Below are 144179 nucleotides of genomic sequence, written 5' to 3'. Positions count from 1 at the left end.
GATTCGAACCTATGGATTCACATGATTCGAAGCCTACAACCTACAACCCATAGGAAGTAGATATGAGTTTTGAGAGCATCAAATATCCCCATGTGAACAGAAGAAAGAGTTTTATGAAAAAGGTTATGGGTTGTAGGCTTTGAATACTAACGGAGTCGGCGAGCCCATCTCTCCTCGAAGTATTCCATGAATGCAATCTCCTTCGCAAAATCTTTTTTGAATTGTCCAATCAATAGTTATGCTTGCTCCATTAACTCTGCATCAGACAAAGGCTTGTCTATCCACATATCCATAATGGCTCCAAGCCTTCTAAACATTTCTACTTGCCTGGGCCAGCTGTCACGAACCTTCTTGATGAGATGCTTCAACTAACAATGACGTACATGCCACATGCAAAGGTATATTGGCACATTGAAGACATGCCTAGACCAGAGAGAATATAAAATGGTGGCAAAATTTGAAGACATAAATTGGTTAGGCAATGGCTAAAGTTTGCACCTTGGAGAAAGATCTAAGAGTACCTAAGAGCATCGATTTCTGCACAGGCATCATCTACCATAAATGCTTTCAACTCCCATGACTTATTGACATCAAGTACACAATTTCTTAACTCTGTCAACTGGTAGATTATTGTGGTTGGAGTTGAGCTTGAGGTAATGATCCAAGCTATTGGGACACCATTATGATGTCTATCAAATATCAAAATAGTGTATAGTTGAAACTATAACACTACTACACACGGATCCTATTGTGACATTTATGTACCGATGTTTAGTGCCCGCTTAGTGTTAATCATCGGTATGAAAAGCGGGTTTCGCAAAGCATCGCTATATAGCGACTCTTAATAAAAGTCGCTATATAGCGACTATTATAAAGGTCGGTATATAGCGACTTTTAAGTGTCGCTATATCGCGACACTGATATACTATTTTATAGCGACATTTTTCAGAGAGGTTTTTTTTAAAATATAGGCCTTAAAAGTTAGTTTTTTCCAATGACAAATTTTTTTAAATTTTCATACATGTTTGGTCTCATAGAGAATGAAAAAATGAGAGCATGTACATCAAGCCTTTGAAGCTCATATATTCATGTCCAAGTTTGAGATGAGAAAAATCAATTAAGAGCATTTACATCAACTGTTTCATCTTGAGCCAAGTCTAAGGCACCAAACAAGTCTATCTCCAACTCTATACCGAGTCGATCTCCTATATCATCATCGTACTCTAGCATCGTACATTCACCTAAAAGTATTTGATCATCTTCTTCAATAAAGTGTGGATGATCGTTGTCTTTTTCCTCAATATTGTGATCTCCATCTTCCTCCCGTGCAATGTCATTATGCGCATCTTCCTCTTGGCTCATATCGTGATCTACATCTTCTTCGCTAGATTCATCAATTGGATCCGGCATTGGTAGTGGCATCTCCATATCCACATCTCGATCTTTAAAAATTTGCTTACTTCGTGGTGCAACTTGGATCACATACCACCATCTTGGATCAGAACGATCCGGATGAAAAACCACCTATATTGAAGATGGGTGCCAAATGTCGTCAATTATATATATGAAATTATGCTCAAGTACATGTATCAATGGACTTTAAAAACGAAAGCTTCGATTGATTAAATCATTAGTATGCACCTGCTCACAATGCTCGGGAAGAACAAAAGTATCACTTTCATCGGTCCAATGTTTGGTAGAGTCTATTGCAAAGAGACCGCTACTATCTTTTCTCACTATCGCATGGGGACCATTGTAAATAGTTACAAACCATTTTACATCAAGAATGAAAATACTAAATCGTCTGAAATCAACTTCATAGATGTCGTGTATGGTTCCACAATAATCCAACTGGTATATCTGAAGCACTTGCTCGGCTGTCTTGTGTGAAGTTAGCCATGAATCCATAATTATGTATGACTCTCTTTGAATCGATGCATTCCACACATTCTTGAAGATATGCATGGGATCCAAGAGATGATTGATTTGTAACTGATCCCAATAAGGAAGCTCGTGAAAGATCGATAGCCTCTTCATACCAGGAAGAGGTTCCTCTCCATTCACCCTCCAAGCTTGAATCCAGTCACTTGCCTTCAAATATAATGGTGGTGGATCAAACTAACCTCCACGTGCGAGATGGTCGAGTGGAAGATATCGAGCATGACCTTCATAAACATTTTTCCTCATATGTTTGGAGTAGTGTGCAAGTGATTTCAGAGTCGGTCCACAAACAAGACAAGCATGGTACCCACTTGTAACAAGTCCTGCACGCGTGCATGAATGTGTTAGTACAAGACATGCATGCGAAAGAGAGTCAAAAAAGCATAATCCCTCATTGTACATGTAAAGACAACCACGTACCTGTGCACTCTCCATATCCTATGTAGTCATGCATGGTCCACATCAAGATACCCCTGACCAAAATATCATCGGTATGTCTAGGAGCTCTGGAAATATCAAAGACCTGTACTCCTCTCCATAATATCTGTAACTCCTCTATCAAAGGTGCCATGTATACGTCTATATTTTTTGCCTTATACTTTCCTGGCATAAGTAGTGCAAGCATAAGGTGTCCCTTTTTTATTGTTAGCCATGGTGGGATATTGTAATTCACCACGACTATGGGCCATGTCGACCAAGATGTTGAGCATAATCCGAAAGGATTCACACCATAGCCCAAGATGTAAGTTGCGTGGCTCTCTCGCAAAGTCCGACTAGTGATTATCTATGTGCTTCCAAGCTGCACAATCTGCGGGAATCCTCAATGTGTCATCACTGGATCGATGAGATACATGCCATGTCATCAACTCCGCTATGGATTTGCATCGGAACATGTGCTATATTCTTGCAATGATGGGAAAGTGTCTCAAGACCTTTACTAGTATCCGCTCACCCTGCAAGTCATCTCTATATCATTGTTCCCCATACTTTGGACAACTAGCCAAATCTCCATGCTCACGACGAAAGAGAATACAATCATTATGGCAAGCATGGATGGTATCATAATCCATACCCACCATTGTTAGCATATTTTTCGCTTCATCTCTTGATGCGAGCATGGTATTTGGTGCAAGTAACATCTTTTGAAGCAACCTATGACAATTCAAAACATACATAGGCTTCGAACAATGATGATTCGATATACACTATACATAGGCTTCGAACAATGATGATTCGATATACACTATCCAAATGATGATTCTCAAAACAAACAATATCCAAATAATGAGTCAAATTAATGCAAGAGCTAACCTCATTAAGGCTGAGACACTTGTATCCGACCACCCATACTTTACTTGTAGATTCAAGATTGAGAGACAAGCACGTAGTTTAGACATCCTAGCACCCTCGTACAATTGTGTTGATTGCAACTCTTGCATTTTGACCTCAGACTCTGACATCACGTGTACATGGAATGTAGTGCCCCTAAAAATGGAATCCATCATATCGACCATACCCTCGTCATCATCCGGGAGACTATAGTCTTGCTGAAAGTGAGAAGGTATATGCGTACCCTCGTCACTCTCCTCATCCTATTTTAAGATTTCGTGTAAATATAAGATCTTGTATTTCCCGGTATACAATAAGACTGCGAACTTAAATAGCTTTGACTTACCGATGGTCCATCAACACGTGCAACACCAATGGTGGATACTAGTTCGAGCTCCTCCCCATACATCTGCAAGTGGCGCATGATAATATGACGTTGATGTCGTACTTCTCGCTTGCAATGAGTGCAATGATAGTATAACCTCTCCATAAGCCACTTCGTACTCCCGGGCATTGGCACATCATCGGACGAGCTTCCACTTGTCCCTTCCATCTACACTTATAAAATCAAAAAATAAGCATGAAGAAGAGATATTAACAGTTATAAAATAGCATCTATGAGCTTTTTTTCATGCTACAACAAAAAAGTGACTGTAAGCATCACTATATAGCGACCTTTTTGCTCTATTCTGTCGCTATATAGTGACGTTTTTAATTAAAAATGTCGCTATATAGTGACGGATAAGCGTCGGTATATAGCGACGCTGTGGGTTAAAACACGTGACTCCCATCGTGTGGCGCTTTCTTTATTCTCTTCTCTAATCTCTCAAGTAAGCAAGCCAATCTCTCCTCCCACCTATTTTATATGACCTCCCACCTATTTCCGACAACCTCCCACTCTATTCTCCACTTCTCACCCTTCTCCTAGCTCTTGTACTCCCTCTCTACCCTTTTTCCTCTTTGGTTTCTTGAAAGGAAGTTCTTCAAGAGGTGAGTTTGTTTTAATAATGTAGGTTGTTTGTTTGTTAGCTTTAGTTTTGTGAGTGCTTCTCCTTGTATTGCTAAACATGTAAACTAGTTTTCATGCTTGTTTTCAAAGGATTAAAACAAAAAACGAGATTTCAAGAAAGAAAGAAGACTCACCTCTTTTTTCTGTATTTCTCTTCCTTCTCTTTCTCCTTGTCTCCTCAATCTCCTCCTTTCCTTGTCTCCTCAATCTCCTCCTTTCAAGAAGTTACTTTTGTAATGTCCTCCTTCCTCTAACATGATCTTATTTGAAAAAATGGGTTGTTTCCTCTCTTTTGTAGGGCCAGTCCACAACACTGAGCGGGACATACTATTTTAGGTAAGTGCTTCCTCTTTTTTCCAATTATTATTTTTGTTATTTGCATTAGCCTGCAGCTAGTGCCTTAAGCACTAGCTGCAGTGATGGGCGTAGGAACCCTCTCTTCCCCTCAAACTCTTTCCTTCTTCCCTCCTTCAATCTATTTCCTCCTCTTTTTTCCTCTTTCCTTTTCCTCTTCTTCTCTCTTTCTTTCCCTCTTTTTCCCTCTTTCCTTATTCATAACTGAAGTAGACATATGCTCATGCATAAGCATGAGCATACGTCTCTTTTTTCCCCCTTCTCTTATTCTCTCTTTCCCCCTTCTCTCTTTCCTTTCCCCCTCTTTTCTTTCCCTCTTATTCTCTATTTCCCCCTTCTCTTATGCTCATGCATAAGCATAAGCATGAGCTTATGCTTATATTAAGCATAAGCATGAGCATAAGAAAATGAGACATATGCTCATGCTTATGCTTATGCATGAGCATAAGAGAAGTAGACATATGCTCATGCATAAGCATGAGTGTTTTTTCCCCCCCCCCCTTCTCTTATTCTCTCTTTCCCCCTTCTCTCTTTCCTTTCCCTCTTTCCTTTTCCTTTTATTCTCTATTTCCCCCTTCTCTTATGCTCATGCATAAGCATAAGCATGAGCTTATGCTTAAGCATAAGTATGAGCATAAGAAAATGAGACATATGCTCATGCTTATGCTTGTGCATGAGCATAAGAGAAGTAGACATATGCTCATGCATAAGCATGAGCATATGTCTCTTTTTTCCCCCTTCTCTTATTCTCTCTTTCCCCCTTCTCGCTTTCCTTTCCCCTTTCCTTTCCCTCTTATTCTCTATTTCCCCCTTCTCTTATGCTCATGCATAAGCATAAGCATGAGCATATGCTTATGCTTATGCTTAAGCATAAGCATGAGCATAAGAAAATGAGACATATGCTCATGCTTATGCTTATGCATGAGCATAAGCAAAGTAGACATATGCTCATGCAAAACCATGAGCATATGTCTATTTTTTCCCCCTTCTCTTATTCTCTCTTTCCCCCTTCTCTTATTCTCTCTTTCCCCCTTCTCTCTTTCCTTTCCCTCTTTCCTTTCCCTCTTGTTCTCTATTTCCCCCTTCTCTTATGCTTATGCATAAGTATAAGCATGAGCTTATGCTTATGCTATACTTAAGCATAAGCATGAGCATAAGAAAATGAGACATATGCTCATGCTTATGCTTATGCATGAGCATAAGAGAAGTAGACATATGCTCATGCATAAGCATGAGCATATGTCTCTTTTTTCCCCCTTCTCTTATTCTCTCTTTCCCCCTTCTCGCTTTCCTTTCCCCTTTCCTTTCCCTCTTATTCTCTATTTCCCCCTTCTCTTATTCTCATGCATAAGCATAAGCATGAGCATAAGAAAATGAGACATATGCTCATGCTTATGCTTATGCATGAGCATAAGCGAAGTAGACATATGCTCATGCATAAGCATGAGCATATGTCTCTTTTTTCCCCCTTCTCTTATTCTCTCTTTCCCCCTTCTCTCTTTCCTTTCCCTCTTTCCTTTCCCTCTTATTCTCTATTTCCCCCTTCTCTTATGCTCATGCATAAGCATAAGCATGAGCTTATGCTTATGCATAAGCATGAGCATAAGAAAATGAGACATATGCTCATGCTTATGTTTATGCATGAGCATAAGCGAAGTAGACATATGCTCATGCATAAGCATGAGCATATATATGTCTCTTTTTTCCCCCTTCTCTTATTCTCTCTTTCCCTCTTCTCTCTTTCCTTTCCCTCTTTCCTTTCCCTCTTATTCTCTATTTCCCCCTTCTCTTATTCTCTTCTCTCATTTTGCTCTTCTCTTATGCTCTTTTTTCCCCCTTCTCTTCCACTTATGCTCTTCTCTCATTTCCCTCCGCTCTTATGCTCTCTTCCTCTTCTTCTCTTCCTCTTCTTCTCTCTTTCCCCCTTTTCTTATGCTCATGCATAAACATAAGCATGAGCATAAGAATGCTTATGCTTATGCATGAGCATAAGAGATTCCTCTTCTCTTATGCTCTTCTCTCATTTCCCTGTTCTCTTCCCTCTTCTTTAGATTCCTCTTCTCTTCCTCTTCTTCCCTTCCTTTTCTTCTCTCTTTCCCCCTTCTCTTATGCTCATGCATAAACATAAGCATGAGCATAAGAATGCTTATGCTTATGCATGAGCATAAGAGATTCCTCTTCTCTTATGCTCTTCTCTATTTCCCCCTTCTCTCTTCCTCTTCTTCTCTTCCTCTTCTTCTCTCTTTCCCCCTTCTCTTATGCTCATGCATAAACATAAGCATGAGCATAAGAATGCTTATGGTTATGCATGAGCATAAGAGATTCCTCTTCTCTTATGCTCTTCTCTCTTCTCCTCTCTTCTCCTCTCTTCCCCTCTCCCTCTTCTTCCTCTTCTTTCTCTTCTTCCTCTTCCTTTCCCTCTTCTCTCCTCTTCTTTTCCTCTTTCCTTTCCCTCTTCTTCCTCTTCTCCTCCCTCTTCTCTTTTCCCTCTTCTCTCCTCTTCTTCAGATTCCTCTTCCTCTTCCTCTTCTTCCTCTTCTTTCCCTCTTTGCCTATGCCTATGCCTATGCCTATGCTTTATGTTTGTTTTTTTATTTTTTGTTTTCGTGTTTGTGTCTATGTTAGACATGGGATCACGTCGCTCATCCGATGAGTACGGACAGCCTCGCAGGAGAAGATCTCATGATCTTTATGCTCCAGAGGACTTTGATTCCTGTCAGGCGACTATCCCGAGGACTACCCTTGGTTTGACTCCTCTCGGACCTAGCACTACGACTACCCCTGGTCCGACTCCTCTTCCACGTAGCACTGCAACTACCCCTCGGGGAACTCCTTTGCTAGTCGTGCATGGCTTTGTCAAGAGTCCTGATGAGCTTGTAGCACAAATGAGCGATGAGGAGGCAGTGAGATTCTTCTCTCTGCTATCTCAAAGGACCTCAGCAATTCTCTCCCCTACACCGACGGCTGGACGTACTGCCCAGCCGTCCCCTCGTGCCCCTTCGACTGAGGGGTCATCACCTATGCATGCCTCTCGTAAGGGAAGGAAGAGTAGGAAGGGCAGCTTATGTTGTGCTGACTCGGGAGATGTAGATGAGTCAGCATACTCACGTTCCTATAGGTCTCCACTTGGTCCGGAGACAGTATCAGTCAGGTCCCTTTCCCTCTCCTATTCCCATCGCTACTCCTCGCTCCGGAAGCGCTCGCACAACTTCCTCTCCTTCTGACTCTGCTACCGTCAGTCCTCCTTACTCATCAAGGGATCTCTCCTATCAAATCACAGCTGTCGGAGAGATAATAGAAGATAGAAAGAGCAAAGTAGTGATGGCCACCATGAGGAGGTTGATGAGCCATCACTTCAAGAGCGGCATTGCTACCGATTGGCGGTATCAAGATGGCCAAAAGAAGCAGGCGGTCATCGATGAGTTAAAACAAAAATACCCTAACCCGCCAAATTGGGAGTTTAATGAGGATTATATGTGAAAGCGCATGGGTTTGGTCTTGAAGCATTGTAGATCAACCTTGCGGACTTCCATCACAAAGGGGTTGGCTAAACCCAGCTGGGCAGACAAAGCTGATTGGAAATTCTTCAAGAAGCAAAATAGGAACCATCCCGAATTATTTGAGGGTCAGAGGAGGGCTGCGAAGAGATGGCTGGACATCGTAGGTACTTCGCACTTTGGTGCAGGCGGACGGTTGGCGTTCGAGGCAACCGTGGTAAGTCTACTTCTTCTCATTTAATATATTGTTCTATTTGTTTTACTACATATTACATGCACTTTAGCTAACTCTAACTCTCGTAAATTGGATCCACAGCAAGTGCGATGGGTCCTCTTCCTGTAGATGCAGAGACGCGACGTGCATTTCGGATAGGAACAAAGCCATGGTTTATTAAGCAAGAGGCAATGGAAGCGACGGTCGATTGGACTGAGGTGGCTTCTCGCACGGTATAAGTTTACTCCTACTTGTAATCTCACTTTTTAAATTGTTTTATTCTTTAAATTCCAATCTAATTTTTGATTTATATGGTTCACTCTTAGGGTCAAAGCTCAAGCGTCCCATCATCGAAGGCGAGCGATCAATAGGGCCAAGGATCAGACGCATGTGATGAGGATGAGGGAGAAGACGCAGCTGACGAGGACCAAGGAATAGGCCAACAAGACGAGGACGATTCGGATTCGGATTCGGATGAGTAGTAGTAGTAGTAGTGGTAGTAGCATTTTCTTTGCCCTGTATGTCATTTTGTATATCCGCTCGTTTGAGCAATTTTGTATCGCCCTTTTGAAAGGATAATTTTGTTACAAATAATGTTGTAAATGTCCGATATATATATGCTTTTGTTGCTCGATCATTTCATTTGAGCGATTTTGTATCACCCTTTTTGCAAGGGAAATTTTGTTATAAAAAAACTTTGTTTTGTAACTATTAAAAAAAAAGGATTAGTGGGGCTAAACATGGCCATAGCAAGCCCTGTTTAGCCCCACTAATCTTTTTTTTAGTTCTGTTAATCGTCACTATATAGCGACGTTTGAAAGTGTCGCTATATAGCGACATTTGTGATCGTCGCTATATAGCGATGCTTTATAGTGATGGTTCTTTTCCGATGCTTTTAGCGACTCTTATAGCGACGTTTGCACCCGTGAAAAAAAAAATTAATGTAAAAAGCGTCGGTATTTTCGTCGAAAAATGGCCTATGCCTTTTAGTGTAAAAAATAGAAAGCATACTATTAGATAATGTGCATAGAAGATACACTATATAAAGTTCTAAAATGTGACTCATAATTTTTATACCTTATAAATATTAGTACCGAATGTTGAATCCATTGAAACTAGGCTCTCATGACCAAACAAGTTCATCTTTTGTAACTATCATGGTGATTGAATTCATCTTTTACAAGCACTGCTTAGGAAAAAGCCCAAGGATCCATGGAACGTTCCATTGGTTGCCTAGATTCACAAGCGCTGCTTAAGAAAAAGCCATGACTAGAATGTCTGTGTCATGACGATTATATTCACAGCTTATGAGATTATATGCATATAATCTCATAAGCTGTGAATATAATCTCTCTGTGTGAATATAATCGCCCAATGAAGAACATAATAATTTTTTGGTAAATTTTAAAACTTTTTTCCCACTCACGCACCCATTTGATTTTTTTGTGGAAATGTGTAGCAACTCACCTTAGCCAACCATGATGAAGAATGGCTAGTAAAAATTTCAAGTGTGGAGCAGATGGTGAAGGGCATTATTGGCTTGTTTGATTGATTAAAAAATACCCGCTTCAACAAAAGAAGGTTATAGTTTTGAGGACCTTCAACAACCATAGGCAAATTAAACACAACCTGGCCTCGATTCCACACTGGAAGCATGGACCGAAGGCACGACAAGTACACACAAAAGGGCAAAGTGTAGGTGCACCTAGCATACAACAGTCGATAAAGCGCTCAATTTTGGCTAAAGGGAGGTATGCTAATTGAAAGGCTCAAGCATTATATAAGGCAAATTGTAAGGCTAAAGAACTATGGAAGACCTTGCATTGCAAAGAAGGAAGAGACAAATCACAGTGGATTCAGGAGCATGTTCAAGGTAGCATGGCTACCTGGGAAGCACCAGCTCGCAAGGAGAAGTGTTTGTGTCTAACTTTTGAGAAGGTTCTCAGAAAATTTGGGGCCCTTAAATCCTCTAAGGCTACATACCTTGTCCCAGAGGGAAACTATGATAACCCTTTTATTGATTCTTCCTTTGATGAGGACTAAAGACATAGTTGTAATTACTGCTTTGAAATCAGAAATGCAACTATTGTGATCTTTATTTTGGATTTAACATTGTAAGCCTTATTTCTCGTGAGTTGTAACACAAGGATTTCCTTTGTTATACATGTTGCTCTTTTCAATCATATAATGCATTGCCATAATGTACATACATGGTAATTGTGTAGTCTCACCAAGCAAGTTATCCTTTTACAACCCTTCGATGGTATTGCCATGAAATGTGATAGCAAGAGACATAAGTATAAGTAACATTAAAAGTATAAGACAGTTGGCATTGCATATTATTCATGCATATTTCTAGGCATAAGTATAGACCTCACCACATGGAAATAAGCATACAAAAAGATGCAGTTCACATATGTGCAAGCATTGGACATAGTGGAATAAATTTCATTATTCAAAAAAGAGGATATTTAGAAAAGAGAAGTTAATGCCAAAAATTTAATGCTTCAAGCTCACTTTTTAAAACAAATAATTGAACTCATTCATCCACATACCAAAAAGGTTCGATTGGTCATCATAATAATAATAGTTTGAAGAAGGAATTTCTTGATTGGGTATCATAATAACAATAGTCAAACTAGCAATCCCTGCCTAGTGAAGAAAGATAATCCATGCACTTATAATGAGGCTTTCTTGTCCTATTTCTCTTGCATGGACAAATGGATCGGTTGGGTTTGTTTCTTGAAATCTGTTGCGACATCTACAGCCCTCTTCGTGCCATGTTTTTGCACTCTGCCCTCAAAGAAAGGCTTCTTTCAAACAATAGAGTTGTCCATTGCATCATCAAGCCCATAGAAAGAATTTCCTCAACATGCATATGTGCACTAGCCTTCACCTCAAGGAATGTTTGCTTCATCCTTCAAAGATATACAACCAAAAAGTAGGTAAGGTAGTATTCACACCTAGACTCCCCTGTACCCAAGTGGACTAGCCCATTTTGCAAGAAGCATAGGAAGCGTGGAGGGATATGCTGCTTAATGTGTCTCTCTATCCAATGACCATTCCCATTTTGTGCTAGACATTCCACTCACCAATACCATTGGGTGTACGGGTCTGTGCGCATGTATGTTGCTAGAATGCCAAATGTCCCTACTTTGGGCTTCCACCAGGTTATAAATTACTTGCTTCAAGCATTTTGGTAAAGACGCCATGCCAACCCTAAACCCCTCTAACTCATGGTCCTTATCTATAAACACATGCCCAAATTGTATTAATGAGCTTTGTTCTTGTGACATCCCAACCTCGAATGCACAATTATATTATGTTTTTATCGATTGTGGTGAAATACCTTCAAACGATGCATCGTGCAATCCATGCACATATAATCTCCGTTGTGGGGCCCGCATGCCATCTACAATCTTTCCAATGGGCAACCCATCTCTGACAAAGCACAAAAATCATAGGGGGATGCATTTATTCACTTGTGATTCGATCCACTTACCCTCCCCATCTTTGTCTAGGCATATGCACATCCTATCTATTTTACCCAAGATGATCCATAGGAGGAGTGGACTCCAATTTAGGGGTGGGTAGAATTGGAAATTCCTCTCTTCAATATATGCCCACCTCGTGTCCAGCTTCCACTTGGCATGCCTATTGGCAGAACCCCATATTTCCAAGGAGAGTCCAGCTCTACCATATTATATTATATCTTAGACTTTAACATAGGAGACATCCTTCCCATTCCCTACTTGAAGGATTGCATATCTGCAATCACTTCCTGACTTTCAAAGGCTTGCTCATATTCCCATTGAATATCATCCCATTCATTGTCATCAAAATCTTGCATGAGCCATGCTCAATCATGAGTAAGCAGCTTGGGATGATCTCCCTACAATCAACCATGTAATTGCCATCCATAGGTTCAACCCACATGTGAATACCAATATGTGAATAATAGCACATTGAACCACAAATGTTCATTCTAGGCAGACATTGTTGCTCATAGACTCCATTATAGATGAGTGCATACCTACGAGTGAAATGGTCTCTTGGAAATCTGACTTGATCCTCTACATCAGGGTTCGTGCTTCTTCGCGGAGAGGACACACAACTGCAACATAAGAAAACCATTAGCATTTTCACTCTAGAATTTATAAACTATGATGAGAGGTGTCGCACCCATAAGATTCATGTTGTCATCACTCCTTGCACTTGAATACATATTAGAGCCATTAGAAGGAAATGTACACGGAGTGGATATAGAAGGTTTTGATCTAGCTAATTCTGTTGCATATAATTGATGGCATTGCTGCACAATTTTGTGTACTTCAAAACCCCCCTTGAGTATCATCACCTTCATCTGGTGCTTACAGATGTTACCCTTTCTTGACCATGCACATGTGCAACATGGCCACCTAAGGCTTGCATTGTAGATAATATATTCTATCTTTGGATTCTTTTTACTTTTGACTTTTGTGCATTCTTCTTCATCTAGTAATGTCACAAAGTCATCAGGTATCCCCTTTGCTCGAGTCAAAGAGAGATCTATCAAGCTATCAATAGAAAATTTTAAAAGAAAACCTGCATCTTTTTGAATCTCCATGTACTAATAGTATGGCAAGCATGCAGATGTGAGGCGCTGCACAAGCCAATCGATGCGATGACCAAAGATAGTTTTCGTCCCACATTAAAATCGTGATTTAAGAGTCGCATGGTAAGATTTTATAGCTCCATTGGTATCTTGGTCTGCATGAGGCACTACTACGCATGGATCCTATTGTGACATTTAAGTACCGACATTTAGCATGCACGGGGTGCTAATCATCGGTATAGGAAGCGCGTCCCATAAAGCGTCGCTATATAGCAACTTTAGGTAACGTCACTATATAGCGACCATTTCTAAAGTTGCTATATAGCGACATTTATCAAAAATGTAAGTGTCGCTATATAGTGACACTGAGATACTATTTTATAGCGACGTTTCCCAGAGAGCTTTTTCACTCATATAGGCCTTAAAAGTTAGTTTTTTTCAATGATAAAATTTTTTAAAATTTCATACATGTTTGATCTTTTGAGAGAATAAAAGTATGAGAGCATGTACATCAAGCCTTTGAAGCTCATATATTCATGTCCAAGTTTGAGATTTAAAAAATCAATGAAGAGCATTTACATCAACTGTTTCATCTTGAGGCAAGTCTAACACACCAAACAAGTCTATCTCTAACTCTATACTGAGTTGATCTCCTATATCATCATCGTACTCTAGCATCGTACGTTCGCCTAAAAGTACTTGATCATCTTCTTCAATAAAGTGTGGTGATTCTTGATGATCGTTGTCTTCTTCCTCAATATCGTGATCTCCATCTTCCTCCCATGTGATGTCATTATGCGCATCTTCCTCTTGGCTCATATTGTGATCTTCATCTTCTTTGCTACATTCATTGGGATAAATTGGATCCGGCATTGGTAGTGGCATCTCCATATCCACATCTCTATCTTCAAAAATTTGCTTACTTTGTGATGCAACTTGGATCACGTACCACCATCTTGGATGAGAACGATCCAGATAGAAAACCACCTATATTGAAGATGGGTGCCAGATGTCATTAATTATATATATGAAATTATGCTTAAGTACATGTATCAATGGATCTTTAAAAATGAAAGCTTCAATTAATTAAATCATTAGTATGCACCTGCTCACAGTGCTCGGGAAGAACAAAAGTATCACTTTCATCGGTCCAATGTTTGGTGGAGTCTATTGCAAAGAAACTGCTACTATCTTTTCTCACTGTTGCATGGGGACTGTTGTAAATAGTTCTAAACCATTTTACATTAAGAATGAAAATACTAAATCATCTAAAATTAACTTCATAGATGTTGCGTATGGTTCCACAATAATCCAACTATGAGGAGAGAAGATTGGTATCTGAAGCACTTGCTTGGCTATCTTTTGTAAAGTTAGCCATGACTCCACAATCATATGTGACTCTCTTTGAATCGATGCATTCCACATGAAAATGTCATCCATATGACCATCATGCACTTTACTTTTTGTATTGTAAAAGAGCATCATTAAAACAATGAAGATGCATCTATTTTAAAGCGTATATTGCCACAAATAATTACTTAATTATGTCAAGAGGTAAGAAACTTACATGCATCATACATCCAGATGATAACTCTCGCTCGTGCTCATTTATTGTCTCTCCATCACGTTCGACTTTACGCAGAGCCAGTTGTAGCCAATCAAGTGACATGTGAGTGGGGAGAAGAGCCAGATCCCATGGATATGGTTGCGATCTCTTGTACATTACTATGTATCTCGTCCTTGCATTTATTCTTTCTGCTTTAACCGCTTCATATCTCTCAATCCACTTCTGCATCTCCGGCTATTGAGGATACAAAACTTATTGAATTTCTCCATTTTCTCTTCGCTCATCTTTCTTTCAATCCCTTTTCCTTGGGGAACCTCGCCAACGATGCAATCATCATCCTTGTTATGCCAAGCTTGCGGCATATCGAGATCCATGGATGCAAGAAACTCTGTGATATATACTAATGACTCTTGCAGAAGCCATCCCTCTGCCATGCTTGCTTGTGGTCATGGTCTTTGTCTTACAAATCCCTTCAAAGTTTTCATAAACCACTCGAGAAAAAACATCCATCGACTATGAATGGTACCTGCAATAGCCACCTCATCAACTATGTGCACAAGCAAGTGGACTTGAGTTTTCATAATGCTCGAGGGAAAGTGCTTCTCAAGCAAGCATATGGCTTCGATGGATTCCACCCTAGCCTTCTCGATGCTCGATATGGAGATCTCTTTTTGAGATATCCACCTATTTCACATATTTATGTAAGATATTTTCATAATCAGTCTACAGATGAATCAGCTTAAATTGAAGAAAATGCAATCAATGCGATTTGATAGTAAGCATACCTCACAATACCACTGATCTTGAATATAGAATTTCTAACATCTTCTTGTAAGCACCCTTTTATTGTAGTTGGGAGGATGAACTATCAAAGCAATAAAGAAGTCATGTCAACAATATAACATAATCATAATTACGCTAATGCATCATGATTATCGGTACACTAATTCTATAGCTTAGAATACCTGTAAGACCTTGTGCCAATCATGGGACTTGAGCCCACTAAGCTTATTGTCCTTTGAAAATGCTCCTTTCAAGCAACGCATGTACCCTATCGGTGTTTGAAAAGAGGCAATGTCTGCCTTGACCACTGCCTCCTCCCTCATAGAGAGGATCCACGTTGCTTTTGGGAGGACAACTTTTCCCAAAGCATGCACTTGGGGCCACAAATGAAACATCCTATTCATAGCATGCAAGTCTTCTCGCACTCCTCTCGAGTCTTTGGAACCAACCAAGTGTGCCCAAATAGTAGCCCCCACATTCTTGAATATATGCATGGGATCCAAGAGATGATTGATTTGTAACTGACCCCAATAAGAAAGCTCGTGAAAGATCGATAGCCTCTTCATACCAGGAGGATGTTTCTCTCCATTTGCTCTCCAAGGTTGAATCCAGTCACTTGCCTTCAAATATGATGGTGGTGGATCAAGCTGACCTCCACGTACGAGATGGTCCAGTGAAAGGTATCGAGCATGACCTTCATAAACATTTTTCCTCATATGTTTTCGTGCAAGCGATTTCAAACCCGGTCCACAAATAGGACAAGCATGGTACCCACTTGTAACAAGTCTTGCACGTGTGCATGAATGTGTTAGTATAAGACATGCGTGCAAAAGAGAGTCATAAAAGCATAATCCTATATTATACTTGTAGAGACACAACCATGTACCTGCACACTCTCCATATCCTGGGTAGTCATGCATGGTCCACATCAAGATACCCCTAACTAAAATATCATTGGTATGTCTAGGAGCTCTAGAAATATCAAAGACCCGCACTCCTCTCCATAATATCTATAACTCCTCTATCAAAGGTGCCATGTACACGTCCATATTTTTTGCCTTGTACTTCCCTGGCACAAGTAGTGCAAGCATGAGGTGTCCCTTTTTTATTGTTAGCCATGGTGGGATATTGTAATTTACCATGACTATGGGCCATGTCGACCAAGACGTCAAGCATAATCTGAAAGGATTCATGCCGTTCATGGCGAGCCCAAGATGTAAGTTGCGTGGCTCCCTCGCAAAGTCCGGCATTGATTGTCTATGTGCTTCCAAGCTACACAATCTACAGGAATCCTCGATGTTTCATTAGTGGACCGATGAGATGCATGCCATGTCATCAACTCTGCTATGGATTTGCATCGGAACATGTGCTGTATTCTTGCAATGATGGGAAAGTGTCTCAAGATCTTTATCGGTATCTGCTCATCTTGCAAGTCATCTCTATATCATCGTTCCCCACACTTTAGACAACAAGTCAAATCTCCATGCTCATGATGAAAGATAATACAATCATTACGGCAACAATGGATGGTATCATAATCCATACCCATCGTTGTTAGCATCTTTTTCGCTTCATCTCTTGATGTGGGTATGGTATTTGGTGCAGGCAACATCTTCTAGAGCAACCTATCACAATTCAAACATACATAGGCTTCGAATAATGATGATTCGGTACACTAATCCATACATGATGATTCTCAAAATAAACAATATCCAAATAATGAGTCAAATTAATGCAAGAGCTAACCTTGTATCCGACCACCCATACTTTACTTGCAGATTCAAGATTGAGAGACAAGCATGTAGTTTAGACATCCTAGCACCCTCGTACAATTGTATTGATTGCAACTCTCACATTTTGACCTCAGACTCTGATATCACGTGTACATGGGATGTAGTGCCCTAAAAATAGAATCTATCATGTCGACCATACCCTCGTCATCATTTGGGAGACTATAGTCTTGCTCAAAGTGTGAAGGTATATGCATACCCTCATCAGCCTCCTCATCCTGTTTTAAGATTTCGTGTAGATATAAGATATTGTCTCAAGGTTTCATACCATAATGGTATCCAATATTAACCGCGAACTTAAATAGCTTTGACTTATCGATAATCCATCAACACGTGCAACACCAACGGTGGGTACTGGTTGGGGCTTCTCCCCATACATCCATAAGTGGCAGATGATAATATGACATTGATGTTGTACTTATCGCTTGCAATGAGTGCAATGATAATATAACCTCTCCGTAAGCCACTTTGTGCTCCTGGGCATTGGCGCATCATCGGATGAGCTTCCACTTGTCCCTTCCATCTACACTTATAAAATCACAACATAAGTTGCAAGGAAATATATTAACAGTTATAAAATAGCATCTATGAGCTTCTTTTTCAACTTTAAACATAAAGTGTCCTGAAGCATCGCTATATAGTGACTGACCAACGTCGCGATATAGCGACGTTGTGGGTTAAAACCCAAAACTCGTGACGTGGTGCTTTCTTTAGCAATCTTTATTATAAGAAGAGCTGCAATCTCTCCTCCCACCTATATCCAATGACCTCCCACTCTATTCTCCACTCCTCACCACTACTCACCCCTCTCCTAACACTTGTGCTCCCTCTCCACCCTTCTCCCTCTGCTTTCTTGAAAATAAGTTTTTCAAGAAGGTGAGTCTCTTTGAACAATGTAGGTTCGTTTTTTGTGAGATTTCATTTTGTGAGTATTGAAGCATGTTTCTCCTTGTATTGCTAAGGCTATGTGCTAGTTTTCATGCTTGATTTCAAAGGATTGAAGACAAAAAATGAGATTTTGTGAAAGAAAGAAGACTCACCTCTTCTAGTCTTTTTTGTATTTCTCTTCCTTCTCTTTCTCCTTGTCTCCTCAATCCAATCTCTTTGAGAAGTTGCTTCTCTTAACTCCTCCTTCCTCTAACTAGTTATTTGAAAAATGGTATGTTTCCTCTCTTTTGTAGGGCCAGTCCACAAAACACCGAGCGGGACGTACTATTCCAGGTAAGAAAGTGCTTCCTCTTTTTTTCTTTTGTTATTTTTGTTATTTGCATTGGCCTACAGCTAGCGCCTTAAGTGCTAGCTGTAGTGATGGACATGGGAACCCTCTCTTCCCCTCTCCTCCCCTCTCTTCCCTCTTCTTTTCCTCTTCTCTCCTCTTCTGTCTCTTCTTTTTCCCTCTTCTTTTTCCCCTCTTCTTTTTCCGCCTCTTTCAATCTCTTTTTCCCTCCTTTCCTTCTCTTCTTTTTTTCATCTTTCAATCTCTTTTCCCCTCTTCTTTTTTCCCCCTCTTTCAATCCCTTTTTCCCTCCTTTCCTTTTCCTTCTCCTTCAATCTTTCAATCTCTTTCCCCCTCTTCCAATCTCTTTTCCTTTCCCTCTTCTTCTCTCTTTCCCCTCTTCCAATCTCTTTTCCTTTCCCTCTTCTTCCTCTTTTTCCCCCTCTTTTTGTTGGGATATCGAGCTCCACTTGTGATATGCCAGGGTGACCGTTGTGCATTTATGTCACCAACTTGTTAGCTGCAGATGCGGTTGGTACACCGCCCATGAATAATAGCTGGATGATAGCTATCCTTATGTACTCTAGTTCGTGGCTCAGTTAGTATGCCACCTTAGTTAGCTGAGTTTGGTTTGAGACCCACATATAGGGTTCTCCTATTTCTTTGTACTAGAGTTCTTTTGGCTTTCACAACTAAGAAGAGGAAAACTGTTTTCAGCCTCCACCTTTGTGTGTATTCCCCCATTGTGTATGTGAGAAAGCCACAAGTGAGACTCCTTCCTTCTCTCCCACTATCTTCACATGGTATCAGAGCCTGGTTCGTGGTAAGGAGCTCAAGAAAGCAAACCAAGTTCGCAGTGTCCAAGTAAGAGGACCAGTGTTGCTTTCCTTTTTCGAGTTTGGGAGCAAATCTGTGCAGGTAGCACAGCCGAAAGTGCAAGAGTTGACTGTCTCAGATTGAAACGCCCTTCGGGGTGTGGCGAGGGGGCAGTATATGATGCGGGAGGGGCGAAGCCCTTGGTGATTTATTTTTTTTGATTCAAGGCCGTTTCAGGCCCTGTTTTGAAGGCGGAAGTTCTTCACAAGCACTCAAAAAAAGGCCCTATTTTTGTTGTGCGACCACTACTCTGCAGGTCAGTGAAAAGTTACCACAGAAATTGCATCGTATGCCTACGTACAGAGATATTGGGAGTTGCAAAATCATCCTTGTTGCTTGTCTCGGGGGGGTCACTCATCTTATGTAACCCTATCACGTGAGTTCAACAGAAGGATATTTTTAATTTCTAGAATTTACAAAATTTAACTTACATAAGGGAGTATTTAAAATGATTTTAGAAAAAAATTACAGATTTGTATACAAAAAGGGTACATTTTATTAATGAAAAATCTACGGATAAGTGATTTTACAAATAAGCCTTGAACACACGTGATATAGAGAGTTTATACATAGTGACCCCCCCAAGTTGCTTGTTGATGTAAAATCGTCACTAGGAAGTGACTGTGTGGTCAAATACCAGTTTCGTCAGTTTTGCAAATCTACCTGTGTGAGGCAAAAGCTATGTTTTTTGCAGTGACAAAATATTTTGCAGTGTTCTGTAATGGCGCCTGATTCTCTTTCATAGATTATCATTGAAAAGCTTGACAAGAACAACTTCCAGGCATGGAAGTTTAGAATGATGAATTTCCTTATGGGAAAAGGCTATTAGGAGTTCATTACAGGAAATGAAGAAGAACCAGCTCTTCCTAATGTTCCCAATCAACAGGAAATGCAAGCATTTAAAGGATGGCATGAGAGAGCCAGAAAAGTTATGTACTGGCTATCTATCAGTATTTCGGATTCTATGATTGTGCATATTTAGGATGTAAGTATGCCAAAGGAGGCATGGGATACTTTGGCAAAAATGTACAGCACAAACACACAAGCCAGAAAAATGCAGCTCAAGCAAGAGTTGCACAATGTGCAGAGAGAAAATATGAGCATCAATGACTACCACATGAAGGTAAAGAAAATTACAGATGCACTTGCTTCCATTGGGTCGCCAGTGGAAGATGATGATCTAGTTTCTGTGACCTTGAATGGTCTAGGAAAGGATTATGCACAGTTCCGGACATCCATTGCCGTCCGTGAAAAATTTTTGATTTTGAGGAGTTGTTTGCTCTTCTAATTTCTGAAGAGCTGAGAAATGGTGGTGCATCTCCTTCAAGAGGAACTTCAAAAGAAACTATCTTCTACTCAAATGTTGGAAGAGGTAAAGGTAGAGTTGGAGGTGGCCGATTTGGAGGCCATGGTAGAAATCAAAATATGCAGCAAACTCAAGAAAACCAGTCCTTTGGAGGAGGATGTGGTAACTCTAGAGGCAGGGGGAGCCAAAGAGGCCGTGCTAGATGGCAGAGAGGCCAAAATGCAAACAGCAATGTTGAATGCTACTATTGTGGTAAAATGGGTCATATGACTAAAGACTACTACAAAAAGCAAAATGACATTATGAATGGAAAATTGCAGCAAGGCAATTATGCATCTTCTAGTAGACAGAGTGATGATAGAAATGAGCATTTGTTTATGGTGCAGCACATGACCAATTCTGTGACAAGTGTAGAAGAAAGCAATGATGTATGGTATGTTGATTCAGGTGCGTCAAACCACATGATAGATCATGCAGAATGGATGCAGGATGCAAGGAAAATGGAAAGACCAAGATTTGTGGAGACTGGTGATGATACTGCACACCCTATTGTGCAGATTGTTAAAATTCCCTTGTCTATGTAGGATGGGAAAAAGAAATACCTATTTGATGTATTTCATGTCCAAATATCACCAAGAACCTGGTTTCTATTGGTCAAATGGTTGAGCAGGGCTTGTAGGTCAGATTTAATTCTCATGGATGCTTTGTTGAGGATATGAAAAATAATAGTCGCTTGATAGCAAAAGGAAAGAAGAAGGGTAGGATGTTTACGTTGGATGCGGACATGCCTGAATTGAGTGCAGCAATGTTTGCACATGGGACCGGTGTAGTTGCAGATATTGATATCTGGCATAAACGCATTGGTCATGTTAATGTACGACGACTTAAATCAATGCAGGCCCAAAATATTGTTATAGGATTGCCTAAATTCAAGGTTGCAGAAATGCATAAGTTATGTGAACCCTGTCAAGTTGGAAAACAGGCAAGGAAACCATTTCCTAGGCATGTTCAATAGAGTAAGAAGCCATTGGAATTAATCCACTTTGATGTGTGGACTGCTAAAGCTGCATCTATTGGAGGCTATCATTATTTTGTCACTTTTATTGATCACTACAGCAGAAAAGTTTGGGTGCATTTTATGAAAAAGAAAAGTGAAGTGTTTGGGAATTTCAAAGCTTTTAAAGCTATGGCTGAAAAAGAAACAGGCCTACAAATAAAATGCCTAAGGTCAGATGGAGGGGGAGAGTACCTCTCAAATGAGTTTGCAAGGTTCTTGCAGGAGCATGGCATAAAGCATCAATATTCATGCAATCATACCCCACAGCAAAATGGACTTGCAGAAAGGAAAAACAGGCATATTGGAGAGGTATCTCGGGCCATGCTAAATGAAAAAGACCTTCCAGATTATTATTGGGCTGAAGCAGTTGCTACAACAGTTTACATAATGAACAAGACTCCCACTGTAGCAATACATGGCATGACGCTAGAGGAGATGTATACTGGTAGGAAACTAGATATTTCTCATTTGAAAATTTTTGGTTGCATTGCCTATGTTCATGTGCCAGATGAGTTGAGGTCCAAGTTGGATCCAAAAGCTAAGAAGTGCATCTTTATTGGTTATTCTCTGTAGCAGAAAGGGTATAGATGCTATAACCCTTCTACTCGTAAGTTTACAGTGAGCAGAGATGTTGTTTTTGATGAGATGAGCAGCTGGTATAAACCAGTAAATGTGATGATTGATATAGACGCACAAAATGGTAATGCTGCACAGAATTCACAGCAGCAATCACAAAATATCAGTGGACCTATAGTGTCCTCTAACAGTGGTTCACATACTTTGCCATGGACAAGCAGATTGAGATCAGGAGAATCTCCTCAAAGCAATGCAGATAGTGGTACATAGGTATCATGAAAAGGAAAAGAGAAGGTAGATCAGCCCATGTTTGATGTGAATGCAGATCACTCTTATGTGGATGGTGAATCCAGTGGCTCAAAACAAAGCATTGATGATGAGTTGGGTATTCCTTCTATTGTTACACCTGGAGTAAGGAAGACCAGGGATGTTTTGAGAGCACCTGGAAGTGAGCCTATTTTGTGCAGGTCTACTAGAGCTAGATATCCTATGGATAGGTTGAAATATGATGGATTTATAGCCATTCGATATGCCTATATGGTCAAAGTGATACAGGAACCAGAACCCACTTCTTTTGAGCAAGCCATGGGAAAATAAAAATGGGAGAAAGCCATGGATGAAGAAATGGATGCCTTGGAAGTAAATACTACATGGGAATTGGTGCCTTTGCCTAAATACAAGAATGTAGTTAGCTGTAAGTGGGTTTATAAGGTAAAGCACAATGCAGATGGTTCTGTGAACAGATACAAGGCAAGATTAGTTGTCAAGGGGTACGCACAGACATATGGCATTAATTATGAGGAAACATTCAGTCCGGTTGCAAGGATGGCAACCGTAAGATCAGTCATTGCTATGGCTGCATCAAAGGGATGGTCTTTACATCAGATGGATGTAAAGAATGCCTTCTTGCATGGTGATTTGCAAGAAGAGGTCTTTATGGAGCAGCCACCAGGTTATGTTCATGCTGTTCATCCTGAGTTTGTTTGTAGGTTGAAGAAAGCATTTTATGGCTTGAAGCAAGCACCTAGAGCATGGTCTAACAAGATAGGACAGTATATTGTCACTATTGGCTTTCAGATTTCCAAGGCAGATTTCTCACTTTATGTGAGAAAAATAGAGAAAGGTATCATGCTGCTTGTCATTTATGTTGATGATTTGATCATCACAGGTGATAGTGATGAAGATATCCTTCATGTGAACATGCTATTAAAGCAGAAGTTTGAGATGAAGGATTTGGGAGAGCTGCATTATTTCTTGGGCATTGAGGTGATTAGATCACAAAGTGGGATATAACTCTTGCAGAGGCAATATGGATTGGACATGCTATCTAAATATGGGATGACAGGCTGTAAGCCTATTTTAGTTTCTTTGGAGCAGAATGTGAAGCTGAGCGCAGATGCAGGTGAGCTTCTAGAAGACCCTACTATGTACACACACATAGTAGGAAGTTTGAATTATATGACTATTACTAGGCCAGATTTGAGCTATGCTATTGGATTGGTAAGTCATTTTATGCAAGCTCCAAGGAAACTGCATTTGGATGCGGCTAGACGCATAGGCAAGTATGTGAAGTCCACATTACAGTATGGACTATTTTATGAGGCTGGGGTTCAAATACAGTTGCATGGATACACTAATGCTGATTGGGCTGGTAGTATTTTTGATAGACGATCTACCAGTGGATATGTGTTCTCTTTTGGGAGTGTTGCAGTCACTTGGAGTAGCAAGAAACAACCTACAGTTGCCTTGTCGAGCACAGAGGCTGAGTACAGGGGTGCAGCAATGGCTGCATGTGAGGTAGCTTGGTTGCATAAGCTACTCTATGATATGCATCAGTCTACAGATGGGCCAGTTGTCATTTATTGTGACAACATGAGCAGTATACACTTGGCAAATAACCCAATCTATCATGCTAGAACAAAGCACATTGAGGTGCATTATCACTATGTGCGGGAGAAGGTTTTACTAGGTCTTATTGCTCTAGTTTACGTTAGCACAGAGGATCAGGTAGCTGACATATTCATGAAGGCATTGGGCGTAGAGAAGCTACACAAGTTCAGAGACCTACTTTTTGGTGTGCAGGAATTGGGATTGAGCTCGAGGGGGAGTGTTGAGATATCGAGCTCCACTCGTGATATGCCAGGGTGACCATTGTGCATTTATGTTACCAACTTGTTAGCTGCACATGCGGTTGGTACATCGCCCATGAATAATAGCTGGATGATAGCTATCCTCATGTACTCTAGTTCGTGGCTCAGTTAGTATGCCACCTTAGTTAGCTGAGTTTGGTTTGAGACCCACATATAGGGTTCTCCTATTTCTTTGTACTAGAGTTCTTTTGGCTTTCACAACTAAGAAGAGCAAAACTGTTTTTAGCCTCCACCTTTGTGTGTATTTCCCCATTGTGTATGTGAGAAAGCTGTAAGTGAGACTCCTTCCTTCTCTCCCACTATCTTCACACTTTTCCCCCCTCTTTCCCCTCTTTCATGCTCATGCTCTTATGTTCATGCATAAGCATGAGCATATGTCTCCTTCTCTTATGCTCATGCATAAGCATAAGCATGAGCATATGTCTCATTCTCTTTTGCTTATGCTTGTGCTTATGCTTATGCATGAGCATATGTCTCTTTTTCCCTCTTTCCTTTCCCTCTTCTTCTCTCTTTCCCCCCCTCTTTCCCCTCTTCCAATCTCTTTTCCTTTCCCTCTTCTTCCTCTTTTCCTCCCTCTTTTCCCCCCTCTTTCCCCTCTTTCATGCTCATGCTCTTATGCTTATGCATAAGAGAAGGGTCTCCTTCTCCTTCTCCTTCTCCTCTTTTCCTCTTTCCCCTCTTTGAATCTCTCTTCCTCTTTTCCTCCCTTTTTTCCCCTCTTTCATGCTCATGCTCTTATGCTCATGCATAAGCATAAGCATAAACATGAGCATATGTCTCTTTCTTTTATGCTCATGCATAAGCATAAGCATGAGCATATGTCTCCTTCTCTTATGCTTATGCATGAGCATATATCTCCTCTTATGCATAAGCATAAGAGAAGGAGACGTATGCTCATGCTTATGCTTATGCATGAGCATAAGAGAAGGAGACATATGCTCATTCATAAGCATGATCATATGTCTGCTTCTCCTTCTCCTTCTCCTCTTTTCCTCTTTCCTCTCTTTAAATCTCTCTTCCTCTTTTCCTCCCTCTTTTCCCCCCTCTTTCCCCTCTTTCATGCTCATGCTCTTATGCTCATGCATAAGCATAAGCATAGGCATGAGCATATATCTCTTTCCCTTATGCTCATGCATAAGCATAAGCATAAGCATATGTCTCCTTCTCTTATGCTTATGCTTATGCTTATGCATGAGCATATGTCTCCTCTTATGCATAAGCATAAGCATAAGCATAAGAGAAGGAGACATTAGCTCATGCTTATGCTTATGCATGAGCATAAGAGAAGGAGACATATGCTCATGCATAAGCATGAGCATATGTCTCCTTCTCCTTCTCCTCCTCCTTCTCCTCTTTTCCTCTTTCCCCTCTTTGAATCTCTCTTCCTCTTTTCCCTCCTCTTTCCCCTCTTTCATGCTCATGTTCTTATGCTCATGCATAAGCATAAGCATAAGCATAAGCATGAGCATATGTCTCTTTCTTTTATGCTCATGCATAAGCATAAGAGAAGGAGACATATGAACGATAGGAGAAGAATTGAACTGATTCGAAGCCTATAACCTACAACCCATAGGAAGTAGATCTGAGTTTTGAGAGCATCAAATATCCCCATGTGAACAGAAGAAAGAGTTTTATGAAAAAAGGTTATGGGTTGTAGGCTTCGAATACTAATGAAGTCGGCGAGCCCATCTCTCCTCGAAGTATTCCATGAATGCAATCTGCATCGCGAAATCTTTTTTGAATTGTCCAATCAATATTTATGCTTGCTCCATTAACTCTGCATTAGACAAAGGCTTGTCTATCCACATATCCATAATGGCTCCAAGCCTTCTAAACATTTTTGCTTGCCTGGGCCAATCGTCACGGACCTTCTTGATGAGATGCTTTAACCAACAATGACATACATGCCACATGCCTTTAGGTATATTGGCACATTGAAGACATGCCTAGACAAGAGAGAATATGAATTGGTGGCAAGGAATTGAAGACACAAATTGGTTAGGCAATGGCTAAAGTTTGTACCTTGGAGAAAAATCTAAGAGTACCTAAGAGCATCGATTTCTACACAGGCATCATCTACCATAAATGCTTTCAACTCCCATGACTTATTGACATCAAGTACACGATTTCTTAACTCAGTCAACTGGTAGATTATTGTGGTTGGAGTTGAGCTTGAGGTAATGATCCAAGCTACTGGGACACCATTACAATGTCTATCAAATATCAAAATAGTGTATAGTTGAAACTATAAAAAAGAGAAAGTATTACTTTTAGATAATGTGCATAGAAGATACACTATATAAAGTTCTAAAATGTGACTCAGAATTTTTGTACCTTATAAATATTAGTGCTGAATGTTGAATCCATTAAAACTAGGCTCTCATCACCAAACAAGTTCATCTTTTATAACTACCATGGTGATTGAATTGCTAGGATGAACTCACACGAACCATCCATAGTCTGTTATTTGTATTCAAAGACATTTTTCTTGTTCTCTGACCCACATGCGAATGCTTTGGGCATCATTAGAATGTAGCTGAAAGGTGTCAAATGCAAGGCGCTTGGCAGTATTCAATATATCTCTAATTGATATAAAGTCATCCCTTACAAAGGCATAGTCTAGATGTATTTCTTGCCTTAGATGCATTGATGCAATATGTTTATCAAGGACTTGCAATGGTGTGAACCCTTTGCACAACATGTCAAAAATCCAAGTTTTTTTCTCTATAGACAACCATTAAGCGAAAAGGGAGCGAAGGCTGCATTTGACCCACGAACAACGTCTTCTTAAAGATTTCCATGACAAAATCTATCACTTGAATCAGTGTGGTGCATCATCATGTAATAAATACATGCCACATCATCCCAGTGGTACAACTTCTTGATGATATAGACAACCCCTTCCTTTTCATGCTCGAATTGCACATGGCCTTAATCCCGGTCCAAATTTGGGAATGTTTGCCAAGTCTAGAGGTTTTAACACCTTATGCCTTGAGTCGGTGGGACCATATGAGGACCAGTATCTATAAAGAAGAGTGATGGTACTAGTCATTACAAGGAAGACTTTCATATGACAATGAATTCCAAATGCAAGATTCAACTTACGTTTTCTTCAAAACCCAGGACTCAGGAGTCGATTGGGGAAGTGATTTCAGCTCCCTATGCTCTGCCTTGTCAATGCGAAAGATTGGGGGAAAATCAGGGTTGCTGCTCTCCCCCTCAATGTAGTCATCTACATGATGCAATTCCACATATGCAACACGCAAAACCTTGTAGGGGGAGTAAGGATCCTCAACCAATTCCCAATTTAGGTGCCTCGCACTAAAGCAACCTTCTGGTAGACATTGGAGTTTGCTGACATGATATCCATGTTTGAGTTTGGACAAGCATATGGGCGTGGAATCAATCAATGTAAGTGTATTACATCATTTCAATAACAAAAAGTAGTTTACAACGAAAGGAGTTGAGAGAAGGATTTTGACATGCGCATTGGCAGGGAGTGATGATCAGGGTCCGCCGCCATGTGCTAAAGATGGTGGACTCACCCGAATACTCCACAAGGCTAGTGATTCTCACAAGCAACCCCACAATATATATTGATCAGGCTCGAAAGATTAATATTGGTCTACCTTAAAAGGTTAATATTGGTCTGCATTAGTAATATTAATAATCTCTCTCTCTCTCTCTCTCTCTCTCTCTCTCTCTCTCTCTCTCTCTCTCTCTCTCTCTCATACTCTTAATACTCTAGTTTCTAACCCACACTCTAGTTTCTAAAAAACAAACAAAAAAATGAATGAATGAGAGAGGCCAGCTCAAAGATTTAAAAAGAATGACACTATGAAGAGATTGGGTAGAAATTGTTGAAGTTTCATTCTTTGAATTAGAACTATATGAGCTCACAGATGCCATGCAGGAAGAGCAAAGGCACTACCCAACAACCTATCACCTGTTGTTAGTTTCAGATAAAGCATTGCCTTTGGGACTTGTGGGAGTAAACTATAGAGTATAGGACTAGAGTCTACGACCTAGATCGCCTCTTGCCAGTTGTGCCCATGGGGCCTGCATGGCTAGAGATCAATGCTCATCGACCTAGTTGATGATGCAGTTTCTTTCATATCCTACTATGGCTCATGAGTCTTAGCGTAACTACATTTCCTTCATTCGAGCATTTATCACTTATCCATGGCGATAATCAAAGGGACGGCTTCTGCAAGTTCCTAGTTCATACTTGAAACAATAGCTAGCCATGAAAGGCTCGTAACTTGCCCAGGGCGTAGCCTGGATACAAGGATACAAATCCTCCATAGAAGTGGTTAAAGTGACACTCTAACCAACATTTCCATAGCTAAGTATACTACAACGATATTCTCTACATAACGATGAGTGTAGAGCTTGTAGAGTTGTAGAAAAAACATGAGATACTATAGATATGCATATGTGACATGTTGGGTTTGATCCCACATGTTCAAGAAGCCTATCTCAGTATCCTGAATGGGCCAAACTTGGATGATGGCCTCTGGTACCCAAGAGGGAAGGGATATGGCTGATGTTAGTGTTGGATAGCTAAAACTTGGAACAACATAGATCATGCCTATAGAAAAGTCGATTGGTTGTGTCATTGTGCACTGCATATACACTATGGTGTGTGCAAGATAATGGGAATGGTAATCTATATGGTGAGTTTGTCCGTGGATACATGAAGTATAATGTATTAACAGGCTTCCTCCAAGCTTCCCATATGAGTTCTTATACTAGATGGCTTGCTTTCACATACACTACCTATGCCAAGGAGGCTACTATGGAGGTTAGATGTGCACTGCATATAACTGTGTGTGCAAGCCAATGGAAATCGTAATCTATACGGTGAGTTTGTCCATGGATTCATGAAGTATAATGTCTTAATGGGATTCTCATATGAGTTTTGATACCATATGGCTTGCTTTCACATACACTGCATGTGCCATAGTTACTATGGAGGTTTAGATGTTCTAGGATACTGCATGTTTGGTTCCCATGAGAATAATGTGCTCCCGGCCTTTTTCGACCTACAAGGGAAACCAGATGCAAGCTTAATTGCACGAGTGAGGTCGTTGGTGGAGGATGTAATCTTCTTATGTGAAAACTCAATCTACTTTCATTACTTTGTCCTTTATTATATCGCTTTGAGGGTAGTTTTAACAAATATTATTATTATGTTAGCCTTTTTTTGGGCAAAGATAGGAGAATTTTTTGTAATAGTAGGCCAGTGATTTGGTCATGCCAACATGGTTCAAATAAAGTAGAGGTTGGTATGCAAATGAAGGGCAATGTTTTATGGAAAGAACACTTTACGACTAATAGAATATGGGATGAAATGATATGTCTAGAGGAGCATAAGGTCAAGAAACAAGGATTTTAAAAATAACAGTTGGATTTAATGCAAAAAATTAAAAAGTTTTGAATTTTACACCAACGATGAGTTTTGAAATTTGGGGTAGGATGACATGGATAACAATTATACACCAGCATTTAAGCCTATCTTCCCACCATGGAGGACTTATATCTTGCTATTTGTGGTGGATGGTGGACGAGGAGTTGGTGTATTTTTCTACTTGGTTGGATGGACCCTTTCACTTGGAGTGTTTCACTTGGATTTCCATGGAAATCTTGGGAAGTAGTAAAAGAAAGATTTCTTGGACCAATACATGGATACTTTGGATATGGACGCTCAAGGGGTCTAATTTTCTTTTTTTGCAACATTAACTAGCTTTAGATAGTAGGGACATGGATATGGACCACATCATTTTTTGTTTTGGGATGTGGTTAATGTTGGCTATTCTTAACCATTTTATAAGAATACTTACAGTATGGACTAGCAAAATTAATAGGTGGTGAGGACCCTGTTTATTGTAATATGACATTTTGGTTTGACAAGAATAGAGGTATGTATAGTAAGGCCTTTTGTTTTCATTCAGCAATGGACCTAAAGGGACGTGGTTACTGTTATTACTTGAAATGGAGGGAAATCTCATGTAGTTATTACTCGTTGATTTTGAATGACTCTTTATGTATATAAGTTTAAAAAGGGGTGAAAGGGGAATCGGCCACCAAAGCAGTAGGAACTCAAGAGTCTTGTCGCTACAAAAGTGCTTAGGTGCTCTTGCCCCCTCACATTGGGGGGCTATCAAATCATCAAATAAAGTCTCATCCTCCATTATTCTTGGGACAGCCTACTAGGTGCCCTCCAAGTGCTCCCCCTAGGGCAGGAGATCTATCTTTCTCTCTACCCTCCCATGCTCTTGCAATCTGGCATCATGCTTGTGGTTCTCTAAATTGTTAATGCTAGACATTTTGCAATCCACTCCTGTCCATGTCACTTCAAAAGGCTCTACATAGGGTCTCTATGACTCCTTCTATTCAACAATGCACTAAGCTCTCTCTAGGCATGCTTCCCTCTACTCCTGGTAGGGCTAAAAGAGAGCCCCGGGGACCCTAGCCCCTCCCCAATCACGTGCCAAATGCCCCATCTGCCTCTATCGCAAACATTACCAGGGCAACCCGAAGATCTCAATGTAAAGCTTGACTCTCCTTTATTGAGAGTCTCAAGAATGATCTCCTTTGGTAAGATCTCTTGGAACTTTTCAATGAACTTGAGGGAACACCGTCATCTGCAACCATTATGCTAGCAGTCTAGGATGAAGACTTGAGCACCATGCCAAAAGCCCTCCCAATGGAGTGGAGTACAGTCCCATACTCCCACTGAGCCCCAAGAAGTAGAGCATCACCAAAAGCAAAGCACATCTTTTGCCACATCCAATGTAAGGAAATGGATGCCATGACCACTTAATAATGCTAAAAAATCAAAGCTAGAGCCTACAAGGAATTCTAATTTGCTAAAGAATTGAAAATTCCCCACCACCTTTACTACCCTCCCATCCTTCAAAGTTTCCCTCAACAGTGAGTCATGGGCTCCCGCTCCAAGCTTAAAGTTGTTTTAGAAAATTTGAGTAGCCACCTTCAGCTCATCAAAATTGAAGAGTCGGATTGTATCTCTTCCTATGTGCAGCTCGAAAAGAACTGTTGTAGCTCCACACCCATATTTTGCAAGAGATTCATGACCTTTTTCATGTGCCTCCATGAGACAACTAGGAGCGAGGATCCCTACTGTTCCAAAGGTCCCTATCAGACCTGAACTTAGAAGAATTTGACCATCAGCTATATGTAAGGTGTTGAAAATATATAAAGTACTTTCAGTAGTTGAATGTATAATTATCCCCATGAATAGAATGTCTATGTCATGATGATTATATTCACAGCTTATGAGATTATATGCACCTGATGCATATAATCTCATAAGCTGTGAATATAATCTCTCTCTGTGAATATAATCGCCCATGAAGAACATAATAATTTTGTGGTAAATTTTAAAACTTTTTTCCCACTCACGCACCCATTTGATTTTTTTGGGGAAATGTGTAGCAATTCACCTTAGCCAACCACGATGAAGAATGGCTAGTAAAAATTTCAAGCGTGGAGTAGATGGTGAAGGGCATTATTGGTTTGTTTGTTTGATTAAACTTATACCTGCTTCAACAAAAGAAGGTTACAGTTCTGAGGACCTTCAACAACCATAGGCGAATTAAACACAACGTGGCTCCTATTCCACACTTGAAGCATGGACTGAAGGCACGACAACTATACACAAAAGGGCAAAGTGGAGATGCACCTAGCATACAACAATCAATAAAGCGCTCAATTTCGGCTAAAGGGAGGTATGCTAATTGAAAGGCTCAAGCATTATATAGGGCAAAGTGTAAGGCTAAAGAACTATGGAAGACCTTGCATTGCAAAGAAGGAAAAGACAAATAACAGTGGATTCAGGAGCATGTTCAAGGTAGCATGGCTACCTGGGAAGCACCGGCTTGCAAGGAGAAGTGTTTGTGTCTAACTTCTGAGAAGGTTCTCAAAAAATGTGGGGCCCTTAAAGCCTCTAAGGCTACATCCCTTGTCCCAGATGGAAAGTATGATAACCCTTTTGTTGATTCTTCCTTTGATGAGGACTAAAGACATAGTTGCAATTACTGCTTTGAAATCAGAAATGCAACTATTGTGATCTTTATTTTGGATTTAACATTGTAAGCCTTATTTCTCGTGAGTCGTAACACAAGGATTTCCTTTGTTATACATGTTGCTCTTTTCAATCATATAATGCATTGCCATAATGTACATACATGGTAATTGTGTAGTCTCACCAAGCAAGTTATCCTTTTACAACCCTTCGATGGTATTGCCATGAAATGTGATAGCAAGAGGCATAAGTATAAGTAACATTAAAAGTATAAGACAGTTGGCATTGCATATTATTCATGCATATTTCCAGGCATAAGTATAGACCTCACCACATGGAAATAAGCATACAAAAAGATGCACTTCACATATGTGCAAGCATTGGACATAGTGGAATTTCATTATATATTTAGAAAAGAGAAGTTAATGCCAAAAATTTAATGCTTCAAGCTCCACTTTTTAAAACAAAGAATTGAACTCATTCATCCATATACCAAAAAGGTTCGATTGGTCATCATAATAATAATAGTTTGAAGAAGGAATTTCTTGATTGGTGATCATAATAACAATAGTCAAACTAGCAATCCCTGCCTAATGAAGAAAGATAATCCATGCACTTATAATGAGGTTTTCTTGTCCAATTTCTCTTGCATGGACAAATGGATCAGTTGGGTTTGTTTCTTGAAATCTGTTGCAACATCTACAGCCCTCTTCGTGCCATGTTTTTGCACTCTGCCCTCAAAGAAAGGCTTCTTACAAACAATCCTCCTAACTTTCAAAGGCTTGCTCATATTCCCATTGAATATCATCCCATTCATTGTCATCAAAATCTTGCATGAGCCACGCTCGGTCACGATTAATGCAGCTTGGGGTGATCTCCCTGCAATCAACCATGTAATTGCCATCCATAGGTTAACCCACATGTGAATACCAATATGTGAATAATAGCATATTGAACCACAAATGTTCATTCTAGGTAGACATTGTTGCTCATAGACTCCATTATAGATGAGTGCATACCTGTGAGTGAAATGGCCTCTTGGAAGTCTGACTCGATCCTCTATATCAGGGTTCGTGCTTCTTTGCGGAGAGGACACACAATTGCAACATAAGAAAACTATTAGCATTTTCACTCTAGAATTTATAAATTATGATGAAAGGTGTTGCACCCATAAGATTCATACCGTCATCACTCCTTGCACTTGAATACATATTAGAGCCATTAGAAGGAAATGTACATGGAGTGGATATAGAAGGTTTTGATCTAGCTAATTCTATTGCATATAATTGACAGCATTGCTGCACAATTGTGTGTACTTGAAAAACCCCCTTGAGCATCATCACCTTCATCTGGCGCTTATACATGTTACCCTTTCTTGACCATGCACATGTGCAAATATGGCCACCTAAGGCTTGCATTGTAGATAATATATTCTATCTCTGGATTCTTTTTACTTTTGACTTTTGTGCATCCTTCTTCATCTAGTAATGTCACAAAGTCATCAGGTATCCCCTTTGCTCGAGTCAAAGAGTGATCTATCAAGCTATCAATAGCAAAGTTTGGAAGAAAACCAGCATCTTTTTCAATCTCCATGTACCAATAGTATGGTAAGCATGGACTGCACAAGCCAATCGATGCGATCACCAAAGATAGTTTTCGTCCCACATAAAAATCGTGATTTAAGAGTCGCATGGTAAGATTTTATAGCTCCATTGGTATCTTGGTCTACATGAGGAAGTGTGGGAGTCTCACGTGGTAATAACATGTGGGTTGAAGGCAAGGTATTCACATGTGATTCGAACCTATGGATTCACATGATTCGAAGCCTACAACCTACAACCCATAGGAAGTAGATCTGAGTTTTGAGAGCATCAAATATCCCCATGTGAACAGAAGAAAGAGTTTTATGAAAAAAGGTTATGGGTTGTAGGCTTCGAATACTAACGAAGTCGGCGAGCCCATCTCTCCTCGAAGTATTCCATGAATGCAATCTGCATCGCAAAATCTTTTTTGAATTGTCCAATTAATATTTATGCTTGCTCCATTAACTCTGCATCAGACAAAGGCTTGTCTATCCACATATCCATAATGGCTCCAAGCCTTCTAAACATTTTTGCTTGCCTGGGCCAGTCATCACGGACCTTCTTGATGAGATGCTTTAACCAACAATGAAATACATGCCACATGCCTTTAGGTATATTGGCACATTGAAGACATGCCTAGACAAGAGAGAATATGAATTGGTGGCAAGGAATTGAAGACACAAATTGGTTAGGCAATGGCTAAAGTTTGCACCTTGGAGAAAAATCTAAGAGTACCTAAGAGCATCGATTTCTACACAGGCATCATCTACCATAAATGCTTTCAACTCCCATGACTTATTGACATCAAGTACACGATTTCTTAACTCAGTCAACCGGTAGATTATTGTGGTTGGAGTTGAGCTTGTGGTAATGATCCAAGCTACTGGGACACCATTACGATGTCTATCAAATATCAAAATAGTGTATGTGAAACTATAAAAAATAGAAAGTACTACTATTAGATAATGTGCATAGAAGATACACTATATAAAGTTCTAAAATGTGACTCGGAATTTTTCTACCTTATAAATATTAGTGTCGAATGTTGAATCCATTGAAACTAGGCTCTCATGACCAAACAAGTTCATCTTTTGTAACTACCATGGTGATTGAATTCCTAGGATGAACTCACACGAACCATCCATAGTCTGTTATTTGTATTCAAAGACATTTTTATTGTTCTCTGACCCACATGCGAATGCTTTGGGCATCATTAGAATGTAGCTGATAGGTGTCAAATGCAAGGCGCTTGGCAGTATTCAATATATCTCTAATTGATATAAAGTCATCCCTTACAAAGGCATAGTCTAGATCTGTTTCTTGCCTTACATGCATTGATGCAATCTGTTTATCAAGGACTTGCAATGGTGTGAACCCTTTGCACAATATGTGGAAAATCCAAGTTTTTTTCTCTATAGACAACCATTAAGCAAAGAGGGAGCAAAGGCTACATTTGACCCATGAGCAACATCTTCTTCAAGCTTTCCATGACAAAATCTATCGCTTGAATCAGTGTGGTGCATCATCATGTAAGAAATGCATGCCACATCATCCCAATGGTACAACTTCTTGATGATATAGACAACCCCTTCCTTTTCGTGCTCGAATTGCACATGGCCTTAAACCTGGTCCAGATTTGGGAATGTTTGCCAAGTCTAGAGGTTTTGACACCTCATGCCTTGAGTCGGTGGGACCATATGAGCACCAGTATCTATAAAGAAGAGTGATGGTACTAGTCATTACAAGGAAGACTTTCATATGACAATGAATTACAAATGCCAGATTCAACTTATGTTTTCTTCAACAACCATGACGCTCCGTCTTGTCAATGCGAAAGATTGGGGGAAAATCAGGGTTGTTGCTCTCCCCCTCAATGTAGTCATCTACACGATGCAATTCCACATATGCAACATGCATAACCTTGTAGGGGGAGTAAGGATCCTCAACCAATTCCCAATTTAGGTGCCTCGCACTGAAGCAACCTTCTGGTGGACATTGGAGTTTGCTGACATGATATCCACGTTTGAGTTTGGACAAGCATATGGGCGTGGAATCAATCAATGTAAGTCTATTACATCATTTCAATAACAAAAAGTAGTTTACAATGAAAGGAGTTGAGAGAAATATTTTGACATGCGCATTGGCAGGGAGTGATGATCAGGGTCCACCATGTGCTGAAGATGCTGGACTCCACCCGAATACTCCACAAGGCTAGTGATTCTCACAAGCAAGCCCACAATATATTGATTAGGCTCGAAAGATTAATATTGGTCTACCTTAAAAGATTAATATTGGTCTGCCTTAATAATATTAATAATCTCTCTCTCTTTCTCTCTCTCTCTCTCTCTCTCTCTCTCTCTCTCTCATACTCTTAATACTCTAGTTTCTAACCCACACTCTAGTTTCTAAAAAACAAACAGAAAAATGAATGAATGAGAGAGGCCAGCTCAAAGATTTAAAAAGAATCACACTATGAAGAGATTGGGTAGAAATTGTTGAAGTTTCGTTGTTTGAATTAGAACTATATGAGCGAGCTCACAGATGCCATGCAGGAAGAGCTCAGGAAGAGCAAAGGCACTACCCAACAACCTATCGCCTCTTGTCAGTCTGAGATGAAGCGTTGCCTTTGGGACTTGCGGGAGTAAACTATAGAGTACAGGACTAGAGTCTACGACCTAGATCGCCTCTTGCCAGTCGTGCCCATGGGGCCTGCATGGCTAGAGATCAATGCTCATCGACCTGGTTGGTGATGCAGTTTCTTGCATATCCTACTAAAGCTCATGAGTCTTAGCGCAACTACATTTCCTTCATTCAAGCATTTATCACTTATCCACGGTGATAATCAAAGGGACGGCTTCTGCAAGTTCCTAGTTCATACTTGAAACAATAGCTGGCCATGAAAGGCTCGTAACTTGCCCAGGGCGTAGCCTCGATACAAGGATACAAATCCTCCATAGACTATGCACTATACCTTGCACGCGAAAATCAGCAGCTCTGGTTCTCATCCATTCTCCAAAACGGCTACGCTTCTTGTAGATTGCAGATACATCCTACTTCGTCCCCATTTTGCACAAAATTCATGCGCTTTTTCCTGTGCCTCCATGTGACGGTCTACAACAGCTGGCCATGGGACGTAAGTTGCCTAGGGAGGGGCTACAACAGCACCTACATTCAGTGCAAGAGCTACTGTGTGCAAAGCTGCTCCTGTGTAGCTTTTGTGTTTGAAGACAATACAAGATCGTGCTTTGGCATTCACGAGGCCTTTGATGGAAGCACTTACTTGACGTTCGAGAGATTGGATGATGCCCAATCAAAAACTGTACGTGCGAACAAGCTCACGAATCTCACTTCACAAAATTGTTCGTAAGGATAGAAGGACATGAGAAGGTGATAGCTTAATCTCCAATCCCTTACCTTGTCCGATGCTCCAGCGCAAGTGAAGGTGCTCCACGGGCTATACTCTAGCAAAGGATCTTGCACAATGGAACAGCTCACCACAGAGCTAGAGCGACCACGCAGCGTCTACGCAACTTGAGAAAGAGACAAAAGACCTGAAACCTGGAGGAAGTGGAAGTGGAGAATTTCGACGGAGAATATCAAAGTTGTTGATTGCAGCCTGTCAGGGCCACTTCAATGGCGTCAAGGAGGAGGGGCAAGCCAGAAAGTTGAACCGTGAAAAGAATATCGTGGAAAGCTACTTTCTTGACTTCCGTTGAGTGTATGGGGGTCCCATGCAAAAGCTACAGGTCCACGCTGGAAGGTACGGATGTAGAATATCGTGAGGCGTGACCGACGTTCCCAACAGGTTCAGTCGAGGCACGCGTTTGGACCTTGGAAGCATCTTCCGTAGTCACCAGCGCCCGCCCTCCTTTGGATTTGTCTCCTTACTCATATCCTTCACACAAGGCTGAAGGCTAGTCTCCACCTCACAGCGGGGTCGCTTCGACAAGACCCTCAACCTTCCTCCATGCTCCTGCCGCGTGTCCACCATGCACCGTGGTGAACTCAGAGGAGTTAATTTCCAGTCGTTGCTTCGTCTTCTTTAACTAAAAAGTTTTAGCATGCTTTCAGATCCCAGATACCGGAGGCTGAACAAGTGCAGAAGCCGGTAAAGTTCATGATATATACATAGTACTTGTATTTTCTCATGCTGAATTCTGTCGTTCACAACACGCAATTTTTGACGCAATTTGTAATCACCTGACGAAACATCAATGCTGTTGGCTGGTTAGAACGTCCGCCCACATTTATTTAGTTGCTGGTGGCGGGCAGAATCGCATACACATTGCCTGTGGCTAGGCAGACAAGGCCTACCTTACGTAAGCACATTTCATTTTTGCCAAGTCCCCCCCCGCCCATGTGCTTGGGCGAGAAGTCTTGCCCAACCCAGGCTTGGGCGAGTGGCGAAAATTGTGAGCGTTACACGAGTGCATAATTGCAATGGCAATGTCTAGAGTCAGATCTATCATAATTAGAGCGTCTAGTCATAAGCTCTACTTTATCGTTACCATCATAAGTAAATTATGGAGACGGTTTTTTGTCATACTGCCGAGGCAGAAAGAAGTTGTGACAATACTTCGCGCAAAAAAAAAAAAATCATTATTGTAAGCATATATTGTATAGGAAACTTGTATTACATATCTCTTGCACTCTAGTGCAATCCAGGATGCGCGGGAGACATATAAATCGTGGATGACATAAATTGACCTGATGTGCGGGGAGATGGGAGCTTATTACACGTCGACCCGAGCAGTTTAGAATGCAGCCTTTTCAGCTATTCTTAGTACTAAGTAGTAAGGGGCACACTTCTCAGTAGAATTGTCTCACAGGTTAGACCTGGGCCAAAGCCCAAAAGCAATCCCCATTCAAGGCCTTCTCCTGTGGTTGCAAGCTTCTGTTCAATTGACTGCTTGCGGATCTGATCCATTATGAAAAGCACGCAGGCACTTGACATGTTGCCGTACTCGGAAAGAACCTGTCTACTGGCGGCCATCTTCTCAGGCTTCAGCTGTAACTTTTGCTCCACTTGATCCAGAATTGCTGGACCTCCAGGGTGAGCGATCCAGAAAACGTCGTTGAACGAAGGAGCTTCCTCTCCAAAGACTTTCTCGAAAGCGTCTTTCAACACTCCACCTATGTTCTTAGATATAATGCCGGGAACATCTTTCATCAGGTGGAAAGTCAACCCTACCTCCCTAAGATGCCCATCGATCGCTCCATCGCTGTCCGGTAAAATGTTGGATCCCGTGTAATGGATTTCGAACCATGGCTTCTCCACTTCAGGGATCGGGTCTGAGCCTACGATGATGGCTGAGGCGCCATCCCCGAACAGGGCTTGACCCACTAGGCTGTCGAGGTGAGTTTCACTTGGCCCCCGGAATGTGACGGCTGTCAACTCGCTGCAAACCACGAGGACACGTGCTCCCTTGTTGTTCTCAGCCAAATCCTTTGCAACCCTCATCACGGTTCCTCCGGCGAAGCAACCCTGCTGATACATCATGAGCCTCTTCACGGATGGGCGCAATCCAAGCAGCTTGGTTAAAGCCCAATCAGCGCCAGGCATATCAACTCCGCTCGTAGTGCAGAAGACAAGATGAGTGATCTTGGATTTGGGCTGACCCCATTCCTTGATAGCTTTGGCTGCAGCTTCCTTCCCAAGCTTGGGCACCTCCACAACCACCATGTCCTGTCTGACATCGAGGGATTTCTCCCAGTATGCGCACATGCTAGGATTAGCTTTGAGGATCTCCTCATTCAAGTACATATATCTCTTCTTGATGCCAGACTTCTCACCTGCATTGAAATGGCAATCGTGCCGTCAGGGTGATTGCATTGAAATGGCAATCGTGCAGTCAGAGTGATCACAAACTGTGAATAGACGAACTCAGAGGTCGTGCAAAATAAAAGAATCTGCGATCACAAACTAATTCCTACTAATGAAGTCAGGCAGATGAGTAGTTCGGGAGCCAGGGGCGAAAAAAGGATGAGAAATTCCTTCTCCATTACGTAGATAGGCACACTCAGAGAACCAGGGGATGAAGTAAGGGAAGGGGTGAAATACACTCTTGCGAATTCAGGAAGAAAATTGACCAACGATAGGGGAATGACATGGGAAACAAGCCCAACATTAATTGCTCGTCAACCCAAACCACACGGAAGGGGAGATAATCCAATATGTCTACGGCACAACTCGCCACTTACACATTCGTCTGAATTTCTCCTTGAGTTCGCCCAAGTGATTGCTATTGGTGATGTTAAAGTAGAAGTCGGGATACTCGCTCTGGAGGAGCACATTGGGGGGGTTAGCGGTGCCGATGGCGAGGACAGAGGCGGGGCCGTCTGCACGCTCCATTTTGCGGGGGCAAGGGGTGGAGAATTCAGGGACAGGCATGGTGCAGATTAAGGAAGAAGAGAGGAGCAAAGGGAAGCTGCGTGCCGAGGTATGAGGATCAGTCTGAGGGAAGAGAATAGGAGGGGGTGGAAATTTGTACAGCGAGAGAGAGAGAGAAGCAAGCAAAACATTGGGCGTGAAGAAGGTGATGGAGAGTGGACTACTCGTGAAGGCCGGGAACGTGCATGGTAACGAGGTCCTCATGTAGTGACAAGTCCCGTTGCACACGCGCATCTCCCTTCAATGCCTTTACCCTTCTTGTGTGATCCCGTCCTCAAGTTTTCCCAGGCCTACCCTACCGTTTCTCGCCGCACACTCTCACGTGCTTCTTGGATGCCCTTTGTGGAGACGTGGAACTCTATTAGGAATTTTGGTTTCCATGTTTTTTAGAGGGATATGGATTAATTTAGCTTATTCATTTTGGTCTTTGGGGATTTTTGGCCTGCCATAGGTAGCCTTAATGAAGGTTGTGGCTTTGAGATCAGAAAATTAAAATCTTGTTATTATTTATGCTCTCTTAGGTGTTAATTTGTGGTTAGTGCACTTGTAGAGTATTGATGATTTGGGATGACTTTTGGGCCATTCTCATTCACTCCTCTTTGTACACTCTTAATCTCTTTCCTTGGGGTCTCCAATTTATGCTCTCTCTTGAGCATTTCACCTGTACACAGGCGGGCCTAATGAATGATAGATATATCATTCACCTTGTTTTTTGGTGTTGAGAGTGTTTCATTGAACGCTTGCCACTTCTGAGCAGGTGGGACATGGTAATTTCTTTTTGAAATTAATGACTTGGGTCGACTAATACAGATATTGTTCCTACAAATTCCACCAAACCTCGTCGAAGGTATTGAATTCTTGTTGATCTCCTCCTCATAAGTTTCTCCTTCATCCTCTTCAATACCTATGCTGATTCCGCCTTTTCTCAGTCTACAAGCTTTGCTTTCCACTCGTTCCTCTGTTGCTCTGGAAGTTTCATAGCTTTGTTGCTTTCTGGCTTTGCTTCGTTGACTTATTGCTTCTCTTTTGCAATCTACCGTAGTATTTATTGTGCCGCATGAATTTCCTTGCCTTTCTTGGTTGCTATGTTTGGCTCTTGCGAATGGTTTTGTAGGTATGCTTGAATTTCACTATCCTCCGTCACTCTCAAATCAAGCTTGTATCCCCCTGTGCTTGTTTTCTAACTTTTGATTTCTTATACTTCATGCCATTCATACTTTGTTTCTTGAACTTCTTCTTGCCTTTCTATGAATGCTCGAGCGTCTTGGCCTTTCAATATATCAGCTTGACATGGAGAACTTTGAAGTACTGGCATAGGTGGAGGTCTTTGTGGATGGCGAGTTGGTTATTGGGATCTCCTTCTTTGCGAATTACCTCAATTGGCATTTTCATCAACATGAATCTCGCTCTTTGTGAGTGTATCAACACTCTTCTTGCATATGCTCTTTGTTAGATGTTATTTGCCGAATTGAAGTATGGATTGTTTCAAACTTTATTGATGTTGCTTCCCCCTTCGATATTTGGGGGATGATTGGCTTAATCCCTCTTGGCGAAGCTTAATAGATCATTGCCATTGCAATCATGTGGGATTTTGGAAAGCAACCTATGCATGGTTTCCAAGCGACAACAGCGTGGCCATTAAAAAAGTCATGACTAGAAAATCTACTAAACGAAGCTTTTAGGCTTGCTTTTTTTCTCTCAGGTCAGCCCATGAAGGAAAGTCATTGATGTGTTCAAGATGGAAGTCAACTATTTCCCTTGAAAACCTTAAATCTTTATGCCTGTTCAAGAGGTTACCTATGTGATGAAGATATAGTTGTTCATACATTCAAGATGAAAGTTGGCACTCTCTCTAGCTGAAGTGGCCTTTTTAGGAGGTTACTGACGTGATGAATATATAGTGTGAAGTATTTACAATGGCAGTCAGGTCGTGTGTATTGTTTACTATTCACCAATCATAATGTGTAATAGATTTTTCTAGCAAGAGAACATGGAGAAGTTGTAAGCCAACAAACTCAATGGAGTTAGAGGAAGTGTGTTAAGTTTTTCATTGTGTCAGCTCATATGAAGATCTATATGTTTTTGTCACTTGAACTACATCGTCTCATCATACTTGCAATTGCACAATTGATCTGGTATCAAAGTTATGTGTAGATGAAACAAGTTTGATTCAACAGAAAGAAACTGTTTGATTCATACTCACATTTCTAATATTTTCCGTTGGTAGCTTTCAAGTTACTCTAGAATATTATATGTTGAAGGTAAAATTTGTGTAATTAAAATAGGAGTTTCGATTTGGATTTGGGTTGTTATGGAGATAAGAGATGGAGGACTTTCGAGGGTCTCATGCAATTGGTTTTACTCTTATTTTTTGGGCATTGAATCCATGAACTTGTCTATATCCTACCAGTATTGGTGATACAACAGAGGGAATCTCCCAAATATTGCCAAGGGTAAATGTTTGCAATGTTTGCCGCATTCGAGAAAGGGCATGTGGCCTTGTATGCTATAAATTCTTGTTTGTGATGCAAATTTATAGCATTTGAGATGTTCGGCTTTGTGATGCATTTGCAAAAGTCTGTGTGGGCTTCTATGCTTTATATTCGAACATTTCTGATGAAACTGTACAACATTTGAGATGTTAGGCTTTGTGTTTATGTTTACATTGAAATCAATTTAGCAAGTCTTTCTTCATAGAGTGTTTGTGCAATTGGAGCAGTAGTTTCTTTTTTTACTATTTACTTGCAAAAGTGCAAACAAGAAGATGCCCAATGCTTTGCTTTTGTTCATGACCCATCATTGACATTAGCAGAAGATTTCACATCATTTTGTAAGCTATGACTACAATGGTTATGTTCGTGCATATGAATGTTGCAACAAGTAGCTACACAAATGTTGACAATGCGTTGCCCCACATTTCCTTCAAATTAAAAGAGGCTTCATCAAGAAAAACCCATTTAACTTAGATGCAATAGAGTGCTTAGTGCGGTCTCCCATCAACCAAAAGTTATAGTGAATTGTTTGACACATTACATCATGAAATCACCCCTGGCCCGCAATATAGCAAGAGTCCTTGGTATGTTCTTAAAAGGACCCACATAACTCTTACGAACTACCAAGGGAAGACATCGCCCACTTAGTTGCTATGACTTCCACTTCTAGAGCATGGCTCCACAATTGTCTAACAAGGTTGTCCTCCTCCCTCAACTTAAAATTCATTCTCTCATGTTCACAAGGAACTACCCTTTCCAAGTTGAACTACTGGAAGGCCCTTGGAAGAGCAGACATGGATGTCAGCTATTGGAAGGAGTTGTGCTCGTGGTTTGGTAACGGAAGCATTGACGAAACTGAGGTGCTTGGTTAACTTGCCTCGAGGCATTATGCATAGTGGAAGGGCTTTCATTTGCTCCATCGAACGAATGGACAAGCAGACATGGATGTCGGCTGGAAGGTGTTGTGCTTGTGTTGTGGTAAGGAAACCATTTCAAGAGGGGGAAGGATCCACTTGAGGTGCTTAGTTAAGTTGCCCCAAGGTTGTGTTAGCTTGTACACCTTGTGAATGATAGCCTTTAAACTATACTTCATATGATGGAAGTTATGGACATCTGAATGGCCAAGATCGTTCATGATTAAAGCATTCAACATTGTTTCATCTTCCACTGCCCAGTTTTTGCCTAGTAGACACCAACGGTAATATGATGGGAGCCTCCGAGAAGCTCTTCTGCTATGCATCATGCCTCATACAAGAAAAAGATAGAGAATTGCCCATGTCACTCATGTATCTCTTGCAGATGCCAAACATTTCTTTCCAAGTTGAAAGGGTTGAACTTAAGAACAAATTCAAGGACAACCTTCACAGAGTTTTTCCCTGCTAAGCATATTCAAAGACAGATTCCTTGAAAAGATAGCTTTTCCTTGACTGTTCTATGGTTGTCCTTGAAACTGTAATATTCCCGTGCAAACTTCCTACCAATATATAGCCCAATGGGAACTCACGATAAAACGATAGCTAGAATTTTTTCTTCAAGACCATGAAGATTTTGGTCTGTCAAACTCTTTCATCAACTTGGCTTCACATGCAAAGAGCACAATTGAGAGGCAAAACACTACATGCTAGAGATGCTCTCTTAGACACAAACATAGAGAATCTCTTGCAATCTAACGTGACTTTGTTGGACCCTACGAACATCATCTGACTTTAAATTGAAGCTAAAGAAAACTTATTAGCCATGGTTTGCAACTAGGCCCCCCAACCTTCTTTATCACATTTTCATCGATCAAAAGGATTTGGGAACCATTGATGATATGTTTGAGGGCATTACATGCCAATGCCAATGAAAGTGAGCCTAACACATCAACTGCACGGGCGAAATTATAGACTAGTTCTATGACCATGGATGGCTTACTTTGGGTCAAAAATGCAACCTCACTCAACACGCTCAACCATGAGGACATAGAAGCCTTTGTACACAAATATATGACAATAGACATCTCACAACTTGATGTCCTAAATTGCAAACAATTCCAAGTCCACAACCATATGAAAACTTCTCATAAAATAAATAAGTCTTGTTGGTTTGGATTCCCTCAACCGCCATTATGTGCCTTGTCATGGAAAAGTTAAAGATATCCAACAATCAATTTATCATCAATAGGAGTTGAATATGAAGGCTATACCAATTTTGCATGATAAGTAGTAGTTTAGTTACTCTTAAAGCTTGAGATGATTCTAACACATTTCAATCTAACAACAATGACTCAATGTGTCATGCAAGGAACAAAGATATTGAAATGCACCATTGCTTCAAATAAAAGTTTTCGTGTAGTGAGATAGATCTTGTTAATGTTTTGACACAAAAACAAGTCTACATATACTAAAAATTTCATTTACTTCCAATATCAGCTACAACTTAGGAGAAGGAAGTCATTGATAAGTTGTACATTTTATATATAAAATTTATTATGTACTCTATACTTGACTATGCACTTTATGAGCTCAGTTTGATGTTTCTTCTTTATCACCTTTGCTATTTGCCATAATGCAACATTATACAAAAGAATCTAAAAATATATTTGGAAAAGTACCCTCTATTATATATAGTTTATAAAAAAAAAGCATACTTAGCATAAATATTAATAATGATATTTGAAAAAAGATGAGGTAAATGGGGGAATGCTCATTGGCTATTTGCCAATAATCGATATATTTTTAAACATATTCTAAGAACCCTCTCTGTTAATCATCAACGTCATGATGCTTATGTAACCACTTTATGACACCAAAGATCTAGCAATCTAAATTTCAAAATTTTGGTATTGCCAATGACTCCCAACATGGTCCATGACCTTCCATAGGTCTCTTTTCGGAACAAGACCATCAACATTTTCCTTCATCGTGGTCTAGATGTACATACATTCTTCAAATCACTAACTTAAAATTTTGGGGTTATGCTATGTTTGGATTGTGCATCATGATTTGTCACTTTACAAATGACTATTCTAGAATGGCTTGTAACTAGATGCATTGGATGACTTCAAAGGATTCAAAGCTCTTATTGAAAAGACATCAAAATCCTCTAATGTGATATGGAGTTGAATGTAAGTTAAGCTACTTAAATGTGTCTTTACAAATTATAGAATCAAATGCCAATTCACTCACAGATACACCCCTTAACAAAATATAGTTGAAAGAAAGAGCATAATGAGTTTGAAACCAACTAGACGCATCCATGTGAACTATCATTAAATAGGTCTCGATGATGACAAGATTTGTAATATTCCAATGTTCCATAATTGGTCTTGTGTTTTCTTCTTTCATATTTGTATTCTTGACCTCTAATATGATCTTTATTGGTTTGGTCTTCATAAAAGTTGCTCTAACTATCCTAGAAGTGGTGTCACTACTTTTGGACTCAAAATGAATCATTCCGGTAGTAGCCTATATTAGATTCACATGCATAATTTTATGTTTCTTGGTTCCTCACCTTTACATATTTTAACAAATTTAATCTTACAATGAACCCTACGATCAAGTACTTGTCATTTAAACATAGTTCACATTGAGCCATGAGGTTGTTGTTCTCCCTAGGTTTGTCTTAATTTTATTATTTCCTACTTGCTTGATTACCCTACCTCTTCCTTTAAAATCATGTATCAATTGAGAGGATAGTTCATCCCATGTTTCCCTCTTTGCTACCAAAAGATCACGGAGTCAGCTAAAAGATTCATTGGTCTATAGACATGATGCTCTTTGTATCATTATAATGGTCATCTCCATCATTAGATGGACCATAAAAATTTCAAGGAATCTTATTAAACCCACCCTCTCACATCAAAGTTGGGAATTTAAGTTTCCCAAAATATCATCCTTGACTACCATTATTATTTTTGTCCATTATATTCATTGCCCATATTCATTGCCAAGCCCAAAAAGATAAAAGTGATCAGGGGTTAGGTAAGGTTTTGGCACTTTCACTTTGCTATTATTTGGTGAAATGGAACTTAGAAGCATCTCAAAGCTTGAGGTCCAAATATTGTCACTATTATGAGTTAATTATTTAGTATGCTACCTTGATAAGAACTATGAGTTCTCAATAATAGCTATTTGGGCCTATACGCTATAAGATCATCCTATCAATTTAATGTGAATTGAAATTCTTAACAACATTGCAAGTATCACAATATCGTACACCAACATTTTGGAGCTAGCCCATACATTAAAGGGCCTTTAGAAGTCATAGTGTATTTTTAGTTCCTTTAGACATGAGTGAACAAAGAAATGCAATGGTGGAGAGTAAATATCATATGGGTTTGACACAATTTTCCACATACTAATTAATATAATGACAAGTTTAATATACTAACACACATGATGAAAGTGGTGAAACTGAGACAAAATTCATAACTAATGAAGAAGCGTGTAGATGCATTGATAAGAAATTGCCCAATTATTATTGGGAAGAAGCTTGTAAAGTGTGGTGTATTTGATATGAATATAAATTATATGGTAGCATCGCATAATCTAACAAGAAGTGAAGCACTCAAAGAGTCAAACTTGGAATTGCTTGTATAAAACCATTAGAATAACAAAACATGTATACTATTTGAATGAAAAGATATAAAATCTAGGAATAAAATCAAGAAAGTGCATCCTCAAGAGCCTATATGTTGGTGGTAAGAATGCTACACATTTCCAAATATGTTAATCTTTCTTAAAGCACCTATTATGATCATCCAACAAAACACCCAATACTAGCTATTCCATCCACCAATTTCCAATCAAGGCAATGATACAAGAACTGAATGACAAGGTGGATACAACTAATCAACCATTCGATTAGGAAAGGTAAGGCAATGATACAAGAGTTGAATAACAAGGTGGATACAACTAATCAACCATAATCTATTAGTAAAAGCAACAATATAAGGGTTGGATGACAAGGTGGATACAACTAATCAACCATCATCTATTAGTACAGTCAACAATAAAATAATTGAATGACAAGGTGGATACAACTAATTACACTTGAAGTTTGGAGAAGATCAACTAGGTGGAAGTTTGAAGAAGGTCAACTAAATAATAGAAAAATCACACTTGGAGAACATCAACTAGATCAATACATCTATAAGCTATTGACCACCCACAAAAAAAGAAAATTGGTGGACATGTGGCAGCTTACAAGAACAACAACTATCCCATGCCATTATTTTCGATGCCATTATTTCAAACTCTGGTGATGGTAGTTCAATTGAATGTTTTGGCTCTGACGATCGCAATTCAATTTAATGTTTTGGGCATTTCTTTGGTTCTATACTAATATTTAGATTGCTCTGCCATCCAAAAGCTTGATCGCCTTGCCATTGAGAATGCCGTTGTGGTCTTCAGTGTCAACTCTTGATCTTGCTGCATGTGCCATGTCATTAAGCATCTCTTCTTTAGCATTGACATAAACCCTACCGGTAGTCCATGAGCTCGACCACAACATTGATGGCAGGGAGCAGATCAAGCGGATTGATAGGTGAGGGGAAATCTGGGAGCTTTTGGATCGCAAGTTTGCCACACAACCAACCTCCACTACTGTGTAATCGCTGAAACTAGAGACATTCAAAAAATGATAGATTGGCTTTCCTTTGATTAAAAATCAGCACCGTTGGTCCCCAAACATTACCTCAAATGGGGCTCACTTTAGCTTTGCATATAAATTAATTTTATGGGACTTGCAATGCATGCAATCTCCACATCTCTTGTGATAAAAGTATCCTTGCTTTACATTTCTAATGTCTTCCCCGACACTCTCAATATTTTTCATTGATACAAAGCTAACCATGTCAAATACCTTAGCTTCCAAAAAGAAGCTATCGTTGTGGTAGAGGTACAAATCGTAAAATGTGTTGTATAGGGAGAGATGTAGATGCAATAGAGATGGGGATGACTATCTTGAAAGACATAGATGCAATTAGAGATGGGGAGGATGGGGGCAAGATAGTGGAATGATATTTGACCTTTTGTGAAAGTCTACTACTTGGAGGTGGCTATGGCAATGACTTCTTGAGAGCTCCGACTATGGTAATAGATTCTTTAGAGATATGCTTTGGACACAAAATCCGAGTCTTCGGCTACGTCCCTAGTAGAAATTCCACATGTAGAGCCAATGAAGAGGCATGGATCATGAGGCATTGTCAGGACAATTTAATGTAACGTAGGTGTTCTTGACTTCATATTTAATTTAGAGCATATTGCATGTCATTGGTGTGAGGGAGACTGCACGCCCCAAAAGATTGTGAAGAAATTTAAATCTTGAGTCAAGGGGAGGCAACCAATAATAGCCCAGAGGATTGCTACTAGGAGAACATTGCTTAAGGGGATGCAAGATTGCATCACTGCAAACAAGAGGAAGCAAAAGATATCCCACGTAAAGAAGCCCGATTGATCAAGGGAAAATGGACAAGCAAAGGGAAGGATGTGTTGGTGGGAGGGGCCAACAAAAAGCAAGAAATGATAAGTTAGTCGAAAGTTCTGCCTGCCACCGAAAGCTCCAAGCTGTTGATCATGTCCTAGCCTCCCACACCCATGCATGTGCCCGTCTGTCTCTCTCGGCCACCTACCCACGTCTAGGATGTTTGCCAACAACGAAGCTATTGAGCTCCCATATCTCACAGTATCCCTTACATCCAACGACATCAAATATTGTGAACTCGTAGTGAGTACTTGTTGGGCTAGCTTCTGTGCTAGTCCCAGTACTTCGTTGCGATTTTCCATAATCTCTTTTAAGTAGCTTCCTAGCTTTTTGGTTGGCTGGTCCAATAGATTTTAGATTATCTCTACTGCCCTCATTACCTTCTCTGATGTGTGCATAGGATCTACAACTTAATGGGAACATGCTGCTCATTCTCAACCCTTCCCGTGGGGCAAATTTTTGCAGGTTCTTTCCTCTCTAGGGATCGTGGGTCTTGCCCACCTACACCTCTCTACCTTGAGATCATGTGAACCAGTTCTCATTTTGTAGAAGAGATGCCTTTTAAATATTGATATGTCTTCCCTGCGGTATTTCTACATTCCATAGTTGTCCATTGAGTTAATTTCCTGTGTGTAGAACAATATTTTTGTCCCCGCATTTTGCCATAGTTTTTATAGCATTTTCTGCATCACTATCTCCCTGATTTCACATGCATCTTTTGGTATGTTAGTGGTTGTTATACCCCATGGTTCCATCCACTTCATCCCCTCTTCGTGCTAACCCATGGTTCGTGTAGCTTCCATTGCCTTATGTGGTATCCTATTAGTTCAACTTTGTTGAGGTAAGCCATGAATTGACAGAATGCTTTCCCTTCTAGAGGTATCATAATCCTTTTAGCCAATAGGATGGGGTAGGGTGTCTCTGCCTTAAGCCCTAACTCCTATCTTAGGAAACATTTATGTAAAGTCTCTATTCTTTCCCAATATGTCCTAAAGTGCCTCGGTGCCCAAGCTAAGAATCTGTAAAAAATTATTAAACACCATCATGGTGGATAGAAATTTCCTCATTTCCCACTTCCACAGATGTGCCTTCCTGTATTGATTTTGGAAACTATATCAAGCTTTCCAGCCTCCGAGAATACTCCTTTCCACGCATGTAGTTGTATATTAATTGTTTCGAGGGGCTTCACTTCAAATGTGACATCCCCATATGTGTTATGTGTCCGGATCACCATGACTTTTGTCTTATTTGCGTTCCGGAGTGTTTGTAGAATTCTCTAGCAAGCTCTCCTTATTCTTTGTGAAAAATACAACATCTACATTATATACGGCAAATGAGAGAGTTATGATAGTTGCAATTTGCAAAGGTGTTGAAATTGACAAAAAATTTGCACTGATGCAAATCTTTGTTTTGCAGCCTTGTAAGCATGGCTTTCTTCTTGTTTCTCCCTTTACGTCAGTTTGCTTTCCATCACAACCCCGGGACACGATAATCGAATTCGTCAACGATTGGAGGTGAGCATGAACTTCTTGATGCGCAGTTTTGCTTGCAGCAAACGCAACTGACACCGCTTTATTAAGCTCAGTCGGAACTTGAGGGTCCGTTTTGATGCGGACAGTAAATTAATTGCAAGCCGCGAATTTGAAGATTTGCGGATGCCGGTGACCAAGCAGCTGCTGAAAAAACGTTGAATGATAAGACAATTAATTCATATTCAGTAAGAAAAAGGGATAGCCAATTGGAGGAAAGCAATTATCAAGCAGCTTGCTTGCACGAGTTGAGACTGCAGTGTGCTGATCTACGCATGTGCTGGGACCTAGGCTTGGCGGCGCTGAATGTGCTGGTACGGGCGGTCTATTGTCTCATCAACGTGGAAAACATCATAGATCGTGAAGCTAGCGTACCAAGTCCAGTGGAATAAGCACAGATGGGAAACAAACTCGCTCGCACCACCCAAGTCTCCGCATCGGAGTACTACCTGCACGATCTTCCGTCTTCTTGTAATCTGGTGCTCAAGGAGGTACTGGGTGGAGGCCGGTTCTTGAAGTCAGTCTTGTGTTTACACGATGAAGGGCTTCTTCTCGTTAAGGTTTACTTCAAGCGTGGGGAGTTTCCTGATCTTAAGGTAAAAGCTCACTGTGCTAGTCTCTTTGGCTAATATCAGGATGAAACATTTAATTATGTGCAAGCTCGTGCTCGAGATTGGAGAGTGACAGAGATGAAAACGTGAATCGATCGACTGGGACTCTGCCAACTCAGCAACGAGTCTTGTAAAGATTGAATAAAATGCTTTTACTTTTTGTCGCTATGTTTTTCTACTGCTTTAGAATATGAAAGGTTCATGTGCAGTTTGAAAATGAGAATACTCTGCTTACTAGCCGCTTTTTAGGGTGCAAAGGCTGCATCACATGTTAACTGTACCAAAACTAAGGCAATACCATTAAACGACGATTAATGCTCCCTCTCATGTGGTATGTGGATTGGAAGAGGCAAGTGGAGATGTCGTTACAAGATTTGAGGTTGATGACGGAACCGTCCCTTTTGCATGTAGCTAGGGCAAGCAATGGGAGCTCAAAGAAACAGGGAATGGAGGCAAAAACGAGCTGCTGTAATCAAAACCCTAGGACATGTACTAACTGTACTAAGTGTACTAACTGCCTATAAGTAGGCCTACAAGGCACATACCAAGGAATGAGTGGCACCTATGGATAGCCCATAGAATGGCCTACATTGCAATCATGTTTTTACTATCTATCATGAGGTCAGTCAACATGGATACGTCTGGTGTTCTAAAAATATCACTAACGACTGTTCTTGATGGGTCTCTGGCTGCTTAAACCAAAGCCCTCAGAAAGTAAAACTTGCATAGGTGCTTAAGTTTTGCTCATGGATAAAGCTTGAGTGGACTTAGAATGGGGTGCATATGTGAGGACCGAAGGGTGCATGTGTCTTGAGTAGTGGGATATTTCTGTGAAAGACTCGAGGGCTAGTCCAGAAGCTGCCCATGGGGCATGGAGGTTTTGAGTGGTAGATGGAATCGCGAGCATATATAGTGGATCAGATAGTGCTTGTAACAGGAACATTATTTTGTTTTAGTTAAACTGGGATTTTAAAAGCCTGCAACTGAGAATGGACTTATAGAAAATGGAGAAAGCAAGTAGGACTTCAAATGGGCATCCTCAGAGCTGGATGCCATAACCCCTTCTGCTTACGTTGAGATGGAGGGTAACGAGCTAAGAAATTGGTGAATGTGAGTCGAGGGTGCTGCTCGTTGGTGTTAGAGAGTCATTGAGTCGACTGTTGTGTGCCTGCATTGTTATCAAAGCCTAAGCAACTGGGCATTGGAGGAAGCGAAGAATTTGCTATCTCTATGGTTCAAGTCTATGGTGTACCGTCAGAGGTGTTTTCTGACATATCATTGATAAAGTGCTGAACTTGGGGAAATTAAGTGAATTGTCTTAACATTTGTGTGAATCTGTGATGATGCAGTGAAGACTACCTCCAATATGCGTGCCACTATTCCCAGCCAGTTTTGTTTGGAAGACATCTATGCACTTCTTCTAGGGCTGTATGACAACTGGGTGGATAAAAACATTTTTGGGAAATCTAGAAGAATGAAATAAAATGTTGTGTGAGATTTTTTTTCTTGAGGATGTATGATGCTACACACATTCGTGCAAGAGGAGAGACTCAAACAGATTCCCTTTAGGCAGTGCACCAAAGTTAGATGGCTGCGGCAAAATCTCAAGATTCAAGGGCACCCCTCTTCTTTGCTGTATGCTCCTTGGTGAGCCTATGTGGCTTGGAATTAGAGGGGAAATAGTCCCCAAGGGGCCTTCATACAGGTTGGCCCCTAGGCTGATCAACCGTTTGAGTATGGCTGGTAAACTGGTTGAGCCAACTGCCTTTCTCAGTTCATCTGACATAAGTGGTTGGGCCTTCTGGTCGGTCAAACCGATCTGGCATGCCAGTTGGTCAAGGTGATTGGCTCATGCCCTTTTAAGCCTTGAGGGTTATCGTTGATCTCCAGTACCTGTTGCCTCAAAATGTATGCACAATTTGAAAGATTATGCATACTTGTTGTATAGCTTTATGCACTTGCATGCTCCATCCGATGTGCACAAGCTTTGAAGAATTGGAAAATCTAGTGCGGCAACATGCATGCTCCATCCAGATGTGCGCAAGCTTTGAAGAATTGGAAAATCTAGTGTGGCAACATGATTTTGGGCCACCTCATGAAGCTTGTTGCTACCGAAAAACAGATTCTGTTAACAAAGCTAGAAATCAAAGTTGGGTGAAAAATGGCTGAGACTAAAGTTGAGGCTCCCTTGAATCTTGTATGGTAGTGATACTGTTGTGGCAATGCAAAGCAACCTTTTCAACAGCAGCATACTCTAAGGCGCCTATGCATTAGAACTGCTGCCTCAACAAAGATACAAAATGTCTTCCATGTTTCTCTTCTTAAAAGGTATGTATGACCCAACTGTTATTGTTACACAGATTTTCTCTCATGGATGAGGGTGGTCAAATTGACTATGTTCTTGCAAAAATCATGGGGTTTCAGTGCTGGTGCTCAGAAGTAAGTTACGTGTTGAATATTACATCAAGTGGAAGGGCCTGCCTGATGATGCCTCCTGATTTAACTGTTCAAGAGTACCCTGATCTTCTCCATTAACTGCAGTCCAAACAACACTATTCCTTCGCATATGATGGATTGTTTTCATGATAGAGAATATAGCTTCTTTTGAAACCTAGATGGCAGCGTATGCTTGGGTAGTACTGATGAGAACATAAGTGCAGCTTTGCCTACCAACTTATCTTGCTATGTACCATGCCTTTTCTAAATCCCCTTCTTCCCTTTGTCTCTCTTTTTCTCCCCCCGCCCTTCCTTCTCTCATTGTTCTTACAAAAAATCCAAATGGGGAAGTTTGGATGTATTCTAGTTTTAGATACTCTACAAAATATTCAGCAAATAGCCTGCTGTACACCAGGCTTTACTTGACATATGCTCTCTATCCTTCTTGACTGTTTACAGTATTGTACTTTGAGGAGTTAATGTTGCTTTTCAGTGACGAAGGCTTGTAACAGAGGCTAACTAGATAGTCTCTCTGAAGCGACATTATAGTTATTAGGGGTCAAAAAGTACTAGCACAAGAGTGTTGTATTTTAATTCTGATATTTGTAGAATTAATCATGAGTATTTTGTATAGGTAGGGCCTTAGTATGCCAAGTGTGCTTCTCATCTGAGGACTTACCATTGGCTGCTTCCTGTACCAATTTAGAGATGTATCCTGCATAAATTAGAGGACATATCATTCAGTCCTAATTTCACGTTAAATAGGAAACCAGTCCCAATGTACATATCATTTTTCACAATTAATATATGGAATAATGACTGCCAACATGGACTCTCTGAACAAGTGGTCCTATTCGTCTTTCAAGCTAATTGCTTGTGGCTTCCTAGCAGCTCAGCTAGTGTGTGGTGAGTGCACATGCTACTGTCTACACTTTCTCCAATCCAGGTGGTACTCTGGGTTTCATGCATTACAGACAAGTTCTTGATTTTATGTTTCTGAATGCTGGGTTCTATTTGGTTATTTACCTATCCTTATCCTTTTAGATACTTCTGTAGTATGCTGCTGGCATACAGTATTATTGAACTAAATAATTATAGCACCACATCATGAATCTCATGAAGTGTGTGTTGATACTGGGTCAGACACTTACGACCTTGTTTTATCAGATGAGGAGGGCAGTGGCGGGGATAGCACAGGGCTTGTGTTGGAATGTAGAGGTCAACTCTCCACCTGTGAGCCCCAATATGAGGTGGACAAGGGGGGGTAATTGAGAGAGGCGGCCATGTGAGCAGCAAGCTAGCTGTCACATGGGCAACACATGACAGTCCTTGAGTTTATTTTAGCGCAGCCTCATGGCAGCTATGGCTGGCATTGGCCCTGCTAAAGGGCATATATATGCTGGCTGGCAGCAGCCCTGGAATGGGCAGATTAGCTGGGGCTAAAGCCCTGCAAAATGGTGCCACAAGCAGGCCTTATAATAGGCCAAGTACAGCAGCCTGGTCGGCCAGTACTTGGTAGATGCAGACAGCTTGTTAGGGAGAGCCTGGCATGTCCTGTGCCTACTAGCTCTACGTTCTATGATCCTTGACATATGCAGGGATATGCATCTAGAGTGACATGGGGTGGATGAGTCTGTCTCCATTACATCGGTTGGTCAGGGCACACCTCAGCCTTTGCAAGCTACATTGCCCACACATTAGCATAGTTGTTTGTGTTGGAATAGGGATGATCGCCTCCCCACCTGTGAGCCCCCATATGAGGAGTGCATCGAGGGGGTGGACCATAGATTGATAGTAGTAGGCATGGGGCTGCCACATGGGCGGCACATGGGCTGCCATGTGGGCAGCAGAGAGAGAGAGGAGATCCCTGACAGAGGAGAGCCACCATGGAGGGCAGATCTGGAAGAGGCTGTCCAAAGATGGAAGGGAAGATCTGGGCAGGTTTCCAACACGAGATGACTGTGTGGATAAGGCACTGATGTCAGCATGTTTACAGACTGTTTGGGGGTGATCTGGGACCAAAGAACAAGGCTGGAATGATACGGAACAAAGATAGGAAGAAGGCGCACAGGTTCAGCAGGGTTTGGAAGGCTTATGGGCAGCCTTTGGACAGGTATACAAGTCTGCAAGTGCCTGGGCCAGTGGCTGGAATCCACATGGCCAGGCAGGGCAGCAGAAGGCCTGAGAGAAAGGGCCAATGGGGGCATTTATAGCCCCCACTTTTGCAGCTGGCTGAGTTGGCTATTTTGGGGGGGCAACCAGCCTCTATAAAAGGGGGCGTTTGGGCCCCCATTCCCCATCATTTGGAGCAGCAAACCAAGAGAAAGGAGCAGCAGGAGGACCATCCTTGGGCCTATACACAGGAGGTGACGGAGACCTACAAGGGCTGTAGACTTAGCTCAAGGTGCTGCCCACCTAGGCTGGCTTCCAGACAGCAAGGTGGAAGGGATCCTTTGGACAGAGAGCCTACATAAGCTCAGCGGAGCACACAGGCTCAGAGATCTAGAGGTGTCAAGCATATAGTAGGAGAACATTTTGGTATTGTGTTGTGTCCAGTTTGTGGACGGACGGAAATATATAAGTGTTGCTTCTATATTTGTCTTGATACACAGTCTATTTGAATCTTGGACCTCGAGGCAGAGCTGTACGGCATGAGGATGGATGAAGGGGCATCGGTACATGAACACATCACCAAGATGAAGGTGGTGCGGGATCAACTGGCGGCAGTTGGTCAAAGGACGAGCTCGACGAGGATGGTAGGGGTGTTGCTGGGAATGCTCCCTTGGAGCTGTGGTAGTCTTGTGACTTCTATGATTGCAAGGCAGAGGACGGTGCCAATGAATTTCAAAGAGCTGGTTCCATTGGTGCCGCAACAAGAAGCTTGAGAAAAGAAGTAATATGGTACGGATAAGGATGACAAGGTCCATGTCACGGGCATCCACAAGCCCATGGCCATGCTAGCTGGTGCCAACGCAAGTAGCCATATCAACTGCCATGCAAGCATCTGTACAGCCATGTAGGAAGCCCTGCGTAGTCAGCACACAGTCAATGCCACATCATCGCAGGTCAAAAACATAGAGTTGACTTTTTGGTCAAAAGTCAACAGTTGACTTTTTGGTCAACATTGATTTTTTTGACCGACCTAGTCAATGGTTGTGTTGATCGGCCGGCCAAGGTCAACAGCCGGCGTTGAGCAAGTCGGCCAAGTTGACCTAACAGCTATAAAAGGATAGCCTTTGGCCCTCATTCTTTATTCACTCCTTAGGCCTTCAAGCCTTCAGAGCAGCAGAGTCCAGGCCTCCCCGCAGCAGACCAGCAGGGTAGCCTCAGCCTCTTCAGGGATCTAGTGAGGATTCACCTCCTCTACGTAGTCTAGTTCTCTAGTTTTGCAATGAGGGTTTCAGCCCCTTCATACAGTTGTATGCAGCCCTTTCGGCATTCATTATTCAGTTGTATCTATTTCTCTTCGGAGGTCCACTACATTCTCTCCCTTTGATTCTCTCACTCACATCCACAGCATCACTTTGTGTATTGAGTGCATCATCTTGCAGTTGCATTTAGTATTGAGCAGGAGAGAGAGTGAGGATACTCTATCTCCCGGTACATTGGTATCAAAGCTTTAGTTTTCTTTCTTGAGATAGGGAGTGACAGTTTAGGGGCAGCTCTTTTGTTTTGTTGTCCAAACAAGATCCGGCAAGGACACCATGAGCACCAGTGCATGAGCAGTCCAACACAGGGGGGGATGAGGGTTTAGTGCCTCAACCGCCACCACCACGCCCACCACAGAACCCTGTAGACACTTCCATGTTTGCCATGACAGCAATGTTGCAGGCTGCTTCAACAACAGTCTGAGGCTCTCTTCACCCGCATGACCCAGCTTCAAGAGATGTGAGAAGATCATGAGTAGGCCGCAAGAGAGCGCGAAAGGCTAGCTCGGGAGGCAAAAGAAGAACGCGATCGGGCAGTTTCGAAAGCAAAAGATGAACGCGATGAAGAGGCTCGGGAAGCCAAGGAACTCCGAGACCGTGAGGCTCAGGAGGCCAAGGAGCTCCGAGGACGTACCACTCGAGAAGAGAAGAAAGAATGGGACCGGTAGCTTCTCATTCTCTACTCCGACCAGTGGGGGGAGAAAAGGAGAGACTTCCACCTGCAGCCAAGCCTTCCTTTCCAGGGAAGCTCAGCAGGAACCCTTAGTGTTGACTTCGTGAGCTTGCCTTTGCCAGGCTTACCTTGCCCTTGCCTTTGCTCGTGTCCTGAGCTATTAGGGCTGAGATAGACTATCCTCACTCTCTCTCCTGCTCAATACTAACTGGAACTGCCAGATGATGCACTCAATACACAAAATGATGATGTGGATGTGAGTGAGAGAATTAGAGGGAGAGAATGTTGTGGACCTCCAAAGAGAAAATAGATACAACTGAATAATGAATGCCCAAAGGGCTGAATACAACTATATGAAGGGGCTGAAACCCTCACTGCAAAACTGGAAGACTAGACTACTACCTAGAGGAGGTGAATCCTCACTAGATCCCTGAAGAGGCTGAGGCTACCCTGCCGATCTGCTGCGGGGAGGCCTGGGCTCTGCTGCTGTGAAGTCTTGAAGGCTTGAGGAGTGGATAAAGAATGAGGGCCAAAGGCTGCTCTTTTATAGCGGTTAGGTCAGCTTGGCCGGCTTGGTCAACGCTGACCATTGACCTTGGTCGGCCGGTCAACGCCGGCCGTTGACCAAGTCGGTCAAAAAAGTCAACGTTCACCTAAAATTCAACGTGTAGACTTTTGGCCAAAAAGTCATTTTTGTGGTTTTTTCCCTGCAATGACGTGGCGTTGATTGTCTGTTGATTGTTGACTGCGCAAGGCTGCCCCTGCATGGCTGTACGGATGCTTACGTGGCAGTTGACCTGGCTGTTTGCATTGGCACCAACTAGCCTTGTGCATGAGCTCAAAATTTTGAGCAAGCTCGTATGCACACTCATAATCCCGTGGCCTGAAACTTCTAACATACCACTGGATGCCTGTACGCAGCCCATGGAGAAATTTGCTCAGCTTCTGACTATCCTCCACATGCAACTGTATAAACACCTGAGTGAACTTATTGGCATAATGATTCACCGTCTCGGTGTCTCCCTGGCGTAGCTTGTAGAGCTGACTCTGGAGCCTGTCCAAGTACTGCGGTGGTGGGAACCGTAATCAAAGATCTTTCACTAATTTCGTCCAGCTATAGAAAGGTGTCTCCCCGTCTGCATCATAGTGGTCCTTCTGCCACTTGAGCCATCAGGTGACTGCCTCACCTATGAGGGGCGCGGATGCTAGGATGCACCACTCGTCCTCCTTCGTAGGCGAGAGCTTGGTGCCTAGAGGACTTCAGGCTGTTCACCCATCATGAGGGGGACAGTTGGAGGATACTCGTACCTGGAGTGCTCGAAGTTGAAGGCGGGTTCGTGACTAAAGGTGATGCTGCCATTAGGTACTGCCAAACATGGACCTGTTTACCAACTGGTGTGCGAAAGCGGAACCGGACCTGGTGGAGCAGGAGCCACTGGTTGAAAAGACAAAAGAAGACTAAGACACCAGAACATTCCAAAGGACTACGACACAGGAGCTACTGGAGCATCTTCATCGACGGAGCTGGATCTGGCCAGTGTGGGTCGTGAGAGGGGGTGTTGGAATAGGAATGGTCACCTCCCCACCTGTGAGCCCCCCGTATGAGGAGTGCATGGTGCGGTGGACCAGAGATTGATAGCAGTAGGCATGGGGCTGCCACATGGGCTGCACATGGGCGACCATGTGGGCAGCAGAGAGAGAGAGAGAGGAGATCCCTGACAAAGGAGAGCCACCATGGAGGCCAGATCTGGAAGAGCTGTCGACAGATGGAAAGGGCAGATCTGGGCAGGGTTTCCAACAAGAGATTACTGTGTGGACAAGGCGCTGATGTCAGCATGTGTATGAACTGTTTGGAGGCGATCCAGGACCCGGAACAAGTCTGGAATGCTACAGAACAAAGACAGGAAGAAGGTGCACAGGTTCAGCAGGGTTTGGAAGGCCTATGGGCAGCCTTTGGCTAAAGAACACAGATATACAACATTCTGGGCATTTATTTACAGATTGTGAAAGTAGTATCGACTTTGAGAAACCTAAGGCTATCTTAAAAAGGGAAGAATCCTAAGGGTTATCTGAGACTTGTTGTTCCAGGTTAACTTATTATAGCCACTACACTGCTGTTTGTGGTGAAATAGTACCGACTTTTAACAGTGCTTGCCGTTTTGAAGATACTAATGTAAAAATGCCTAAAGTTGCTGTGGAACCCCATAGTTAAATTGTGAGATGCTAGGGTAACAGTACAGAATTGCTTTTAGTCCATCTCTGGATCTGGTTCAAGTGTACAATCTATATAAGGTTATCAGGGTAGCCATCTTTTACAAAGCTGACCTCAGCTCAAAGGCTTTTTGCCTGATGCATTGTACTCGTTAAGGTTATAAAGAGCAATAATTCTGGAGTGACTAGTTATTATTTTTTGGGTAATTTCTTGTGCTATCTTGCGTTAGTGAGCTTATGTTCTGCGTATGGAGGTTATGAGTTGTGTGATTACCTGTGGCTATCTAGCAGTAGCCAGCTTAAGTCTTGTGCTTGCCATGGGATGTAAGACATTTTTTCCTGCCTAACTGTATGGCCTGGCTGATTTTCTGTCATCGGATCAGTTTTGTAAAATGAATTGGATAATATAATTTTTGCTACCTTTAGTGACATTGCTTTGTATTATCATATTTTCCCTGCATAACTATATCTCTGTTTTTTTTAAATGAAGCAGATCTTATATTTTTTGCTACCTTTCTTGACATCTCTATTAGAGTATGGCATCTCATAGTGAGGGAGAGCTTCTATATGGGTGTGCCTACCTGGACAGGATAGGATTAGGTAGGCTTTGATAGGCTAGGCTAGGCAGTAGTTAGGGCTGGGTTGGTTGCCCAAACTGGCCCCCAACCAGGCTAGGCAGTAGGTAGGGCTGGGTTGGTTGCCCAACTGGGCCCCAACCAGGTCGGGTCAACCTGACCCTAACCCGACCAAACCAGGGTCAGGTCAGCCGACTGGCCTGGTCGGGTCAGCCGACCTGTCTGGTTGGTTCACTGGCCAGCCCACCAGGCTGGATGGGGGCGGCGGGCCTATAAAAGCTCTCCTCCACACTGATAGTCTCACATGTGGGTCTTCCTTGGAGAATTCTCTCACATTTTTCCAGCCCCTTGTACCCTGGATACGCAGGGCCATCCTCCAGGTCCCCGCCCCCTTGAACACCCCGGGGCTGCTCTCAGCCCCCGCCCAACCTCTAGGCCCCTGTATGGGCCTGTGCGGAGCCCCAGAACAAGCGGTGGGTCTTCTCCTAGCCTCTGCCTAGCTCCTAAGCCTCTACATGCAGGCCAAGGGGCTGTCCCTTAGCCCCAACCTACCCCTACCCCTCTCCAGCTGCCTCTACATCCGCCCTGTCCCTACACAGCAGCAAGAAAGAGTCAGAGAAATCAAGAAAGCCAAGAAACCCTAAGGAAAGTACTCACAGGAGTTTTGGTACTTAGAAATACCTCTCATTGAAGTCCTTTGTGTACCCAGGCCCTGGCTGCAAGCAAACATACAGCATGTGAGGAAGAAGACTGCGTGGAAAGCATGGAGGGTAGAGGAAAATAGAGTACAAAACAGAGAAAATCGACACAAACACAGCAAACACAATATGCCAGGCAAGTGAGTGGGAAGGAAAGGATTTCTTCGCATTCAAGAAAACAGCAGGGATTTGTAGAAGTGTTTGTTACAATGCCTACACGAGGTTGTGTCGAAGACACATTGGGAAAGCAAGCTTTGGAAGCAATAAATGGCTACACAGCAGGAGCACCCAAAGGTGGGATCTCTGATGTCATCTCTCACCTTCACAAGATTTGCCTAGTGTTGGTTGAGAAGGTTGATGGTCTGGAAGCCACCAATGTGGCATTGCTAAATGAAAAAGCGCATGTAGACACAGCATTGGCTGAGTTCAATAAACAAAGTGGACGTATGCAACAGGAATGGTGGAAGGAGAAGAACAAGAAGGATGAGTGGGAAAGGAAAGAACAGCATGGGAATCAGAAAAGAGCAGCCTCAAAGATCAAGTGCAAGCTGTGAGGACCGAGCTAAAACAGTTGAGAGATGTACAAGGAGCTCCGGAAGGGGCATCCAAAGCAATGGAAGAGCTGAAATCTGAGAACGAAGCTTAGAAAAGGCTTGGCATCCTTGCAGGCACACCATGCATGGTAAGCATGCTGAATTCACACAAAACATCACCAAAGGGGAGGCTGCAATTCTAGAATGGAAAGATGTGGTCAAGAAAGGCACAGCCCCCAAGAAAAAGATTATTTCAGATGCTTTGGATGAGGACAAAAGGAGGAACAACAAGGCTCTAAATGTTTTGGTTGGAGGTCTCACAGTGGGAGACACTCCTATGGTGGATGCAAAGACCCCGTTCACCAAAATGGGTGTGAACCTCACGTGCGAGACAGCTTGGAGAGTGGGCAAGCCCGAGGCACCGACAAGGTCACTAGTGACACTCCTACAACAAGAGCACCGGAGGGAAGGAATGTTGCACGTGATGGCAGCAGGGAAAGCAGGGAAATGGGCTGCCTACAGGGATGGTAAAGTGATCATTCGAGACAGTGTAGACAGGGAAGAGAAGGAAGATGGGGAGTTATGACGGTGTCGGGCCTATGGGATGAGCGCACAAAGTGGATTGAAAATGGCAGTATGGAATTGCAATGGTACCTTTTGGTCCTATCTGGGTGGTTTCTTGGAGAATTACACTAATAGAGATATGATCCTTTACATGGAGACACGTGAGAGCCTAGAGAGAGGGCTACCTACAGTGATGGGGTACACCTGAGAGTCAGCTCTAGAGGTGTTTCAGATCACACTCAAGGCCACCTACAGTGATGGGGTACACTTGGGAGTCAGCTCTAGAAGTGTAGCTGTTCTCTTTAGATCACACTCAAGGCCATTCATATCCGTAGGGAGGAAAGAGGAGCATGCACAACATATGTGGATACGAGTACGACTATTGGAGGCAGGTCCAATCTTCATTGCAGTGTGCTACTTTCCCCCAAATACATCATTGCTATGCACATGACAATGTGGGAGGGATTGCGGGCTAATAATAGCCCCAATCATTTGAAAGTGTGGTAGGCAAAGCAGGTGTGTGGAGCTGTGCACCAGAGCTCATGGCTTGATGTCGCAGTGATTTTGGACATAGTGTGTATCGAAGTTCATTGTTCAAAGTTCCTGTTCATGATGTGCTCACTGGAGCATACAGGTCGTGGTGTGTTCTACATATCATCATATCTCATTGGTATCCTAGTGCAGATTGGCATGGGACATCATAGGTGAGGACATCTCATTTGCTATTTGAGGTGGCATTATGGTTCGAGGATCTATAGGCTATTTAGTGCTCCGAGGTGAATCGAGTAGGCACGGTGCTGGTGCGTCCTTGGGTGCATCTTCTTCAGCTTGCATCTTCAGATTATTGTGCACACCATGAGCTGTAGAGAGGGTATTAGAGTATGGCATCTCATAGGGAGAGAGGGCTTCTCTGTGGGTGTGCCCTGCTCGAGGCAGTAGTCAGGGCTGGGTTGGGTCCCTAAATTGGGCCCCAACCAGGTCTTGTCAACCAACCTGTATGTTCGGGTCAACCGGACCCTCACCCGACCGAACCAAGGCTGGGTCAGCCGACTGGGGCCTGGTTGGGTCAACCAACCTGGCTGGTCGGCTCATTGGCCAGCCGACCAGGTTGGCTAGGGGCCTCTAAAAGCACCTCCCCACTCTCCATTTATTGTCTCACCTGTGGGCTTCCTTGGAGCATTCTTTCTCACACTTGTCCAGCCCCTTGGCTGTGGATTGTACCCTGGATATATCAGTTGCTATTGCCTCTCTCTCTCTCTCTCTCTGTCTCTCTCCTCATGCTTCCGGAAGCACGTGCACCACTCTCACAATTTCTATGTATTATCTTATTTGTATGATTTTGAAGTTTGTGCAAGGTTTCCTTAATGCTTGTTCCTATCCTGTCATTTTTTGCAATCAGGAACATGAGAAGAGGCTTCATAAGATCCGGGAGCAACTTAGAAAGATTGAGCATTCACACGTTTGGCCTTTTCAAGTGAGGGCTGTTGTTCCTTTTAATTATTAATTTCTACTGGTGTGGTACCTTTTTCTTGCATGAAGGAAAGAAAAATATAGGCATCACAAAAAGACAGAAATGAAGAGAATATGTTTGCTGTCCCTTTTCCAGGAATTTGTTATCGTGTCTATTCCAAATACTGGACCAGGTTGAGTAACAGTTTCACATTTCTGCAGTATTGGTTGGAGACGGACAAAGCCGCATATCTTCTTCGGCAGTACTTTTTTAGCAATTTGCATGATCGCATCAGCACTCGTCCATTTCTAAGCATGATTGAGAAGAAATGGCTTGCTTTTCAGGTAATTTCCAAATGCCTTAATATATTGGGGTGGGAAGATACAAAAAGGTTCTTGTGGGTGACTTGAAGTCTTTCTTGCCAGATACAATTGCCGACCTGAGCTGTCTGGTTGCGCAGCTGCTGCTTGCAGTGAAGCAAAGTCATGAGCGGGGCGTCTGTCATGGTAAATAATTTCTATCTTTTTATTGACGATGTTGGTCTGTCATCCCACCAGCATGCAAAAGCTAATATGTTTTCATGTTCAACAGGAGATATCAAGTGTGAGAATGTGCTTGTTACATCCTGGAATTGGTTATACCTAGCAGACTTTGCATCTTTCAAGCCAACTTATTTACCTGTGGATAATCCTGCCGATTTTTCTTTCTTTTTTGATACTGGAGGGAGAAGGCGTTGCTATCTTGCACCAGAGGTGAGTTCTAAAGAATTAGCTGTACTTATATGCCCTGTATATATGAAGAGGTCGGCATTGTTGGCCTGGACACATTTACAATGTTTTTTGGTGCCATTGGGAAGTAAGTAATGCCTGTTTTTGGTGTTGGACCAGCGATTTTATGAACCAGGTGGAGATGTGGAGAGTGCCATAAATGGTCCCCTGAAACCTGCCATGGATATTTTTTCGGTTGGGTGAGTGTTAGAGCCTTGTATATGTCAATTCTTTGAGTGTGTCCGTGGATGCACCTTGTGTAAATTTGAGGTGAATCTTTGCATTGCAGTTGTGTTATTGCAGAACTTTTCCTAGAAGGTCAGGCGCTCTTTGACCTCTCACAGCTGCTTGCCTATCGCAGAGGACAGTATGACCCGTGCCCTTCACTGCAAAAGGTCTTTCAATGAAATGCCTGGCTTGCATGTGTATTCACACTTTTTTTCAACAATCTTGTAGGCTCTATTGTTTGTGCTCATCATTTGAGGGAGTCATTTGTCGGTTTGGATAGGTACGTGATGTTGGCATAAGGGACATGATCCTTCATATGATTCAGTTAGATCCAGAGTCGCGTCTGTCAGCAGAACAGTACATGCAAAGTTGGGCACCTCGTGTATTTCCAGCCTATTTTTCTCCACTTCTTCATAGTTTCTTCTCTTGTCTGCTTCCTCTTGATACTGACACACGGGTGAGTTTATTGTGAGCGGAAATTAGATTAGTTGCAAACATAACATTCAAGTTTCTAAAGTTAGTATCCTCATATTTTTATGTGTAGCAGCAGGTTTGTTGCTCATAAGTCGTAAAATCAGAATGGAGTTGAACTGTTTGCTTCTCATGACAGGTGGCAGTTACGCAGAGTGCTTTTACTGAAATTTGCAAACAGATGATAGAGAGTTCAGTAAACAGTCAGAAGGGCCAAGCGGTCATTGAGACTGTAAACAATCAGAGCATCCTACAAGAAGAGAAAAGGAAGAATGCGGAATACAATGTCTTGCAGGAAGTCCCCATCAGCACAAGTGAGGATCAAATTTGCACATCTGGATGCATGCCTGTACGTGCTCACTCTGGTTCCTCACCAAATTTGTCACACTCTGAGCTTATTAATGACATAAGTGCTCTCTTGAGAGATGGACACAGTGGGACCAAGTCTATAGTTGGGAACATATCTTCGTCTCCTGGTATGGATATCAGACTGGGGATAAGTGACATTTATTTAGGAGGATCAAGCTCAACTATATGTGAGTATGCAGGTGCAGTGGGAATGAGCTCTGCAGGGGCACACTACCCTGTATTGGATGAAAAGAAAGTTGATAACATGGCATTTTTAACCAGCAAATCTGGTCCCAGTTTTGAGGGCTCATATTCAGAAGAAAACAAGTATGCATTTTATGTGAATTGTACCCCTGTGCACCGAGTGAAAGCAGCTGCGATTGCTATGGCAAAGGCATTTTCACGGCAAGATGAAAAAGCTACAGGAAAGGTGAGGTCTCAAGCTTTTGTTTGTTTGAGAATTTACTTAAGGTAAATTGGTTGTCACTTGTTTTTAGTAAGGGATGGTGGCAAGAGATATGCTCTATAAGCATAGGCACCCAGTAAATTACCGGAGGGAACCCACTCACCAGTGTTTAGGTTTTTGGAAGACTGGTACTTTTAATAGGTTTCCCACCTGTGTCAAGATTGGCTTTTCTTCTTTGTGGATCCACGTAGCTTTTAGCGCTATCTAGAGATCTTTTGCATGTTTCAACATCTGATTCATGTCTTTGAGAAAGTCTTAAACAACTAGGACCTTTGACTTCTCAAGCCCTATGGACACTGGTACAGTAGGCTGAAATCCATACATCAACATGAATAAACTACAGCATGTTGCTGAATTCTAAGAATTTTTTGCATGTGAATTGTAAAATTGGAGGATGCTTTTCCCAATTTGTTTACCTTTTACTTGCATATGCTCGTAGCATATCTTCTAGTTTGATTGTCTCTTGTTGTTGACCATCCTACTATAGATAATTAGATTTGCTCATGCATGCATGGGTGGGGGATCTACTACCATGTCTTTTGAATGCATCTTCACCAAATTGTTTAAGTTTAGATGCCCCAATCTCTCATGCCAAAATGAGTGTTGGGAAATCACAGTTTCAGCAATGGCATTAGCTTCTATAGCAGCCTGTTTTCCAAAATAATCAAGGTGATACAGCCCGCTGTCAAGTGTCCCATTGAGTACAATACAGTTACTATACCGGATATCATGCATAGCACAATGATGATGACCATCAAAAAGAACTCTAAGGCCATGTGTGGAGATGGATGAAATAGAAATCAGATTTCTCTTGATACCTGGAACGTATAAAACTTCCACTCTAGATTGTAGTGGCAGGTCACAACAAACTGTTAGAAGTAGAGAGTGAGAGAGCAAGAGAGCTGAATGTTTAGTTTGCAATAGAAAGAGTGAAGTAGTACAACAAGAGGGAAAGGTTTTGTCTAAGCGGCAAAACCTTATCGTTCACTAACCGTAGTTAGTGAACTACTTGTGGTTAGGGGAAAAAACCTCAAACGAGGGAAAAGTGCCCCTAACCTACTTTTTACATTACATTGGTCACTGCTAGAATATAATAATAATTCTAACAGCCCCCCTGCAGTGCCAATGTCATCTACAAGGAAATGATCAATCACCAAAAGGAAATAAGTTCAGGGCACTACGAAATGCCTCAAACTTTTCACGTGGAAGTGCTTTGGTGAAGATGTCTGCAACATTGTCATGTGTTGACTCTCTAACATAGTGATAGTGAACGTCAATGTGCTTCGTGCGAGCATGAAACACAGGATTCTTTGCCATTGCTATAGCACTCTGACTATCAGTGAGAATCGGAGAAGGACCCTCCAATGAAAGATGAAGATCAGCAAACAAACGACGCAGCCAAACACATTTGACTGTTGCTGTGAAAGCTGCCCTGTACTCAGCTTCACATGAGGAGGTAGCCATTGTAGACTGTTTCTTGCTCAACCAAGAAATGCAAGCATGTCCTAGAAAGAAATAATTTCCACTGGTGGACTGCCTAGTATCATAGTCTCCAGCCCAATCTGAGTCACTGTAAGCATGCATCTGCAAGTCCCCCCCTTGGGAAACATCAAGCCAAAAGACTTTGTACCTTGCAAGTAACAGAAGATGCGTTTTACAGCCTGCCAATGCATAATCTTTGGGCTGTGCATATACTTACTCACCTGAGAAACTGAAAACTGAATATCAGGTCGTGTATTGCAGAGATAAATGAGGCATCCAACAGCCTGACTATAGAGTGTGACATCAATTGATTCACCCGCATCATGCATCGTAAGCTTCAGCCCCGGCTCCATGGGAGTGGACATAGGCTTGCAATCATGCATGTTGAATCTGTCCAAGAGTTTTTGAACATACTTGGACTGAGACATAACAATGCCACGTTTCTCTTGAATAAACTGGATCCCCAAAAAGAAATGTAACAAGCCCAAGTCTGACATATCAAATGTAGCTTTCAATTGGACTTTGAAATCTGCAATTACTTCCTCATTTGATCCAGTGAGCAGCATGTCATCTACATAAAGAATGATGACCGAAATATCCCCCCCATCCTTCTTGATGTAGAGGGTGCTCTCAGTTGGACTATTGTGCAGCCCCTTGCTGGTTAGAAAGGCATCAATTTTGGCATACCATGCACGTGGAGCTTGTTTCAGCCCATACAAAGCTTTATTCAGCTTGCCTGAAATTTCAAAGCCTGGAGGTTGTTTGACATAAACCTCTTCCAACAAGTCTCCATTAAGGAAAGCTGTTTTAATGTCCAACTGATGAACATTCAATTCAAAATTTGCAGCCATTGCTATAACTGACCTGATGGTGGTCATCCTGGATGTAGGAGCAAAAGTCTCCTCATAATCTATGCCCTTTTTCTGAGCATATCCTTTTGCAACCAGCCTTGCCTTGTACCAATCAATGGACCCATCTGGCTTTCTTTGAACTTTGAAAACCCAACGTGTACCTATGGCATTCTTACCTGGTGGCATCGCAAGTCTGATTTTTATGAATGGACTGCAATTCATCGTGCATGGCATTCATCCAATGCACATTATCCTTTGCTTCTTCAAATGTCTTAGTCTCCTCTTCATCAAGAAGAGTACGTGCATAAGCTGATTGAACTGAAAGAGCCCACCCCATGTGCCTTACTGCACTACGAATTTTGCCAGGCAATGGAGCCTCAAGCCTACTCTCCCTAAGAGTCTGAAGCAACCAATGCGGGACTGTTTTGGCTGTGTGTATCTCTTGAATTTCTTGCCTGACAACTTCATCCACACCCTGAGGTTGTACTAATTCAGCTGGGGGCTGAATCTGTACATGTGGATCTGGCGGAGGTTGCTGTAAATTCTGAGTTTCAACGGGGGAACCAAATGCTATAGGAAGCATCCCCTCAAATACATCATCTGAAGAGGTTGGAATCTGAAATTCAGCATGTGTATGTGCTGAATTTTCAGAGAATATAACATCTCTAACAAAAATCTTGCGTGTAGCAGGATTGTAGGGACGATAGCCTTTGCTTTGTGAACTATATCCCACAAAAATGCATTTGAGTGCCTTGTCTGACAACTTGTGTCTGAACTCCACAGGCACGTGGGCATATGCAACACAACCAAAAACTCTGAAATGGTCCACTGAAGGCTTTTTCCCATGCCATGCCTCATAGGAAGTGATTGTCTTCAAAGCCTTTGTAGGAGCCTGATTTAAAATATAGTTGACATACATGAGGCCTTCCAGCCAAAATCTGTGAGGCAACTTCTTACTTGTGAGCATGCATCTATCCATTTCCATGGCGGTGCGATTCTTCCGCTCAGCTTTGCCATTCTGTTGAGGTGTAAGCCTCACTGTAAGCTGATGCATGATGCCTTTTTCTTTCAAAAATGTCTCAAATTCATGAGACATATACTGCCCCCCTCGATCTGTGCGAAGTGTTTGTACCTTGAGTCCTGTCTCATTCTCAACCATAGCCACAAAGTGTTTGAAATGCATAAACACTTCTGATTTTACCTTGAGACCATAGACCCAAGTGTAGTTGGTAAAGTCATCTATGAATGTAACAAAATAGAGATAACCCCCAAAAGCAGGTGTCCTCATGGGACCATAGACATCACTGTGAATAAGTTGTAATTTCCGTGTAGCTTTCAATGCACCATCCTTTTTGAAGGGAAGTCTATGCATTTTGCCAAGAATGCAGCCTTCACATGCATGAGGAGGAGACTTCAAAGGAGGCAATGCATCAACCATATCATGCCTCTGAAGTGTCATTAAGCTGCCATAGTTCATGTGCCCATACTTGGCATGCCATAACTCCGCATTCTGCATCGCAGCAGTGGGAGTGCTAACGGATAATGCAAGATGGGATCTTTTTTCATATAGATCAAGCTGAAAAAGACCCCGATACAAAGCGCCAGACAACATCAAAGCATAGTCATCTTCTTTGTCTTTGACTGCACACTTGTCATCATCAAAAACAACCTGAAATCCTCCTCTATTGAGTGAGGACACTCAAAGTACTTTCTTCTTTATCCCTGGCACATAGAGTACATCTGAAATTCTGAAATCTGTGCCATCAATGGATGTGAGAATAATGTCTTCCACTCCACACATTGGAATAATAAGAATTATTCGCACAAGTTACCTTTTTCTTGGTAGGTGAAGAATGCAGAGTTACAAACAGACTTTTCTTGGAAGTGATGTGCTTTGAAGTACCACTGTCAAAATACCAAGTATGTAGTGTCTCATCAATACTAAAAGAGCATTCATCCTTTGAAGGATCATAGCTGCAAGTCAAGAAAGCATATGGGTCATCATCATGAGTGGTTGTAATATCAGAGCTACCCACTGAAAAATCTGAAGTGCAAGACAGAAAGGCATAGTGCTCTTCGACCAAGTTGGCTGCAACATCTCCTCCATCATGAGAATATGGAACTAATGCATCTGATACAGCCATACCGGAATCCCTTTTCTTCTCTTTGGCTATGCGCTTTTTGCACTCTCCAATATAATGACCTGGCTTTTTGCAATAATGATAGATGCCCTTCTTTTTATGCTTATTTGTATCACCCTTTGCCTTATAAGAAGGCTGTCTAGAATCAGCTTTATGCTGATGTGTGGGCTGATTGGCATGTGGCTTTTGTTGCCCTTTACCCTTGGGCTTGAACTTGGAGAGCATAGCATGCTCGCCAGCCCGGGTTGCCATATTTCTGCGAGTTTGTTTCTCCTGCAACAGAAGTCCTACCAACTCGTGAAAGGAGAGAGGATTGCTGCCCCCCCTCAATGACAAATTCAGCGAGGTGTGAAAACCAAGATAGGACTCATGAAGAGAGTTCGGAGTGGTGGTGATCATCTCTGAATCCAGAATGACTTCATCAATATTCAGCAATTGTTCCTTGAGGTCCTGAAGCTTTGTGAGGTGAGAATTCATGGAATCTCCCTCCTCTATATGTGTATGGGAAAGTTCTCGCTTCAGAAAGGAAACCCTGGCATCATTTCTTGCTGCAAACATACTCTCTAGTATTTCCCAAGCTGCGATAGATGTCTTGCATGACCGAATATGAGGTATAATGAACCTCTTGACAGAAAGAGAAATTACTGAAAGAGCTTGTGCATCTCTAGAGTCCCATCTTTTTTGCTTTGCTATGGGAGCTCCTGGAGCGGCTGCTCCAATCACCTGTGCTATATTTGTACCTCTACCCCTGCCTCCAGCTGTAGGAGTGACAGGTGTAGTCGCTGTATCTGGTCTTCCTTCATCTCCATTGACATAATCCCAAAGATGTCTGCCAACCAAGATATTGCGAACCATGAAACTCCACAAGGAGTAGTTGGTGCCATCCAACTTATCCTCCTGTGTAAGAACCCTGAATACCTCATTTGAGTTGTTATGAGCCATTTACACCAGATAATCTCAAAAAATACAGCAGACTGACCAAGTGAAATCCCTTCCTGGGATATAAAATGCATGAGTAAAATCTGCAAAGAAAAATATGCCCACAGTGACAAATACTGTCACAGCCTGTCAACGGCTCAAAATTCACCACAATGCTCTACTCAATGCCCAGAAATTTGCAAATAGAATCTGCAAAAAGTGGCAAAAGTCTGCAAATTGACTCACACTGAGTCCAAAACTGTTTGCAAACTTCCAAAATGCTCTTTTACCTGCAAAATTGCAACCCAAATGCAAAAGCCCCAATTTCTTGTGAGAAATTGCATACAAAAGAGGGTAGATGATCTAAAAGCCCCAAATGTTGCACAAATTGCACTCTGCTTGCAAAAGCCCCAAATTTCACTGCAAAATTGCAGTGTAATTGCAAAAGCCCCAAATTTTTGGACAACCTGCAAACCAACTGCAATGTCTGCCCACAAAGACAGAATGCCCCAAATCCTCTGCAAGATCTAAGCCAAACAATGGCTATCTGCAAACAATGCTTGCCAAAAAACCAACTGCTAGCGTACCTGCAAGAATAAAACCTGCACAGAAGTGCGGACGCCAACGAAGAGTACAACAGCTTGCAAAATGTACATAAATCCTTGTGTACGGATTTGCAGCAACCTGTACGGAGTACGGACAACCAACGCTGGACAACCAACGCTGTCAGGTACGAAATGGCGACATGCAGTACAGACGATTGCGTATGGAACGCCTGTGTACGGGCGCCTGTGTACGGATGTCTGTGTAAAGACGCCTGTGTACGGATGTACGTGTACGGACGGTGCAGTACGCCACAGGGCACCTGGCAGTACGGAACAGACATTACGGACTGTCAGTTCGTATGTCGTACGACGCTGTACGGACACTGATGGCGGCGATGTACGGACACTGTACGGGCTGGCGCAGATGTACAGAATGCTGGCGGGCTAATTGATGGTACAAACTGTACGGGTTAGCGCGAATGTATGGAATCAGTCCGTACAGATTGTACGGACGGGCTGGAGAGATGCGAATAGCGTGCTGGGAGTAGGAGGAGCTTGCGGGCAAGGGGTAGGGAGCTGGGCAGGAAGCTTGGAGCAGGGTCTTGTTGCTTTGATACCAAATGTTAGAAATAGAGAGTGAGAGAGCAAGAGAGCTGAACGTTTAGTTTGCAATAGAAAGAGTGAAGTAGTGCAACAAGAGGGAAAGGTCTTGTCTAAGTGACAAAACCTTATCCTTCACTAACCGTAGTTAGTGAACTAACTGTGGTTAGGGGGGAAAACCTCAAATGAGGGAAAAGTGCCCCTAACATTACTTTACATTGGTCACTGCTAGAATATAATAATAATTCTAACACAAACGCCCACTCATCCTAAGCCAAGTTTGCTATCTCATGAGAGTGACAGTGAGGAGCATTTTGCAATTGCAATACCTTGCTGCTGTTTTTTCTTTTCCGAAGCAATGCGCTTTCGACATTAGAGATGTCGTGGACGGGCTTCCTGCAATAATTACAGTGCTTCTTCTATCAACAGGAGAAGAAGATGATAAGATAGCAGATGAAGGTTTGGGCTTGCTGTAACCCCCCCCCCCCCTCCCTTTGTCTTCCTCCTTGTGATTGGTGGCAAAGGCCTAATCTGCATGAGTAGAAGTAGCCCTGTTTCTATTTTGACGACTTTGCTTCTCCTCCAGGAGCAGGAAAACAATCGGATCAAAAGAATAGTGGTTGAGGTTAGCCTCAATGTCATAGCAAATCCCTAGTATGAGTCAGGGAGCCCATCAAGTGTTGTAGACACCACCTGTGAATCTAGGACAATCTCATTAACATTGATGAGCTGCTCTAAATTCCTTAATTTGTGTGAGGCAGGCATCCATGCTTTGAACACCATTGAGCTGCCTGCACAAATAGGCAACCTTGTTCCAAATCTAATATAGGTTGGCCAAAGTGTCCCATGCAATTTTGGCTATCTTGCAAGACTGAATGTGAGGCATAATTTCCCTCTTGCTATTCATAGCAATCATTGCATGTGCCTGTGTGTTCGGGTAGCTTCCTACCGCGGCAAGCATTGTAGGAGCACTGGTAAATGAGGAAGTGGTATAGCACCACCTGTAGTGGCTATGGTGGCAGCAGGTGCCTATACTAGAGAGACAGGTCTAGAGACAATCTCTAGATACCAACAGGTGGCCACAAGAGACAATATTTGGATACCAACAGGTGGCCACTAAGTATTATCAAGAGACAATATTTGGATACCAACAGGTGGCCACCAAGTATTATCAAGTGTGTTCTTAAAAGGCTGTCCCCCCAAATGTTGTCAATAAGCTATCTAGCAAAAATCTATCCAAGAGAACACTGGCCTGCAAAAGTGACCTTCCCAAATCAAAGGAAAAATGTCCTACAAATTTGTCCAATGTAAATATGAGCTGAATCCGTCCACAAATAGTGGCTAGAAATCCCCGAGGCAAGAGGAGGGCACAAGATAGAAAAGCCCAGGACAAACTATCCAAATTTCAAATTGGGTTGTACCAAGCGAATGCCGATGCCAAAAGCCCAAATTCTGAGAGGGCAATATGCCAAAAAGAGGACAAATGGAAAAAACCCCTAATTTCTGTTGTAATATTACAAGGGGGACTCAATGTGCTATAATTCTAGCCCATTTTAATGCTCTTGGATCCAAATGTCTTCAATAAATTACCCCTTGCGTCAAAAATCCCCAAAATCTGCCAAAATTAAACTGCTAAATATAGCAAAATGTCTGCAATCTCACTCAAACTGAGTGAAAAAGTGCATTGCATCAGGGGAAAGTGCATTGCATCAGGGGTTACCACCTCGGATCACTTCTGATAGTTTTTATGAGTGTTGAGGCTCATGTTACAAATCTGCCAAAAGCCTTGTCCTTTGCAAAATTGAAGCCCACTGCGAAAAGTCTCATCTCTAAAGGGCAAATTGCAACAAAAGAGGGAAAATTGAGGAAAAGTTTCAAAAATTGTCTGCGAATTGGCAATCTGATTGCAAAATATTGGCAATATATATAGAATGCCCCAAATTTTATTGTTGCAATCAAATGTGCTTGCATGGCAGCCAGTTGTACAACCTGCACATAGGACAAAAAATTGTTGATGCAGTTGTATGGTAATTGTATGGACAACCTCCGCCGTTGGTCTAGAAACGTGATTGTACGACAGGCTACAAATCTATAAACAGCAGGGTTGACACTGTACGACCAATATGTACAGCTGTACAACACTGTTGCGCATGTTTGGACTAAGCAATCGTCAAGACAAAGGACAACAAAGGATTGAATCAGCTTGACGCCTCGGCCTTGGCGGTGGTGTGGATGGCAATTGCGACAACGTTACTCCAAAAACGTCATTGATGAACGGAGGGCAGTTTAGAGGCCCGAAAAGGTGAAGTGTGTGATGGATCATGCAAAACTCATCAGTTTGAGGAATGCGATCTGCGACATCATATGCGGTCATCTTGATCCATTCTTGCGAGCTGCCACAGAATCGATGATCGTGATTTCTTTCCGTGTTGCAATGGAACCCGATGGTTCCACACTTCGCGAAGCTTACACTCAATAGGAGCAACTCGTATGGAAGTTCTTGCAAATTGTACGACAAGTGTAGATTTCTGACATTGATTGTACGGAAACTACATGGAAGGTTTTACAATGTAGGTACAGTAGGCATTGATTTCTGATGCTAATTGTACGGCCAACGTATGGAAGCTTGCACACTGATTGTACGGACAGGTTGCGTGTTGAAGCCTGCATGTTGAACTACAGTTGCGATGAAGGGTAGCGTGGGAACTTGAGCGTGGCGGTGCTTGGAGCTTGGAGCTTGAGCTTGGTGCATGCAAGGAGAGCAGGAAGGATCACCTTGGTTTAATATCACTATTGGGTGGAAGGAGCAATGGAATGCAAGGAGGCAAACAACAACTAAGAGAACACGAAGTACTTGCAAATGGATAATGAAGAAATTACATGTGGTGGCCTATTAGGTTCCAAAGTCAACAAAGAGTTGATGAATGAAGTCAACTTGGGGGTTGACTGAAGCAAAAAATGGCCTACAAGGCTAAACCAGGGATAAGTACTAATAGATTTAGCTAACAGGATCTTCTCAGAGGTCAGTACTTGTCTTATTGTGTGTATGTTTTGCGAATAGTGCGCTTTATAACATCGAGGTATACAACGTTTTGTGATGCGGAGTAATTTAAATGAAAGGGCAAGTAGCCAATAATGATGTCATTGTGTTGTTCGACTTGGCGTTAACACATAATGTAATTAACTCTAAGCTTGTGAGAAGGATGAAACTAAAAACTAGCCTATGTGACTACACGTATGTAGTCAAACTTGGCTAATGGAAGTTCTACTGAAGTGTGGGACCAAAGGGTTACAGTTAGAGCTTCGAATTTAGAACTATGTGGATATAGCCTTGCAAAAGACATGACATTCTAAGAAGAATCTAGCTATTGCCACTTCTCTACGTCATTTACAAGGTTCCGAGGCTTTTTTATCACCTACAAACATATTGGTGTCATTGTCATCGTCGTAGTATATGTGTAGCTTAAGACCTTGGGTTGTATTTCGATAAGAAACATAGACTCAAGTATGTAAAGTGGATGTCGTGCATGCTTGTTTGATAGAATCATTCATCAGACTTTCACGTTTAAGGTTAAGAAGGAGGTTCCAGGGTTTAGAAGGAGACTCCATGGTTAGAAGGAGGTTCGAGGGTTTAGAATAGAGTACACGGTGAGAACTTGTCTCCCTCATAGATGCTGAAAGATAAGGGTTGAGAGCTAATCTAGGAGTATAAGGGTTCAAGTGAAGCATAGATGTGGGCGAGAGGGAATGTGGAACAACAAAGGGGTTGGAGGAGAGATAAGAGAAAGAGAGGAGGAGAGAGAAAGGAAAAGTTGCAAGGTAAGAGAATGGGGGAGTGGGAGACAAGCGTAGGACATGCTGTTGGATGTTGATAGTGCAATGGAGCATGGACACTTGGAGATAGTTGCATAAGAACACGAAAATTGAATTGAGCACAATGCCACAAAGAGTGTGGGCTTAATTTTATCGTGAGATATTTATACAAGTTTGGAGATCTTCTCTCTTTGCATGTAAGAACTACAGGACTCTCTCTCTCTCTCTCTCTCTCTCTCTCTCTCTACCTGTAGGATGCACATATAGGAATCGCATGTAAGATGTGCATGTGGGAGTTGCATGTAGAATGCGCATGTAGGATTCCTAAGAGATTGTTCCTAGGCTCTTGTAAGTACAAGCGGAGCTTTGTTGCTACTCTACACATAGAGTTTGTGCTACTTGAGTCCTTGTTGATACATGGTTAACATACCCTTGAACCGGTTTCATTACCCATCCTCGGGTTATGTCTTATTGTGATCATGGAGTTGCAAGCCATGCACGTAACACAATGGCTGTGGAACTTGAGGTGCGCTAGTCGATCATGTTCCAATGCCTTTGCACCATAGAGTGCTACTCAGTTTCTAGAAAGCCTGTATCAACCATCTGTTCAAAGAGACATATGTGGCAATCTTCTAAGAAGATGACTCTTTAATAGAGTCTACTTCTTATTTGAGCATCGATTCGGTCATTGGGTTTGAAACTTAGTGTGGACAGATGACGGTCGATGTGGAGCGAAACCTCAGGAATGAATTCCAAGGTTTTACAAAAGATAGTACCCTATCGTAGGATGTGGTCAATGCTGCTTCGCATACGTTGTTCATGTTGCTGAAGCGCTCGTATCAATGTGCCTCTACTCCAAAGTATGGCTCGATCAGTGGCCAGTTAATGGTACGATCGTCACCTAAGGTGTGTATGTTGGCATCCCAACAGCGCTGGCATGGTACTACATAGAGCTTGGGATGGGTTTAGAGGCATGGAGATGCACGGATGTATTCGTTCAAGAAGGCATTATCAAAGAGTTTGGGTCGCCTCGAGTCAGGTTAGGGATCCAACTCAGGCTTCATAATCCGATATATTTTTTAGGGTCCATCCGTTACGAGTCTTCATATCCGGGTATTTGTCCTAGAATTTCTTGATGGGGTTATTATAGAATTGGGATTACATCATAATGATCCCCATCTTAGTTGTAATCAGACATGGGAATATGATTAGGATCATCTAGGTCTTGATATTCAAAATCAAATATCATGTCCATTGCTATTGATGGCATCTCAAGTGTGACAGAGGTGATTGCAGTACATGGAGAGAAGCTGGAGACATGGGTGAACAATATGGAAGGGAGTTAATAGTGGGAGGGGTATATGAGGGGAGTGAAAGGAGGACTGAGAAAATGGATTGAGCAACTTGATAGCCCTTGGTGGTAGGATTAGCAATAGATGGAAAGAAGGTAGGAGTGAGGGGCTGGTAAGTCTGAGAGTATTGGGTAAGGTGGAAGTGGTGAGAGGCATGAGCGAAGAGGCAGTGAAGGGAAAAGAGATTTGATTGGAGCTTGGGAAAGGTTAAGAGGGTGGTAGCAGCAAGGGGGAGTGAGGTTGGGAGATTGACATAGAGAGTCGTGAGATATGGCAAGCTAGAGGTGAATAGGCCGAGTAATTTTTCAACATGTCTTTTTCTTGGTGAGACGGGACCTTAGCTTCAAAGGGGGGATGTTGGAGATGTCATGCCCTATGGATAAGTTTGAGGGCTGGAGTGGAGGAAGCAAACCACCGATGACCCTGAGGGGAGGACTGCCCATGAGGCAAACACATGCAACGAAAGCATCGGTCCTAAGTGTAGTAAACCCTACATGGATGGACATGGAGAAGATATTTCTTTCATCTTCCGTCAAGTCATGACAAATTCTACGCAAAACTTTTGTCCCCATCGAACATTCCCATTTCATGGTTGGGTAAGTAGAGAGTATCTTGAGCAAGACGTACTTTCATTGGATTAGTGCACGTCCTCTGAGATGATCTTCTACTTGTAGGGGTGCCACGAGCTCTTTACCCATGCACTGTAATGAGACTTCATTTATTGTTTCATCCATTGCGTTACTGGTCTGGGCTAGCAATTGGAGTTCTAGCTTTGAGATTGTAACTTTGTGGGAGTGCAGCTCCATAAAGTTCTTCTTGAGAACCCTTAAGCTTATTCATCTGTAAGTTGATCCGTTCTTGGATTTGAATGGGCTCATTAGTACTCGACCCTTGCTCCAAGACTTGGTTTTGAACAGTGATTGTCTGTAAATTCATGTCAATTCGTTCCTTTAGTAGGAGACATTCCGTCCCGAGTTCCTAAACATGGAAAGTGCAGTTTGCCAGAGTCTGTTTCAACTCTGCAAGCATATGCGTTCCCTAGCCAACTGTAACATATTTTGTTGCTGTTGCCCAATCAGGAACATATCTTAGCACTAAAGGAGAAGGCTAATAAAAAAATAGTCCACATTCTCTTCATTTAAGCTACAATTGCTTGTGGAGACTACACGATTTCATTTTAGTCTCTCCCAAGCATCCAAGTGAAAAAAATTTAGACCATCTAGCTAATAGGGCAACACACTCCTTAAGATAGTGTCATGGGGACGTGAATTTCTAATTTTTAGGAAGTTACGGTGATTGACCTAGCCTAAACTAATTAAAATTGTAAAGGACACTTCAGTGCAATTAATTCCATGGGCCAAGGCAAGGGACTGAATGTTAGAGAGGGGTAAAAATCCCGCTGCTAAAAATAGCTCAGGGGGCCATGTTTAGCAAGTTGGCTTGAGGAGCAAACAAAAAAGGGCAAAATTGGCTTTGAGACAGTTTTTTGGACCACAGAAGAAGAGGGAGGGGCACGTCACAAGCTGGAAAAGTGCTCCAGGGCTATTCTATCACATCGTCTTGCTGATTTTCGACTACCAATGTAACAGGGGCAACTGTTAAACTTACTAAACTGTCATCAAAATAGCAGAAAGAACAGAAAAAGGTAAGAGGGGTAGGGTTAGAGACACTCTCATAAGAGAGGCATGGACTTTCAGCTCCATGGGCTGGCTAGCCATTGCTAGGGGAAGTCCTCCTTGGGATTGGATCAATCACCAAAAGAGAAAGAAAGAAAGAAAGTTTATTAAAGTCTTCGGAAGACCGATGGGTCTATGAGACCGTGAAAATCCTGATACAACAAGCTATGGTAGTGGAGCTACTAAACGAGCGTCCATACCAATGCAAAATGCAAAAATGCAAAATGACAGTACTAAGTCCTAAGTACAACATAGTCATGTCGATGGTCGACTATATATCAATCTGAGCATCGTCATCAATATCATCATCATCATCGACAGCAGCAAGATATCAGGATGGATGAGGTAGTGGAGGCATGAAGTCGGCAATAGAGTGCTGTCGGCCACTCAGAGGTGCGTTCCTGGCATGTCTCCTGGTCGTAGCTTTGCGTCTGACCAGGGCTACTGTGACCCCCGTCGGTCGGGCTCCGACTGTAAACAAGGAGGGGATGTCCCCAAGTGTGATCTGTGTGTCAACCCTCTGTCTGAGCTGTCGGGTCACAGGCTCCGGGTCACGGTCATGTCGAGGCCTCGTCTCGTGGGGGTCCATGTGATCTAGCTGAAAGAACTCCGTGATAGAGCTCTGAGAGGGATCAGCCGAGGAAGAAGTCTGCTCCTGTCTTCGTGCTCGGAGTATCCTCTCACGGTGTCTAAGTGCCTCATGAATGAAACCTGCTAAATACTTTGGTCTGGGTAGGAGAGGAAACAGGCCAAAATCCCATAACTATCCCTGAAGAGGCAGTGGAAATGCCCTCGGATCTCATAGTACACAGGACACCTGAAGATGAAATGCTCCTCTGTCTCAACCTCCTGCATGTCACACAGTGTGCATATGCGCCTCTCCCTAGGTAGTCGCTCTGCTCTGCCGCTCTCGATGCGGAGTCTGTGTGAAGAGACCCAAAACTACCCAAGAGAGATTCTCAGCGAGTGGGGTAGGTGAATCTGCGTGTATCCAGGTGGGTCAATGAAACCCTGTAGGCTCCGCTGTGATATGTAAGAAGTGATCTCTGTAGAAGCTAAGCTTCACTAGGAGTTCACTCGGTCCCAACCAGGTCCGAAATGTGTGTAGCTGTAGTAGATCCTCACGGATAACCTGGTTGACCTCGTGTGATAAGAGGGGAGAAAACGGAGCATCCATGCTGTACTGGAAGGGAGACCTAGTCTATCCATGTGGAGCCCCAATCGCTCAAACCATCTCTCTGTACATGCATATTAGCACCTCTGGTCTCCTCGTGCTGCAAGTGCCATAGAAGAGGATAGAGCTATCCATGGTAGCCTGCTACCCCCCGAGGTATAATCCCCATATTCTCTAACTCGGTATGATACGTGATGACTTGAAATGCAGCATCTAGCTGTAAAGGGAGTGACCCAAATGAATGATCTGGTGAGGAACATATGACTTACCACGAATCATCCGTGATAACATGAGAACCTGTAGCTGCTCCACACGGGCCCACTCTATATTCGACAAGTCTGGCTCCCAACAAGGGCTGCCGTACATCCCCGCTGGTCGAACCAAGGAGTCAAAAAGCAACCCCTTGGTGCGTGGATCCTGAAAGTGCGAGCGGAAGCACTGCCCCTCAAGTCTGGCCAATGAAACATACCCTCTACTCAAGCGTGCCTGCATCGTGAGTCTCATAGTGAAGCTGGGTCCAGAGAAGATAACCCCAAGATAAGTGTATGATGAAACTATCTCAGTAGATGACCCCGCAAATGTGAACTGCTCCTGACGCATGATGGCTCGAGATGTATTGAAGATGATGACCTTGGTTTTACCCAGGTTGACCTTCAAATCATGAGACTCACAAAAGGACTGTAGTGCGTCTAGGTGTCTCTGAAGCCCCTCTGCTGAGGAAGACAAGAGAGCCATGTCATCTGTGTACAGCAAAATCTGGATCAGCGTGCCTGCAAGAGAGCAACCTACACCCCCTGTGTCTGCATCACTGTCTCAAGCTCGTCAATGGGCCAAACAAGGTAGGCGACAAAGGACACCCTTGTTTGATCCCGATGGTGCTCATGATCTCGTTTGTCCATCCGGATCCTGCTCGAACTCTGCCTGAAACTCTCTCGTAAAGTGCCATGACAGCCCAGATGATCTCTTGGTCATAACTCAAGTCCTGTAGGCGCCGTATGAGGTGGGCTCTCGGAACCGTGTCAAATGCCTTGCGGAAATCCACAAAGCAACAATAAACCCTCTGCTTCCGTGACCTCGCCTCCTCGATGATACATATGAGCGTGAGAATGTGGTCCATGGTTCCATGATCACGTCGGAATCCGGTCTGTCTTGCTGCTCTAAGTCCTCAATACTTTGCAAGTCTGCTAACCTTGGAGTCAAGTACTGATGCATAAATCTTGGACATGACATGTCCAATCATAATGGTGTTGTAGTTCTCCGGGCTCATGGGATCCCCTGTCTTGTGGATGGGTGAGATAGTGTTAATGGTCCAAGTGTGTGGAAATCCCAAACAAATAGCTTTATTAAAAAGCTTTGCTAAGATCGGGGCTAGGAAGTTAATCCCATATGCAATGAACTCAGTGCATAGCCCCTCATGATCCTTCGCTCGGCCATTATGAAGTTTCATTACATCATCCTTTACCCCTCCTCTAGTGAAGAGGGTGCAGGATGTGGGACGAGGCATGTGTGAGGTTAGGGACTGGCTGATTTGGGATGTCATAAAGTGCTTGCTTGAGATCCGCTCCAGACAGATTCGCCTTGTTGCTTGTTGCTGTTTCAGGGTTCCTAGAGCCTTTAGATTAGTCGATTGCATCGTGGAAGCTCTCCTAGTGCCTCAGAATCTTCAGATCCTATTGCCTTGTTGCAGCTAGCCTTTCTGTGTGCTAGGAACAGCCAAGGTTGGTTGTTTGGCCGGTCTTTGTCTTGCCAGGACTCGCGTGAAGGGTATTAGAGCTGCTAGGATAGACTTGGCTGATTTCTTTCTTGCCAAGACTCCCTTGAAAGGTATCAAAGTTGCCAAGTTAGAACTATCAACCAGAATCGGAAGAAAGGCTGCCATGGGATATTACACTAGACTAGGATGCCTTTTTGTGATTGCATAGTAGGATGGAAGTGCCTGTGAACGGATTATTCCATCGGCTGATTTCAGGTTGATGTACAGCGGTGCTTTTCTTGTATTTGGATGCCTTATGAAGAAATGATAAAGAAATATCGAAAGGGGCAATCTGGGGGCAATCTAGCTCCTTGTGTTTATTCTGTGATTATTTGTTGGCTGTTATTATTTTCTGGTTCGCTGTAATAATTCTTTAAGCAGCTGAAATTATGGTATTGCTGGTTATTAATTGTTCACCGCCCTCTGGTGTTGCCAAAGGCTGGTTTCAGATAGAAAGAATTTCTCGCAGTATCAGTAGTCTGATTGGAAAGATTCACTTCCTTTGCTTGAATTTGGTTACGATAGTGCTAAGCATTCTCCAGAGTGCTGTTAGAAACTCAGTACAAAAACCTTTGTATAAATGGATGCTCAAGTATGTGTGGGGGTGTGGATTTGTATGTGTGAGAGCATATGTTTATACTATCACTGTTGGGCGTTGATGACATGAGGGGGATGTCATAGTAGCTAGTCGCTGCTATGCGTGATGTAGTTTATGGTTTCAACCTTATGAGTGACTATCATGAGATTGAAACTGCACACTGTGTTGTGTTTTTAGAGGATGAGTTTGGTCATGTTCTTGGATATATGCTTGCGCCGTATTAGTAGACATGCAAATTTCACCTTGTGAAGTTTTGTCCATGTTGCGGCCTCCTAATATTGCGATAACTTCTTTTTATCTTAAGTGGTGTGTTGCCCTAGTAGCTAGATGGTCTAAGCTTTTTTTTGCTTGGACGATCGTTTGGAAGAGACAAAAATGAAATCGTATAGTCTTCACAAGCAGTTGTAGCTTGAATGAAGAGAATGTGGACTACTTTTGATTAGCCTTCTCCTTTAGTGCTAGCCTTTGTCACAACTCTTCACCTCTGGAGTGCCGACAGAAACTCCCGTATGAAGACATTTGTATAAATGGATGCTCAAGTGTGTGTGTGTGTGTGTGTGTGTGTGCGTGTGTGTGGATTTGTATACGTGAGAGCATATGTTATATTGTGGTTTACACCCACGGTTGGGCACTGATGACATAGTGGGGATTCCATACTAGCTAGTCCTTGCTATGCGTAATGGAGTTTATGGTTTCAACCTTATGAGTGACTATCATGAGATTGAAATTGTACTGTGTGTGTTTTTAGAGAATGAGTTTGGTCATGTTAATGGATTTATCTAGGTATATGCCTTAGGCAGACATAAGCTCTCAGCATATCTTTCAAAGTTTGTCCATCCAATTTCGGATGATCAGCAGAACTCATGCTGAGTTGAGTCTGGAATTTAGCCCGCCAGAAATGCCTAGTAAACTTAGCATCTTTGTTACTGACTATTTAAGCTGGTAAGCCATATGTGCTAAATAGCTTCTCAACAAACAAATAAGCAAGCTGACTGGCTGTAATAATCTCTCTTGTAGGTATGAATCTAGCCAATTTTGTGACTCGGTTAACAATTACCGGAATTGCACCATGCCCATGAGAGGTTTGTGGTAAGCCTACCACAAAATCCGTGGAAATACTTTGCCATTTGTTCTTAGGTATTGACAAAGGATGCAACAATTCACCTCGTCTTAAGCGCTTAATTTTATTGACTTTCTCTCTCACCTCGGCTACACAGACCTTACTTTTTCAAAAAAGCAGGCCATTTCAAATACCAAGAGGGGCAATACTTAACAATTTTATCAATGCTTCTCTTATATAGAAGCTGAGCATCCCAACTGTTCCTAGTAGCCACCGCTATGTGGTTAATCTCGTGGATGGAGCTACATAGTCAAAGAGATGTTCCAGATCTTTGATGGAGATTCACGATTATTGAGAGGCACTGTCTTTCGATGTTATGAGATTAAATAGGGTTGACATTTTAATTGGGATGGAGTGGTTCTTTGCTAAGAACCCTTCTGTAAATATCAGAATCATGTGATTCGATTTCAAGTTAATGAAAATTCAATTGCTCTTCTTGGACCTATGGTAAAGGTGGCCTCACAACTTGATTTGAACTCGCATGTGTCTACTAATCAATATTTTTGTTCTGCTTTGGAAACATATCAATTGTTGCAATTTTGAGAATGTGAAGCTCTGTGCTAAGGAAAGCAAAAATAGAGTTTTTAAAACATGAACCCACATACCTCGGACATGTCATTTCGATAAATGGTGTTCATATTGACTATAAGAAAATAAAAAAGGTATGTGAATGAGAACAATTACCGAGGTCAAATCCGTTCTAGGATTTGTGAAATTCTTCTAGACTCCTAAGATAGCATTACCCCTCTTAGACTTATCTAAAGGGGTGAAGAAAGAAGGCAAAGGCCTCAAGTCTAGTGTTAAAAATTGTTAATGTTCAAAAACCATTTGTCCTAGAAATTGATGCAAGTGGCATTGCGGTAGGGGTGGTTCTTCTTCAAGAGGGAAGGTTAGTAGCCTTTGAAAGCAAGAAGCTTTCTCCCTCTCAACGTAATTGGCCAACTCACAAACAAGAGTTATACACTGTTTTTCATGCTTTGAAAGCATGGAGGCATTACTTGTATTGTTCAGAGTTTTATGTGGATGTGAACCATGGTACTTTGAAGTATTTTTATAATCAGACTGACTTGAGTGGCCGCCCATCTAGGTGGATAGAGCTCATGCAGGAGTTTAATATGAAGATTCAGTACAGAAGAGGGAAGGAGAATAAGATTGCTGATGCGTTGTCATGTATTATGCAATAATATGAGTTTCACGGGATAAGGGAAACTTGGAAAGTGGATGGGTTTGTCCAAAGCCTTTGGTCGAAGGCTATTGTGATTAAACCCAAGGTTAATAGACGACCTGGCATCCAAAAAAGGCCAAACTTATGCAAGATATATTATGTGGATGGTATCATAAAGCATAGTGGCAAGCTAGTTATACCTAGTCAAAATGATCTTAGGTAGAGTGTCATTCGACAGTGCCATGATAACCCGTACGCGGGACATCCAGGTGCCGAGGAGATCTATGATCTCTTGAAGCCAGATTTCTTTTGGCCAAAAGTGAAAAAGCGTATTCATGAATATTTGGCATGGTGTTTCTATTGTCAAGTAAGACAGAACAGATTAAGCCACTTGGCTTTTTACATGACACAAGGTGGTTGACCGTCTTACCAAGATGAGTCACTTCGTTCTAACTAGGGAGTCTATTAGTGCCTTGTGAGTAGTGAAATTCGTATTACAATATTTCGATGCATAGTGTCAAACATGGATACTATATTTACCGGTCATTTTTGGACTGTAGTGTTTTAGGCACTAAGAATTGAGTTGGGAATGAGTAGTAGGGATCAATCTTGAAACGGATGGTTAGATAGAGAGAGTCAACCAGACCATAGAAGATATGCTGAGAGCATATGTATCATTGAGGCAACATACATGTGTAGGAATGAGTCCATTTGAGTTGAACTATGATTATAGACCAACAAATTCAACTACAGTTGGAATACCTCAGAAAGCGCCTAGTGCCTTGAAGTGTGTTGTTTAGATGAGGGAGATGCTAGCACTTGCGAGGGCAAACATCCGCCAAGCTATGGATAGAGCTAAGGTTTATGCAGATGAAAATAGATCTTTCAGAGAATTTAAGAAAGGAGAAAAAGTTTTTCCCAGAGGTCGAGCTGCTAAGTTATCACCCCGATTCTGTGGGCAGTGGTTAATTTTAAAGAGAATAGGCGAGGTGGCCTATAGATTGGAATTACCATAGGATGTAAGGTGCACCCAATGTTTCATGTCTCTTGTTCAAAACAGTTTTTGCACCCAGATGACTCACTAATTGAGGGTATTGTTTTATTTCAAGAGATAGAGGATAATGCAGGACGCAAACCAACACGAATCCTAGATCGAGGAAGAACACAAGTACGCAATCATAAGATTCCCACGGTGCGCATGGCATGGTTTACTTTTGTATACTAGATGTAAAGAGCATTCCTAGATTTCATCATCGAGGACACTGATGCATGAAGAGGGACTCGTACAGGGGGCGAGCGATCTCTTCATAGCAGAATATAAACCTTCTATAGTAGCTCATGTGCCATGTAAAGCATTGTAAATCCCTTTGGGTTAATGAGCTTGATCTTATTGTAATTCGTGGAGATTCCATTCTTGGACACAACATGTTCTAAGATTACTCCATGCTTAACCCTAACACAACATTGGAAGGGTCGCTTGGCATTTCTCTTTTGAGGACTAACCATTGTAAAGAATTCGTTTTTGGCTTTATGTATATGGTCAAAGGGTTTTAATGTTAGGGTCGTGTGATTAGCATGGACTAGAGGGGTCTAAGGCCAAAGACCTAGGTGTCCCTATTTGTGAATTGTGCCTAGGGGTAAAAGAATTTTAATGTATCCCAAGAAGGGGTAAATGGGGACATCTAAATAGGGCTTTAAATAATGGACATGTGGCATCTAGACTTATCTAGGGAATCGGAGGCTTTGTAGAAATACATTAGGAAAATTGAGAGCTCATTTTGGGACCTTTTAGCCCAAAAGAAAAATAGCCTTCCACCAATCAGAGGAGGGCTTACGTAACGTAGGAAAAAATCACAAGGAGGAGAAAAAAAGGAAAAATTTTGAGCTTGTATTTAATAGGGATATATTTTTCATTTATTATATCTGACGTATGTGATTTTTAGTGCATAATTTGATGTTTCTGATATTGCCGGTGCGTCCGGAGCGAGCCAAAACCCCTAGAATGACTCTTGAAGCGCTGAGAGAGACCGAAAAAGGCCAAAAAAGGCTCCAAAAAAAACTGTATAGCAAACACGATTTGGCATGTTGGACAGGAAACAAGCTGTACAACATAACACGATTTGGCGAGTTAGACAGTGTCCAACTGGCCAAATTGTGTTCTGCTGTACAGCTTTTTCTCGGGGCTTTTTGGGCCTTTTCCGAGCCACTGTCTAACTGGCCAAATCGTGTTCTGCCGTATAGGTTTTTTCTGGGCCTTTTTAGGCCTTTTATGTGCCTCGGTGTCCATTCTCAGCATTTCAAAAGTCGTTTTGGGGGTTTTGGCCCACTCCGGATGCGCCAACGATGCCAGAGAAAATTATGCACCAGATTTTCAAAGAAGTTAAGTGGCACGTCTACTTAGAACACCTACCTTGTTAGTTTGCTTTTGATATAATTTATTTTTGAAGCAAAAAAAGAGAGAAATATAGCGATTTCTCTCAAGGCCCCAAAATAAGCTCTGAATTTCCTACTGACATGTGAACCTGAAATCGATATATGAATACAGAGCAAGGCTGGGAGGAGATTCACATGCAATCACACGTGATGTCTTTGTTTTGGTATAGAGTTCTTGGTTTGATCCTTTCAATTATTTTCTCTTTGCTATGCCTTATGAGGTGGACCGATTCTTCGTTAAGGTGGTTACCTCACTTGTATGGAATCTAATATCTTCAATTAGTGCCCTGTTTGTTTTGGTACAATGACATGACAACCTCCTCTTTGTTGGGAGGCTTTGGACTTAAGATTTTGACCATCCTTCTCTATGGGGCTCCTCAAAAGTGGTTGGGCTACCCCTCTTATAGGTAGTCAATGCAGTAGCAAAGCCCTCATAGCTGCGGGGGAAGCTTGTTGAGTAAAACTTATCGAAACTTTTCATCTCCAGGTCTTCACTTATGGAAGGTAACTAATCCCGTGTGACCTTGATCTTTGTGAGACATCCTCTACCTCACGTTAAGTGTGGAGATCTAGTTGCAAAGATTGTGTTTCATCTCTATGACATAAATTAGCTCATAGAACTGTTTGATAGTGCACTGATTTCTCCATTTGCATTCCTAAGTGGGTTTTGACAGTTCCTCAAGTTGTTAAATTTCTTGACGCAGGTGTTTTTGTCTTGAAATTGAGAGAGAGAGAGAGAGAGAGAGAGAAGGGGGGGGGGGGGGGGCATGGCTATCCTCTTAATGACATCCTATCATTTATTTTTTATTGACAGGTTGCAGTACACAAGCAAGAATCCTATGCATCTGAGGATTCTGGTCCTGGACGCATGAGAATTGAAGCATTGAAATGCGAGGGGGTGGTATTGATAGCTTCCTTACTTTGTGCCAGTATTCGGAATGTGAAACTTCCTCAAGCAAGAAGAGGGGCTGTCGAGTTACTTTACAAGTCTTGCCTTTACATAGATGATGATACTCATTTGCAACATGTTTTGCCATATGTGGTGGCACTGCTGTCTGATCCAGCAGCTATTGTCAGATGTGCTGCCTTGCAGACGGTTTGCAATGTATTGTCTTTAGTGCAGAATTTCCCTCCAAGTGATGCTAAGATATTTCCTGAGTATATTCTGCCTCTTTTGTCCATGCTTCCTGATGATCCAGAGGAGAGTGTTCGCATATGTTACGCTGATAATATTCATAAGATTGCAGAGACAGCATGCCGATTTTTAGAATGCTCCCAGTACATGACAGAATTAGGAGTATTGGATAAATCTATGCAGGCAGTCAGGGGACAAGGCATGAGGCTACCTAGTCCTGGCCCACAGCATCAAAATGGCAGATATGATCTAGAACTTTCCCAACTCCGAGAGACTATAGCTCGTGTCATACAGGAACTTGTTATGGGACAGAAGCAGACACCTACTATCAGAAGAGCATTGCTACAGCATGTCGGAAATTTGTGTGATTTTTTTGGTCAAAAGCAGTGCAATGATATTTTACTGCCAATACTTCCAGCCTTTCTTAATGATAGAGATGAGCAATTACGGGCTGTATTCTTTGAGCAGATAGTGCACGTCTGTCTATTTGTGGTACAGACTAGTGTGGAGGCTTATCTTTTACCTTATATTGAACAAGCCTTAAGTGATTTAGAAGAAACAGTCATAGTAAATGCATTGGAGTGCTTGGCAGCCTTGTGTGTAAACAAGTTATTGAGAAAAAGGGTTTTGCTAGGAGCAATGGAGCGCTCTGCCCCGCTTTTATGCCATCCAAGTCAGTGGGTCAAGAGGTCTGCCATTACTTTTGTGGCTTCAGCAGGGGCAAAACTAGAGCTTGTAGACTCTCATGCATTCTTGTTGCCGATACTTTCTCCATTCCTTAGGAGAGAGCCGGTTTCCTTATGCTCCGAGTCTGCTTTATTGGCATGTCTCAAGCCTCCCATGTCACGGGAAGTCTTCAACCGTGTGCTTAGTGATGTGATGCTATCACAGTCAACAAATGAAAGAGCAGACAGTAAAAATTCCAGTTTGTCGTCCAGAACCAAGCAGAGGCCAGGTGTGCAGCAGCTACAACCTAATGCGAGCTCAACAAAAGTTTCAAATGAGCGGCGGAGAGTTGAAAGAGAAGGCATCAATACAACTTCCACTGATTCAAGAATTTCCAAGGTTTCAACTGCAAAGTGGTCTCCTTTTCTCAGTCCTGTTTTACATCAGGACCGTCTGTTCACAGAGCTTGATGATGGGGAGAAAATGAAGGCCATGGAAGGCTATATCCGAAATCTTTCCAGCACGATGCAAAGCCGGATGCACAATTGGGAGATGGAAAACTCAGAGAAACTTCAGAACTCAGTCATCGGGATGAATGCAGGTGTTGGGGCAGGCGTTTATTCTAATTATGATGGCTCATCTGAGGGCATTCCTCTATATTCCGTACCCTTAAGTGAGAAGCGGGCTGAAAGTCAAACATCACTATCTTTTAGTGATGAGTGGAGTAGGATAATTGCTGTACGTCATGGTGCTCAACCTTTTCATATGGCTACCTTATCAGAGAGTCCATTTAGTACACCTATTGTATCTTCTCAGTGGACAGAGGGTCATTCTTCAATGCCAACTGGGATTGACTCTCGGAGACAGCCTGGAATGTCAGGGTCGTTTTCAACGAAATTGATGGGTGGGTCAGTTTATGGAGGCAGTTTAGCTGGCCAACGGAGAGTTTATGAAGTCATCAGGGATGTTAATGGCAGAGAAAGCGATCTTGGATATATGAGTTCCAGTCTATCCTGGCCTGTGGTTGCCAGCAGAGCCAAAGAGAGCGTTGGTCCAGAAATAAGCACGCCAGGATTTGTTTCATCTGCTGATCCGGGATCTGGAATAGTGCAGTCAACTGAGGGAAGCATTGGACAACCCTACTCTGCTTCATCTATGCCTGACAACCAATGGCGTCCTCGTGGGGTTCTGATTGCTCATCTGCAGGAGCATCAGCGTGCTGTGAATGAGGTTTCTGTATCACATGACAATTGCTTCTTTGTTAGTGCATCAGATGATGGGAGTGTAAAGATCTGGGACTGTAGAAGGCTAGAAAGCAATATTTCTTTTAGATCACGGCTTACATATTCTCTTCAAGTAGGGAGGGCTCTTCATGTGAGAACGGTTGGCACGGGGCCCCAAGTTGCTGTAGCATCAAGCAGTGGTGTGGTGCATGTTTTCTGTGTGGATTATGCTGCAAGAGTGGGTGGGAATTTTGAAAGGTACTCTGGATTAGCAGAGGTGAGAAAATTAGAATCTCAAGAGGGAGCAGTGCTATCACTGCAGAGCTACACCATGGATGGCCCGCCTATGCTGCTTTATACTACTCAACGCAATGGCATTCACTTATGGGATTTGAGAGCACAAAACAATGTATGGTCTATGAAGGCAAAACCTTCTCAAGGTTATATCTCTGCCACAGCAGTGGACTCTTGCTATAACTGGCTCATTACAGCAACCTCAAGGGGTGTGCTTACACTTTGGGACCTGAGGTTTCAGATCCCAGTGAACACCTGGCAGCATCCATCAAACTGTCATGTAGAGGGTATGTGTCCTCTACTATCTCAGTCAGATCCAACACTAGCCGTGAGTTCCCGTCCATTTGTATATGTTGCTGCCGGACGCGACGAGGTTGCTCTTTGGAATGCTGAAGATGGGAGTTGTCACCAGGTATCATCTGTGCTTTTAGGAACGATAGATTTGAAGTTTGTTGTTGTCTTAGATTTTGAATTGGTGCTATTGCAACTGAAAAGGAACTTGTGTTTTCATGTTTTTGAACATTAATATGAAGGTACTGCCTTGTATAATTCAGGTCCTGCGAATAGCATCTGATCCATCTGAAGTTTCTGAACCCCCTGCTGCTTTGGCACGGCCTAAAGTTGTTGTTCCTTCTGAATTAAAACGTAATGAAGGCTCTAAGAGAAGTGATTATAGGCTGGATGAGTTGAATGAGCCACCCCCACGGCTCACAGGCGCTCGTGCTTTGTTGATTTCCTCTAGTGGGACTGGCCTTCTTACTGGAGGGACAGACTGTAAAATCCGAATGTGGGATCGATTAAGGTTTGCTTTCCCTCCTTCTTAAGAACTCATCCAAAAGTTGAGATTGGAACCTACACCTATTGGAGAGACAATAAAACGTTTGGGTCAATATCAGTTTGGGATACACGTCGTACAGATGAATAGATTCTGGTTGCTATTTTATTCTGTGATGTATACAATGATAATTGCTTGATTTATTGTATCCTCATTACAGATCCCATATAATAGAAAGTTCATGTGCATAGCGTGCCAGCAAAATAAGCAATGAATTTCCCCCTTAAGTAAAGCAACAAAATCCAACCCTTATGTAGAGAGAATGCTGCTGGCGTTTGTAACATTTAAAACAACATGGAAGGGGCAATGCTTGCTTGCATGAAACAGGGGCAGCACTCTGATACAGGACATAAATAAGATGGCTGACAGTGGCACCCTGTCCAAAGCTCAATGTTATCGAATATCCTGATAGGTCATCTGACCTTGATAATGAAAGGGTTTAGGAGAAAGTGAAACATTAAAGAGAGAACATACTGCAATGTAGAGATCCCATACAATTGAGGAAGATCCAGTTTTAGCCACATGTAGTTAGCATCTTCATCCTTTACCTGAGATAACTCTCCTATATTGGATTCTTTTCATCGAAGCATTAGGGATGCCTTTGTGGCCTTGAGAGCCTTTTGGTGGGCTGATCACAAACATCGTGCAACCTTGCCATGTTCCTTGTACTCCTGAAAATATCATGGCCTATGAAGGCCTGAAAGTTACTGTGGTTCCAACCACATACTGTGACAGATTCACAATGCAACCATGAATAAAGCAGAAGCAAGTATTCACAATAGTAGCTTACAAAACTTGCAGGTCAAAGATTAATGAACAAGAGTAGATCTCTTTCTTTGTGAGATATGCTCGAAGGCAGGCTGAATTAAAAGATGTAAGTTTTGATGTGCTCTTCCAAGCCAAGCTCTCTAAGCATTGAGGTTGGTAGCGTTCACAAGTCCTCCAAGGCTTGAGAAATTGGAATTAGAGCACATGGATTGATAAAGCTCTACATCTCGGGTAGTGTGTCCATATCGAGATTGTTAAACCGCTCATCACCATCACGTGATCATATGTGCATGGCACTAACCTTATAGAGTGCTATAAAGGAAAGGGTTAAATCCCCTAACCCTAACCCTAACCCTAACCCTAAATGGGTTTGTATATATTCTATTTTTTCAACTAAATCTAGTGTACCATTAGTCATTTGTGGTGTGCTCTCTAGCTGTACCCTCTCTCCTCATCTCCACTCTTCTCCTCTCCCCTCTTCATATTTTGTCAATACTTAGCGCAACCCTCTCAGTCGTGGGACAAGAAAGACTTGTTGTGGACGACTTTGGAGTATCGCTGGAGAGGGAAGATTTAAACGGCCTTTTTTTGTCGGTCTAAACACATGTGCTTCCTTGCAAGCAGGCTAGTTCTACACAACAAATTAGATAGGGCTCTTTGCTGTTGAATTGGCGTGCAAGATGTTGCAAGGCTGCCCTAGTTGTCAGAGATAGAGGCTGAGGCATGAGAGGTCATTGATTGCGTGCAGCAGCCCCCAGCTATGCTGTGTTGTAGCTCTTTGGAGACAAGCTTTCCCTCAAACTAGAATGTCTATTCTGTCCCTATCTATCTCTCATAAGGAAACATGGACAGTTTCTCTCTCAATCTCAATTCTCACTCTTTCTCAAAAGGAATCACTCATGAACTTCTCACAAACTCTCGAAGGAGATGAACGGAATTGAACGGAATTTTTCTCTCACGAAAGAGAAAACTCGATCTCTCAAACTATCACTCTCTCTCATACTCTCTAATACGGATCGCAATGCCTCGACGGAAGGCAAGGATGCTCTGATACCATGACAAAATATGAAGAGGGGAGAGGAGAAGAGTGGAGATGAGGGGAGAGGACATAGCTAGAGAGCACACCACAAATGACTAACTGTACACTAGATTTAGTTGAAAATGTAGAATATATACAAACCCATTTAGGGTTAGGGCATCTAACGCTTTCCTTTATAGCACTCAGGGCACTAGGGCTGCCCACTAGGACCTTTCCTTTTTCTTTTTGTGGCTGGGGCAATGCAGTATTTCCTTTGGTCATACAACTGCTATGGGATGCACATTCGATCCAACAAGAGTTGTTGGCTTTAAGTTGCTGACCGATTGTTGTTGGCTTTAAGTTTGTAGATAGCACAATCTTGTTTGTGAAGGGTTCATACGGGAGGTATACTCTCTGACATTAGGTTCCATGATCAAGTGGAACAAGTTGGTTACTTTCTTCACAACGCTAGAGGAGTTTCAGGTTTGCGGGGCAGATGTTGGTTTTGGTTGGATTCCTTGAGGATAGATGACGAGACACCTGGGCTGCTAGGTGGGACTAGACATCTTAGTGGAGCAATAAATTGCTGCCATTGTAGAGAAAGAAAGAAAGAAAGTCTATTAACGTCCACTGGAGACCAAAAGGTCTATGGGACAGCAAGAAACCCTCTAGTACATGGCAGCTCCCAAGGAGTGCAAAAAGCAACCCACATTATTTTAGAGTACCTACATAATAGTCTGAAAGAGTAAACAGCCATACATCAATTTAAGACTGAGAGTCTTATGGTTGTGATTTGAACTCCTTGATTAGGGCTACGCCTTCACGGTAAACTGCCCATTTTCCATCCTTTCTGGCAGCCTTGACTTTAGCTAATTCAGTTGCCTTATTCTTGAGTTGAGCCTATGTAAGCTCCTCTGCTATCCATACTTTGGTTCCCTTCAGCTTGTAAGATTGTCAAAGAAGCTTGATCCGCATATCTTTTGACTTCAGTGTAAGGATTGCATGACCTTTATGGTGCATAATAGAAGTTGGTATGGAGTCGTCATCATCCTGATCATCATCATCCACCCATTCAATGTTGGGCAAGCTTGCTTTGATCTTTGTCAATATGTGTCCTCCTCTTTGTACCAATCGTTTGGGAGTCCCCCTATTCTAATCTTCAGCGCATTATCACTTCTAGCTTCGTGTTCTTTGATCTCTGCTTGAATATCATACTTACTTGCTTTGGTGTCCACTTCCACAATCACTTTCTTCTTAGCAGTTTGTACTTCAATGTGAACAAGATCTTTGACTGTAGAGACTAGCTACGGGGTAGGGGGGGAATCCTTACAAGATTTTACAGCCTCACCAGGCCCTTCCAGAACGTGAAGTCGAGCCTTTACTTCTGCCTGTTCCAATCGTAGCTCTCTCACTGCCTGCTGCAGATAAAAAATCTGATCCTGTTGCCCAAGGATGGGTCGTTTTGAGCCTTCTTGTTGGTAATTTCGTGCATAAGGAGAGGGTGTCATGCCTACAACTTTGGAGTACCTAGTCCTGATGGAGGTTGAAGGAGTTGAGGGGGACTTGGAGGAGAGGGTAGGCCAGTCCATAATTGGTTGTTTGTTGAAACCCCTAGCTGAACCTAACCCCCGGGTTGGGTTGGGTTGGGGGGTTAGCCCAACTTGGGGTTAGGGTTAGTGTGTTTGCTGCTGACAGGTTGCTAACGGGTGACGGGATTGTACGAACGAAGAAGTATGGACGGAGGGGTACGGACGGGACTGTATGGGTGGGAGAGGTATGGACGAGAGAGAGAGAGAGAGAGAGTGGAATCTTCAACTAAAATCTTGTAGAAAAAATTTCTGCAAACTCTCTCTCTCTCTCTCTCTCTCTCTACAAACACACTAGGGCCCGGGACAAATCGTCGGGCTGAACCCCCCCGAAGGCTTTATTCATGAAGAGAGAATCTCTTTACAATAGTTCAGCGTGGAGCTGATCATACATATTTTCATTTTACAAGAGCTTCAAGCTCATTTCAAAATGGCAACATGCCACTTGTCAAAAATCTAGACTAAATCCTATTACATGCCTCTAATGGCAATTTTTGGGATCTTCGTAGCACTTGGTCACGCGGGTGGCCTTCGAAATGCTTGCTACGCTCCAAATTGCTTGGGTCTTTCGCCCCTCATAGTACCTGTAACAATTAATTAAAGCACGCCACCATGGTACCCATTAATTGTTAGCGCTTTGCATGCAAATAATAAACTGTGGACTAATCCTAGTCACAGGTGGGCGTCCCCACTGAACAAACATGTGAACAAAACATAGAACACCAAAGTCAACCCTCTTAGTCGTAATTAAGGAGCTTTGACCAATGGTCGTGGCGCCTTAAAAATGGCCAAGTCTCTCCAACCGAAGCTGGCACATCTCTCCAACCGAAGTTGGCACAACTTGGTTAATTGTAGTTAACCCTCTTGGCGCAAGCCAAGTCTCGTTGACCGAAGTCAACACTCTCTGACCGTAGTCAGCTCTGTGGTTCTTTGGTTAACCGCAGCTAACCCTCTGGTAGTATCTTTAACCGTAGTCAATTCTTCGACCATTAAAAGAACTCTTTGACCATAATTAACACATATAAAAACTCTTTAATTATGATCATATAAATGGTCAATTGTACTTTGACTTAGGATATTTACATGGTGGTGAGAGAGAGAGAGAGGCTGAGCGGGTGAGGGGGGCTGAGGCGGAGAGGCTGAGTGGAGGGGAGGCGGAGCGGGTGAGGGGTGGCTGAGGCGGAGAGGCTGAGCGGAGGGGCTGAGAGAGAGAGAGAAAGAGAGAGAGAGAGAGAGAGAGAGAGAGAGAGAGAGAGAGAGAGAGAGAGGCTGAGCGGGTGAGGAGAGCGTTTGGTGTGTGAAGCTCCTTTACTAGAGTTGGGTAGTCTCCATGCAGGAGAGAATTGGTGATAAACTTGGATATGGTTTGGTATATTGCCTCTTGTTGGTGCTTTCAAAGGGATGCATGGATCAGCTTAGACAATTAGTTTCCTATGGGTAGGCTTGGATGGCGCATGGAATACCTCGGTTAGTGTCACCTGGAAGACAATGATTTTGCCCTAGGCAAAGGGGTATTGGTAGATGACTGTAGTTGGATGTGTCAGCATGGTGCCCCTCACCTAGCTATAGGAGCAGGTGCCACACAAGGTCTCACCAAGTTTTGGTCTTGTCTCTGCACTAGCCTTTGCCCAAAGAAGGCATCGACTCTCATAGCATGGGGCTTGTAACTGCAGTGCTGCATGGGATCTTGAGAATATAGCCCAATGCCTGTGGAGCTGTTTGGTGGCATGGAGGATTCGGCTGCGCTCTCTTAAGATAGTGGCTAGGATCGATGGATACGGTGAGTCTTCACTTGGGGCACGGTAGCTTGGGTGAAAGGGGCGTCATGCTTTCCCATTAAGATGGGTATCTCCAGCCTAAGGATAGATGGACTGAGTGTCACCTGCTAGGACATTCAAGTTGCGGTCCCACCCTCTCAGTGGAGTCTCGAATTCCAACCAGAGGATGGTGTTTGGGAGACTATCCCCAGCATCACGACCTGGAATATCTGGGTAGAGTGCTGCCGTTTAGTGATGGGGGCTCAGCAGACACGTCCTGCAGCCACCCCCATCAACCATGGCATGATACCATCTGTACCCTTTGAGCCACATTGGAGCAGAGTACGGAGAGGTCTAGGGAGTGTTTATGCACGCCATCGCGTGTAGGCACTTTTTATATTCTCAGGGACCGAGGAAGACGTTGGGTGTATAGCCCTCGACCCTGGTTATTGGCAACTATTTCTAGGCTACCCTAGGCATTGAGCTAGAGCAGGCTGCATAATCACCAGTTTTTCGCGTCTAGTCGGCACTCAGCATGAGATTCCTGCAAAATTATTTTGTTTGCTTTCGAAATTCTATGAAGGGGATCGGCATCCCAATTGGAGGTTCCATTAGGGTAACCAATGTCAAAAGTCGATCTTTTGCATGAGTTCAAGCCATCTTGTTCAAGCTGATAATATATGCATTTCAAGAATGATGATTTGGCTATGCAATACATTTGGAACCAGGAAATAATGTCGCGACTTCTCATGCATGAACAACTGTAAGCCCTTTTCCTTGTGTGTGATATCTCATTTGCGTCTCGGTGAAGTATTGATTTTGAAAAGCCATAGTTCTCCTATCATGATGCAAGGCAGCTCCAATCGCCTAATCTCTTATGTTTGTTTCAATCATGAAAGGTTTACTAGGATCAACTAGCAATAACATGGTATGCAGTAGTAACTAGATACTTTTAAGTTTTGAACTCTTATGTAGTCTGTCATTCCATTGTGTAGGAGGGCTAGGTCTACGTATCTTGCTTCACACTTACACTTCCTTAAGAAGCTGAGTCAAAAGGGAAACATAGTCTTCAAAAGAAATCCTTAAAGTCTCTTCACCTTTATATGATGAGAGGATTGGCCGGTTTCAAACCCTCTTGGAGCTTTTGTTCATCAATTTGCACTCTGTCAGCAAATTGCTTACCAAATATAAAAGTTTTTGCCTAAGGGTATTACTGATATTGAAGGAACATATACAGAGGGAAACACAAATAACATAGTAAGTTGTGACGACTATTGACCCAGTAGATGTACTTCTTAAGATTGCATAATGTACCTTGCATCAAGCGTTCTGATGGTCTATGTCTGTGATAATTCATTAAGACAAGTCACAATCTCACGACTTTGGCTATTATTTTTCTATTGCAAAGTATAGCACTCCCACCCATGCATTTAAATCAGAAAAATATACATCAAACGTCAATGTGTGTGTACCTATTGTGACTTTTCATAAGCTATGATCAATGAAGAGTGTCAAGGTTTGGTATTTTAATATTGTACGTTCCTTTTGTCTAAATAGTGTGCTGCATTTATCTTACAATGCTGTTAGATTAAATTGTTTGTTGATAGCCTCTTTATCAGCAAAATTTCTTTCCTGTTTGGTTGTTAGTCTGCTTCTAAACAGAAATTTTCCATTTTACTCTGAATCCTCACACTCAGATTGTTTCCCATAACAGACCGGATCGGAGCTACTGTGTTTGTGGACCTCTCATGAAAAGCTCAACTACCTCAGAGACGTATACATATGATAGCAGGGTAGTTGCAGGTGTTCAGGTTGTGCAGGTAATCTCATCTATGACTCTCTATCGATTGCTCAATAACCAGTAGACGAGTTAAATGGATGCTCACATGCAGTAAGCTTGTGTGTTTATACAATGATGACGACTAAAGAACTGTAGGTGACTAGAAAATATGAGCCATTCCCTTACTTTCTTCTTATGTTGTGTGCTGAGCCATTCCCTTACTTTCTTCTTATGTTGTGTGCACACATGTGACCACTAAGAACTGTAGGTGACTAAAAATATGAACCATTCCCTTACTTTCTTCTTATGTTGTGTGCTGAGCCATTCCCTTACTTTCTTCTTATGTTGTGTGCACACATGTGACCACTAAGAACTGTAGGTGACTAAAAATATGAACCATTCCCTTACTTTCTTCTTATGTTGTGGGGACGGGGGTGTGGGTGGGTCAGGGTGAATGCATGCTTGTGCACATGTGGATGTGTGTTTTGAAGGGTGGCATAAGGGCCACAAATGCAAAAGAGGTGGTGTCCTTGTGTTTTTCCCAGTAGACTGGTTTGGTAAGGTTTTTACAATCGCCACTCAGGTGGCTCAACATGTTGCCTTGTGTGATCAAATTACATGAGTCATAGCATTTGGTTTATGTATGACAGTATATCAGTTCAGCTATTTCTCAAAGGCTGTTATATCCCTACTAAACAACAGATTAGGGAAGAAGTCCATCCCCTAATAGAGAAGCTATTTAGGTGGAGGGAGCGGGGGTTCTTGCTCATGTGGTGTGGACGGATGAGGTACGAAGTGGAGCCACGGGAGAATAGAGATAGAAGGCAACAAAGTTTATATTGGAAGGAGGGGGGGTTGGCTACCAAGGGCAGGGGGAGGTGGTGTCCCCACTTTGGGTGCTCCTCAGAACTAATCCGAAACCTGGATTCTGGAATGGGTAATGCCAGCCATCAAAGTGTCGGAACCTTTGTATGCTGTCTGGGGGACCAAATCCACCGCTCAGCTGAGGATAGAGGAGATAACCTTGGCTAGCAATGGCTCTGGTGATGACTGGCATCGTTGAGAAAGGACGTTAGTAATAGTTACGCCAGCCCTCAAACTTGGATTGCATTTATATGACCTTGTAACATGTCTTGGATCCTCCTAAGGTCAGTGATAGTCCCAATTGGATTGGTCACCTGAGGGGTGGTCTGCAGTGGTATGTGATTATACGGATACTATGGATGCATCAGCATTCCAATAGTGGAATTCAAACCTATACTATTGACCATGGACTAGAACAATTGATATGTGGTGGTTAACTTTTCATAAGATGAACAAAAAATTGCTTCTGAGAAGCAAGAAAAGCAAATACAGAGTCATATTATTTATTTACTGAGAAGAATTGATATTGTTAAAGTCAAAATCTACTTAGATACTTCCCATAATACCTTGGAGGGTTATTGGATGTATTCCATGATTTTCACGGATACTACTTTATAGATACTACCTTCAGAATCCAGTTCATGTTAAGAAGTAAAGTCCAAGAATCATGGAATAGATTACATTTCTGGTTTTGTTCTTTTTAACTTGATTTATGAGGACAGAAGTCTAGATAACTAAAGAAGGATGTTTTGTGTCTAATAGGACTAATCAAGGTCTAACCATGATTGGATAATCTCCTCTGGAGGTAGACCTGTTGGTGAGGGAGCAGCAGCTAGAGAAAGGGGAATGTGGTTGGTATGGGACACACGTCTTGACCTTGAGGCTGGCTAGCTTCCCACGGTGATGGAGACCTCAGGCTCAATGGTGGCTCGATTTACTGAGCCTACGGCTGGGAGGTGAGCTGTTCGGCTACACCCCTATGGGTTGTTTTGCGGGACTATCCCGTGGTACTCAGGATGCTGGCTTGGAGTGGTACCCCACTGAGGTCAGAAGTGACTTGACCTGATTGGGGTTATTTCATTTGGTATCAAAGCCAGCTTCGAGCTGGTAGTATCCTGCTGCTTTTGGGAGAGTAAATTCCATCTGGTGTGTTCATCCTTGTGTATGATGCACATGTTCGCGGCAGAAATAGCTAGAAGAGGATTGAGAAAACCCTATTGGACAAGCATATTTTTTTTGCGCAAAAAGTAGTGCTAGTTATATTACTTGAAAGCGAGAGTACAAGAAGGCCTAAAGGCCAGCAGGCTGCTATCACAAAATGGATACAGCCCGAGGAGCCAAAATGCTAATTACAAGCCTCTCAGGGCATAATCATCGGAGAGTGGACAAACAGCCACGGTGGGGGGGTGTAATGCCACTGAAGACTCTGAGCAGAGTGCTGGAAGAACAACTCCCGGTGGTCCCAGTCGCGAAGGAAGTGCCGTCTCTTTTCCTTCCCTGCCCGGGACTCCCCCTGAATCTGATCCCACTGACCCTTGAGCGTGTGAACGATCGTGCTCCAAATGTCTGCTAGGGTCTGGGTAGCAGAAGAAGTCTGATCTCCTACGGTCTGCGCGCATCTGGAAGTCCAGATATGCCAGCCTGCAATGCTCCCTATGATCTCCCAAACTGGGTGCCGAGTCATCGCTCCTGCATCTGTCTCTGTCAAATGCCAAGGGAAGCTGTCCATGTATGCCCAAGTGGCCTGCGTGATGAAGAAGACGGGATCCTGCCTAGAGAACTCATAAGCCAAGTGATGCCCCATCTCAGTGCTGCACCAGCAAACGGCTCCCCAAGTGATCGGTCCTAGCTCGGGTAAGATCCCCATGACTCCCTTCCAAACTGTCTGCGCATGCGAGCAGCTCCAAAGGCAGTGCTTCAGGGACGACTCCTCCTGAAAGCACATCTGGCAGTGCCCCTCCTGCCCCATCTGCCTCAGCCAACTGCCAACTGGTAGCCCCTTGTGTGCCACCATCCAAAGGAAGTAAGAGATCTTCCTCGGCCGCCAGCTAGCCCAAAGAGTCTTCCAGGAAGTGCGAAGAAAGGCCAGAGATATCCCATGGGCATACCAACTATGTGCCTGTGTGGGTAGCCCGCGCTGGAGAGCCCCAAGAGCACGCCTACCCGTGTGCGCACTGTAAGAGAAGAAGGGGGTAGGGTTCTCTGAGGTCTCCAATGGTGGCCAGCGCCACTCCCCTGGGTCCCACTCCACCTCTGTCAAGGAACGGCCCTCCCATATCCAGAGTCTCCAATCCTGGTCCCACATAATCAGGGGGTCTATATGCCACGTCTTCCCTTGCAGCCCTACAATGCGAAGGCGCTGCCAGGGAAGCTGGGGGTCGATCACGGCCTCTGCTGTGTAGGCGGCTATCATCGGCGACGGAGAAGAAGTGTATCGAGGAGTCCGAGAAAAGGTCTGCAACCACCAAAGGAATGCCCCGTGGAGTGAACTGTCCTAGCCACCTCTCATCTCCCAGGAAGGGCTGTCCGGTGACCATGGGAATCCTCCAACCTGCAGGAATGGCAGCATCAATATCCGCTCGCCGAGCTTGGATCCCACGTGCCGTACCTACTGCTGCTGCCAGCTCGCCAGGGCTCAGCTGGCTGTAGACGTCCCTCCAAACCCGGAGCGAGCGTGCGGGCCCACGCGCCCAGAGCGCCCAAGGGATATGGGATCTCTCTCCAAGTTGGCGACCTGTATCATCTGTCACCTGGCTGCTCCAGATCAGGGGCTGTCTGTCTATCTCCTCTCGGCAGCTAGGGGGAACCTGGGAGAGGCTGTCGCAACTTCCTCCAGACCGAGACGAGGCTACGGAGGAAGGGGGAACGGGGCTGAGTCAAAGGGGCAGAAGTGAAGATCCACCAGATAGATGGCTGCCAAACACCCCCTCTCTGGGGGGTACACGCGCTGAGACCATGCTGAAGCAAGAGCTTCCACGTGTGCCCTCCTGGGGTCAGACCGCGGATGACTAACTTGCCAAGTAGTGCCTGACTCTGCAATTCTGGATCTATGATGCCAAGGCCGCCCTTTGTCGGGGGAGAATGACCGTCTGCCAGGTGACCCTCGCTCTGGTGGTGCCGGAACCGTCTGAACTAGACCAGAGGAAGTTCCACACCAGTCTCCTCAACTGGGCTACACATGATCTTGAGAAACACCAGCAAGAGGCCACATACCAAGCAGTGGCAAGAAGGACCTTGTTGACCACAAGGGCCCTGCCTGCCAAGGATAGCCGAGCCGTGCTCTAGAAAGCAAGCTTCCGTCGTATGGAGGCTAGGACCGGCAAGAACTGTTGAGCCGGCGTGATGTCCAGGCCTACGTGGAATCCCAGGTAACGTGTCGTCTGTCCTCTAGGGATCCAGCGAAACCCTAGGAAAATACCCCACTGTGAGTTGGCTCCCGGATCCGTAAGAAAACCAACTGACTTATGCCAGTTGATTTTCGCCCCAGCCGCAAGGCAAAAAATCTCTAGGGACAGTCTCACTCGCTCCAGTGACTCGACATCATCCTGCACATATAGGGCTGTGTCGTGTGCATACTCGGAGTCCAGAAGCTTTGCATCGTCTCGAATAGGGAGACGCATCCCGCGAAGACCAGTGGTACGGGCTCGAAGGAAGTGGGTCATGGCCTCCGCAAAAAATAGGAAGAGGTAGGGCGCTAGCAGACAGCCCTGACGCACTGAGCGCTCGAGTGTGAATCTCTCCCCCATCCTGCCGCTGATGATAACCCGGCTAGAGGCCGACCTGTAGAGGCTAGCAATACCTCTGATCCACTCGTCCGGGAAACCGAACCGAGAGAGTGTACCTTCCAAGAAGGACCAGTCTACCCTGTCGTACGCCTTCTCAAAGTCGAGAAGGAGTATGGCAAGGTGCTGGCCACTGTGCTGGGCCCATTCCGTCGCCTCTGAGAAAGTGAAAATGTTGTCCAAAATGCTGCGATCTTGGACAAAACAGTATGGGTGTCATGAATCAAGTCATGTAGCAGGGGGCGGATGCGGCTACTGATCATCTTGGCGAGGATTTTGTAGGCGGTCGGGAGGAGGGTGATAGGGCGCCACTGTCTGATCTCCTAACGGTCCCCCCCTTTGGGGATGAGGCAAATCAAGCCTGTCGCAAGGCTCTCTGGCATTTGCCCGCTGGAGAAGATATGCTGGAAGGCTGCTAGCAAGGGCCGGTGGATCTGCTTCCAAAAGGTGGTGAAGAAAGCTCTGGAGAGGCCATCCTCACCTGGGCATTTCTGCCCATCAATAGCGCTCACTGCATCCTGCATCTCCACCACGGTGAAAGGGGCGAGAAGGGAGTCACTCATGCTAGGCTGCACGAGTCGCAGTGTAGACCTCCACACCTCCTTCCTGCATAGGCGGCCACGAGGGTCTGGGGGCTCCCGCTGGAACAATGATCTGTAGAAATCTGTCGGCAAGTCCCGGACCTCGTCCGGACCTGTCCTGACACTACCATCCTGCGCTCTAAGAGATCGGAGCTGTTCCCCTGTTGACCTGTGTCCATGAGTCCTGAAGAACTCTCTGCACATCCTGTCGCCTTTCCTAGCCCAGAAGGACTTGGAAGCATGAAATGAGAACTCTCAGCGACGCTGGGTGATCTCCTCTAGCATGGCTCGGGCCCGAACCTCCTGCTATCTGAGCTCCTCAGAGCCTGGAGAAGACTGCTGCATCCACTGAATCGAAGCGAGATCTCGTCTGAGACCCCTCTCCTTCGCCCAACACTGCTGCCTGACCTGAATCGCCTTCTGCTGACAAATGAGGCTAGACTCAGCAAGCACCTGAGTGCTGCCATATCCCCGGTGGGGTCCCAATCCTGCTCCCACAGGTCCACTATTCTGCTGTGAACCGCTGCTCTGGAGTAGATGGAGTCTGGGATCCAGCATGAGTGTGGAGGTGAGGAGTGAGAGGCTGAGTCCAGGACTAGGATGACATGGGCATGGTCTGAGAGTGTCGTCCCTGGAACCACTCCTGACTCTCCACCTCTGCCAAGCGCCCAATCGCTGACATAGAAACGGTCCAGCCGCTTCAGAAGTCTACCTCCCTCCCTCCTGTAACCCCAAGAGAAGTCCAGACTCCTTATCCATCTGCGAAAGGAAGGCTCCCTCCAGCTGTCCTGACCTCCCACTGCGAATAGGAAGGAATCCCAATCTGCCTGCTCTGCCTGAGCTATACCGAGAAACTCTGGGCCCCGTCCCTGCTGATCCTCTAGGGTCTCAAGGTTGTTGAAGTCCCCTCCTACAATCCAAGAGTCCATCTCTGGCAACAAGTCTGTCAAGGATCTCCAAAAAGCGGCTCTCCGTCTGAGATCGGTCGGGGCATAGATATTGAGGATGTCGATACGGGATCCCTCAATATTCAAGCCCACCCAAAGCGCACGTCCTGGGATCAGAGTGCCAAAACCACACACATGCTGAACTAGAGAAGCGTCGATGGAGGTACAGACACCCCCGCTCCTCCCCTGCTCGCCAATCGAAGGTTCCCAGTAGGTGTGGGAGCGTCCTGTGAGGACCTTCCCATAAATACTGGTCTGAGAAGCCGAAAGCTTGTGTTCCTGCAGTAGGAGCACATCTACCCTTCCCACCAAGGCTAGCTGGAGCTCCTGTCTGAGCACCATCTTCCTGGGGCCGCAGGTTCCTGATGAGTGGAACCCGTTGACGTTCCAAGAGATAATGCGTATATTCATGAGGGAAGGTGGGCCACAAACAGCTGTCTGCTTGCGGTCGATGTCGAAGTAGTCGGAGGATGTCCAGTGTGCAGACGAAGGCGCTTCTGTGAGGGTTTCAAAGGAGAGGCCGGATCATCAGACCCATCCTCTAAAACCTTCAACAGAGGGGAGAGGCCCTTCGTCCCGTGGTGGTAGGCTCTCTCTAACCAGCTCGATGCCTCTGCCAGGGAAATATTGTAGAAGCCCGCTACCTCTGAGGTCCTCCACGGGCGGAGCCCTGACAGCAAAGGCAAGTTTCGAGATGGCTTCTTGATATATTGAGGGACAGCAAACAAGATCAGCCTTTTGCTGCCAGGCCCACTCCAGAGGTGGCCGAATAATGACCAGGAGTCGGAAACGTTTGGCGCTGTGGCGCCATCTCAGACGAACGTCACCCTCCTTCCACTGTTGCTGAAGAAGCTCCGCTGCTCTGCTACCGATCCAGTCCTGCACCTGCTCCTGGGACTAATCTCGTATCGTCTCCCAAACATTTTCATTCGTCCATTGCTCATTCCCTTCACTGGAGATAGTGAAGGAATAGCTAGGACCATCGTGAGGGGCAAGGATGGACACCTTACCCTCCGCCCCCTTGCGGAGGAAGAAGATGCTGATGTCTAGGCATGCAGGGAAGGAGCCAATACCCGCTGCATCCAAATAATCCCAAGGTCCTGCTCGATAAAACTCCAAAGGAAGAGCTCTAGGAGCAGCCCTTGGGCGTGGGGACGAGGATGAGGAGTCTGAACCAGAGAGAGGGGTGCTGGCCATCTGTGGGGAAGGGCCTCTCTCCTCCGCCGGGCCAAGAGGGATAGGCGTGGGGGAGGTCTGTGCTGGCTTCGGGGCTGCAGGTGGCTCAGGCGGAGAGGGGGGTTCCCTCTAGATCATGCTCGAGGAAGAGAGTGGAGCGGAAACCACCGGTGCTGGGGGGGATCCTAGAGGGGGTGGGGGTCGGGGGACCGAGGAGGAGGGGGGAGGGGAAGGAGGGCGGGGTGAAGGATGAGGGGGAGGCTGGCTGATCTTCTCCTTTCCCTTCTCCTTCCCCTTACCGGGCTGCTGATGAGTAGTGACCACAGGGGGGGGCTCTTGCTGTAGATGGGAAGGCTTTTTGGGTCCTGCTTTGTTTCCCTTCTGTTTTCTTTTGACCTCCGTCCAGCCTTCCCCTTCGGGAGGGGGTGTCGCTGACTGGTGGGGGGGATTCTGAGTTGCCTGAACGGGGGCCTTCTGAGGTTCTGTACCCGTGAAGCGAGGGTAGGAGCGCGCCTGGTGCCCGAAGCCATGGCATCTCAGACACTGATTTGGGCGACCAGTGACCAGAATGCGCTGCGTTCACCACACCTTTGTCCGTCTCGATCTTGAACTCCGAGGGGATGCTCTGCGGATCGAGGACTGCCACTTTGACACGTGGCACCCCTTGGGCTGCCGCCGCATCAACGTAGGTGTCCTGCATAAGCCAGCCAAAGTGCGCCCCTAGGTCCTTGATGATCGAGCGAAGCTCGGTTGCAAGACCTGGGAAGATGAGGGTAACTGGATGGCGAGGAATGCGAAAGCGGGCATCGAAGTCCGCTATTTTGAAACCCCTGTACCATGGGACCATGAGGATGATCTTCCCACCCACAGAAGTAGGGGATCGCCTGACCATATCGCTCGCAGCCTGTGCTGAGGAGAGCTTGAGCCAGAAGATGCCACGTCCCATGAGTGCAACCTCCTCGATGTGACTGTCCTCAAGGTAGAGGGTGGACTACAACCAGTCCCTGATGTCTGCTCGTGAAGGGGAGTAGCCAATGACTCTCCCATAAACGGATGTTTGGGAGAAGTCCGTGGCGGCCTGCTTCACCAAGGAGACCTGGTGCTCTGTCAGTGTTACGCGATAGGGTGATGGAGGGGGGGGTCCATCTGGGCCACCGGTTCCGGGCACGTGGCCGCCATATCGCACTAACTAACTGCGAACGCTCCAAAGTCGGGGCAAGGGGAAGGAAACGGAAGAGGCGGGGATGGGGGATTGAGGCGGGGGGGGGGGAGAGGGAGGGATGGAGAGGTATGGGGAGGCGGGGGGGGGAGAGAGGTGGTGACAAAGGGGCGGGTGGCGGAGGAAGGAGGAGGAGAAAGAAAGGGGGGGGGCAGCGTAGCGCAGGGAGGGTGAGAGGAAGGGGAAGGGGAGGTGTGGCAGCGCCGCACGAGAGGGGGCGGGGAAATGAGGTGAGGAAGGGAAGGGAGGGGAGGGGGGGGGGCAGCGTAGCGCCGTAGCAGGGAGGGGCAGGAGGGGGCGGGGGGGTGGTAGCACAACGCGAGGGGGGGGAGGCGGGTGGGGGAGCTGAGTGCGGAGAGGGGAGGAGTGGAGAGGAGAGGGGAGGAGCGGAGCAGGGGGGGAGCGACGGGCGGAGAGGGGAGGAGCGGAGCGGGGAAGCGGGGGCGAGCGGAGCGTGGAGAGGGGAGGAGTGGAGCGACGGGCAGAGGGGGAGGAGAGGGGGGCGGAGGGCCATGCGGGAGGCAGCAGTGAGGGAGGAGGTGGAGGGGAGGGCCGCGCAGCGCGAGGGGGGGGTAGACGGGAGGGGAGGGAGTTCGCAGGAGCTCGGTTTCTATTGGACAAGCATAGTCATGGAAGCAACTATGTTCTTGTGGTAAAGCTGATTATGGGTTTACAGCAATGAACCTCCAACTTGTGGTAGGGGCTTCTGCAAGCACTTTGTTCCAGGAGCTGGACTGTTGCTCTAGAACAATTGAGAAGATAACTTATTTCGCAATCAATGGCCTTGCGTTTGGTACATCCAGCATAAAATGGACAGGCCATGAGATGGCAGATCTGGGTATGACGAAGTGGTTGCATGTGCAGATTGATGTATCTGGTCAGGGCTGCACATGGTTGCATAGACCTTGGTATAAAGGTTGTGCTGTCTAGGGTAGGATTACCAAGGTTGACGATTGGAGTGCCAAGCCTAATGCTGGTCTTTCAGGCAACTGATTTCGTGGGAGTAAGGGTATAGCAGAAGAACTCTCAGTATTTACTGATGCTCTTTGGTGTGGATCACCTGGGATAGGGTGCTTAAGTCGCCTATCTTTGGGGAGCAGACAGTGTGAGACATGCATGCAGTTAGGACAATGACTCCTTCAGTAGAAAGCTTTGCATGAATGCATGTTGATGAGCTGCTGATGGGCTTCAGTTAGAGGCATTGCATGTCAAAAAATTTGCAGCATGTGCCCAATTTGGAGGCAGGTGCCTTAAAATAGGGGTATGCAATCAAGCTTTAGTTTACATGCAAATTTATGACTGCATGCAGTGTGCATGAGAAGCATGCAAACAGCAGCAGTATTTAGTGGGCTCCATGGTCTGCATTCAAGTATGCAGCAGTCTCAGTAGGCTGCATGGGCTTCATGCGGTGTGCAGGTACAGCATGCAAATGCACAGCAGTATTGATGTGCGCATGGGTTGCATGCAGCAATACTTTGAATGATGCAAGCATGCAGAGAGCTACATGCAGCATGCATGCAGTGCATGCAAAGCTCTAGTAAAAAAGGGATAATTTCAGTTGCGAAAGTGGGGCTGGCTGTGGTCACCTGCATTAGTATTCTGTTTTGATATCCGTTAGGGCAGCCCTATTATTGTTGTTAAGGGGGAGAGGAGGAAGCCTGGAGTGATTTTAGAGAATCTAGCATTAGATTCACAAGTCTAAGATGGATTTATTTAGACCTTGATTTTGAATTCGGATCCAATCTAGACGGGAGACCTATACGTTTGTATGCACTATTGTACGGAACTGTGTACTTGTGCAGGTATACCTGTACGGAACAGGTACTGTGTGCAGGTACACCTGTACGGAAGAGCTGCTGTGCAAGCCCTATTGGACAACGCGGGTACTTTGTATGGGTGCAGGTACGGAAGAAGATGCAACGGGCAAAACAGCTAGCGACGTAGCTGGGCGGCAGGACTCGGGATCTGTACGTGATCCGTACGGAAGTCCGTACAGTCGTACGGATTGTACGGATGGAGCGCAGCTGAGGCTGTTGAAAGGTGTGAGCGATGCAGATCCGGAGGCAGGGGAACAGGTCCAGTAGTGCTCTGATACCACTGTAGGGGCGATGAGCGAAAGAGCAAGTGCAAGAGTCGAAGGAGAGAGACTGTTACGCCAACTAGACTAGATAAAATGAAAAGTACATAGTACTTGAAGGTAGACCCTAGGACTAAGTGTCCTAGGTGTCACATAGGACTAAATGTCCTATGTAGCATAAAAGGCACTAAAACACTAAGTGCCTATAACTATGCCTACAAGGCACATACCAGAGCCCATAGGGCATCACTAGAACCGGGAGAAGATGGCCTACAAGCAAGAGGACAAGGTGACGCAGGAGAAGCTGCAGAATGAGCTAGAGTGGCAGCCCAACTAGGCTGGCTTCCGGACAGCAAGGTGGAAGGGATCTAGACAGAGAGTCTACATATGCTCGAGGTGGAGCACGCGGACTCATCTAGAAGTGTTAGGCTTGTAGTAGGACCTTTTGGTATTGTATCCTGTCCTACTTTGTGGACGTACGGAAATATAAAGAGTTGCTTCTATATTTGTCTCTGAGCATTGTCTATTTACTGGCTTGCATGCACTAAGTTCAGAAGTTTCTGATTCCACACCCCACATCACACTGTGTGAGCTCCCGGGCAATACTATCAGTCTTCTGCTGTGCGTACCCTCTATTGGGTCATTTCTAACAGTTAATTGTAGGCTAGCCAAACACAATGGTAGGCATACCCTACGCATGCCTCTATCTCAATCACAACAGATATTTCACAAACGTACTTGGAGCTTCAGGTGAGAAGAAAGCCAAAGAAATGAGAGGGGCAATTATGTGTTGACATCTCCCTCCCTGCTGTGAAATATTTAATGATGGATAGATGGGGTGGAGAGCTTCTCACCAAATACAGGCTACAACGTCTGGATTGCAAACCAGACAAAACTGGTAGCTTTCAGGTTGTGTTCCGGGCTGTTGACTAATATAGAGGACAGTGTGGGTATGGATATCACTGCCTTGCCAAAGTTGAAGGCTGATGGAGAGCACAAACAAATCAATCATCTCACAGGTTGAGCTGGCTGAGTGAGCAGGTATTCGTAGGCAGGATAGGCTGGTAGGGGATGCATAGTGATAAGCAAAATGACCAGGAGGAGGAGCAACTGTATGCATTCACTGCGTGTATGATAGTAGGCGAAGTGAGCTGGAATTAATTGGCTGCATGCTCACACTGCTTGCATGGTCAGTTGGCATGCATGCAAAATATGTTGCATGCAGTACATGATTATAAATCAAGCCTTTTGGCCAAATCTCTGCCAAATTTGAAATAGTGAAAAATGGGCTGGCACAGCTCAATATGTTGCATGCACTCACAAGTAGTTCACGCATACTCATGGAACCTCACACACCTGCATCCAACCTTTTGCACGTTCTCATACACAGCGTGCAAGCACATGTAGCAATTCATGCAAGTGCATGCAGTCCAGGCAGCTGGCAGATACTTTTGCCTTGCCTTCATCTAGAAGTATCCAGCTCTCTCAATCTTTCACGGGCTACTGCATGAGTGCATGCCACCTGAAACCAACTTCATGAGCTACTGCTTTTTGCCATGTTTGTCAAAGTAATCTGGCCGGGAAGACCCCACCGTAACCAGCGCAACTTCGCAGAACTAATTGCTCATACAGCCAGACATCTTCCTGAAACACAAAGCTAGCTGGCTCATCCATAGACCGTTGGATACATCCAAACTCCTCACGGCAAGACTCCAAGGCCAGTAATGCAAATCTACAACAGACAAGACACATGGTGGTTATCCAAACTGAGCCATGCTACAAGCATAAACATACATAATCGACACAAAGAATGAGTTGAAGTTCTCCATGGCGTCATCTTTTTTCATGTTTTTTTCTACAGGATCTCTCTCTCTCTCTCTCTCTCTCTCTCTCTCTCTCTCTCTCCAGATGGTGATCGTTCTCTGCGCTTGTAGCTAAGCAAACATGCTTGCAGATCAAAGAAGTGACGTGTTTTGCTTGAAAATCTTTTGTTTGAAGTCGGGCTAGATATGGTCTGTTTGCCTGGACTCATGCCTGCCTACCTGGCAGGATGCATAGCACATGGCTGATCTTTAGATCAGTCTGTTTCTCTCAGATGCTGACGTGACATGCTTTCCTCATATGGGGGCCTTATAGATTGAGCAACTAAGGACTGACCTAGCACCTAGAAGACACATACACCATAAGGCTGAAATGTAAAGAGTCCATGGAATACAAAATTCAAACGTGGAACATCATTTTATTTTTGTTCCATGAATTTTTTAATTTTTACAACATACCTTTTGTATTTCTATCAGGACTATTGACCCATGAAACATGTCACAGTGTTGCATCTATGATGATGATATGTGCCTTCAGTTTTTGGTATACATGTAGTATATAATGGAGTTTGAAATTAGACAATTGGTTAACGTTCATGATACAAAGGTTCATCTGATTCATGCTCCTTGCTGTTTGCGTCCTTTATGTAAAAGCTGCATTGAACATTTTGTGCATTTTAATAATCCAAACTGTACATCTTAATTTCAAATCCAAAGCCTGTACACAAAATGTGCACACTATTAATTCTTAAACAATTAATTTGATATTCTTCTTGCAGATCACACTTTTCTTGCAATTTAGAACATTTAGTAACATTTCATCCTTGGTGTACACTTTCTGGCAACACATTTTAAAAACTTCTACATCCAAAAGTCCTACTTGACACTCTGATATTCTTCATTATCGTATGCATGTTTTGCTCTCCTTGGTTTTCTCAACCCAATGATCGTAATCCGTGTGGACAATAGGTAAATGTTTGTGTGCTGCATATGGCATTCTAACAGGTTTGTTGTCAGATAGATCTCAAAAGAATGGTGTTAGCCACTGCAACTTTTGTTTGATATCAGAGTTTTGCTTATGTCATTTCAGGAGATTTCCAATCGTCCCCAAGGGAGCAAAAATGTAGTTAAGGGCTGTTTGGCAGTGGCTGCAACAGACACAGTGGGCTGTCATCGAGACTCTGTCCTATCCTTGGCCTTTGCTCAGACTAATCAACGACTCCTCATTTCCAGTTGCCGAGATGGTTCAATCAAAGTTTGGAGGTAGTAGGGCTCCTCATCTTTCAGTGAAGTCTGCTCAATTGAAATGATTTCATGAGAGATTGGGACTACAAAATCATGGTGGTCTTGGCTGATACCAAGCTTCACACTATCTCAAAGAAGCTTGTCCAATGTATATTTTGTACATGTCTATAGATGTACTTTTTGGAAGGAGTCACCTTTGCCTCATTTACGTGTTTGAATTTTCCTGTAGATGCTTATGTGCAGCATGGGAGCAAATGAAAAGTGCAGCCAGAAGCTTACGTATTCTTAGTTGAGCATGAACCCCAGTGTGTGTGTGTTCTATGCTACCCCTATCCTCTCTCTGGTTTCTTATTTTGTGGAGGCCCAGAAATCTTTAAAATATCATGGCAAATGCCTTCTTGTTGAAGAGACTTTTGCACCAATTGCAAAGATGACAGAACACTAAATTGCCCTTGCTTCACATTTTAATTGGCCATACATTAGATGGATGTTGAGAATACTTTTCTCAATGGATACCTAGATGGATGAATATACATACCTAAAGGGTATAGTGGGAATTCAAAGAATTCACAATAGTTTTCTTCAAATGGGATTTCAACCATTAGTTAGACTATTGATGAAAAAGACAACAAAAGACATTGTTCTTATTATATTCTATGTTGATATTATTATCGACCAGTCTTAGTGGACACCTTACTTCATAGGTCAAAGGTCAGCTCACCTCAATGTTTGACATGAAGGATCTAGAGAACTCCATTATTTTCTTGGCATAGAAATATGGAAAGATGACAATAGCATCATTTACATGGCAAAAATTAAAAGTTCTTCATCACACAATTGCAAGCCACTCTAAATAAAATTGTGTCGTCGACTTTAATGTAGCTAAATTATGAAGTTAAGTTTACAAAGATAACATAGGAGTAGGTGGGAAGGGGTCCTATACTTGTGGAGGACTTATAGATAGGTGAAAGAGAGAAACAAGTTGTTTGCTTGTCTTTCACTTTTCTCCTAGGCTTTTCCTCTAAAACTAGACAAGGTTTTTCTCCTTTGGATCCATCTTCCACTGACAAAATGATTATTAAAAAATGAATCAATGTTCACTTGTTAGTCGAGCGTGCAAGGCCTTGGCTCACTTGAGGTAAAATGATTCTAATGTTTAGCCATCTTTTTCTATAGGAAGCCATTAGAGTGAAGTTAGCATTATACCTTGAAAAGGTAAGTATTTTCCTTGCAATTGTATTAATTTATATTGGATTCCATGTGAAAGTAGCTTGCTCTAAATTAAACATGACAATGACAAGAATTTTGAAGAGCAAGGTGACCTTTTGACTTAGTAAGTCCAAAAAAAGTTTAATTTTTAAGATTTCGATAGCAATTACCCTTAACGTCAGTATTGTTGTCCTTTAAAATTTTACTCATGAGAATTACAAGGGGAATTGGGCCCTAATGGACACTATGGAAGTGTAGATAATGGCTATGGGATAATGGGCTTGAGCAGGCATGTGTGCTCACGCTACCCCACAAGGGTTGAGAGAAGGGGAAGGGAAGGACAAGCAAGGGGTTGAGGGGAGGGGGCGAAGGGGAGAGGGATTGAGGGGGAGACACATACAGTGTGTGGGAGTGGGAGGGGCTGGCGACAAGTAGGAGGGGTAGGCGAGGGGGAGATATGGGAGGCAAGAGGGGCAGGCATATGAGGAGAGATGGTGAGGGAGGGAGAAAGGGAGGGAGTCATGAGGAGGCCAGGCGGAGGGGGAGCTGCAAAGGGAGGGAGGGGGCATACTTAGCTTAGCTTGATTATTCGAAGGCGGAGGAGTAGGGGTAGATTAATCGAATTCACTATGGGGACGCGAGGGGGGAAGATATACTAATCGATTTTTTATTTTACATTTGAAGGGGTCCCAAGACATAATGGGCCGTAATCGACACTATGCATTGCCTTGTGGTCTTGATTGATTTGGTTCAACATTTGATGTTTGTAGCTTATTGACAGTGCAAGAAATATATTATTTGACCTAGATTTGAATCTATTTAAAACGTGGAGACTATGGCGATGCTCTGGTGCTCAAAAAAGTGGACATGAAAGAGAGCTTACATTACAAGTACATATAGTCACCTTTTATTCTCATTCAAATTCATATAGCAATCCATCAAAGTATTTGAATCCTATAAAATATAAATGTGTCCAAAGCTTGCCTAAGCTTAAAAAAGAACATATAGAATGATTCTTGACTTCGGTAGACTAGACTAATAATATCGGTAGAATTCCAGTCAAGGTGGAGGCTCTGAGGAGAAGGTCGGTATTATCTTTCCTATGATTGTTGTTGAAACCTCTCCCTCCTTGATTGTACTCCATTGAAAACACTCCTTTGTTTTATAAGTCAATAATATTCAAAGAAATGTTTTAAAGCTTGAGCCATTATTTTCTTTTTGAAGGTTTGTGTGTTCCCAAATTGTTATTTGCCAAGATTCCATTTTTTGGACATTCGTCACTTTGATGACCAGAGGCATAACTTATGTCAAACTTCTTGTCTCTACCACATTTGTAATCCTTAGAGTACTACAACCATGTTCCATCATGAAGCTTTATATGGTAGATATCATTTTTAAGGACTAGTTTATTCAAAATTTGTTATTTCTTAAGTTCTAAACATAATTCCATAAAGTTTCGATCTTATTCCATAGGTTGATGCCCTGGCTTCAACACAAACAAAAGCACAGCAAGCTTTGCATTACCACAATTTGTAGAAGCTTCACATAAATAAAGTGTATCAAGCTTTGCATCACCACAATGGTAGAGTCCACATTGAAGTCTGTCTTAGTTCATTGGAATGCCTTACATTTGACTCCAAATGCCCTAATACTTGAACCAAAGGTTGGTAAGACGATCTTGCTTCCTCGTGTCACATTAGCACAACTTCATCATATTAGCGTGATTTTTTCCCCAATAAAAGTGTCAACATATCAATTGCTAGCAAGTATACTATCATGTCTAACGAAACTAACTATGGTCAACATTGTATAAGCCTATGGCTTAAGATCCATGATTGCCCACCATAGATTGTGCATGAACATGAACCTTTAAAATGTACACAAATGTTTACACACCTTGTATGTCTTTAAGTAAATAGAAAGGCAATATTCTGCACATGCAAACCACGACGTTCAAGAAGTGTAGATAGATGTTGTATAATCAAGAAAGCTCATAATAAAAGATGCCTAGTGTTGTTCCGCAAATATGTGGTAAATCTGGGTAACTTTAAAAGTTGTATTCTTAAGATAATGAATCATGGTGCTATATATAACTTGCATGATTTCGCTGCCTTAATTAGAGCAATAAAGACAATTTACAGGACATAATTAAATGTGATTGGCCTGTTTGAACGCATAACAAGTGCATTTAGAACTGGATCCCCAAGGCTTTTTGTCCAAAACAATGCCTCCTTATCTTTACTGCAATAGGTTTGATGGTTTGCCCGTTGTATATCGGTCAAAATACATGATCTATAAATGTAGAATGGTGCTAGTCCTTTTCTAATTCAGGTACTCAATTTTAAAATCCTTCATTGTGATAATGCCCACGTGGGGGGAAAAAAACACTAGTGTATTTCTACGCAGCACGGCCATTTCCAAACAAAGGTTTCAATTTCATCCTTGCATTGGAAAAATGCGACCATATATATAGGATCATGCCAGTCATCAACATTCAGTTCTGTGACTTGAGTACTGAGTTTATAATACTTACATTGTCATGATCCTCACATATGAAAATCAAAGGCAAGCTTGTATTCCTGTATAATGCACTCTACTCTGTGAAGTTTTGCTTCAGGAAAAGTAACATTTTATGGGATGGGGAAGTGACTAGCAAGCCAAAGCCCCATTAAGTGAAGTAAACCTCACACTCAACGTCATTTTCAGGTTGACCTGACATGGAATGTGTAGATGATATAACCCATAATGGAGAAGTTTTAATATACATAAAATTGTAAAGGTACTAATGACCAATACAAGGTTAAGCATGAAAAAATGGCTGCGGGTTGGCATTTAATCTTCGAACGCGCAACTCAAATCTTGTAAACTTTGCCAGGCAAAAAATCATCAAATTCGAGAAATATGAAAATATAGACGGAAACTTTCACCGAATAAGATGACAATCCATGGCCCTTCTGTGAATTCTATGGAAATCACGAAGGGGCAGCTTTCTTATCTCAAGAATGGTAACAAAAAGTAGAACGAGGCTAACACCAACGTAATATCTGAAACAAGAAGGCCAATGGCATCAAACACAAACTTGGGGGCAAACAATCCCCATACCATTAAATGGCGCCTTTGTATTGTCACACAAATACTTGAAACTATTGTAATGGTTACTCGTACCAACCCATACACCAAGAATGCATGAGACATCTGCCAACTGTAAAATGTGTTTGAAGGCACATTTAGAAGGCCTGGATGTCTCTGAGACACCAAAAGGGCCAGGCCAATAACAGGAAGTACATGTGAAGCTCCAAAGGTGTCTACGGCAAGCAGAATGCCCTGTCGATAGATGTTGAACTGATCAAACCCTACGAATGCAGCAGCATACCTCAGACCATCAAAAGAACACCTATGACCAGTGCAAAAGAACAACTGCACAGCAAACAGACTCCATTGAATAGCTCTTACAGAAAATCCTTGAATATGATCCAGTATGCCTGCGAGCTCTCCAGGCATCATGCATGCAGATTGCATGTCTATAAGGCACCATCCCTCTACACCTGCAATTAGTGCAATCAAAGGCCCTCGTCTTCCAAGAAGTAGAAGAATCATTCCACTCGAGACACCTATCAATGGAATAGATACTTCTTCCAGAACCTTTTTAAGCTGAACCTTGCCACTTTTACTGTCAATGTTCTTCACAGAGTGTATAAGTACCAGAGTTTGAACTCCAGCCATCAAATAAACCATTCGGGGCATCTGCAATCGTACTACAGTCTCCGAAAAGGCTACCACTTCCACCTTCGCGAGATCATCCAGCAGCCAATGGAGAGACACTGTGATGTATGTTAAAGGCAGCCCAAAAGAGAAACCCCAACAGCAACTCCTTTGCAGTAAAGAAGATCTCCACACCCTGTCAACAAAGAACCACCCTAGTACTGTCAACGGTACAAAGGCAGTGAAAGTAGTGGAAAACAGTCGCCAAATGATAGAGACTTTCAAAAGTGCAGTCAAACTTGATGCCCCTTCGACTCTTAGACTCTCTGTATCAGCTCTTGTGTCCTTAAAAAAATTAATGTTGCCTATACAACCCAGAATCAAGTTGAGCCCCAGAAAGCACAGAGCCTGCAAAACCTTGGATTTGTTTTGTGCCGAATGCCTCAAATCAAGAATTCCAGAGGAGGCCAGGAAAAAGGTTACCATTTGTCCTTCTTTCAAAATGTAGCTGTTTGAGAGAAGACTGCATGCATAAACAGCAACAAATAATACTGCAAGTATTCCCCTTGGATCAAGGCTCCACCTTTCAAGCAGAATGCCACGCATTTGCATACCGAGCACTTGTTTTATACATGAACTTCCATAAAAAACATAAGATTTTGCTGAGCCGAGTATACAACCACCCAAAGCGATTATTCCCACCTGATTTGTTGACAGAGAGAATGAAGGTTTCCCAAGTTGCATTGAAATTGTGGATACAACTATTGATCCAGCCGTAAAAGCTACCCCAAACAGGAAGCCACCTGAAATCATTTCTTTAGCAGGGAAAACTTTTCTGCAATCTTCAAGATCCAGCTGTGAGCCTGAACAAGAAAATGGACCCACTTGGTACAATGCTACGATGTGGACAGCAAAAGCAGAAAATAATATTACTAGGCCAAAGGCCATCATATCATTGCCAAATTGAGTCCACTTTGAACGCGCAAGAGTAGCCGCAGCATCAAGATACCTAGAATATGCATCTATTCCACCGGCCAGAATAGCCATGCCTTCAATGGGATCTAATCCTGCATCTGGTGGACATACCAGCTGGGACCAATTAACCATAAAAGAGTGAGCATGATCATAAAGATTATGTATGTGGAGCAAATCTAATGGAGGGAAGCCACTTAATGCTGATTCAGCATACATATCAAAATACCGGTTCACCTGCCAGCTGTTCAGGCACAACACACTATAGTAATTCTCCATCCACTTATGTGCCAACCAGTCATGCCCAGCCGATTCAAGACTATTAGACGTGGGCCAAGTCCCAGCAACCAGGGCAAACAATTCAGCATTGACTTGTCCAATGCTCCCAAATGGAAAAGGAATGCCAATAAGAGCAGCCAATGTTGCCGCGAAATCAATTTGTGAAAATGTATGTATGCAGATCCCCTCTTCTCTGGAGGGAAAATCGCATGATGGAGACAGAATCCTTGGCAGAGAATAAGTTGGCTGTCTTGTACTCATTGCGAATAATGCAGTCTCCACCTCTTCTGCTGTTCCCCCGCCATGGTCTCCATTTAATGTCTGACCATGATCGCCCATCACTAACAATAGTGTGTCTTCATGCAGCCCTCCAGAATACGACTGATTCTTAAGAATGGAAACAACATCCTCAATCATTCTGTTGTACTGTTCCAGTTTTTCAACCATGTGAGGAGACTCTACTCCAAAAATGTGACCCACGTGATCTACTCCTAAGAAGTGTCCTATAAGGACATCCCAATCATCTTTGTAAAGTGCCGGGAACAGATTAGAGATCACACCATTATCTACGGTATGTAAGTCTTTGACATTAAATGAAGGAAAGGGATATGCCTGTGCAAACTGAGTTGGAAACAACTGGAGCCAGGTGTCATCTCCCATCATAAGGATTCTCTTCCCGTTGCTTGCGAGCTGGTGAATAAGATTGTCTTCTACAATCGCAGGAGCTCCAAAGCTATTTCCCACATCAATAAATGTGGGTAGGCTTCCAGTTGTTAGGCCCTTAAGACGCTGCAAACTAGTTGTGGGAGGATCGGCAACGAACTTGAAGATGAGGGCACCGGACTCCTCTTCATCCACTAATCGATTTAGAACTTTCAATCTATCCATCCATGGCTTGGGCTCATTCGTGAAGAGGCTGCTGGGTCCAACAAAGTCAAATCTGAGAGCATCAAGAACGAGAATCACGACACGTTTGATTGCCGGAGGAGTCCAGCATCCACGTTCGATTTTTTCAGTGGCACTTTCGCAGTACCTTTTAGAGTTCCCACGACTGTGTCGCCCTTCCTCTGTGGCAACATCTCTAAGAATAGCGTCATGATTTGCATTATGAGTCAAAGGGCAGCCGGGTTTAGGAGCTATCGTTGAGGCTTCTATTAAGTAGTTCCTATTGTTCCGTTCAGAACACGGCTCTGCCCGTACGTGGGCCTCAGAAAAGGCATCTGTGCCATTGTGAAAGCTTGTATCACGAGAGCTTGGAATGTAATCGACCTCAATAATGGTTTTGTTGCGTCCAATGTTGGGACAATCAGCTGAAAAAAGGTCATCGCAGCGACTAAAAGCAGGGAGCTCGTTCCGAGTGAGAAGAAAGCCACGGGCGAAGAAAAAGATGGCAGCAGCGTGGAGGCAGAGAATGTACACTAAAAGGCAGACGAATCGTGACTCGAACATGAAGCCCATATTGGAGATGGATCATCCAGGCGCTGCCCACAGCTCCTGCATGCCACATCGGGGCCGGCTCTCGATTTAGATGGTGAGCAACATGAAACCTCGAAGATTTCACCGACGAACTGACACTAAAAGGCAGACGAATCGTGACTCGAACATGAAGCCCATATTGGAGATGGATCATCCAGGCGCTGCCCACAGCTCCTGCATGCCACATCGGGGCCGGCTCTCGATTTAGATGGTGAGCAACATGAAACCTCGAAGATTTCACCGACGAACTGAGAAGCAAAAGATGGATGCAATCTGATACATGACAAGATTGCTGTTCTTCTTCTTCGACAGATCTACGACAAGATTGCTTTTCTTCCTCGACAGATCTGCAAAATTTTCCTGCACGAGAGACGCGACTCGGCCTCTACTCAAATTCCGGTGCTCAGTGCTCTCTCGTGCATCTTTTGTGATGGATGCATCTTCCAAAATTCCTCCAGCCGTTCCTGGTCTACTTCATGTCCAACTTACTTCCTAAGGCCTATCGAATATACATTTTACATACAGGCTCATATTCTAATTTTTTTGGCCAAGCGAAAATATTTTCTTTATCCATTTTTTGTGCCCTTCTCTAATTTCCACGTTCCCTCTTTATCGCTTTCTATTTCAAGGCAAGGCCCCCTCTCCCCCCCTCTCTCTCTCTCTCTTCTCTCTTCTCCTTGCTACACATCCAAGTCCTCTCTCTCTCTCTCTCTCTCTCTCTTCCCCTTTCTCCCCTTCTCTCCTTCTCTCTTCTTCTTCTTCTTCTTCTTCTTCTTCTTCTCTCTCTCAGCTTCCAAGGGAGGCCTTTTCAATGTATTCAACTTGTTTACAAATTGATACAGCCAACCTTTTTTTCCCATGCCCTTGAAGTTGACTTGACACGACCTAATCCAGGTTTTCAAAGAGAAAATTACCCAATTTACAAATTTTGCTATTTGAGGCTTTCCTAAATAGGTGAAGGAAGGGGGGCACTCCTAGCACACGATCCTTGAGAATTATACATTGCATGTGCCTTTAACCCTCCTCTATTCTCCATTCCCCGTTTGCAAAGAAGATGTGTATGTGTTTTTCAAGCACGTCAAGGTTCGAGGCTGGCTGCAGTACAACGTATACGCCGTGCAATGATGGGATTTTCTTTCGTTGAACTTTAATCTGCACGCTCCAACCGTCAACATCAGTTTTCAAAGCTAGAGGCGTCACCATCAGCCTGAGAAGATCACAGGGAAGTTGACATGGCGAGCAGAGGTTCACCCCGCTATCGCAATCAGTTTGGGAAGATGTCCCAAACCTTGACGTCCAGGAAACGGCCTCGATCAAATTTTCCTCAAAAAAATTAGCTCGCCTTTCTTTTTTTGAAAAATCCTCCCACGGTCATTTCCCTTAGGACTTCAAGCCTCGTGCACTTCAATTCCAACGGGGTTTGTATGCAAATCTTGTCCACTTACCATCATTTATATATTGTGCCTTCGTCCACTCTTACATCATCCTCGTGTTGGTTCATTTTGATTCACTTGCTAGCGTTTATGATGTTTTATAGTAGCAAAGGCATTGTGCCATAACCCTGAACATGTTAGGCAACATAAACCTATATATTGAACGTATGGGCCATCGAGCTAAGACAGCTCATCCACCCGAGAGCAATTCATTCACCATCATCAATCCTTAAAGCTTGCACACTTTGTAAGTTTTGAGGTTCATTTTGGTCATAGGTTCTAGTTTTGAAAAGTGTATTATTGCAGCTTTTGTGAGAGCAATCTTCCCTACAGTAAAGAAACATTGACTTTGGAAAATATGTTCAATTGTGGATCAAGTTTGTTGCCCAACGATTTACAAGACAAAATAAGATTTTCCACTTCATGAAATATTGTGGAATGTTTGATTTACTCTTTTTGGCCATTGCAATGTACATTGTTTGTGTTTCTTGGAAACATTGCCTAAACCTTTGTTTGAGGGGCTTCTTGTAGTGAGTTAACTGCTCAAAAACTCTTACAAGCAGGTTTGTGGTGGGAAACATTGTTCAAAGATGCTCAAACCAAATGTACGCAGTGCAATGTGCCAATGCACTGGATGGTTTTTGGCTAAACAATCTATGCATTTACAACATACTAGGCCTTGGGAAGCCTTTCAATCTTGGGGTTTGGATTTTGTTGGGCCACAAAATTCACTCAAAACAAGTTTATATGCATTGCAACTAACGTGCTATGTAGTGGGCAAAAGCTAAGGCACTTTGAGATAATTTGGCTTATAGTACAACTAAATTTGTCTATATAGATATTATATGCCAGTACGGATGTCCTCTCCAGCTTGTCAGTGATCAAGGTGCACATTTTCAAAATGATGTAATGCAAGAACTTAAAAAGGAATTCAAAATCATGCACACGGTTTGCTAATAGGCTTCCCAATGCATGTAAGGATTTATGTCCTCAAAGACTTGAGCCCCTTAACTCAAACTCACATTATCACACTGCATTTAAGGTCCTAGGTAGATATAACATGCTTCTATTCTTCAAGTACATCTATTTATGGCCTAAAAAATGAAGTTAGATCTTTTGTTCACACTACAATGTCTACAAAGAAACTTTATTTTTGGGGGACTCCAATCGGCTCATTGTGCTATCCAAAGCCATCCTAGGGACTTGGGTTCAAACTTCTTATTTTGACATCTCTACCTCAAGGGTAGACTCTTATGCCCCAAGCAAATGGATGTATAGAGAATTAGTCATCTCTAGGATCTCCTAGGAATTCAAATCAATCTCTCCCTTCTCAACCTAAAGTCACTAGAGTGGTGTCCCTTCAAATCTAGGCCCTTTGGTTTTTGAGAAAATGGTAAGACATCATAAGCCCTTATTGCTCAATGTATCTATAAATGAATGTAGAAAATCCTATACATCTAGATTATATGGATTATAGAACTACTCTAACACTCATAGTAATCCTCTAGCTACTAAGACCTAGCATGAGTCTCTCAAAAGAGACTAGATCCCATTTTAAGGCCTGCTCTTGCTCATATAAGGATTGCCACCAAGTCAATGCCTAACTACTTATTATGCTCGCGGTAATGGTGAAGCCGAGTCGACTAACAAAACATTGAAGCTTATCCTCACAAAGACAATATAGTTTGGTAAAGGTGAATGGGACATCAAGTTATACTCTCCTTTGTGGGTTTACAGAATGGCTTACAAGGTAACTACACATATCACAGCATTTCGTATGGCTTTTGGCCTGGAAGCAGTTGTTCCCTTAGAATTTGTGATTCCAAGTCTTCGAGTAGCTATCGAGCATCATTTGAGTGAGCTAGAAGCAATTAAGGGATGATTGGATCAAGCGGGGATGGAATGGACCCTAATGGTTGGTGGAAGTTCATGACAATGGAACGGTGCAACTTACAGACTTGGAAGGTAATGTGTTTTTCGAGTTGTACAATGGAAACAAAGTTAAGGCATAACACTATTGTTGCAGATAAAGTGAGAACATTGCATGGCTCCTCAAAAAAAGATTCCGTTCAAAATCCTAGGATTATTGGCCACTTTTTAAAAGTATTTTATTTTCTTATAGGTCCATCTCCAAAAACAGTATATTCTACAAAAGGGCACAAATTAGAGGATTACCAAAGAGCGAGCAAGGAAAGGTGAGCGAGCCCAATTAAGCGAGCGTGATTAAACAATAGGCAAGCGAGCATCCCTTGATCCACTATATGATTAATCAAATTTCATTGGAGAGAGGAGTCATGCCCCAAAATGATATTGCTTCCCTCCTTCCTTCTCATGCTATCACATTAGACTCATTATGGAGAAAGACTCAATAGTATATAAAATATATGATTCACAAAAACAAAGACTACTTAGAGGGCACATTGTTCGAATTGCACATCTCCGTCCTTCTCATATATTTACATTACAATAAATTTGGCAAACAAACACATAGTGGTACTGAATATGAGATTTGAAAAAGAACTAACATTGCACACAAGTTTTACATTACATATCATGCCTGCCATGCTTATATGATTACATATTCCATACATGCATCATGAAGACAAATATCAGGCTACACATATCCTTCCTACCCATACTTGGTATCTTCCTCCATACACCCATCCAAAGAAAAGTAGCCTACACATTATATTAAATACCTTTCTCTCCTTACTTTCACGCTGAAATCCTTATGGAGAGACAACAACATAGGAGCAGGTAGTATATAGCCAAAATGTGCTCATACTCTACATGTACATATCATGCCTTCCATGTTTGCAGAAGTACATCCTCCAAACATCTGATCCAAAAAATGGAAGGCATGTAGAGCAAAAAAGCACATTACATCTATTGCATCTTCTACTATTCACATTAAAGGCTGACATATCCTGCCTCTAATGCTTGCAGAAGTATATCCTTACTTCCATTACAAAAACATAGAAGGATCCCTACCTCTATAATCTGCATGTTCAGCAAAGAACAACAGAATGTCTTTCACATCATCTAGTCTATGGAAGATGGATTTCTTTTTCCAGCCAGTGCTTGAAACAACTCAATCTTAGTCAACGCTGCTTGATGCATAAATTGATGCACTGTATCACTCAATCCCAGCACTACAATGAACACAAAGTATATGTGCTTGCAAGGCATATAAGGAGTTTTACTTGTCTCCCTTTGAGTGAAATCAAGACATGTACAACGTGGGAATTCTGAAATTGAGACACAGTATGTTAGCCCCTTGGAAATTGAACCTGATGTATGAATGTGGAAAAGATGCACCTCATTTGGAATAATAGTGCTCTCTCTTACAACCTCCCCATTCTCTGCAACTGCCTTGCTTATCCTTTCTTTGAATTCTTTATTCAACCTAGTTCTCCATGACACAAGCTTTCCATCACGACGAGATGGGCGCACATGGCTTGGCATACAGATTTTTTGCATACGAGATGGGAAGCTCATGACACCAATAGCATCATCAGTCTCAAATACAAATCCTGCCCTTACCAGGGTCTCCCTCTCATCCACAGTAATTGATGTCCCACATGCAACCTTCCACACACCTGGAGAGTTTCCAGGAACACCCTGAATGGAATTATCCACCTTCCATGTATGGGTCACAGTACTATTGCAAAACCAAAAAAATTGTTCGATCAATCCATTGGAATGTTGCCTTCTTCCCTTAAAGCAAGGCGCTGGCACACCATTGCTTGCACTTCTACCAAGCACATTGATCATTGCCCCACACCATCTCCGACTTTCTATCAAGTAACCAAAGCATGTGACAACACTACGTGCTTCAGTTCTCCAATGGGCATCATGAATGTTTGCCTCTCTACAGGATTTTAAAAATCAAGTTGTCGTCTTTTTCCAATCACTCTCTTTGTAGTGATAGTGATGTATTCAAGGCGATGACTATCAAGTGCATGGACCACAGTTGAACATGTAGAACTCCTCTTTCTTCTCATACTTATCGGTTCTGTCATCGGTCTATCCATCTTTGGAGAGTGTAACCTAGCCTCTTCAATCACAGTGTGTGACAAATCAACAAGCCTATTTCTATCTCCTTTACTAGATCCACCACCATCAAGTATTCTTTATCGTAGAACATCCAAATTCGGACCTGTACCCAAGTGTTTTCCATTCAAAAAGGCATTATAGTGAGCACTCTGAAGGACACTCATTGCAAGATCTACAGCACAAGCTTCATACAATGTTATGTGTCTTGCATACCCATGTGCTGCTCTCATGCTAGAGTGTTTTGTCTCCGAAAGATTTAATGTAGGAACAAACCCAGAATTTTTCTCTTGCTGCAAAAATGTTCCCCCCCATTGGTTGACTCTAACATCCCACCAAGCCAACCATGTGTGGAGTGTTGGCAACTCACCCTCTTTCACATGCAATGGAGACCAATACAAGGTCAATGTTCTCTTGCATTGATCTGCAGAAGCAGTTGTCGTTGCCTCCCTCCATTTCCTACATAGAACCTTATGCTCCTCCTGAAATTGTGGCTTAATGAATCTTTTGGTATGCTCAAGCATGCTCATCTCCCAATGAAAACCACAAGTCCTTTCTTTACCCTCCATTACATTTTCAGGCCCACCATTGTAAACTGTGCGGATAGCAAGCCAATTTGCTCCTGCTCCATCTGCCATGAATCCTCGGAATTCAAGTGGTTCAAAACCATTCTTCTCCATCTAACTATTCAAAAGCTTCCAGAATTGCACTTGTGCATGGGTATCTTCCACCTTGAATTCACATATAGCTATTATTAAGAGTTCCCTTATGTAAGGGTCATACACATGAGCACCCATAGTTACCACCCTCAGCTTCGTTGCCCACCTCTCCCTCTCCTTTATCATCAAATACACCAATGCTGCCTCCTTGTCTTCTTCTTCTTCTCCTTTTATTTAGCTCCTCCTCTGCTTCTGCTTCCGCTTCCCCCTCCTCCCTTCCTTGCCTCTCCTCACCTCCTCTCCTCCAACCTCTTTCATCGCCACCTCACCTCCTTCCCCCTCCTCTTTCATCACCTCCCCCTACTTCCTCTCCTTCGCCTACTTGCCACTTTCACCCCTCTGCCTCACCAGACTTTGCTGAGTTCTCTCCCGCCAAGGTACACGCTCCTCGCCCATGCTTTTGTTTTCAGGAATTCGAAGCTCAACAATCATGCTTTGTATAAAGAATTAGCCAAGCTACACACATCCTTTTTTTAATCTACTTTCCATGAGAAAGGGCAGCGCGCTCATGGAAAGTAGATCAAAATCATTGGGTCCTCTTTGATCTACTTTCCATGAGAAAGGACGCGCTGCCCTTTCTCATGGAAAGTAGATCAAAAAAAGAGATGATTTTGATCTACTTTCCATGAGAAAGGGTAGCGTGTTGACGCATTGTCCTTTCTCATGGAAAGTAGATCAGAATCATGTCAAAGAAGGTATACTAAAAAGCATTGGGGGTATACTAAAAACTTAAAAAATTTTCATCGATTTTTGTCTATGCACCTCAAATTGATTTCGAAATTGTGAATCCTTCTTCTCCTCACATCCTCATCCTCCAATTTTTCAATCTTCCAAGACCTCTCTAGTGAGTCCTTAAGCATTTGGAAGAGCCATGGTGCTAAGCATCTGTAGGAGCATTTTGGATACCCTTTCCATTGAAATGGACAGCGTGTTGATGTGCTGTCCATTTCAATGGAAAAGGGCATCTAAAATCCTCCATTGTATCTTTCATGTACCACGTTCATATTTGAGTAAAGAAGGAAATTTTGATGCTTGTGACACCAAAATGGGTAGCACGTCAATGCGCTGTCCATTTCGGTATCCCAAGCATCAAAATTGGCCTCTTTTAGGCTTCATAATAGGCTTTCAATGGGGTGGCATTTAGATGTCTTTTGCTTCAAAATGGACAGCACGTCAACACGCTGTCTTTTTTGGTAGAAAGAGCTTCACAGTTTAGGACATTGACATGCTCCCACACTTGCAATAGTCTTCCTACAATAAGATTGCTTGTTCGGATCAAGAATGCTCCCACACTTGACCTGCATGGTGACTTGAAAATAAAGTTAGCTTCCAGATCCTAGAGTTACTGTGTCAAGCCATCTTGTGTCAAGTCTTGCTCAATAGTGGCCTTGTATTGGGGTAGCATTTTATATGCCCTTTTCACCAAAATGGACAGCGTGTTGATGCGCTGTCCATTTTGGTAGAAATAGCACTAAAATGCACACTACTAATGTGTGCTTTCACAATTGCATTCAACCTATACATTTTAAGATTTTTATTATATATGAATGCTCTTTGGACATAAGATCTCAAAGAGGAAGAGTTAAGTAGATATAAGGTCGACATAAATATCATCTATGTAGCTTTCAATTCTGCAAGTTATTTTGACCACAAGGACGATTTTGCCAACACATTGTATGCTTTTGTCTTTAATCGACATTCTTGAATCATGCCTCAAGTTAAAGGAGGAACTCCTTGATTGAGGAAAGTCCTCTATGGAAGGGGGTGAGAGTTTGTGGAATATTGGAGAAATCCCCCAAAAGATCACCACATGTACATGTATTACACAATACATGTATATAAATAGACATGCTTAAGTATTCATAGACATGTATGTGTGATACATTTATTTGTGTCCATATGTCGTGTATGAAAATGTCAAGATGTATATATGGAAGTCTATTGTAAATGTAAACATATGCATGGAAGATGCGGTCTCTTCCATTAGCAAATGAGTGCTATATGGGGTTGAGAGTTTGAGAGGTTATGTATGTATATGCAGATATAAATTCATACATAGATAAGTTTATACATGCATACATAAAACTATTTACATGTGTTTTTTTATTTGTACATAGAAAAGGATATGCATACATATGCATAAATATGTGAAAACAGATGTGTTCAAAGATAAATAAAGACATGTGTATAAAGATAAATAAATATGTTTAGATATTCCTTTATACACATCTATGTATAGGAGTTTGAATGTTAGCTCTATGTATCAATAACAGTATATTAGTTTGACTGTTAGCTCTATGTATCTTTAATAGTATAGGAGTTTGACTATTGGCTCTAAGATAAACTAGACCCTAAATGCATGTGTTCAAAATGATAGTGTAAATATGTCTCAGGTTAGTGTTTAAAAAATTTAACAGTTGTGCTCACATTGAACTCTTGATCTTCATAGAATGTTTTGGAGAAGAATAGCATGTGCCGTGAACAATAGATTTTTTCTATAGTTTGCTATGCTATATTTGCTCTTGGATTAGATTTTCATTGTCTTGCAATCTCATTTCATATGTGACCAGTGTATGAAAAGGTGTTATTTTTGTATTTCATTTCAGGATGACTGGAAGGAAAGGTAAAAAGCCTCAAGAGGCTCTACCTCCAAAGTTAGCAAGAGGAAAGAAAATAGATCCCCCTGCCCAATCATCAGTAGGTGGGACAAAAGAACCAGGGGCTGCAGTAGGTTCTGAGCCTGATACATCCTTTGCTCCAAGAGATGAAGGACCAAGATTAGAGGAGGTTGTATTGCATGACACTGAAGTGCAAGTGGAAGGAGGAGGTGATGTGATTGGAAAATGTAGGATGCTTGATTTAGATCATTGTCCTCGCATTCCATTACATAGATTGATCCCCTATGCACGAGTACGAGGACTGCGTGATGATGTGTGTTCACTAAAAAGCGCATTCCAAGTGGAGGGCTACCTTCCAGAGAAAGGATCTTTCATAATTTCCGTTTGCAAAAGTGATGGAGAGGAGGTAGTAGTGACAGATGATATGATGGAGAGGTGGTCTGCCACTTGGAGAGATGTTGATGACGAGTTTGAGAATGACTTGCTATCAAGTCATGAATTTAAATTTACGTCAAGAAGGATGTTTTTTGTTTAGGAGGGAAATCATAGGACTACTACTTGGATGAGTGTTATAAAGGATATCTTTCCTACAAACAAAAAATGACACATAAGAGTGGTTTGCACAATAATTGATCCTAGAAAAATAAGTGAGATTGCTTTATTGGCTAGCCTACAGTGCATGAATTCGTAAGTACTTTGATACCTTTTTTTCTTTCATTATTTTGTGTTGTATAATTCTTTACCTTCATTCTTTTTATTTTGTACAAATGAACTAATCTTTTGATGTATCTTGTAGTATGAATGAGCATGCCATTGTCAAACCTAGCCTCCGAGACACACTCATAAATGCACACAACATTTGTGAGTGTGATCCTACGATATTTATGAAATCATTGTCTCCTAATGAAGTGAAATCCATAGAGAACTGGAGGGCTCATGAGATAAAGGAAAAAGGCCCTGGTTTCCATTGACAAGAGGCTATCTTGCAAGATTGGTCTTTCAGGTTTAATGCTACACTTCTCTTGGTGCTTATTCTCTTTCATTCCTTTTCTTTCTATAAAAAGAAATCTTTTGTGTAGGTTGGGTACAATACAGAGCTTAAAAAAGCAATTGATAAGATATCCACAAAGATGCCTATAGACAAAGAACAAAAGCTGAAGGAAAGCAATGTGTCCTAATTCAAAAGAGAATTGCTAACAGGATGGGAAAGGTGAGAGTTTAATTCTTATTATTGTTACATTTTTTAATCATTTTATGCATCTAACATGCAATGCTTGGATAGGTTTTGAATTGCATAGATCCAAGCTTGGGTGAGGCCTGGTTGGAAAATTTATTTGCCTTGCGATTTGATGGTCTGGACTCTTGTGTAACTTTGGAGAAGCTACAACTCATAGCAAAGTCTGATTTGAGATTGGAGGAAAAAATCATTTTTCTTTCCTTGGAGGCTACCAAACCAATGAGGGATATGTATTTCATGCTTGTAGGGGATGTGGAGTATAGAGGGTAAGTTGTTCCTTTCATAAATAAACTTATTTTGCAGTGTTTGTATGTATTATAGAAGTGCCATAAGTCTTAGTTGTGTGAATACTTTGTTTTTCACTTGTGTAGATGGATTAATAGAGAGATATTTCTTGAGAAAGTAGAGACCCAGGCTTTGAAAGTTCTTGATGACTTGAGGATTGTAACAACCATGGGCATTCCTTTAGAGACACCAAAAGATTACACAATGCAACAGTACATGGAGAACATAAAATTAGAAGGAAGAAAGCATTTTTTCTTAGCTTTACGATCAAAGGATTCAAAGATTGAGAGTAAGGGAGGAAAGAAAGCAGACGGTCTCTCTGAGTTGGACATGGCCACTCACAGGGTTGTCTACAGGTTGGTCCCTTTTAGTTTTCATGATGGTGCTTTTCTATTTGTTTTGTGAAGCTTATAACAACATTGAACTTGACAATCATTTTTATTTGTCTCAAATTTTTTGTGAACCTTTCCTTATATAGGAGGTCTAAATAATTAGTGATTGTTGATTTGTAGGTATCTTGCTCATTTGGTAAGAGAGAGAAAGATCTTAGAGATTCCAAATTTGTGCAAGAGTTGGGTGGAAATTGGTCATGCTGCTTGTATGTATCCTCCTGGCATGCACAATCACTCTCAATGGGAACTTGCAAATTGTCCTTGGTGGATAGACTTCCCCAAGGGACAAGTCTTGGTATGTGAGAGAGACTTTCACAAGAAATATGCTTCACCTAAGAACATTCAAGAAAGTAAGGATAAAATGGGGGGAAGCCCTAGAAAAACAAAAACACAAGCACAAAAACAAGAACAAGCTCAAAAGAAAGGTAAGAGATATACATACATGTTGAGTTTCTAATGTTGTTTATGATGAGGGTTTGGAATAGTATACTAATGTTATTCTTTCCTATCCATTTAGATGAGGAGCCATCTAGTCCACCAAGGCAAGATAAGGATCAAATGGAGCATGCAAGTAAGGTTCTAGTTATTTTTTGTTCTTGCTATTGGTGTTTCAAAATTTCCTTTGGTATAAATTTTCCATGTAGGTTCACAATCTATCACAAAGTACAACATAATGTTTTTCATAAGGTACAGTCACCGGATAGTCTATCGACTCATGGTATCACTCCATTGTATGCTTGTATGGTGGGTGATTACATAACCATGGGCATGGACTTTTTCACAATCCAAGAAAAATGAAAAGTATACTATTTTGCATGAGTTTTTCATGAATGTAGTTAGCCCTGATCGAGACTACATGCGGTTGGGTAAGAAGATTAAATGGGCTGCAGATTTTCTCCCACTGGATTTCCACTTGATGAGAGAGAACCCATCTCAGTTTGGAACCTCTTATTGGAGGACCATGTGTGTTATGGGCTTGCCGTTGTAGCAGCTTCATTATCAGATAGTGGTTGGCTGGCAATTATATGTCCTATGGCAGGTAAGGTTCAATATCTGGCACTATTGTTGTTATATGTCCTCTATTCCCATTTTTCTTATATGAGGTAGTGTCATTTGATTGTAGGACACTGTATTTCATGGATGGAGTGCTTTGCATTTGTTCAAGGCTTGGAAGTTGTCAGACGTGTAGTCATTCATGACAAGCTTCCACAGGGATACTGTAAATACCATGGTATAACTCTTAAGGTATGCTATAATTCCATGCATGGTGTGTTGTAATGCTTGAACTTTTTAATGTGTTATTTTATGTGGGATTGATAGACGCCATGTTACATGTAGTATGCATGCTAGGTTTTGATGGTAAAATCATATATTTCATTTGTGTTCCATATGTGTGGTCACATGTAGTCTTTCATGCTATGATACTTGTTGGCTAAGGTCATTCTTTGGTATGTGGTTCTCTATGCATGATTCACAGATGTAGTCATCTATGTTGGCTCTAGTACGTAGAGCTAAGAAGACTCCATCAATTTATTTGGAAGAGAGTGTTCCACTATTTCAAAACCTTTCCATTGATTTGCTATCTAATTTATGGACTCACTATGTGCCTCTCAGTGAGAGGACAATAGTGCCTATGTCTTCTCAGATGGCTCGAGGTGGACTTGAGCGATGTTGCTACTTTGTTGGGTGTCTTTTGTCTCTCTTATGTGTTCTAGGAGGATTGGTTTTAGAGATGGGTTGTGGCACAGCTCCTCTCATGCATGCTTGTTAGGCTACTGGTAGACCTTGTTTTCCTTTTGATTTAGATAGCAGTATTATGGCTACCATTGTTGAGCCACTTGTAGCAGACCATTCCGAGAAATGGGTGAGGTCAGAGCATGATGGCGATGGGGATGAAGATAGAGTGGACCCCATCACAAATCCATATGATGATTAGTACGGTACTGAACTTAGATATTTCTTTAATGACGTTTGGATATTTTTGGATTGTTGTTATTGTGTATTTAACGTTTTGACTTACTATGGTTTCAAGTGTATGTTTGATTGTAGTTTGTTACCATGCTATGTAGAAGAAATGGCAAGATTCATGTCAACTGAAAGAAGATATGATGAGAGGCATTCAGATAGGCCACGAGCTCGCATTTACTTTGTTGATGATGAGTGTCAAGAGGAGTAGAATATGATTTAAGAGACCATTTTGATGAGAGCTTGGTGATACTTATGAAAAGAAGTCCCATTTTGAATATGGTAAGATTGCTCTATATATTATGAAATCCTATGCTTTCAAATGACGCTTGGGTTTCTTGACATATGGGTGAGCTAACAGTAATGTGGTAATATTTCTCTACGTATTATGCATTCCTATGCTTTCAAATGACACTTGGGTTCTCCCACATATGGGTGAAGTGGTATTAATGTTATTAAGTATAATTTCAAGCAATGTGGATGTTTTGATTGTAGGAAAATAAAACCCATCTTGAATGCAGAAGAATTGTTGTGTATGTGATGCAATCCCACGTTTTGAAGTGACACTTCACTTTCTTTTGATTACTAATGACACATATTGGAAGTTACATTATTGAGATAATTCTAATCAATCTTGTATCTTTTCTTGTACTGTTAGTCCAAAACATCACTTTTTGACCTCGGGTTTGTATACAGGTCATTTGACACCCAAATCATGTCAACTACAAGAAACATGTATTTCATAGACACAATGTATTTCACATGCACAATTTAAATGCGATAGGAAGGACAAATACAATTACCATTTGAGAAAGCAAAATGTATAAGATGTTGTGCTTGGATAGTCAAATACAATGAAAACATTAAAAAAGGCATGAGATATGTTTGCAACTTTATATGAGGCAAATGAATACCTAGGATCTTGATGAAGAGAAAGCAAATCAATAAAAGCTTTTGACATGCATATATAGTGAGACTTATAGGCATGAATATACAACTTGCAGCCATATGAGGGACTATGAAATATCAATAAATTGTGCAAGTCATTGTCAATAGACTCACTGAAGGATATGAGAATTGAGTTGTTGGAAAAGTGTTAGTTGCTTTAGTCTCTCCTATGCTACCAAGTCCAAGTTACATTATCAAGATAATTATAATATATTATCAACTTGCTTTACTCTCCCAAATATGAAAAGTAGGTTAAGTTTCATTTTGGAGATTCTTCCCAAATAGTGGATTTCACAGAGCTATGTTGGCTACCTCTATAAGGGATTGTGGAAAAGATTGCTCGCTTTTTGAGGTCCGCTCGCTTTTTCTCGCTTGCTCTATTGACTACCCCCACAAATTAATGCAGTGCAACTTTTTAAGATGAACTAGATACATATACTTAGGCTTTCAAACTTGACTACACATGAATAGCATCTTCAAAGCACATGCTAGATTATGAATTTTATTTTAAAGGTTGTAAGAAATATTTTACATCCACAAAGTCACCCTAAGATTTCATCATCTCACTGATGGTATAGAAATGTAATTCAAACCAAAAGAACATGAAAGATATTATTATTTATATTATAACCATGAAACCAAATCAAGTACATGTAAAATATGTACCAAATGGGAAATCCATATGACAAATAGAAAACCAAATCATTTAAATATCTTAAAATATGTTCATACGTCAAAATTTATATGAAAAACCAAATGTCTAACTAAACATCAATACAATATATGCATGTCTTATCAACAATGGTAGCAAAATCACTCCTTGTACAATAGTTGAACCTATTCTAGTTTCCTTAATAGCTTCATGCTCTATCTCAACAAATTCGCCAGCTTCATCATGAAGGGGAGGTTGAGTTTCTGATGATGATGCTTGAAACTGATCATTATTAGCTACGACTTTTATGTGGCTGAGGAAAAAAAAATAGGCTTGCAAGATCACAGTGGACTCTCTAAGAGTAGCTTGGAAAATACATAGGCAATTTCTTTGTGGCTAAGATAAAAAAACATGCTTGGAATATTGTAGGTGACTCTCTAACAGAGGCGACCAAGGAAAAACTTTGCAAGAACGAGAGGCGATTAGAGAAAAACTTATAAAAAAGCTAATTTTGAACATGGTCTTGCATGTCACTTTTTGCCCAAAAAGTACCCTAAACCCTTTAAAAATTCACAAATTTGACATAATTTGATGATATCATCGAGCCACGTCATAAAGTTAACCCTAAATTTGATGTTAGCATCAAGTTGTAGCAAAGGTTATGATGAAAGTCGATGATATCATCAAATTTTGACATGACATCGAGTTTTTTCATAAGTTATGACAAAAATCAATGATATCATCAAATTTTGTCATAAATTATGATAGAATTCGATAATATCATCGAATGTTGTCATAACAAATACAAAAATAGTAAAATTGCTCTAACTTTTGAACCAGGACTCCGTTTTGGGAGATTTCTAACTCAAAATTTAGAGCACGAGTGGCTCTACAATTATGCTTTAGCACTTTGTTCAAATTTGAAACTGAATGCACTCAAAAACTAGGTGAAATGTAAGTGGGCCATTATCTACTACAAATTTCCTTATAGAAGGAAACTCCTGTCTAACCAACACATATACCGTAAAAGCACCAAGCAATAATTCTACTATAAATATAGCTCTAATTTCCCATTTTCAAATCACATTATGGCTCATTGCTATTTTTTTTCAACTTATGACATAACTTTATAACATCATCACTTTCGATCTTGAGCTATGAGTCACAATATCAACTTTTATTGTGACCTACAGATATCGGGATGAAGATCAAATTTAAATTTCCACAAATAGATGAGGATGCAATACATGCTGGCATCATCTAAGAATTACACAATATGCACTTGATGAGGAGAACAAAATATGTGGAGAGTATGATGGGTAGCTTCTTCTTTTATTTTTGATATGATAAAATGGCAATCATGTTAACTTTCTTCCTTGTGTATACATCGGCTTAGTGGAGAATGTGCTCAATTTTATGTATACATGCAAATCCACTCAAGTCAAGAATTCCATTTTGCTAGTGGATTTTTTTTTGGGACATATGATAGGAAGCCATTTTTTTAGAAATGAGTTAAAAATGGAAATTTTTAATGGTATAAAAAAGAATATTCCATTTAGTTCTCGTTTTTATGAAATAGTTATCCCTTCATCCTCAATAGAGTTGCATATCGAGTAGCGAGTTCTTCACACATAGGAAACTCAGAGATAAATTACTCGGTTGACAATGCCTTAGTGAATTGTCACAAGCCAGCAGGCCAGCTAGCTATTTAATTATGGTGGACCAAGTACATCGTGTGCTGCCATGTGGCATGATTAACGTTAAGGGCTCATTAATGTTGAGACATCATGCAAAGTAAGGGAGATCCATGCAACTACATATTTGACGGGCATTGCAGTCATAGATTCTAAATGACTATAGTTTATCAAAAGCCCCACTAATCAAAACTAATACCAATTGCAAATTCAATATACCCATTCATTGTCTCCACAACATCTACCTCCCAAATACTATGTGCTCTCATTCTTTCACCTTTGTCCATCTCTTTGAGCTTCTTGTCCTCACCAAGCCAATCTATCACTCACCTACAACTTCCTTCACAATTGTCTCTCTTTGTGTCTAGATCTGTCATCTTTATCATGATGGCAGATCGTCAGACCCGTCTGAAGCAGAAGCATAATTCTTGCATTTCTCCTCCACACCCCATTGAAGACTTCTTTGATGATGTTCTCACTGGTATTCTTGCAGCAAATCGCATTCTCAAGTTTGCTCAACTACCTTGGAAGGATGTATACAATGAGGAGCTGACTGAGGAAATCTTGGATTCATATGACAAGAACAATCACAGTCTCGTCATTAATGGCAACATGTCAGGATTACTTCAGAGTGTCTACAAAGGTTGTTGCAAATGAAGTAGTGGTCCGACCCCAAGAAGATGGCAGATTCTAAGCACTGTGATGCATTCTTTGAGGCGGGTAGTTACTCGTCTTCACAGGGCTACCTCATCAACAAATCGAAAGATGAAGGCCTACAAACAACCTGTCGATTTTTGTCAAAGTTCATCGTGCTCAAGAAGAGTGTTGGGTATGTGTCCCACTAGTATGTAGCCTCAGTCATACGGCAATGGTGGAGGACCAGCTCATATAGATTGGTTCTTGAATCGTTGAAAAGGCTTTTGAGAATCAGCTCCGAGCGGTCAACAAGAGGAAAACCCATTGTAACTCGGCCCCCCCTTATGTATGCTCCATCATAGACTCATGTATGGGAGAGTGCCTTGGCCAGATGCACTATCAGAAGGAGGGGGAGGAACTTTTGGAACGGGTGGACAAGATGAGCAGGGGCAAGCCGAGCATGGTAAGGGGCAACAAGAAGAACCAGGATGAGCAGGACGAGGGAAAAAACACAAGAATGGGGAAAAATCGAGCAGGACAAAGGAGAGGAATAGGAACAAGGATCGAGAGAAGACCAATAGTAGTACAAAGGCAAAGACCAACACCAGGACTAAGGCGAGGAACAAGAGCAAGGAACTGTGGTGAGGAGTAGCCAGATTGTCAGACAAGTGGAAAATAGGGAGATGATTATCCAGATATCTAGACAAGTGGACAACATGTAGATGAGAAGCCAGAGGGGAACTGTGACAAGAACACCTCCGAACAAGCTAATGGGGGAAGGAATAATGGGAAGGGCACCCCCAAGGAGCAAGAACAATTGGAAGGGAATAGCCAGCAGGGTACCCCCAACACAAAGAGAAACGACGACGAGGACACAATGGATCAGGAACCATTGAAAGTGGTCGAGCCCATGCATAGAGCCAAGCAACAAGGAGTTGGCTCAGCACTCAGTCCTCTTACCTTGAGTCCACTTCCTACTCCCCTCCAAAGCCTTGGACTCATAGAGCCCTTTCCTCTCGACTCGATATTGACTAAAGATAAGCATCATGTTGGAAAATTGAAAGGAAAGGAAAGAGTGGACACAAACTCAGAATACTTGCATTACTTGCTTGTAGAATGAAGAAGAGTGAGGTCCTTAAGTAGGCACCTCATACATGCTCACTGACATCACTGATGACTTCAGAGCTCCACAATCATCTCCTCAATCTACTCCTAGATTCTCTCAATCATCCTATGTGGCTCTCCACCACCTAACTGTGCTTGTGGGCACCTAACTGTGCCTCTAGCACTCACACATAGAAACATAAGGTGTGCCTGAGGCATACACCTTGAGATATCCCAACAAACCCCCCCTCAAGGAAATGCCTCAAGCTATGTCAAGGATACATCTAGTCTCATAGTTTCTCATGCCATCTCATGGTGGTCAAGGATTAATCTATGGCTAGGTTCTCATGCTAGCAAGGGTTCCCTTGGGTGTAAGGTAAACAAAAAGGGATACAAAAAGACCTTCCAATGGTTATCTCCCCTGCATGTACATGCACACAATGTCTGCAGGAGGTACCATGGAGCAAAACATACACATGACCTACATCATAAGGTGACCAGAGGTGTTTACAAAACACACAAAACACAATAGTTTATTTTCATTCATTTTGGAGGACTATCCAGGCTGAGTACCTTGACATAAAAAGAGAGATCTAGAGCATACATAGAGATGATTTAAAATGCATAATCTTCAAAGGATGCCTCATCTTGTGGAGGCTCATCAACTGAAAGTAGATTTGCATTTTCTGTCTTTGAAGTTGCTTCCTTTTTGGCAACCATTGTTTTGGCAATCTTCAACAAGGAAGTCAGATTGGCATTTTCATCCTTTGTAGCATAACAAGACATTGCTTTATGTTTTGGCTTTTCACATATTTTTCATAAGCAAGCCATGAGAGGGTCTAACCCAGGTATTGGGCAATGTCTTCTCTCTTACAGGGCTTAGAATAACAACTGAAATGCTTCAAAATATAAGCATTTAATGTAGCAAAGTCTTGTGACCAAATTTCAATCAATGATGCTTCTTCTTACATGCTTCATAGAAGAGGCTAAAATGAATACTTTCCAATCAAAACCAGGTCTAGCAATTCAAAACAAAACTGAAGCCACACTTGTACTGAAGTTATTGAAAGTTTCAAAAAACTAGAAATGCTAGAGTAGCATTTTATGTAGCATCATCTCCAAAAACTTGTCCAAAACTATCAAAACTGAAAAGCTGAACTTGGAGGGCTTGTAGCTCACTCTTCAAAGCAAGGAAAAGAGGGCTTTCTGAAGCAAAATAAAGCTCATATACCAGAGAGGGTCCAGCACAGAGGTTGGATGAAATGGTGCGCACTTTTGCCCGAGAGAGTTGCTACAGTCTGAAACTGAGTTTTGACGATTTCTCCCTCGTTATTGAACCAAATGACCTGAAAAATGGCTCAAAATCTTTGTCTTGAGGTCGCCCATCTACTCCTAAGAGGGCTCAAGCAATGGCGGAGCAGGCAGGGAGTATTGAGCAACAGAAGAAATTCGCTTTTTGGAGAATGGCAGCCACCACAGATGTTTTTTCTTCAATTGCTTGCAGGTGGAAGTTTGCCCATACTAGAGGAGTTTCCAGCTCAGAGGGTTTGGGCAATGGTCGTTTGTAGGTGGAGAACCAAGCTCTCAAAGATTTTGGGAAGAAAGAGGAAAATGGAGAAGAAGAAGATGAAGAAGAAGAAGATGATGTGGCAGAAATGGGCCCAAGGGGGATTAAAGGGCTCTGATACCATGTTGGAAAACTGAAAGGAAAGGAAAGAGTGGACACAAACTCAGAATACTTGCATTACTTGCTTGTAGAATGAAGAAGAGTGAGGTCCTTAAGTAGGCACCTCATACATGCTCACTGACATCACTGATGACTTCAGAGCTCCACAATCATCTCCTCAATCTGCTCCTAGATTCTCTCAATCATCCTATGTGGCTCTCCACCACCTAACTGTGCTTGTGGGCACCTAACTGTGCCTCTAGCACTCACACATAGAAACATAAGCTGTGCCTGAGGCATACACCTTGAGATATCCCAACACATCAAGATTGCAATGTTACAGAAAGTCAGTGGTAGGCCGTAGGTGCTGAGAGAGAACATGGTCTACACGGCACAATCCCTATTGGATCCCCCCATTGGTATTAGAGCATAACTTATTTTTATAGGCCAGGTATCGAGAGGAGGTGACCATATTTTTTGAGGAACAGACAGCCAATCTGCGCAAGGTAGAAGGTGACCAAGTTGCAGAATGTAGGTTTCAAAAAGAGCAGTTGGAAAGCCAACAAATGGTTCATGATGACCTAGTCCATGCTCAGGCTCAGCTGCAGTGTATGCACATACAAAATTAAATACTGATAGTAGTAACTTGCATTGTGAGCTGGAGTGCCAGAAGAACCTAACGAAGTCCTTGCACCAACATTGCAATCCATCAAAGGATGACTACATTCAGAGGTTCATTCTATAGCCACGTCCTTGCATGACATGGTCTCCACCTTGTCGAGATTTATAGAGGTAGAGATCATTGTTCTTGATTTAGAAAATTTTCCATGTTTTTTAAATTTGCAAATTCATGTTAGAATGATTTTTGCATGTGCATACTACAGATTCTACCTCTCGTAGATGAGTGTGATGCATGTATTGCTAATTTGGAGGGTCAGTTGGTAGAGTCTACCAGCAAGGTTAGTCGTTCATCATCTTTTACTATATTCTTGTGCCACATGTGTTACTCATGCTATGCCCCTTTCTCACCTCATGATGTGTGTTTATTTGGTAGATGGAGACTCGAGTATGATAGTTAAAGGCAGAGTTGTAGGAGCAGAGGGTCTCAACACACATTGCATACCATCGAGCTGAGCACTATTTGTATCAGAGCTGAGACATATCTCACGTGATGAGAGTCACCATAGGATACACCCTAGTGCAATTTTGTATCCTGCCCCTCCTACAGATGTTCCCACTAGATGTCCCATAGACCCAACAGTACTCTCTAGGATCCCCATGTCTACTTGCGTCCTTTGCTAGGAGGATTTCGATAGCGTAGGATTTTTTGGCCTAGGATGCGGCCACCTCGCTCATCTCCACTACCTGACCCACCATATGGTTTCATGGGCATGCTGCCTAGTTTGTTTTGATGATATCAGAGTGCCTACCTATCATGGTCTAGGCATGGATAACCTTTACCTTAGACATGGCCAGGCTATTGATCCCATGTCCCGCACGATCTCGATAGAGCATTGTAGGGCAGAGGCATAGAGGGATTTGCTTGAGCAGGAGGGATTTGATGCCGCATGTATACCCCTGGCAGTTCTCGTATGTAGACTTCATGCTTAGCAATGAGGCATGAGAAGAGGAGGCACGATGCATCGAGTGAGAAGCACACCTAGAGATATCCTTGTAGGATTGGGTGTAGCAAAATATTGGGGAGGATCTGGACCAGTGGCTCAGACGTGAGGAGGAGCTTACTCGTGCTAGATTTGAGGCACAAATCCATGCTAATTAGCAACTCTGGGAGCTCAGGCATCCATATGTGGAGGACGCAAGGATTATGGAGATACAGACAGTGGCTCAACATGCTACCGCATCCCATGGAGATGAGGTCGGACCTTCTACACAGTGGATGATTGGGCAATGTGTCATGTAAGAGCCACATCAGAGGTGATTAGAGGCACCTATGTCAAGTTTTATGATTCCTTCGATGATAGCTGATGTACGTGGCATATACTTTGATGATCATGTATGTGTACTTTGATGTACATGGCATACTTTGATGACCATGCATGTACTATGAGTTATCTACTTTGATGATCATGTACGTACATTGATGATGATGATTGATGGCTGTAGATGACATGTGTGTCATGTAATATGTGATGATTATGGTGGTTTTGTTCTTTTCATCATGTGATTCTATTGTAGCTTTGTTTATCACGATATTCTCTCTCTCTCTCTGTAATCTTATCTCGAATAAAATGTGAAGAATGCAAAGGATTTAATTCAAACACCTTAATGGAAAATTTGTTATCAACGATTGAGAAAAGAAGTTGGATTTAGGGCTAGAGGCCTTGAATGCATTATATGCCGTGAATTTGCATTGTACAGTAGAAGGGATAGGAGAAATATGAACCATCAAAGCACTCATTGTACTGTAAGTAGCTTAAGGGTGTATATATGCTAAAGGGGATCAAACACCCATCAAGCACCATAGGTAGAAAAGAATATTGTTTTAACTAGGTGTATCACAAAGTGTATACATGCTTTACGAAGTTAAATATTTGAATTTGAAACAAAGGTAATTTATATATATATGTTTGCTCTCAAGTGCCATAAGGTATTTTAGCATGATGTTAATCTCACATCATTCCATTGCTAAACTTCGCTTAAGAAAACATGTCACTCTAAAATTTTTTATAAATGAATAAGTTTGCCTTCAAACTATCATATGCTAGGGGTCTTAACATGGTGGCAATTGTATCTATACCATCAACACTTATCGCACAAGTACCACCATGACTACAACTCTCTTTAAAATTAAGTTTTGGACAACAATCTAGATGATTGGCTTTTGATACACAATCTGTTCCAATAGATTGATATGTTTATCTTGTGAGACAACTATTAATAAACACCGTATCAACTTGGGTTTGAATTTTATGAATAAAAAGTGAAGTTGTGCTTTTGTTTATAGTAAGAACAAGTTTAATGCTTGATCGCTATAGTAGAAGTTATTCTAGAATATTCTCAAAACTACTTTAATAAGAGTTTGAAGTAGCAAAAAAGAGACTCTATGGTTTAGGAGGGACCAAGCTTTGTAATATCTAAGTTCAAGACTCTATAGTGTTTATGGTCCACACTAATAATATCAAATTATTCAAAAGGAGATCAAAGTTAGGTTACTAAATTTAAAATAGATGTGTCCACTAGTCGTTTTCAAATTTCCAACTAAGAGAATGACCTAAGAAATTTTGAAAATCAAAATATTCAAGAGACATGAAGCTTCATCTCAGTATGCTACATTGATGAGAGTGTAAGGAAAGAAGCAAAGAGAAAACTCTCCAACTTCCAAGCTCAAGCTCCATAATATCAAATCAAGCTTTGTAAAATGGTCACTTTGACCTCCTTGTGCCCACATTCGATGCCAGATGGAACTCAAACTTTGCAAGAGCATGGAGACCATAGGGTTTAAAACTTGTGCAAATTTTGAGCCCAATCCAACACATGGACATGCAAATCCTAATGACCCATTCCATAATTTGCACCTTCACTGATGTAATGAGGTGCATAGGATGATAATATGCCCTTCGACCTCCCCATGCCCACATTCAATGTCGGATGGGACTCAGACTTTGTAAGAGCATCGAGACCATAGGTTTTAGGACATGTGCAAGGTTTGAGCCAATCCGACACATGGACATGCAAATCCTAGTGACCCATTCCATTTTTTGCACCTTCACTAATGTAACGAGGTGCATAGGGTGAAAATGGGCCCTTTCACCTCTTCGTGCCCACATTTGATGTTGGATAGGACTCAAACTTTGTAGGAGCATGGAGACCATAGGGTTTAAGACTTGTGTAAATTTGGAGTCCAATCTTAAACTGCATAAAACCAATCATGTCATAGACAGTGAAATGCATTAAAAAAGTCCATGTAAAATACAATGGTGTGCTCACAATGTGAGACTATAGATCTCCAATACAATGACATGTAATAAACTAGAAATCCCCAATACAATGATATACCCTAAACTACTCCTCAAGATCTGCTCTCATGCCAATAGTCGCAAGTATGCTCTCATGATCCCCAAGAGCAAGGCACCATCGAGGAGTGGATGTCATCTTGTGACTACAAACACGAGTCAACTGAACCATGATTGCAGCAACAAGATGGGAATACATGTACACCTCATGATCTACCATGTACTCCTGATACACGAAGAAGCAACCACGCCTATGTACCTAGGTACTCAAAGTAGTACCCAACTACGATCATGCTGTGAGCATCAAAATGGATCCCCTCCCCATCCACTACGAGCATGCTCTTCACCATAGAGCATCTCAACATATAGTAATCCACATGCTCAAGATTTTCCTCTAGAGAAATGACCGCAAAGATGTCATCAATATGTAAGAGATCTATCAACTAATCGTAATCTCTGCTAGAACCGAACCCTGCATCCTGGTCGTTATCTACCACCTCCTAAGGATGGATGGGGGAAATTATGTGTCATGTCCATGGATCGGCC

The 144179-nt window shown here is 42.6% G+C and overlaps 3 protein-coding genes across 7 annotated transcripts; 1 reads left to right on the top strand and 2 right to left on the bottom strand.

Moving 5' to 3' along the window:
• Positions 1-38465: 38465 nt before the first annotated feature.
• LOC147892419 (chalcone synthase-like) lies at positions 38466-40363 on the bottom strand. The gene is made up of 2 exons (XM_087387038.1): positions 40091-40363; positions 38466-39682 (listed from the first exon to the last, which is right to left on the bottom strand). The coding sequence occupies exons 1-2, from the start codon at positions 40278-40280 to the stop codon at positions 38676-38678; spliced, it is 1197 nt and encodes a 398-aa protein (XP_087243164.1). The 5' UTR covers positions 40281-40363; the 3' UTR covers positions 38466-38675.
• A 10287-nt stretch (positions 40364-50650) lies between these two features.
• VPS15 (protein kinase family protein / WD-40 repeat family protein) lies at positions 50651-113238 on the top strand. 5 transcript variants are annotated; one of them, XM_087386862.1, is made up of 14 exons: positions 50716-50751; positions 51058-51362; positions 63895-63969; positions 64167-64289; positions 64406-64451; positions 64537-64697; positions 64833-64912; positions 65002-65107; positions 65221-65397; positions 65551-66189; positions 88661-91576; positions 91719-91966; positions 98843-98948; positions 112465-113238. In XM_087386862.1, the coding sequence occupies exons 2-14, from the start codon at positions 51165-51167 to the stop codon at positions 112639-112641; spliced, it is 5052 nt and encodes a 1683-aa protein (XP_087242988.1). In that variant the 5' UTR covers positions 50716-50751; positions 51058-51164; the 3' UTR covers positions 112642-113238. The 5 variants fall into 5 exon arrangements, with proteins under 5 accessions (XP_087242990.1, XP_087242991.1, XP_087242988.1 ...); XM_087386864.1 differs by lacking the exon at positions 51058-51362 and having other exon boundaries at positions 50651-50751; positions 64371-64451; XM_087386865.1 differs by lacking the exon at positions 51058-51362 and having other exon boundaries at positions 50689-50751.
• Positions 113239-116705: 3467 nt separating this feature from the next.
• LOC147892417 (Alkaline-phosphatase-like family protein) lies at positions 116706-120347 on the bottom strand. The gene has a single exon (XM_087387234.1). It carries the CDS (start codon positions 120237-120239, stop codon positions 116820-116822), a length of 3420 nt encoding a protein of 1139 aa, XP_087243360.1. The 5' UTR covers positions 120240-120347; the 3' UTR covers positions 116706-116819.
• Between the last annotated feature and the right edge of the window lie 23832 nt (positions 120348-144179).

The sequence above is a fragment of the Dipteris shenzhenensis genome, chromosome 16, assembly GCF_047967505.1.
Source record: "Dipteris shenzhenensis isolate YYH24624 ecotype China chromosome 16, Dip_SZ_1.0, whole genome shotgun sequence".
In the NCBI taxonomy this organism is placed as follows: Eukaryota; Viridiplantae; Streptophyta; class Polypodiopsida; order Gleicheniales; family Dipteridaceae; genus Dipteris; species Dipteris shenzhenensis.
Note: the sequence above shows the minus strand (reverse complement) of the source record. Positions and strands in the feature narration are given on the sequence as shown.

Coding starts and splice junctions, on each gene's coding strand:
- LOC147892417 (XM_087387234.1), bottom strand. CDS start 120,239: ATGGGCTTCATGTTCGAGTCACGATTCGTCTGCCTTTTAGTGTACATT.
- VPS15 (XM_087386862.1), top strand. CDS start 51,165: ATGGGAAACAAACTCGCTCGCACCACCCAAGTCTCCGCATCGGAGTAC. Junction 65,108..65,220: donor CGTGCCCTTCACTGCAAAAG/GTCTTTCAATGA, acceptor CGGTTTGGATAG/GTACGTGATGTTGGCATAAG. Junction 66,190..88,660: donor ATGAAAAAGCTACAGGAAAG/GTGAGGTCTCAA, acceptor TTTTATTGACAG/GTTGCAGTACACAAGCAAGA.
- LOC147892419 (XM_087387038.1), bottom strand. CDS start 40,280: ATGCCTGTCCCTGAATTCTCCACCCCTTGCCCCCGCAAAATGGAGCGT. Junction 39,683..40,090: donor GGAGAAATTCAGACGAATGT/GTAAGTGGCGAG, acceptor ATTTCAATGCAG/GTGAGAAGTCTGGCATCAAG.